This window comes from Rattus norvegicus, chromosome 11 (genome assembly GCF_036323735.1).
Source record: "Rattus norvegicus strain BN/NHsdMcwi chromosome 11, GRCr8, whole genome shotgun sequence".
In the NCBI taxonomy this organism is placed as follows: Eukaryota; Metazoa; Chordata; class Mammalia; order Rodentia; family Muridae; genus Rattus; species Rattus norvegicus.
In genome coordinates this window covers 14285870-14430048 of record NC_086029.1, presented here as the reverse complement: position 1 = coordinate 14430048, position 144179 = coordinate 14285870, and positions in this window count along the sequence as shown.

Genomic DNA, 144179 nt, shown 5'->3' with positions numbered 1-144179 from the left:
AGACTGATGCCCCAAGGACCAGTTCTACCAAGATATCCAGTTGAGGGATGGCGTCAGTTCTGCACAACCCTCATACATCAATATTCCATGGGCAGCACCTAGATGAGGGACGCCTGCCTGGTCTTTCTGTCTCTGTCTCTCTCTGTTTTTCTCTGTCTTTCTCTGTCTCTCTCTGTCTCTGTCTCTGACTCAGTGTATGTGTGTGTGTGTGTGTGTGTGTGTGTGTGTGTGTACATGCACGTACACATGCTTCCATACATACTTTATATGTGTATTTTGTCATCATAAATGTCTGTGCATTATGTGCATGTCTAGTACTGGAGAAATCAAGAATGAGTTGGATATGCAAAGACTGTACAAATGGTTGTGAGCTGTCAATGGGTGCTATAACTTGAATACTGGTCCTCAAGAAGAAGTGTGCATTCAGTGATCTTAACCATTGACCCATCTGCCCAGGCTTTATCGCTCCTCACGAAGACTGCAGTGCAGCAAAACTGAACTTGCCACTGTCCATTCTTGTAACTTTGCTTTTGCTTTTTACTGACCTTTTTCTACCTCTTCCGTATTTCAGTAAATATTCAGAGTTTAACTTTTGACCTCAACTTATGTATTTATGTATTTTTGTTCAATAATATTCTTTATAAACTTACAGAAAATATTCTGGCCAATGTTTCTTCACTATTTCCCTCCTCCTTTCTCTCCATGTTGCTTACTCTGGAAGCAATGTAAGTTATAGTTCTCTTTGCTATTGATGACTATACACGACCAGTCACAGAGAATACTCTTCAAATAATTTTCATATTCAAATGTCTATTTTATATCACTAGACAGTATAAATAAATTTTTAGATATTTCATTTTCAGAAAAATATGATAGATGTTTGTAATTTTGACACATATGGAGGTTTTTATTAAATAAGATATAAAAGAAAATCAAATATATTAACATTTTATATACTTAATGGCAAAAAAGCATACATCAAAATAAAGACTAAGAGGGATGTTTTAGCACTGTATCACATGAGAGATATATCCAGAATAGATTCATACTTCCAATCATTAGGATACAAAGGAAAATCTACTTGCCAAAAGGGGAAAATAACTACAGACCAAAATAATAACACCAATCAGGTGATATCAATGAGGGTTTGTTTTTTAACAAGAGAAGAGCAATGGGATACTTATAACAGTAGAAGGACTCAAGCTACCTACACTTCTAAAACCCATCTCAGCATGGGTAAAGACTCAAGAAAGTTGGAAACCTAGAGTTTAATGAATGACTTACCAGCAGGCTGTAGAATGTCTTTCTCAGGCAGCTTGCCTAGTCTGAGAGTGTCTCTTAATAGTACATGCATATTTAACCTTTGTGGGAAAGGAGCCCAATTCACTTTGTCAGCTTCAAGGGCTTTCTGAAGCTTTGGAGTTAATTATTTCCAGAGTTTTAGAGAAGAGTGGGATGTTTCACATCCTTTAAGATCATTCTGAATCTTAAAAGAGCTTTTTTTCCAAGATGAACAATTTTAAGACAGAGGAAATTCCTGCAAAATGTAAAATAAAATGTTAATGGAAAACGAGTAATAATTATAGATAAAATGATGCAATTCGTAAATGGAAGAGTTCTACTTTCACAAATCAACTGAGAAAATGCAAGTAAAATCAAGAAAAGATACCCCTCTACTTATATGAGTGGTATATGGAAAAGGTTATTAAGGTATATATACACATAATATACATATATATATTCATACACATATACATTTTTTGGCATTTAAATATTACAGATACCTGGAAAGTGATTTTAGTTATAATTTTTACTTTTTTTACATAAAATAAAAATATCCTAAGATTTGACAATCGTAATACTTAGATGAACACATAGCATGTACCTAGAATATGTTGGCTGCTTCTATAGCAGAAATTTAGTTGCATTAATATTTGTATCATATCAGCTCATATCATAATGATGATGAATGAAGCAGATAAATGGTGATATGGAAGGAAAGCAAATTCTAAAAAGCAGGTAATAAATAGCAAGGAAAATAGGCAAATAAATTGCACGATTTGTTATACAAATAAAACATTTATGTTAGTATTGTCATATAGCATAAAATATCTGGTTATATTATATATATTTCATTAAATTAATAATATATTAAATGTCTTGTAATTGAATATATCCAGCTAATATGCTTCATGGAGGCATAAGGTTAAGTTTTCATTAAGTAGCCCAGGGCTACTGAAGGATTACACTTGAGCTTATCCTTATAAAAGGATCTACTCATCATTAAGGGATAAAGTTAATGTTAATCATCATAAGCAATTTTAATCTAATTAATTTTGATATTTCATAATGAAGATACTAGTGTGTGGCTTACAAAATTAAAATATAAGTGAAAAACAACAGGTTTTGTTTATCCTGTGTATGGGCATATCATACAATGTCCGTATAACACCATATTTTCCTAAAGATCATATAGCATAAAATGCATAAAATGTAAAACATAATAGAAATTCTGCATTTTATTTTGCAATTTTTATTTCCTTCAGGCAAGGTGATTTTCGACTTTATCAGAACATGGGTGAACTCTGTCAGGAGGAACATTAATAATGACTATACTCTTAGAAAAAGCCTAGAGGCACAACTTAGTTTCCTCTACAATTATTTTTTCTAGAGATGTATGAAGAAAAAGAAATCTTTTGAGGAAACAAACTCTATAAACAGTTAGTTCATTATGGACACAGAAAAATGGAAGAAGCAAGATAGAGTAACATAGGTCAGTCTTATAGCAGGGATAAAAGGTCAAAAACATCATGTTTTGGAGAATGGCACAAAGAAAACTATGAAAGCAAAAGTTGATTGAAAGGTACAAAATGCTGAATTAAAATTTTCAAGGACATATTATTAGTTGTGAGGCACAGCGAAGTCCTTGAACTATTGAGTGACAAAGGATCACACATATTTTCTGCCTACTTCTACCTAATTTATGGTGGGAGGGCATTTATTTAAAAGTTGATGTGTTATGGAGTTTTATCAAAGTTATGATTTACAAAACAAGTATATTAAAACCTAATCTCTATGTTGTGTTGTACCTGTCCAGAATTTTTGCATTCACTCCAGTTCCCAAAAATGACATTGGGGCTTATCTATTTATGAATTAATGCCTAGGCCCTAAGCTGAGCTTGTTCCCCAACCCACTTACTAACCCATTTATACTGCTCTATGCATTCCATGTGGCTGGTTACCTCCCCTCAGTTTTATAGGCCTGACTTTCTCCACATCTCTGTGGTGAATTTCTTGCATATGACTCTTTCCCAGAATTCCTATCTTTTCCTGGAAGTCCTCCTTATTTTCCCCTGCTTTGGTACTGGACATTCAGCTCTTTATTGACAGGTGACACCATGCAAGAGAGAGTATCCTTATACTGGATTTATTAAGATTTCTTGCCATTGCTATTAGTCCTTGTGGTGGATAATTCTCCATTTCTTTGGATTACCATAATGATTGTCAAGTATTATTATATGCAATTAAGTACATAGTACATAGTATTATTATACTCAATGGATACACTCACATTTCTCTCTAGAAGACATAAAGTATTTGCCTTTATTGTACCTCAGTGAAGAATCTGCCTGCATCTTTGTTGTCTTGGACAAGAAAACCAGTGGATACCACATTCCACAGGCTTATATTCACACCAGGCATAGCATATACATTACCCTGCCACACTGTCTTGAAATATGCTATAGATCCTCCTATTCAGCTTCTAGTTCATTTTGTCTTAGCCACACTCCATTTGCAACATATTGGAGAAAGCACACAAGCCACAAGTATGCATAATTAATTTTCATTTCATTGTGGAAGGTGTGTGTGTGTGTGCGCACACACACACACACACACACACACACACACACACACACACACAAATATGAACTAGTGAACCACAAAGTAGAAATGTAATGATGTTCAGTGTCCCTCTAATGTCATCAGTGCTGTCCCACCTAATGGCTAAGTCTAACATATTTTTAACATCAATTAATATTTTACCTGGTTTTGAACCTTACATATGGAAGTAGAACCATGTGATGGCTATATATACATCTCAGATTTTTGGCTTGACATTAGACTTTTTGAACATATTTCACAACTAGTAGTCTTCACTCATGTATGAGAATATTTCTCTCTATTTTTATACCACACCTCATGATTTTCATTGGTTCCAGTTTGGAAGTAGAGTACATGACTTGAACATACTCAATATATTGCTATGGATTTACATATTGGGTATTTATAGTAGACATATGTATGCTTAAGAATGTAATATTCAAGCACAACATACATGTGTTAAAAATCAATCCCCAATGTGTAAACTACACAAAGTGGTCTTGTTGAGAGTTCCAACTGTCCTGTACAAAGCAGGTAGCTTATTTTTACACTGACATCTGCATCTTTAAATTTAGTCATTATCAAAGGCAAAGCTAGACAGGAAGGCAGTTTTAATTTGAGTTTCACCCATGAATAATAAATGTTGAAATGATTTTCTATAAAATATTTTCTATGAACTATCAGCAAATTATTTTTATTTTCCCACTCATTTTTTATTGGGCTTTTTTAAATTTACAATCCAAATGTTATTCCCTTTCCCTGTTCCCGGACATAAGTCCCCTATCCCATCCCCCTCCACTTCTTCTATAAGGGTGTTCCCCTCCCCATCCACTCCCACTTCCCACCCCCCCAACATCCCCTACACTGGGGGTCTAACCTTGGCAGAACCAAGGGCTTTTCCTTCCAGTTGTGCCCAACAAGACCATCCTCTGCTACATATGCAGTTGGAGCCATTCCCTATAATTTTTAAGCATATGTATTGCATATGTAATTTTAGTAATAATGTAAGTAAAGTTATTATACAATTCTAGTAAACTAGGAATTTTCATACAATTCATATACTTTAATTTGTTTAAGGATAATAAATTTATATATTCTTATGCTAAAATGCTAAAACATAAAATATAGACAATATGTATGTCTAAGTTACATAAAATATATTAACTAAATATATTATATAGTTGTAAAACTTATGTATAAATATGTTCCATATAAGTTAATGTATATCTATAAGCATTGAAGAAGTTATTAAATTATATGCAATTATAAATATACTTACTGACTAACTTGGCTTTTACTAAAAAATATATATATACCCTTTATTTCTTACACTGCTATTGCTGTTTGTGTTTTTCATGTTTCCCTTCATTCTTTTTTTTTAAGTGTAGTTCAATATATTGCCCTGATTCATCTCAAGCTTAAGCAGTTTTGTTCTTAGCCTCACAGTTAGCTGAGACTTTAAATCCAAGCCTCAGTGTTCAACACCATTTGTTTTAATGGTGAACACTTTTGGGGTTTATTACATGTCCCTTTTCATTTTCTCTGTTGGAGAAAAAACACTCTCAAAGATTATCTTTGGAATATTTAATACTTTTGGATTTACTTGTAAAATCAAGTTGAAATTGTTATTATGTATGACATGGAACTGATCAAATATTAAATATTAAGTGAACAAAACACCACTTACTAAAATAAGATTGTTCTATTCTCACATTTGAGATGAGGTTTGCTTTGTAGCTGAGGCTGGTCTTGAAATCACATTTAGATTTAGAAAAGGCTCTCCTCAAACCAGTGACCCTACTGCCTTAGTCTCATGGGATAACAATCATGTTCCACCACATATATTGATTATTTTGCACATAAGACACTAATGTGTTTATAGATTAAAATATAACATACCTTGCAAAATGATAAATAAATCTTTTCAATGGTTTATCCATTCACAATGTACTATACTTTGATATAAACTTGTTAACAACTTATACAGCATCACACCAAAGTCAAAGAAAAGTTTATTGTAGTTGCCAATTGTACTATATTGCATCTCTAGATCAAAATAATATGGTTAAAATAAGAATTGTTCTAATTAATGAGTGTTATACATTTTTCATGTTCCTTTCTTTACTATTTCTCCATCTTTTGTAGATTTCATTGTAAAATGTTTTCAGAAACCCGTGTCAGGACCTAAAGAAACAGACTGAATACTGAGCTATACCCTTTTTTCCCAGGGCAAGCAGTACCACGTGAATGTAGGAACTTGATTCACATGGTAGGAAGAAACAAGCTACTCCTGAAAGTTATTCACTTACCTCTGTGAGCATGCTGAGGCAGGAACACACACTAATGAATGACAACATCAAGAAGTCTTTTGCATACGTGGATTCTCCACACTCACACCGAAGATCTTTGCGTCTCCCGTCTCTTCTTCAGTTGACATCAACACATTGCTGATATAGTTAAGCCAAATAATCAAGTTGTTGTCCAGTTGTTCATCATAACTTGCCGATCTCATTATTTAACTTGAGATATTATAGTGAATTATTCTGCACTAAATGCTGAGGAAAACTTTTTAAATAAGCCACAGTTAAAATGGCCCTTTAACCTGAGGAGCCTTGCCAAAGTCATTTTAAAAGCTTGCAGTGTTTTGTGGACCAAAACTGCCAGGAAAGGCAACAAAAAACCCGAGATGCTATTTATTTTTTTAAACCACAAAAGGATAATTAAAAACAAATAGAACAATCACAGAGAAATAATTCATGAAACAAATATCCAGCCGGTATTTAGCTAAAGTTGGTATAAGAAGAAGCATGAAATCGAGTGATTTATTTTTGCTGCTTTGCCTTGTTTTTCTTTTATTTAGATAATATCAAATACTGGGAATGGACTGTAAGTCAGTCAATCCTCCATCATCAGGCAGTGGGAATTAGGCTGCATGCAATTTTAGCATGATGCTTATTTGTGGAACAGTATAGTCTTGGTGTGCATGCATCTGGTTACACAAACATGACCACAAATTCTGGAAAGGAGACCTGAGGGAAAGGGAAGAAAACCAGGACACAAAAAAGGGAGAGAAAAGAGAGAATTGCATGATAGAAGTGTTTTGATAGTTAAATTTCGTTTTTATATATTTGTTTGTTTGTTTGTTTGTTTGTTTATTACTTACTCACTTTATATCCTGCTCATTATCCCCCTCCCAGTCACTCTCTCCCACAATCCTTCCCCCCAGTCCTTACTCCCTCTCTTCTTTGAGTGGGTGTCCCCACAACTTTCCCCACAATCCTGGCGCATCAGGTTTTTGAGAGGCTAGGCACATCCTCTCTTACTGAGGACCACGTCAGCTAGAGGAACATAGCCTACAGACAGGCAAAAGCTTTTGGGGTAGCCCCTGCTCCAGTTGTTGAGGTCCATATGAGGATCAAACTGCACATCTGCTACATATGTGCAGAGAGGGAGGCCTAGGTCCAGCCCCTATATACTCTTTGCCTGGTGGTGGTTCAGTCTTTGAGAGCCTCAAAAGTCCAGGTTAATTGATTCTGTTGGTTTTCCTGTGGCATTCCTATCACCTCCATTGCCTCAATCCACCCTCCTAATCTTCCATAAGAGCTCCTAAGATCCATTTCCTGTTTGCCTGTGGGTGTCTGCATCTCTCTTAGCTAACCGCTGGGTAGAGCCTCTCAGAAGACAATGTGTTGCTTTCTACAAGCATAACAGGGTATCATTAATAGTGTCAGGGATTGGTGCTTGCTTATGAATGGATCTCAAACTGGGCCAGTTATTGGTTGGCCATTCCCTTAGTCTCACGGCAGTTAAATTTTACTCTTCAATTTTAGAACTCTTCCTCAGCCAATAGGTTGGAAAACCTAGCCAGAATTAGCTGACTCTATTTTAAGAAGTGACTTTAATTACATGCAATTTCATAACTCGTCTTCTTTAAATCTGGTATTCTATTCTCTTTTGAAATGAATAATTAATTGATTTCTTATGGTTTTGAAAATATTTTTTACCCTTTTTTTTTTTTTACATCTATCTAAACTTTGAAGCAAAATGATCTGGTTCTTTTTTCTTTCTTTTTTACATTTATTGCAGTAAATCTCAGAAGTTCAGAAATACAATTTACAGAAAGAAAGTTGCACAAAAACTGAATATACTTGTGACAATAAAATCCCTAAAGCATTTGGACTACTTAATTCCTTGATAAACTGGGAATTCTTTTGTCATTATCATTATCATGTAGATAGCCAGACTTTAGTCTACCTTGTTCTGGCACATTAGTGTGGCAAAGCTCTACTCTAGATATTCCAGTTTCTTCTCTATTTTATATTAAAGTCTTTTACTTTAGAAAAAGTCATAAGCTTACTGCAGGACACCTTCTTAGAAGAGTTGAGTAACATACAGCATGTGGATGGTATTTATGCAATTTTGTTGCATAATCTTACACTTTTAATCTTTGGCATTTGAAAGGAACTCTAGCTATAGTGAGTCTATTGTCAGGTATATTTGAGGACACACTCAACATTTTGACAGGGTTTTTAATCCACCAGATGTTCATGAGACATATACAAAACACAAAATCAAGCCAAGGAATGCATTACACATACAGATACTAATTAGAGTTCATATTTAGTCTTCCACCAGATTATACTGCTTACCAGCTGATTGACTGAGAAAAACCAAAGTGATTAAGTCATAGCAGTAAGAAGCTCAGGCGCTTTCAAAGAAAACATTCAGTATAATAAGAGCACATTGATAAAATAACAAATTATTTCAAGATGCAGACATTGTTACAGCACACAATAAGACATTTTAAAATATCATTTGTAATAAATACTAAAAATTACTCATAACATCTTTCATCTCCCTCTTAGATGAACCTTTCTATCTTAACCCTTTAAATGATTTATGTAGTGTGTAGTATTTGAGCAATACTGTCAAATGAAAAACAAAGGAAAATATCAACTTTTTTTTTATTAACTTGAGTATTTCTTATATACATTTCGAGTGTTATTCCCTTTCCCGGTTGCCGGGCAAAAATCCCCCTCCCCCCTCTCCCCTCCCCTTCCTTATGGTTATTCCCCTCCCAACCCTCCCCCCATTGCCACCCTCTCCCCAACAGTCTAGTTCACTGGGGGTTCAGTCTTAGCAGGACCCAGGGCTTCCCCTTCCACTGGTGCTCTTACTAAGATGTTCATTGCTACCTATGTGGTCAGAGTCCAGGGTCACTCCATGTATAGTCTTTAGGTAGTGGCTTATAGTCCCTGGAAGCTCTGGTTGTTGGCATTGTTGTACATATGGGGTCTCGAACCCCTTCAAGCTCTTCCAGTTCTTTCTCTGATTCCTTAAACGGGGGTTCTATTCTCAGTTCAGTGGTTTGCTGCTGGCATTCGCCTCTGTATTTGCTGTATTCTGACTGCGTCTCTCAGGAGCGATCTACATCCGGCTCCTGTCGGTCTGCACTTCTTTGTTTCATCCATCTTGTCTAATTGGGTGGCTGTATATGTATGGGCCACATGTGGGGCAGGCTCTGAATGGGTGTTACTTCAGTCTCTGTTTTAATCTTTGCCTCTCTCTTCCCTGCCAAGGGTATTCTTGTTCCCCTTTTAAAGAAGGAGTGAAGCATTCACATTTTGATCATCCATCTTGAGTTTAATTTGTTCTAGGCATCTAGGGTAATTCAAGCATTTGGGCTAATAGCCACTTATCAATGAATGCATACCATGTATGTCTTTCTGTGATTGGGTTAGCTCACTCAGAATGATATTTTCCAGTTCCAACCATTTGCCTACGAATTTCATAAAGTCGTTGTTTTTGATAGCTGAGTAATATTCCACTGTGTACCACATTTTCTGTATCCATTCCTCTGTTGAAGGGCATCTGGGTTCTTTGCAGCTTCTGGCTATTATAAATAAGGCTGCGATGAACATAGTGGAGCATGTGTCTTTTTTATATGTTGGGGCATTTTTGGGTATATGCCCAAGAGAGGTATAGCTGGATCCTCAGGCAGTTCAATGTCCAATTTTCTGAGGAACGTCCAGATTCATTTCCAGAATGGTTGTACCAGTCTGCAATCCCACAAACAATGGAGGAGTGTTCCTCTTTCTCCACATCCTCGCCAGAATCTGCTGTCACCTGAGTTTTTGATCTTAGCCATTCTCCCTGGTGTGAGGTGAAATCTCAGGGTTGTTTTGATTTGCATTTCCCTTATGACTAAAAACGTTGAACATTTCTTTAGGTGTTTCTCAGCCATTCGGCATTCCTCAGCTGTGAATATTTGTTTAGCTCTGAACCCCATTTTTTAATAGGGTTATTTGTCTCCCTGCGGTCTGACTTCTTGAGTTCTTTGTATATTTTGGATATAAGGCCTCTATCTGTTGTAGGATTGGTAAAGATCTTTTCCCAATCTGTTGGTTGCCGTTTTGTGCTAACCACAGTGTCCTTTGCCTTACAGAAGCTTTGCAGTTTTATGAGATCCCATTTGTCGATTCTTGATCTTAGAGCATAAGCCATTGGTGTTTTGTTCAGGAAATTTTTTCCAGTGCCCATGTGTTCCAGATGCTTCCCTAGTTTTTCTTCTATTAGTTTGAGTGTGTCTGGTTTGATGTGGAGGTCCTTGATCCACTTGGACTTAAGCTTTGTACAGGGTGATAAGCATGGATCGATCTGCATTCTTCTACATGTTGACCTCCAGTTGAACCAGCACCATTTGCTGAAAATGCTATCTTTTTTCCATTGGATGGTTTGGGCTCCTTTGTCAAAAATCAAGTGACCATAGGTGTGTGGGTTCATTTCTGGGTCTTCAATTCTATTCCATTGTTCTATCTGTCTGTCTCTGTATCAATACCATGCAGTTTTTATCACTATTGCTCTGTAATACTGCTTGAGTTCAGGGATAGTGATTCCCCCTGAAGTCCTTTTATTGTTGAGGATAGTTTTAGCTATCCTGGGTTTTTTGTTATTCCAGATGAATTTGCAAATTGTTCTGTCTAACTCTTTGAAGAATTGGATTGGTATTTTGATGGGGATTGCATTGAATCTGTAGATCGCTTTTGGTAAAATGGCCATTTTTACTATATTGATCCTGCCAATCCATGAGCATGGGAGATCTTTCCATCTTCTGAGGTCTTCTTCAATTTCTTTCCTCAGTGTCTTGAAGTTCTTATTGTACAGATCTTTTACTTGCTGGGTTAAAGTCACACCGAGGTACTTTATATTATTTGGGTCTATTATGAAGGGTGTCGTTTCCCTAATTTCTTTCTCGGCTTGTTTCTCTTTTGTGTAGAGGAAGGCTACTGATTTATTTGAGTTAATTTTATACCCAGCCACTTTGCTGAAGTTGTTTATCAGCTTTAGTAGTTCTCTGGTGGAACTTTTGGGATCACTTAAATATACTATCATATCATCTGCAAATAGTGATATTTTGACTTCTTCTTTTCCGATCTGTATCCCCTTGACCTCCTTTTGTTGTCTGATTGCTCTGGCTAGAACTTCAAGAACTATATTGAATAAGTAGGGAGAGAGTGGGCAACCTTGTCTAGTCCCTGATTTCAGTGGGATTGCTTCAAGTTTCTCTCCATTTAGTTTAATGTTAGCAACTGGTTTGCTGTATATGGCTTTTAATATGTTTAGGTATGGGCCTTGAATTCCTATTCTTTCCAGGACTTTTATCATGAAGGGGTGTTGAATTTTGTCAAATGCTTTCTCAGCATCTAATGAAATGATCATGTGGTTTTGTTCTTTCAATTTGTTTATATAATGGATCACGTTAATGGTTTTCCGTATGTTAAACCATTCCTGCATGCCTGGGATGAAGCCTACTTGATCATGGTGGATGATTGTTTTGATGTGCTCTTGGATTCAGTTTGCCAGAATTTTATTGAGTATTTTTGCGTCGATATTCATAAGGGAAATTGGTCTGAAGTTCTCTTTCTTTGTTGGGTCTTTTTGTGGTTTAGGTATAAGAGTAATTGTGGCTTCATAGAAGGAATTCGGTAGTGCTCCATCTGTTCCAATTTTGTGGAATAGTTTGGATAATATTGGTATGAGGTCTTCTATGAAGGTCTGATAGAATTCTGCACTAAACCTGTCTGGACCTGGGCTCTTTTTGGTTGGGAGACCTTTAATGACTGCTTCTATTTCCTTAGGAGTTATGGGGTTGTTTAACTGGTTTATCTGTTCCTGATTTAACTTCGGTACCTGGTGTCTGTCTAGGAAATTGTCCATTTCCTGCAGATTTTCAAGTTTTGTTGAATATAGGCTTTTATAGTAAGATCTGATGATTTTTTGAATTTCCTCTGAATCTGTAGTTATGTCTCCCTTTTCATATCTGATTTTATTAATTTGGACACACTCTCTGTGTCCTCTCGTTAGTCTGGCTAAGGGTTTATCTATCTTGTTGATTTTCTCAAAGAACCAACTTTTGGTTCTGTTGATTCTTTCTATGGTCCTTTTTGTTTCTACTTGGTTGATTTCAGATCTGAGTTTGATTATTTCCTGCCTTCTACTCCTCCTGGGTGTATTTGCTTCTTTTTGTTCTAGAGCTTTTAGGTGTGCTGTCAAGCTGCTGACATATGCTCTTTCCTGTTTCTTTCTGCAGGCACTCAGCGCTATGAATTTTCCTCTTAGCACTGCTTTCATTGTGTCCCATAAGTTTGGGTATATTGTACCTTCATTTTCATTAAATTCTAAAAATTCTTTAATTTCTTTCTTTATTTCTTCCTTGACCAGGTTATCATTGAGTAGAGCATTGTTCAATTTCCACGTATATGTGGGCATTCTTCCCTTATTGTCATTGAAGACCAGTTTTAGGCCGTGGTGGTCTGATTGCACGCATGGGATTAATTCTATCTTTCTGTACCTGTTGAGGCCCGTTTTTTGACCAATTATATGGTCAATTTTGGAGAAAGTACCATGAGGAGCTGAGAAGAATGTATATCCTTTTGCTTTAGGATAGAATGTTCTATAAATATCCGTTAAGTCTATTTGGCTCATGACTTCTCTTAGTCTGTCTACGTCTCTGTTTAATTTCTGTTTCCATGATCTGTCCATTGATGAGAGTGGGGTGTTGAAATCTCCCACTATTATTGTTTGAGGTTCCATGTGTGTATTTAGCTTTAGTAAGGTTTCTTTTACGTATGTAGGTGCCCTTGTATTTGGGGCATAGATATTTAGGATTGAGAGTTCATCTTGGTGGATTTTTCCTTTGATGAATATGAAGTGTCCTTCCTTATCTTTTTTGATGACTTTTAGTTGAAAATTGATTTTATCTGATATTAGAATGGCAACTCCAGCTTGCTTCTTCCTACCATTTGCTTGGAAAGTTGTTTTCCAGCCTTTCACTCTTAGGTAGTGTCTGTCTTTGTCTCTGAGTTGTGTCTCCTGTAGGCAGCAGAATGCAGGGTCCTCGTTGCGTATCCAGTTTGTTAATCTATGTCTCTTTATTGGGGAGTTGAGGCCATTGATGTTGAGATATATTAAGGAATAGTGATTATTGCTTCCTGTCATATTCATATTTGGATATGAGGTTATGTTTGTGTGCTTTTCTTCTCTTTGTTTTGTTGCCAAGATGATTAGTTACTTGCTTCTTCTACGGTATAGCTTGCCTCCTTATGTTGGGCTTTACCATTTATTATCCTTTGTAGTGCTGGATTTGTAGAAAGATATTGTGTAAATTTGTTTTTGTCATGGAATATCTTGGTTTCTCCATCTATGTTAATTGAGAGTTTTGCAGGATACAGTAACCTGGGCTGGCATTTGTGTTCTCTTAGGGTCTGTATGACATCTGTCCAGGATCTTCTGGCCTTCATAGTTTCTGGCGAAAAGTCTGGTGTGATTCTGATAGGTCTGCCTTTACTTGACCTTTTTCCTTTACTGCTTTTAATATTCTTTCTTTATTTTGTCTGTTTGGTGTTTTGACTATTATGTGACGGGTGGTGTTTCTTTTCTGGTCCAATCTCTTTGGAGTTCTGTAGGCTTCTTTTATGCCTATGGGTATCTCTTTTTTTAGGTTAGGGAAGTTTTCTTCTATGATTTTGTTGAAGATATTTACTGGTCCTTTGAGCTGGGAGTCTTCACTCTCTTCTATACCTATTATCCTTAGGTTTGATCTTCTCATTGAGTCTTGGATTTCCTGTATGTTTTGGACCAGTAGCTTTTTCCGCTTTACATTATATTTGACAGTTGAGTCAATGATTTCTATGGAATCTTCTGCTCCTGAGATTCTCTCTTCCATCTCCTGTATTCTGTTGGTGAAGTTTGTATCTACAGCTCCTTGTCTCTTCTTTTGGTTTTCTATATCCAGGGTTGTTTCCCTGTGTTCTTTCTTGATTGCTTCTATTTCCATTTTTAATTCCTTCAACTGTTTGATTGTGTTTTTCTGGAATTCTTTCAGGGATTTTTGTGACTCCTCTCTATGGGCTTCTACTTGTTTATTTATGATTTCCTGGAATTCTTTCATGGATTTTTGTGACTCCTCTCTATGGGCTTCTACTTGTTTAATTATGTTTTCCTGGAATTCTGTCAGGCATTTTTGTGATTCCTCTCTGTAGGCTTCTACTTGTTCTCTAAGGGAGTTCTTCACGTCTTTCTTGAAGTCCTCCAGCATCATGATCAAATATGATTTTGAAACTAGATCTTGCTTTTCTGGTGTGTTTGGATATTCCATGTTTGTTTTGGTGGGAGAATTGGGCTCCGATGGTGCCACGTAGTCTTGGTTTCTGTTGCTTGGGTTCCTGCGCTTGCTTCTCGCCATCAGATTATTTCTAGTGTTACTTTGTTCTGCTATTTCTGACAGTGGCTAGACTGCCCTATAAGCCTGTGTGTCAGGAGTGCTGTAGACCTGTTTTCCTGTTTTCTTTCAGCCTGTTATGGCGACAGTGTGTTCTGCTTTCGGGCGTGTAGTTTTCCCTCTCTACAGGTCTTCAGCTGTTCCTATGGGCCTGTGTCTTGAGTTCACCAGACAGGTCACTTGCAGCAGAAAAGTTGGTCTTACCTGTGGTCCCGAGGCTCATGTTTGCTCGCAGGGTGCTGCCCAAATGCTCTCGGAAGCAGCAGCAACCAGGAAGATCTGTGCCACCGTTTCCGGGAGCTTCAGTGCACCAGGGTTCCAGATGGCGTTTGGTGTTTTCCTCTGGCGTCCGAGATGTGTATGCAGAGTGCAGTCTCTCCTGGTTTCCCAGGCGTGTCTGCCTCTCTGAGGGTTTAGCTCTCCCTCCCACGGGATTTGGGTGCAGAGAAGTGTTTATCCGGTCTGTTTCCTTCAGGTTCCGGCGGTGTCTCAGAGGCAGCGGTCCTGCCGCTCCTGGGCCCTCCCCCACGGGAACCCAGAGGCCTTATACAGTTTCCTCTTGGGCCAGGGATGTGGGCATGGGTGGGCACTGTTGGTGGTCTCTTCCGCTCTGCAGCCTCAGGAGTGCCCACCTGACCAGGCGGTGAGGTCTCTCTCCCACGGTGTCTGGGAGCAGAGAGCTGCTGCAGGCCGGGATGGAAAATATCAATTTTTACATTCAGAATAGACACATATATGTAACACAAAACTTCATCGAATTTCTCTATCAGTTTAGTTGTCATTTTTTGGAAGTTAGGATTTTCTAAAATTCTCTAAATCCTAATTTTAGGAATTCTTTCAACCTAACGACCCTTTATCAAAACTTAAGGGCCTTTTCATGTGGTTTTTGTGCCAAGAAGCATTTTTTTTTTACTCTTTATTAACTTGAGCATTTCTTATTTACATTTTAATTGTTATTCCCCTTCCTGGTTTCCAGACGAACATCCCCCTAACCCCTCCCCCTCCCCTTCAATATTGGCTTCCCCTCCCCATCCTCCCCCACTACCACCCTCCCCCCAACAATCACTTTCACTGGGGGTTCAGTCTTGGCAGGACCAAGGGCTTCACCTTTCACTGGTGCTCTTACTAGGCTTTTCATTGCTACCTATGAGGTTGGAACTCAGGGTCAGTCCATGTATAGTCTTTGGGTAGTGGCTTAGTCCCTGGAAGTTTTGGTTGCTTGGCATTGTTGTTCATATGGGGTCTTGAGCCCCTTCATGCTCTTCCAGTCCTTTCTCTGATTCCTTCAACGGGGTTTCCGTTCTCAGTTTAGTGGATCGCTGTTGGCATTCGCCTATGTATTTGCTATATTCTGGGTGTGTATCTCAGGAGAGATATACATCAGGTTCCTGTAGGCCTGCACTTCTTTGCTTCATCCATCTTATCTAATTGGGTGGCTGTATATGTATGGGCCACATGTGGGGCAGGCTCTGAATGGGTGTTCCTTCTGCCTCTGTTCTAATTTTTGCCTCCCTATTCCCTGCCAAGGGTATTCCTGCTCCCCTTTTAAAGAATGAGTGTAGCATTCGCATTTTGGTCATCCTTCTTGAGTTTCATGTGTTCTGTGCGTCTAGGGTAATTCGATCAGTTGGGCTAATATCCACTTATCAATGAGTGCATACCATGTGTGTTTTTCTGTGATTTGGTTACCTCACTCAGGATGATATTTTCCAGTTCCATCCATTTGCCTATAAATTTCATAAAGTCATTGTTTTTGATAGCTGAGTAATATTCCATTGTGTAGATGTACCACATTTTCTGTACCCATTGCTCTGTTGAAAGGCACCCTGGGCTCAAACCTCATAGATAGCAATGAATAGCCTAGTAAGAGCACCAGTGGAAGGGGAAGCCCTTGGTCCTGCCAAGACTGAACGCCCAGTGAAAGTGATTGTTGGGGGGAGGGTGGTAATGGGGGGGGGAGGATGGGGAGAGGAAGCCCACATAGAAGGGGAGGGAGAGGGGTTAAGGAGATGTTGGCCCGGAAACTGGTTAGGGGAAATAGAAATGTAAATAAGAAATACTCAAGTTAATAAAGGAAAAAAAAAAGGAAAAAGACTACAATTTTAGCATGAAACAGCCTCATACCTTTGACTTCAAGCTTCTTTTAACTTTCAACAATCCAGTTTGATTAAGGAGAATAGCTTTTATTATTGCTTGGCTGAAATTCATATCATAAAATATGTGCATGCTAATTACTCTTAAAAGACACAGAAAACACTTCCTCTGATGCTGTTTAAAACTATGCACAGACACGAAATGCAAAGATCTAAGCATCACTCCTCTACCTATCCATCACCCCTGCTGTGCTATGGAAGCTCTTCAAAGTATTGTGTCCTGAATATTAAAAATGATAACTGATAAAGCACTTTAGGAGATTTGATTAAAGTAACATATGTGAACTGCACAACATAATTCCTAGCATGACTGTTCCCTCATTCAACAATGATTTTTTGAATGTTTTGTGCTTCTTTGTTTGTTTTTTGGATTTTGGTTGTATATGACTTCATGATGAGACATTGTATAGATTCCTCTTCAAAGAATTGATTATGTGCACAAAACAGTCACTTTACTTTTTAACCATAGATGAAGAAGGTTATTTAGCCAAAACTATAGATAAGGAAATATATTATAAAACACAAATCTTAAAAGCACATACTGCAAAAACATTCATCTTTTAGACTTAATGTCTTGCGAGGATATCATAAACTTTATAGTCTTCCAGAAGAGATAATGTTAAACTTTCCATTTTATGTATTATGTGTGAGACTATCGATATCTTGAAAACTATAACCAAGGAAAAGGAAAGAATTTTTATCTGTGACCCTGATCTTTTCTTAGTGCCAGAAACTGTGCTTTTGTCTGTCATTACTGGAGTACTATAAAATCACATAAGCTGTAATTAAGGAATTATGTTGGATGACATGAGCATTGATTGAATCTGGATTTAGATATAGCTGTCTCAGGGGCCTCAAGAATATGTGGTAAGGCTGTGGATTTGGGAAAACACAGATAAACTAGATAAACTTTAATTCCCTTCCCACCACTGCCATACACTTTTTCTTAAAAGAAGACACAGATGTTAATTGAGTGACCTGCATTTAATGTGGGGGGGAGTGAGAAAGTCATATATTATAAACATATAGGTATAATTAAGAAATGGTTTACTGAAAAAATTAAGAACTTCATTGGACTGTTACTTAATATAATCATATCCAGTTTCCAAGTCAAATCTGAGATATTAGATTTAAAAGAATATTTCTTTTGGAGGTGTAAGATCATGCCCTTGTGATAGGGTTGATTTCTATTGCCGCTTAGCATGGTGTCTATTTGTTTTTCATTTGTTTCTAGGATAATAATAGAACATGTTTCCCTGTCAATATGCTTATGATTGACTGACAGGCCCATGTATCTCTAGGTCGGAAAAACAGGGAAATATTAAGGAGTATTTTGTAAACTTGAGTTTCTTGATTTTTTTTTCTTTCTAGCTCTGAGAGGTAGTGCATAGACAGTACAAAGAGCACAGACATGAAATACAAAGATCTAAGCATCACTACTCTACCTATCCATCACCCCTGCCATACTATGGAAGCTCTTCAAAGTATTGCGTCCTGAATCTTAAAAATGATAACTGATATAGCACTTTAGGAGATTTGATTAAAGTAACATATGTAAACTGCACAACATAATTCCTAGCATGACTGTTCCCTCATTCAACAATGATTTTTTGAATGTTTTGTGCTTGTTTGTTTGTTTTTATGATTTTGGTTGTATATGACTTTATGATGAGACATTGTATAGATTCCTCTTCAAAGAATTGATTATGTGCACAAAACAGTCACTTTACTTTTTAACCATAGATGAAGAAAGTTATTTAGCCATGTCTTCAGTATCTAATATCAGCCTGTTAATATGCATGCACAAATACACACATACATGAATACATTCTATGAATACAAAGTGAGATAAAGCATTCTATGTGTGCAAGCATAAGGTATTTCTTTACAATTCTAAACATGTTTATGAGTTGAAAAGCAGGTATCAAGGGTGGGGACCGCACCAAATTTAAATTGCAATACTTTAATAGACTTTTGAATTTAGGATAAATATTTTCCTATCCCCCCCATTGTGAGCTGTAGGTCATTCAGAGAACACATGAACTCTTATAGCCAATATAAGGGTTTTAGTTGCTGACCAGAAGACTATACAAGGGACTTGCTCAGACTGTGTAATCACAAACCTTGCAGTTCTTGAATTTTATCCACAAAACTGTATCTTGGTGACACATTTCAATTAACAAAAACAGTTTACAGTAAGTGGAGCTACAGCAGCCAAAAGGCAAAGTTAAGACATTTAGGGACTTAGTACTGTGAACCATAATGAATTCGGTCTTTGTTCTCATTTTGACAAGAACTGAGGTATACGTGCTGGGCTGTTAGGTTAGACTGGTGCCTTTGTGGCTCTAAAATGTAATCAGTTGTGCTAAATTTGGGGCCTGTTATGCTGCCATTACACAAGAATTAAAAGTCTGGACACTGTCTTTTTAAAAAATAAACGTAACAGAAGTTTGGTAGTTGGAGAGAATATGGAATCTTAGAAACTTTATAGTTGTTAGTTTCCTGGATTTTTCTTGTATATGTATATATGTGTGTATACATCTCACATCGTTTCCTTGAAGTGAAAGAAATCAGAAACCCAAACTGTTAATGGGTATAAATACAACACAGAAAAATGTACAAAGAAACAGCAGCAAAGCAAGACATGAAAGTTTTAGATAGCAAGTATCCTAATCTACAAAATACTGAAACAAATACTATGACATGACTCCCAACAACAGTGTCAAAGGGCAGTCACTGAGCCAGATATCATCAGTATTCACCCATCATGGGACACTTCAGCTTCCCCTAGATGAGCTGTGAGGGGAGGTTGAATCAGGAATGAGCAGCCAGCTCAAGAAGGGGAGCTAATTGACAAGGTAGTAACAAAGGGTTTTTTTGTTTGTTTGTTTGTTTGTTTTCCATCTCTCACTAGTGTCAACTGCCAGTATGGTGCAAAAGATAAAGTTTAAACTTCCAGGATCATCTGCAAGAAATAGCAAACTGTTAGCATCCTACAGGAGTGTTTAGACAATAGATATGGCAGGAAGTTACCCATCACTGTCCTTGAGACAAGAGCTCATGGAGCTAATTACTTATGATAACACAATCATTAATCAGTGTATGTGTAATATGTGTAATCACAACGGGTGTGTTTGTAATATAATTAAATAAATATAAATATAAATAAATATATATATATATGAATGTGTATTTAAGAAACTTACTGTGTAGCAGGTTTCTGTGTAGACACTGTAAAGGTCTTTAGTGCCAGCTCTTTACATCTCCTTAATGCTACTTTCCCATTTCTCACCTAATCTAACCCTTCTACTTCCCCCTTTCAATTTTACCTGGGTTCTGTCCATCCTCCTTTTAAATATCTTGAAATTACAATTCCCTGACTTATCTGGGTATTCTAATTTAAATACATCCTTAAAGACTTAAAGCTTCCCTTCTTGGAAAAGCATGTGTGATGTTCATCTTCCTAAATCTGGTTACTTCAGCTTTATTCACTTTTCTGCAGATTTCATTTTTCTTTACAAGTAAATAATACTGTATCATGTTGCTAATAAATGATGCTAGGGAAACTGAGTATATACATTATTCCATGTGGGGGGTGATCTAAAATAACCATTCTTTTGTTTTTAAATGGGTGAACTTAATAAGAGAATAGCAATAAAACTTATAAGAAAAAATAGTAAGTGGTCTATTCATCTTTACTGAGATAGATAGATAGATGATAGATAGATAGATAGATAGATAGATAGATAGATAGCAAAACTATCAAAACAGGCACTTATATCATCCATCAGAAATGACTTGAGGAACTTGGATAAGAATCCAAGCAAAAATAACACCATCAAATCATGTATTTACACCATTCATCAGAAATGATTGTGGAAACTCATCAACCACTATTATACTAGAGTTCCTCAATAAGAGATTTCTAGGCACAGCAGAGCATTCTCTCCAGGGATGGGCAACATGATAATACTAATCACTGTGCAAACTATTTTGCCTTCTAGTTGTTATTTTAGAACACAATGCATTTAATAAACTTCTCTGTTAGTATTTCCCCTTTCTTTTGCAGTGTAAGGAGTCAGGCTACAAGAGAAGAGAGAATTTCAAAGGACTTTTAAAATAATGTGCTGGAGTTTACGCAATGGAACTCCCTTCACTTCCATAGTCTGCATTCAACTAGCTCAAGAAGCTAATTGCAATTTGCCATATAACTTACATTAAGTACTTCCTGAAGTCTGGATTCACCCCACATAAAAATCAATAATATAGCCAGGATGGTGGTGCCACATACCTATAATCCCAGCACATAGCACACAGTTAACAGGTTATCTCTATGTTCAAAGACAGCCTGGTCTAGAGAGTTAGTTGCAAGACAACCAGTACTACACAGAGAAACCAAAACCAAAAAATAAAAATTAAAAGTTAAAAATTAGTAAAAAATCAAATTCAAGTGAATTAATTGCCACAACCTAAGACCCGAAACTCTACCTTAGAGCAAAATATAGGAGAAATATTTCAATAACTATACATAGTCAATGATTTCCTAAATCACACTGCAATCACTCAGATTACAGATTACAGATTAAGATTACAGATTAGTGCATTGAATGCATGTGTGTTTGTCTTTAAAAGCATATGCATGTGGAGATGAGAGACAAAAACAATATAGAAAATGTACAATTTTATTGCTTTAATTTTGGAAGGACCATTCTGTCTAATCCTCTGGGGAACGGCTAACATGCAGCCATTCTATTGTTGCCTAAATGTTGTGATGATCTTAAAACATTTAAGGTTTTAAATAAGAAATTCTAAAGTTTTCAAAGTTTATAGAGCATGGAATAGCACAGAAAGATATCCTCCTCAAAGATAGTGTTCATTAAATAGATGTATAAGAATACATACAAATATAAATACATAAAAGACAAATAGAGTCAGAGTTAAGAAGATGGTTCCATGGATAAAGGCTTGTTACACAAGCATGGGGATTTGAGTTCAATCTCCAACACTAGTAATTAAAGCTGGCTACAGAAGGTGCTTATAATTGTAATAAGGACAAGAAGATCAATGGGGACTCTGGCTAAAGAGTTTAGTAAATCACTGAGTTCCAGGTTCAGTGAGAGACCCTGTCAAAAAATATTTGGTAAAGAGAAATTGAAGAAGATGCCTGACCTTGAACTCTCATCTTCACATATGTGTGTGCTCACACGCATGCATGCATGCACACACACAAACACCATGCATCCTCACATAAACATGTACAAAACCTAACTCAATCATATATATATATATATGTTTATATATATATGTATATAAAGTAAATCTACAAAATAACAGAAAAAACCCAGTGCCGTTTTTATTCCATTTATTCCAAATATGTGGTCCAGTTTGCATCTGCTTTTCATTGTCCTCCACTGTTTCTGATATTTTGTAAATAGTCTATGATTGTCATCTAAAACAAAATTAATTGGGTGTGTACTACTTTTAGAGATTGCTTGAGCTGGTCCTTAAAGGAGATAAATCATCTTTCTAGATGTATCACTCAACTAAAGATGAGTCAGGAGGATTGCCATGGGTGTGAGGACAGACTGGGAAATAATGAATACTAAACCTTGTTGAAAAAACAAAGCCATTGCTAAATCATTTTAATATTAAATTTATTAAAATACAATAAAAGAGATTAACCAACTTTTACATAAGATTAGGAGTTGGTTAGTTAGTGAAAAAGACTACTGAACAATGTTCAAACTGGATCAACTAAATTTTGAAGCTGGACTACTAACTAGCATTGTATACTTGCTTTTCTTTGCAAATTACAACACCATAGAGAACACATTTTAGTGTTGTCTTGAAATTTCATCATATCTGTTCTGAAGAAAAACTTTTCTGCTACTAGAAATCAACAGATTCATTTTTTTAAGCATGTAAGGATAGAGAAGAAAAGAGTTTCCAACCCACTCTTAATGCTTCTTCCAGCTTCTCTTCATTACGTAGCACAATGTAACTCGATTGTAGGTAGATTTGGTTTTTAGGAATAGATGATCTCTTCTAAACAACTACTGTATGATAACATTTGAAACAGTGACGATAATCACGTGTTTTTTAATAATTTTATTTTTCTTGGATATTTTATGTATTTTCTTTTTCTTTTCTCCATCTTTATTAACTTGGGTATTTCTTATTTACATTTCGATTGTTATTCCCTTTCCCGGTTTTCAGGCCAACATGCCCCAAACCCCCCCCTCCCCTTCTACAAGGGTGTTCCCCTCCCCATATGTATTTTCATTTCAAATGTTATCCCCATTTTCCCCTATCCCATACCTCCTCCTCCCTCCCCCTGCCTCTATGAAGTTGCTCCCATTCCCACCCACCGACTCCAACCTCAACACCCTAGCATTCCCCTACATTAGGGAAATGAGCCGTCACAGGATCAAGGGATTTGCCTCCTATTGATGCTGGATAAAGCCATCCTCTGCCACATATGTGGCTGGAGTCATGGGTCCTTTCATGTGTTCTCATTGCTTGGTAGATTAGTCCCTGGGAGCTCTGGTGGGGTTTGGTTGTTTGATATCATTGTTCTTCCTATGATGTAAATTTCTTCTGCTCCTTCAGTCTTTTCTCTAACTCCTCCATTAGAGTCCCCTTGTTCAGTCCAAAGGCTAGCTGCAACCATCCTCATCTGTATCAGCAGGTCTCTGGCAGAACCTCTAAGGAGACACCCACATCTAGCTCCTGTCAGCAAGCACTTCTTGACATCAGCAATAGGGGCTGGGTTTGCTGCCTGGATATGGGATGGATCCCCAGGTGGGGCAGACTCTGAGTGACCTTTTCTTCAGTCCCTCCTCCACTCTTTGTTCCTGTATTTCCTCCCTTGAATATTTTGTTCTCCCTTCTAAGAAGGAAGGAAGCATCCACATTTTGGTCTTCCTTCTTGAGCTTCATATGATCTGAGAATTTTTTCTTAGGTATTCCAAGCTTTTGGCCTAATATCCTCTTCTCAGTGAGTGTATACCATTTTTTTTAAACTTTGGATAGTCTAATTTGGATATGGTGACGAATGTCTGTAATCACAGTACTTGGGAGGCTGAGACAGGAAGTTTTGAGCATTTGAGTCCTGTGTTACATGGTGAAATATAATCTCAAAAACATTTTCAAATAAAAATGAAATTTAGAAAATTTATAATGCTTGAATATCTCATAACCATGTGTCCTTTTTTAGGCAGTAATTGTCTGCCGAATGAAATTAGCATATTTCTTACCAAGTGGCTATCTTGCGACAATTGAACTGACTCTAATTAGAGGTAACAATGCTCAGTATTTTCTTTGAAGTGGGATGGGGATATTGTCAGGAGCACACATGTCTCCTAGTCAAAATAAAAATCTATTAATACTGAAATAAATTTAAATGCCATATTCTGTGGATCTCTGATATTTTTGAAGACTATTTATATATAGTATATCTGGACTGTTAGACCTTAGTTATTTACTATTTGAGTAATATTCAAAACACTTTATTATAGTGTATCTTCCAGACATTACATGGCATTATAGAATAATAGAAGAAACGTATGAAGTAACTGATTGAGGCAAACTTTTCTCAAACTCACATAATTACTGTTCATTGTGCTTTTGTGCAAAGAATAGCTGAATTTTAATCTCTTCAAGGGAATTCTATACACTGTACAATTTGGTACCTAAAGTCTTCATGTTGGAACTTAGATCTTGGTTACCTGTTAATCCTCCGTATGAGCTGGTTCATACACTCTGACCCACTTCTGAAGATGTTTCCTCTTTTGGATTATATATAAAATGTATCAGGAAATGTCTGTCTTTGAAAATTTGCCTATAAATTTTAGCAATGCTTTTATCATCTGTCTCCGACATACTTTTCAAGGGAGCCTCATTTCTACCAGGGAAAGTCTTTATAGTGAGGAGATGAAAGAGAGAGTGGAACTTTCATTTGAGTTGCTTACTTGGAAAACAGAAAGTGAAGACAGATTTTAATCAATCATGGAATTTTGTGTGTTCTCACTCAGAATAAGTTACAGTTCTTATATCCCTTTGAGAGGAAAAGGTTGGACACTGGATTAGCAAAAACAACAGAATGAAATTGAGTATTTCTTTTAAAGAACTCCTGCTGATGCTTTTTGCTTATGAAGGGTTTCTGATCTGCAGATTACAGCTGCTGTGTCAATTACTCACCCTCTGTTCGTTTTGTAGCTTCCATTGGAAGGGAAGTCTTTTATTCATTTTGGAATTCTGTAGCTGATTCCATTGCCTTTGGGCTATCCTCAACACGGGTTAAGTACTATGTCACAGAGGGAAATTGAAGTCAAAATTAAGACAATATTCCTTAATGCCATCCTTAGTGAACTCAGCATGAATCAGGCACTATGATTTTCCCGTGATGTTAGTGACAGCTGTAAAGGCTTTTAACGTAATTTCTGTAACTTATGATGTCATGTACTTGTTTGTCTACTTTTCTACTAATTTTTCAGTTTTGACGTAGTCCCAATTATTATTTTAGTATAGTAATTAACGCATTTTTCTTAAGAATTGGAAAATTCTTTAGAAATCCCACTGTATATTTCAATTAGGAACATACCATCATTAAGCATTTTGGTGATTATGGTGATAAAAATCTGAGGAAAAAAATCATCTTTCTTAAAATGAACAACTTGAAAATGTGCCAAATTAAAGATTACATTTATTTTATAAGCAATCGTTGCCTTAATTTAATTTCTCTGTGAACTTATGGCTATCAGCTAAAATATATTTTAAAATAGACTACTGTTAATTTAGCCTTACAAGTATGGACATCCACGATATTATGATATCTGCTAATCGTTAATGTTTTAAAAATAATAGGAGTGATTATTTTATTTGGAGACCTATTAAAAGAAAAATTTGTTCATTAAATTTTATTTCATGCATTCATTTGTATCTGAATTTTTATGAGCATATGCATTTTATCTGCATGTATGTCTATGAAGCAACTGCATTGCCTGGTCCTTTTAGAGGCCAGAAGTAGATATTAGATATCCTAAACCTGGAGTTAGCCATGATGTGGGTATTCTGAACAGAAGCTGGGTCCTCTCCAAAAAGCAACCACTGGTCTAAACTACTGAGCCATGTCTCTAGCTCTACAATGTATTCTAATTACTCTCAAGCCCCAACCCATTCTGTTTTTCCCTGTTATATCCTTCTTGCTCCCTATAAAACCCTTTGCCATATTCAAGTATTTTGGGTTTGAGTTTTTAATAAGAGTCATCTCTGAGACCATGGGTTTAAAATTCTCTATCAGGACAGGCTGTACTCACTAGTGGCACATGACTAAAGACAAAGATATCCCTTCCCCGTATCTATCAGCAACCAATGGAAGATAAAGAAAGAGGGGTGTTCATGACAGCCTATTCTCATCCTTGACTGATTGTTGACAGGACCAATCTTGGGCAGGGCCATTCCAGCTGCTGTGAGTTAAAAACTGCAGTGACTGTGTCATGCCAATTTGGCTCTTTCAGCTCCTTCCCTACCTTCCAGTTCTACACTGTTCCCTTAGTGGGAGTGACATAAATGTCTTATTTAAGGTTGAGTACTCACTCTTTACTTATTCTCAGTACCATTAGCAACTAACTGTGGGTCTGTGTAATCTTTGCCTTCACTAAAAATGAGATTATTCTGATTGAGCCTGAGGGTATAATTTATTTATAATCTAGATATTTAGGTGGTAGTTTCATGCCAGGTAAGTTTATCTCAAGTTCTCCCTTAAGGCCTATGGCTTTTCCCCCTTGACAGGTCTACAGTACCAGACCCAGATTTGTCTTGTGGAACAGGCCTTAAAGTCAATCAAAGTATAGTTTGTTATTCCAATAATGTTGTGCCATTGCTGCTTTAGTGGAAATATCTTGCCTAGTGTGCCAGTATTAAGGAGTTTAGGCTTCATGCCTGAGTCTACTATTGATGTATGTTCTTTTCCAGTTGTCTGCAAACACCTTCAACCACCTTGAAAGCTAGTAAACATAGATGAAATTTCTAGCAGCGTTCTAGTTTGATTTCTCCATAGTTTGCAATCAAAGTGTATGGTGTCTTATCACCCAGGTGTGATGAACAACTAAGAAAAGTGGATAAAGTCTATACTATTTTGAAAAGCTTTTGAGTCTTCCTGATTAACAATTCACACACAAAACATGTTCTACCTTTGGCACTGGCCTTTTGTATAGCAATTTGTGGATTATAGGAGAGCTCTTAAAATTATGTTTTACAGTTAGTTAGATTACAAGTTAGTAAATTTTGTATAGATTTTTCATACACCATTTTACAACCCCTTTGGAATGATTAACTTTCACCAATAATTGCATATCAGTTTTTATATCAGTGACCAAGTCTCCAAAATAATTTTCAGCTTCTGTTCCTTGAAATGAAAGAAAATCAGGGGAAAAATCACTTTTATTCATAGTCAAAGGTGCTTTGGAAAGTTAAAGAAAGGAAAAGGAAAAAAATGACTAAATTCCAGCAAATGAAGCCAAGAGTATGGAGTTAAGAGGGAAGAAGAAGAATTTACTCCAGGTCCTGAGAATGAAAGTTTCTGTGAGGGCTGGAGAGATGGCTCAGCGGTTAAGAGCACTGACTGCTCTTCCAGAGGTCCTGAGTTCAATTCCCAGCAACCACATGGTGGCTCATAACCATCTATAATGGGATCCGATACCCAATTCTGGTGTGTCTGAAGACTGTACTTACATACATAGAATAAAAAATTATTTTTTTAAAGAGAAAGTTTCTGTGAAGAACATGCTTGCAATGATTGACATTTAATAATGTCTACAGAATGTATTCAAACAAAATTAGAAAACACATGATTGTATTAGCAGATCAAATTAATGATTTAGCTATTTAGTTCCTATATAATGTAAGGAAACTTTCATAAAGCTATATTAACATATAAACGTAACCATGCTTACAACTTTAAAGAGGTAGATGTATTACAAAATAAATTGTAGTTATTATAAATGTATACTTTGGTAAGATTTGATATAAAATAAATCTGTTAATCCATGAAGAATGAAAAGATCAGCATATCCATTATGATAAGAATGTGTTTTTAGTTAGACCTCATTTGGTTACTACTCATACCATAGCCCTGTCCAAAAATGTAATGATATGTATGCCCTTACATCTTTTTGAGTGCTTTAAATAATTTTCTACTTCAAAAATATTATATCTTTTATATATGGTCTCAAATGTTTTTGTATTATGAGTTCCATAAAATTATATTTGTGTCCACAGAATAGTTAGATGCCTTTTTCTGTTCTATATATTGGTATCTTGACAATTCTCTCCAGATTATTTTCTTTTTTTTTTCCGTTTTTTCTTTATTAACTTGAGTATTTCTTATTTACATTTCGAATGTTATTCCCTTTCCCGATTTCCGGGTCAACATCCCCCTAACCCATTCCCCTCCTCTTCTATATGGGTGTTCCCCTCCCCATCCTCCCCCCATTACCGCCCTCACCCCAACAATCACGTTCACTGGGGGTTCAGTCTTAGCAGGACCAAGGGCTTCCCCTTCCACTGGTGCTCTTACTAGGCTATTCATTGCTACCTATGAGGTCAGAGTCCAGGGTCAGTCCATGTATAGTCTTTAGGTAATGGCTTAGTCCCTGGAAGCTCTGGTTGGTTGGCATTATTGTTCATATGGGGTCTTGAGCCCCTTCAAGCTTCCAGATTATTTGCAAATTTAGTAATCTTCACCCGAAATTTTTAAAAATATTAACATAAAAATAGGTTGAATTGTTTTCAATAATTTTAGTGTTTATTCTTTAAAAATTACTTCTATTTATTATTGTGCTCTTCTTTCTGTTTTTGATTCAGAAGAAAGCATTTTCATATTAACCATCTTTAATATTTCCTGGAAGTATATGCAGAATTTATTTACTTGAGAAACTTTCCATTTTTATCTGTTTATATCACTATGAATCTTACTCTATGCACTACTTTAAGCATTTGACAAATATTTGTATGATGTAGTTTTTATTCAGTTTAGCATCTTATTTTATTTTGATGTGTTCCACAAACCACAGAGTATGCAAAATATCTTCATAATGTCTACATATCATTCTCATTCATTCTTAACGTCCTGACTATACTGTGAACATACTGTGAGCATGATTGAATCATTTAAAGTATGGTGAAACTTGTTGCCCATAATATGAATTGTGGAAAATAATTCATTTGTTAATGAATGTTTCCATAATGATTTGTGGAATTGTGTGGTATTTTGTTACTCTCAAATAGGTCATATGTTTCAATAGTGTTGTTATTGGTTTCTATGCTGTAATAAAACACCATGACCAAAGCAAGCTGGACAAGACATACTTCTTCCAGAAAGATTATGCATCCTATTCCTCCCAAAATGTCCCACCAACTGAGGAACAAGTTTTTAAATATATGAGCCTATGGAGGCCATCTCATTCAAACTACTCTACATTGACCATGAAAAACACCCCAAAAGATTTGCCTACATTGCAATCTTATAGAGGTGTTCTCTCAAACACGACTGTCTTCCCAGATACGTCTAGGTTTGTGGCAATGTGACAAATCCAACCTGGACATGTTTTTTTCACAGATACCTAAATATCTTCTGGTTGGCTAGGAATAACTCTAAAAAAGTCATTGAAAAACGTTTTTATATTCTGAAAGCTACTGAAAATTGAACTGTTACTGAATAATCTTCTATTTCTATTAGGTTTTAGTTTCTACAAAAAATATGTATAGATCACCGTGTCTTGCTCTTAAACATTTACTTTTCATCTGTGACTTTATATTCATAATGTATTTGAACTGGATATATTATAGATGACATACTGAGTGTTGTTCTTTGGTCCTATCTCTGACTCAAGAAAAAGTATACATAGCCTTTGTTTGTGGTGTGATCCCTGAAAGGGATGGTTTCACAGCACATCCACCATTGCTTTCCTTTGTTTAATTTTGCTCCATGTCTCCTTTATCATATTTCCCTTCCTTATTACTTTTTCTGTGTGATAAAAAATTTCAAACTACTTAATCACTTTTGTTGCATTAGCTGTAACCTTCAATAATTTTTATTTATATAGCTGCTTTAAGCATTACTCATTGCCTCAGGGCTTATGGTTTTATTTGTTTTAGTAATTGAAACATGATTTTCTTGACATTTGGTTGGGAGACTAGACTTTAATGGATGAGCCATCTTGTCAGCCCCTACCACATTGCATGTTTTTATTTTTCTCTCTGTGTCTCTGGATACTGTACCCATGAGTGTCTTATCTTATTTTAAGCAATATGAGTGCCCTACATATAGTGGAATCTTCATCTTCTTCAGGACTTTTTGCTTGGCTGTTTCTTTGTTTGAGTTTTTGATTAGAGCTACTTATATAGCCCTTGCTGACCATAACTTAGTATGAAGAAATAGGATGATCTTGAACCCCTAATCCTATTGTTTCTATTCCCCAAATGTCGAGATTAAAAGCGTGTGCCATGACCACTCTTGCTTTCTTCATGCTTAGGGTTCACTTAGTTAACAAGGTTTCTCTTTTTCAAGGCCTCCCATTACACTGACAGTAATTCTTTAACACTATGGAGCACCTTAACATTTTATGGTTCCCTATTTATTTTTGCTACTTTTTCCTTCCATAATTCTAAATTCAGTAACATTTTTCTGAAATGACTTTATGTATTGAATTTTTCATCTTAGATATTCTGGTTTCATTGTCCAGAATTTTTAGTTTGATTTTTTTACCTACTTTGTGTTGCTTTAACCAAGCTCAATTTTCATTTTAATTCTGGAATATATTCAATTGTTTAATATCAACTGCAGCTCATTCAGTGATTTCCTTAAACCTTAGATTAATTTGAACTGCATCGTATGTTATATTTTCTGTTTAATTACATTCATAATGATTTTTGATTATTATTTTTACTGCATGTCTACACAGATTTCAAATATTTATATAAATATTTGTCAGCTTTGGGATGATGCTAAGTAATAATTTGGAGATAGTGGGCTCCTTTTCCTTGGGGTTTTTAAAGTATATAACATTTGTTGGTTAAATCCAGAGCAGCCGTTACTCTAGAATGAGTTTTTCCCAATACCAAGCTGATTTTTCTGTGCCTGATATCTTGGGGACTGTGCTTTTCTCAGCTGGCTAATGCAAAGAAAACAATTCTCAGTCTGTGAGTTTAGAGTAATACTCTTTCCAATCCCTGTCTTCCGTTCTCTCCCTAGACTCAGTTATTTTCCACTCACTCTTGTACTTTGTGTGTTTGGCTGTAGTCTCTGTACATATGTCAAGTTGTATCTCTCCAACTCGCTGTCTCTTCTGCTGCCCTTGTAACAGCACTGCCTCGCTCTCTTTAGACACTAAGATCTTTGTTTCAAAGTCTGGAGAGTTGCCCTGAACTGTTTGGATTCCCTCTCCTTGTCCTGTGACTTGGACAACTCACCTACAAAACATTCTGGGACACTTGCAGAGTTCGTGTCTTATATTTTCCTTCTGGAAGGAATTCCTGGGTGCCTGGTGTTGCTCTGTTTCTTGACTAAGATCCATTGCTGAGAAATCATTCATATCTTTGAGAATTTTTCTGGTCTAAGTTGCATTTCACAGGACAGTAAGCCAGAAGTATTATACTTCTTACTAGACATTTAAAGGATTTATTTTCAGGGTTTAATATGGAATGAGTTTTTGTTTAGGTATACTGTGACATCACTCTCGATATACTCACTGAACTTTATAATAATTCCATATACATATATATGCATATATATATGACAAACTTAGTATTTTGTAAATATTATTTTCTTAGATTATTCTGTCACTTTCTATGTTTCTCAAAACATAGCTTTGCAAACTCCTAAAGATAATGTCTTCTCTTAGGAACAATATGTTAAGATTCTGAATTTTGCAATAAACCTCCTCCCAGTTATGAAGAGAGTTGTGATTCCAAATTACAACAAACTGAAAATTAATTCCATAAAGAGCCAACCCCCAAAAAATTAGTTGATAGTTCTTATTTTTAAGCACCTAGAATATTTTTATCTTTCCCTGCCCATAAGTGGAAAATTTTCAAGTTCTAACCATTGATTAAAGTTTTGATATTATTTCATTGATAATTTTATTTTTCTTTCCATAGTTTGGGGTAATATAGTCAAATGAATTTTTTTAAAAAACTAAGTGCTATTTTCTAATTTTAGCGGATAAAATGTGTCTTGTGGGGCATCATTTAAGTAGAAAACTTTTAAAAATCAAATTGTTTAAATAACTATTAGACAAAAATAAATTTATACGCATATGTAAGTGGGTAAAATGGGGACACGGATAATCAATTTTGAACAAATGCTATGTTTAATAGAAAAACCAAACATTAATAATATTAAAATGACTGATTTAAAAGAAAAAATGCATCCAAAACCACAACGCAAACAAATCCTACTGAAGTGAATGGCCACCTTATATTTATTTGATCTACAGAAATCTGAATTTTTGTCCCTTGTAGAAATGTTTTCAGCAAATGTAAAAATAGTTTCTAATAGGTGAATATCTGAGAGAAGAACAAGTATCTTTTTTTTCCAAGCTGCTTTTGATGATGCAGTTTTAATGTAATTTTATCATCAACAAACACAATACAATGTAAGCAACTTTTGCTTCAAAAATCATAAAGTAGAAGATCGCAGTTTAGCTTTGCCTTGTGACACAGACCTGTAATTGTTCATGATACTGACGGAGGGAGATGATGTGCTCAGGGACAACCCATGGAGCTAGGACAAGTATGAGCAAGTTATTGAGATCCTGTCTCAAAAATTAAAGGTATAAAAGAGCTATAGAAAATTTCAGTGTTCAAGAATTCACCTAGGACATTGTAGAAGACGTGAATATAAATGTAACTTTTATTCTCCTACAGTAAGTTTTTGTCTCTGAGGCTTACTGACTCTGCTAAACTAGGCCTAGTTCTGGAAGCTTCTAACTTCTGTACAATCTAATCTAGGCCTCTGAGACTATAGAATAAGCTCGCCCTGTCTAGTTCTTTCTGAACTCTATTGACTGGCTTAACTCAGCTGTTGGCTCAAACACCTCTCCAAGCCAATTCAACCTGACTTCTCTAGCCTTCTGAATGAACTGCTATGCTTGCCCTCATGCTAACATTGGCAATATGTTCGACAATTCTGGCTCCTTCTCATTCTCTATCTTGTTCAGTCTTCACCAGGGCCTAACATGTTATCTCTCTCTGCAACCTGTCTTTGTACAACTATCCCAGTAAAATGCCCTCCTTCCTCTCTCCCTCTGAGCTGTTCCCTCTTATGTTGTCTCTTTCCTTTCTGATCCTGTGAAAGTTGGGCGTATCCTATTCTGTCAAAACCTTCTCTGGGTTTTGTCTGCCTCTCAATTAGTTATCACTTTCAAATATGTGTGTTTCCTTCTACAAAATAACATTACCTTCATTGTTTGGGACTAAGGGTACTGAGTGCATGTTTGTATTCCAGCCATATCAATCAGACCTAGAAGGTCTTTGGATGTGATAGGAGCAGCCATGTTGCTGGGCTAAATTTCTCTCCACATGATGTCCTAGGTTGAGGCCAAATAGAGGAAATTGATAATAATAACACCTGACTTGGAAAAAGAAAGAGAAGGAGAAAGAAGAGGGGTAAGAGAGAAGGAAGACAAATGGAGTAGGAATAAGGGGGAAGACGAGAGGGAAGAAGAAAAAGAAGAGAAAGAACTAGCAGAAACAGAGCAAAAAAAGGATTGCAGTAACATGTCACTGATTGACATAGAAAATGAGGGCGAACCATGTGAATAGATGGTAGAATAAACAACCCCATTTTTCTTAGTGTAAATACAGATTTCATTCTGTTTTTCATAAGTGACCAAACAGATGGCTTTTGAAAGCATAAAGAAATTCTATAGCTTTGTGCTCAAAAGCAGTAGAGTGTAGATGATTAAAAAATACTTTTCCTCAGTGCTCATTGAAATGAGCACTGAATTCAGAATAAACACCAAAATGTCCTGTTCATTCTGAAAGAAGACACACACACACACACACACACACACACACACACACAAACACACACATGATTTATTAATAATTTGTTTCAAGCTAAAGTCCAAATGGATCAAGGACCTTCACATCAAAGCAGATACACTCAAACTAATAGAAGAAAAAGTAGGGAAGCATCTCAAATACATGGGCACTGGAGAAAATTTACTGAACAAAACACCACTGGCTTATGCTCTAAGATCAAGAATCGACAAATGGGATTTCATTTAATTGCAAAGCTTCTGTAAGGCAAAGGACAAAACAACAATCAACAGATTGGGAAAAGATCTTTACCAATCCTACAAATTATAGAGGGCTTATATCCAAAATATACAAAGAACTCAAGAAGTTAGACTGCAGGGAGACAAATAACTCTATTAAAAATGGGATTCAGAGTTAAACAAAGAATTCACAGCTGAGGAATGCCAAATGGCTGAGAAGTACCTAAAGAAATGTTCAACATCTTTAGTCATAAGGGAAATGCAAATCAAAACAGCCCTGAGATTTCACCTCACACCAGTGAGAATGGCTAAGATCAAAAACTCAGGTGACAGCAAATGCTGGTGAGGATGTGGAGAAAGAGGAACACTTCTCCATTGTTGGTGCGATTGCAGACTGGTACAACCATTCTGGAAATCAGTCTGGAGGTTCCTCAGAAAATTGGACATTGAAAAACCTGAGGACCCAGCTATACCTCTCTTGGGCATATACCCAAAAGATGCCCCAACATATAAAAAGGACACATGCTCCACTATGTTCATAGCAGCCTTATTTATAATAGCCAGAAGCTGGAAAAAACCCAGATGCCCTTCAACAGAGGAATGGCTGTAGAAAATGTGGTACATCTACACAATGGAATATTACTCAGCTATCAAAACAATGATTTTATGAAATTCATAGGCAAATGGTTGGAACTGGAAAATATCATCCTGAGTCAGGTAACCCAATCACAGAAAAATACTCATTGATAAGTGGATATTAGCCCAAATGATCGAATTACCCTAGATGCACAGAACACATGAAATTCAAGAAAGATGACCAAAATGTGAATGCTTCACTCCTTCTTTAAAAGGGGAACAAGAATACCCTTGGCAGGGAATAGGGAGGCAAAGTTTGGGACAGAGGCAGAAGGAACACCCATTCAGAGCCTGCCCCACGTGTGGCTCATACATATATAGCCACCAAACTAGATAAGATGGATGAAGCAAAGAAGTGCAGGCTGACAGGAACCGGATGTAGATCTCTCCTGAGAGACACACCCAGAATACAGCAAATACATAACCAAGTGCCAGCAGCAAACCACTGAACTGAGAACGGGACCCCTGTTGAAGGAATCTTAGAAAGGACTGAAAGAGCTTGAAGGGGCTAGAGACCCCATATGAACAACAACGGCAACCAACCAGAGCTTCCAGGGACTAAGCTACTACCCAAAGACTATACATGGACTGACCCTGGGCTCCAACCTCATAGATAGCAATGAATAGCCCAGTAAGAGCACCAGTGGAAGGGGAAGCCCTTGGTCTTGCCAGGACTGAACCCCAGTGAACGTGATTGTTAAGGGGAGGGCGGTAATGGTGGGAGGATGTGGAGGGGAACACCCACAGAGAAGGGGAGGGGTTAGGGGGATGTTGGCCCTGAAACAGGGAAAGGGAATAACAATTGAAATGTAAATAAAAAATACCCAAGTTAATCACGATAAAACAATATAATTTGTTTCATTCATTTATTTGTCATTTAATCAGATATCCACCTGGTTAGCCTTGTTATCCTCTTTGTTTCAGTCACTTTGTCCTTATGCTTTTGTATAAAAAGCCCAGTTCATCATTGCATACAGTCTACCTTCAGCCAGCAAAGAAGGTCTCAAAGGAAATTCCAATCACCATTTGGCTACCAAAATGCAAGAGCTGCAGGAAGTGAACATGCATGGCAATGTTGTGTTTTCCAGCTTGAACCTTTTCCTACCTTCACTTAAGAAATTCTCAGGGTTAATCCCATCATTCCTCACATTCTGATTCTCCTCACCCATTTGAAGAGGCCCAAGATTCCACTGCCATCCATCATCAAGTAAGTACACATTCCCACACTGCACTGCATGTCCATTAATCTCCTCAAATCTCTTAACTCCCAAACCCTTTCAACTCTGCCCTTTACAAAGCACCTCTGTCAACAGGGAAGCACTGATAGGCCTAACCTTGCTCTAAACGTTCCCTTGGTCCCCTTCCTTTAAGGGAAACTGGCTAGTTTATGAAAAGTAGCACTTCCTCAGAAACTCTTTTAAGGACCAGTTTGGCCACGCATGGATTTCACTACCACAGCTTTCCACCTTTTCTGCATACAACTTCCCAAATATTACTATCATTTCTGCATGCTTTTCAAAACAAAAGGAAACATACATAAGACATACAGCTTCACCTCCACATCTTCCACTCTTACTCTCAGTGCTATCTTTTTCCTATATAGGTCTCACAGCAAAACTTACTAAGGAATCTTTATCATATTTTACTATTTATTCACTTATTTGTCACAAATAGATTACCAGAAGTTCTTTCTGCTTTTTATAGAACAGAGTTTCCTAAGTTTGGAAGACTTGAGTTCTGGATGCTTACAAGCTCAACTTCCAAACCCAGATGCACATAACTCTAAGCTTTGTCAACCAGCTGTTATGCCTAAGCACTTGTAGCTGGAAGTTTATTGCTCTAAATGTTTGAAGTAGAGGATTATTGCTCTGAGCTTAGTATACCTGTGCCCAGTGGCAAGAGCTTTCACGTTGAGTGTTGGGGAACATAGCTCTTTAACCTTTGACAGTTCTCCTAAGTTCTGTTAGTAACAAGGTATTTCCATCTTTGAAATGTTGGCACTCCCATTTGGTTCTTCAGAGCACCTCATCTTCCACAGTTTTAGCATTTCATGTCCTTCATTTTCTCCATGCCCCTGTTGTCCTTCACAATTTTAATTCCTGCAGAGTTTCTTTTATTCTCTTCCTGGGTCCCTTCAGCCATCTCTTAGAGTTATTATTCAGAGGTTTGGGTATGGGACCCATACCATTCTGAATTCTTAGCCATATTTTGGTGATATAGATATGACCTTTTGCATTTTAGGCCCTTAGCATATAGTGACTTTTTATGAACTGTTAAGCTATTTTTTTTACACTAGTCATAGTCATGACATCTGCCAGAGTTAGGAGCTGAGGTTGTGTTTTGTCTGTTCATCAGGAAAGCAGCTCAGTCTGCTTTATTCATAATAAAGAACACATTTGCCAAGCATTCATTCATGACAGTCCTTTCAGAATGATTCATACAGTAATACTTGATGCAGTATACAGAAATAAAGTCTCATGGAATAACCCAAAAATAGTGTGAAATAACTTAAAAATAGTCTGTCTGCTCATGTGGCAGGAAGAGGTAAGAGGTATGGTTATGAATGGAGTATAATTCCATGGATATTAGTTCTATTTTACAGGTTTAAGATCCACCAATCATATAATTTAAACATAAATCAATCATGAGCCTTTCATAACAAAGAATCCATTACCTTACATGTGGCTCATGTCTATATTCAAGAGATTGAGGAAAGTATGTCCCAAGTTCCAGGATAGACAGGGCAATAGTGAAATACACTAAAGAAAAAGTAAAGACTACTCACAGGTGTCACAACCTACCAATCACAGTGGACTGCTGGCTATATTCTTGGGAAGAATATTCTTTCCATCATGAAGAGGGTGAAAAAGAGTTCTACAAATTTATGTTAGTTGGAGTGAAATGTTCCAGTGTTAACACAAGTTACCTACAAGTGTACAAAATGAATACAAAACCTCTTGAAACAAGAGTGTTGGCCTACATTGTAGCTGTTGTTATAAAGATCCTTGCAGCGAGAGGTGGCTTTCTCTGGATGTTTCATAGAGTGTTCAAAATAAATGGATTTTCATGATGATAGCTCAATAGATTGTCAAGGAGAAGTCATTTTTGTTGATAGCTGCCTAACATCCATCAGATGCAGGGGATGGTGCTCTAGCAGATGCCAATGAAGAGAATTAATTTAACATAGTACAACCACAACTAAATTTATTTGCAAGAAAAAGTAAAAAGTAAAGACTTCTTAGAATGATCTCATGATCTATCATTAATTTTCATACTCTTGACTTCACTTAGTGATATTCTACTCTTGGACAGATGTTTATAGGAAGAGATGGATCCTTGTAGCTCTCTGATTTTGTGGTCAATACTGTCAGTTATTAATTACATTCTCTCCTCATTCCACTATAGTAGGACTCCAGGTTTGTCACCTGTAGGTCTATTCATTGATCAAAGAATAACATGCTGCTAAACCCATAATAAAATACCACCTGCAATCCCTGTTCTTCTGAACCATTGGCATTCCTCCCATGTGACCTCTCAGTCATTGCTTCCCCTTCTCTATTCAGTCTCTAAATGACATTACAGAGTTTCCCTTGATCTTGAAGTTTTCTTCATCTACAAGTCTCTCATCACTTCTATGTTACCTGCCCTAAATCCTGCAACTTCAAAAACAATCACTATGTAAACTCTAAAATCCTAATTTGGTTTTGCCATTTCCAATTCTAACACACACCTTTTACACTTTGGACAAAAGATGCTTTCTTCTTCATATCCAACTATACACTTATTGAGTTGTCTTTAGGAGTTTAATAGATAGCTATGGAGTAGCTACTCTACTTGTAGTCTGGTATTGAGTTGTCTTGTGGTAAAAGCATTATTCCATTTCAGTGAAATATTTATATCCTGTCTACTTGAAGAGAGGAGACATGCTTGCCAAATTTTCTTTTCTTACCATTAAAGTTTACGTTACTATCATCTTTCCCCCAACTTTATAATCCTCTATTTTTTCTCTCTATCAATACAATTTGTCCAATAAAATATTTCAATCCAATATGGACTGAAAATCAAATTGTATTTTATGATATATTTGTGTCTGGCTTAAAATCCTTGTCAAATGCAAAATGACCTACAGTATTCATGCAAGCTTATATACTATCATCTCTTTATAAGACAATTACTTTCTATATTTTCATTATTTAATTTTGTTTTCCCTTGAACATGCTCCAATCTGCTGCTTTCATTGTTAGTTCTTGTCATTTAGGCCTCAGATTTAATTCCAAGCCAAAGTTCCTTCCCAATAATTCTTACTCTAAACTATGTTTCTTGTATATCATGTTCAATATCATTTTCAGCATGTTGAATTGTGCATGTCACAAAGGTAAGCATTTGATAAATACTTGATGAATGACCAGCAGGACATTGTAAATGCATGTCTAGAAAGTCATGTAATGAATCACTGTGGAATATCATGGTGTGTTTATTGTGAGGGAGGGAGCAAATATGAACAAAGCATTTTTGTTTAACACATAGCTAAAGGTTCCCTACCCAAATCTATCTTAATCTACATGAAGGAGTAAAAGATTTGTTAGGAAGAAGAAAATATTTTTCATGGAAAAAATCATCAATTTTTATTTACCACTGTTTTCTTACATTTAGAATCTGACCTAATCTAAGTAAAGCTTTATACTTTAATTTTTAAAATAAAAATAAATGAATGTTAATAGTGTTTTCCACACTAGGATTAAGAGACCTACAACGGATTGTACTGTTTTACTAAATTACAACCTTATGGTGGAATGATTAAAATCAATTTGGATCTCTTATCATTAAATGGAGTTATATACTAACCCTGACCATAGAATTCTGCTTACAATTAAATCAGAAATTCTTCTTAAGGCTAAATTTTATTTGCAAACAATCTATAGTTTTATATACAAATTAGTGATATAGCTAAAGCTATCAAAGTATTAACTAGTATCTCAGGGCAATCCACAATGTTCAGAAACTTTTATTATTTTGAAAAGTGAGTAAGTTACATATTGAAAGATGTTACTATGCCCTCTTATTAGATGAGAAAGGTAGTTTTCAAGATATGTACTAGCGGGGCTGGAGAGATGGCTCAGCGGTTAAGAGCACTGACTGCTCTTCCAGAGGTCCTGAGTTCAATTCCCAGCAACCACATGGTGGCTCACAACCATCTGTAATGATATTTGATGCCCTCTTCTGGTGTGTCTGAAGACAGCTACAGTGTACTTATATATAATAAATAAATCTTTAAAAAAAAAAGATATGTACTAGCAACCAAGATGCTTTACTTTTTCTCTATGCTTATAGGCAATAATTATACAGGGAAAATGCATATTTCCTTCAAATCATGAGGATTAATTTAGTTAATGTCATAAAATTGGAAAGTATTACAATAGAATACTTATGCATTTATGAATATAATAGAATCCACTGTTTCTTCCACTATTTAGGAAAATGCTTCTACTCATTGATATTTCTATCACCGCTTCAACTTGGTGATTTTTGTCAGATTACAGATTACAGATCCATCTTCTGGCTCCCATTAGAAAGGGTTGCATGCACAATTAGGATGCATATTTGTATACCACTGGGAGGAATTATAAAATGGGAATTTTAAGGAAACAAGTAGTCCTTCCTGGAGAGTGAGTGAAAGTCTTGGATTCAGAACTTCCTGTGATGGCCATCGGGCGGAAGTTCATCTGAATAAACAGGAACTAACCTTGAACCCAGAAACTTTTCTGTTCTTATCTGTGGTTGTCTGTGAATTTCTTTATCCCTATGACTTTGGGTAATTTATTTAATGAAATAATGTATTCAATTTTGGCCTAAACTTATTTACATCGGTTTTATTTTTTACTTAAACCAGTGTTCTGAGAACTATTTATTGTCAAACATACAGAGCAAAATTAACTCATTTGAAGAGAAAATTAAAATACAACAAAACTATCTTTGCACTATATTTATATTAAGAGGTATTTGGGTGAGCATGGTGGTGCATGCCTTTAATAGTAGCAGCCTGGGACATAAGCTAGTGGATCTCAATGAGTTCAAAGCTAGCCAAGGATACATAGTAAGAACTTATCTCAAAAATTAAACAAACAAAGAAAACGGGGTTCTTGGTGAAATGTCCAACTTGAGCAAGTTGTGACTGCTTTCAACAAGTAAGATATGAATTTCTAGAGATAGCTGAATATATCTGTACTACATTGCTACTTCCTAGGATAGACATACCATGGCTTGGAATAATACATTTGCTCTGCAAGCATATAGACTAGAGTAGGACCCATGCAAAAGGATGCTAATAGATTGTCCTTTGTAACTACAGCACTTTCCAGACAAAGACAAAGGATTTGTATAGACAGCTAGACTAGTGTAATATGCAAGCTCTAGAATCGGGTAGAGATCCTGCCTCAAAAAAATATAGTAGAGAGTGACTAAAAAACACAATCAAGGTTAGCGTTCAGCTACACCCACTTGCATGCGTGTCTGCATGCGTCAGTGCACACATGCATGTGTGCATGCATACCTGCATGCTGCTCCTGTATGTGTGTGTGTGTGTGTGTGTGTGTGTGTGTGTGTGTGTGTGTGTGTGTGTGTTGTGCCTGCCTACACTTGGAAGAAATGAAATTTTCTTCCAGAGTGTAAGCAATTTAGATTGATAGGGTTGCTGATTATCAGCCCTAAAATGCTGATTTCTAGAAACTGACTCTAAAGAAGTCAGGAATTTCTATTGAGCATGAAATTTTTAGTTCTCCATTGGTGCTTCACCTCCCTGGAAAACATAAGAGCGATCTTTAGTGCAATTATTATAAAGCAAAAATTGACACCAAACATACCTTCCTAAATTGTCTTAAACCGTATTTACCAAGTAAATCATCCAAAAAATTTTAAGGATGATTGCTAATTCGTTTCCCACCCAATGTTAATCATAAAAATTATTCAACATAAGTATGATTAAAAATAAAACTGTCATAAAACTGATAATCAAGTTCAAAGTTCTAGCACCTTCTCTCTCTCAGTACTCAGTGTTTGAGCGTCGTTTACTGTTACTCAGTCTGCAGTTACTCTATTAGTCAAGAGATGTTAACGAGAAATTTTTTAATAGATTATTTCTCCACCATCAGTGCAATAAGCCAATTTAAACCAGATTAGATTATATTACAGGAAGATTTATTGGAAAACTGCTTTCAGGCAGGTGAGTTCACTGGTTCCAAAGAGGTAAGGCCAGGGAAGTCGCCATGGGGAAATGGGAGGGAAATTGAAAGAAAGGGGCAAGCATTCAAAGAGAAGTCAGTCAATCAGACAGACAAACAAACGGACAGACAGAGGGTGTGGGAAAAGAGAGAGAGAAAGAGAGAAAGAGAGAGAGAGAGAGAGAGAGAGAGAGAGAGAGAGACAGGAGAGGGAGGGGAAGGGGAAGGGAGGGAGAGGGAGGGAGAGAGAGAAAGAGAGATGTGTAGATTATACGGGGAGGAACCTCTGGGGGAAATGTGTAGATTATATAGGGAGGAACCTCAGAGGCAAGGGCAACCCAATCCCTGAAAGGTCATTGTTGGGGCAGGATATGCCAGGTAGGGACTGAGGGATGCTGGGAAAATCTGGGAGGCCAGGCATGCTTTGGTGTGTAAAATATGTACCTCATTCCCTTCTCCGTTCTGAAACCAAATACTTTTTAAGGGAATTATCAGGAAAAAAGACAAAAACAGTTTAGTCCCTAGTTTGCACCATATCAAAAATACAATAAAAGCTATACATTTCTCTTTCCTTTTTTATTTTACTCTGAAACATATTCAAAACTGTATCAATCTTGTCACATAGGCAAAGATCAAGACCCTTGTGATAACCCTCCTGTGAAATCCTGATCACATATGCACTCTGCACAGCATACATACATACATGGACCATTTGAATGCTCCTTTTTGGCAACATTGCTGTTCATCATCTCATATGCTTGGAGAACTTGCGCTCACCCTCCCTCTCTCTGCTGAACGTGGAAACTGCTTTATAATTGAGCCTTTAGCTCTGTGCTACCTTCTTTTGCATTATTTTCCATGAACAGGCTCTGGAAAAAACGTTCACCACTTTTACACTTCAAGAACTATCCTAGGCATTAGATGGAAATAATTGGTGTTTAAGCACAAAAAATTTACTAAAGAAAGTATAATAAAGAGTGTATCTGGAGAAATATCTCTCCACACACTCTATGACATCAAAGAAAACCATTCTGGTGTTTTGTTAAAGAAGAAAATAATAACCAGTAAATTTCCTTAAAGTAACTAAATTCACACTGTTAGATACAATTACATTTTACACAGTTTACTATAAGTTTTGCAGAATATTTTAAAGTTAAACATTGAGATAAACCTATTCTCCAACATAAAAATTTAATTTAATTTCAATTGAAAGGATTTTAATATAATTTTACAGCTAATAAGGAATAAGCTTAGTACACAACTGCAAAATTTCAATATATATTCCATTGTTAGATATAAAGTTACTAAATGCTTTCACATCAAGTATCTTGTTGGGAAAGAAGAGATCACCATGCATGACTTAGAAATGGTCTCTAGCATTTTCTAAAATCTATTGATCCTGATGTTATTCTCAGATTTATCATAGACAACCACTCTCACTTGATCAAATCCATACTGCATTTCACAGTATATAATTTGGTTTGTTTAAAAGGCAATTCCCCGGGATTGGGGATTTAGCTCAGTGGTAGAGCGCTTGCCTAGGAAGCGCAAGGCCCTGGGTTCGGTCCCCAGCTCCAAAAAAAAGAACCAAAAAAAAAAAGGCAATTCCCCATATACTTGGTTTGATATTTTGTTTTCCCTATGGGGATTAAGGGATAGCTTATCTCTGTCTGTTTCAGAGTTTTGATTTTTTCTTTTAGGCACTGCCCAACGATACGACACATTTCACAATTCATTAAATTGATCCCCTAAGGTTTCTTGTACTAGAAATAGTAACTTTCAGATGAATAACCAATCTGAAAGAAGGGTAGAAATGTTGAAGACACCATGAAATTTCATTTTATCTCTCAATAACAAAGCTCTCTGGAAGCATATTTCTGTCCTTTTGCCATTACACAACATCAGGGTGATTTTATTCTGTAAGAAAACTCCATTTTGAAATGCTTTTAAACATCTACTTTACATGATTATTAAAATTAAATTAGTGCACAGAAGACAGTAAACAGAAAATGGCCAACAAGTAGTAAAAGCATCATTATTCATCATTAGATAAAATCTCTTCCTACATTGTAGGAAGCATCTGGATGATGCTGAAATCAAGTTTTGGAATGTGTACCCTTCCCTCCCGCCTCTAAAATATTTGAATTAGCTTGCATTTGCATGAAGGAGGGAAGGTCTATGATTATCTTTGGGGCAGGAGATCTTAAGAATACTGATAGAATGTTAGATAGTATCCCCATTATTTCAGAGCTGATCTCTATATGTGCAATTTGCATGTGCTTTGCATGATGCGTGGACGAGCATTTTTAAAGCTGTACTGCACAAAAAGATCCATTGAAAAGATGGCATAATCATGCTATCTGAAATCATTTATTTTTAGCTTACAAAGTTTCAATATTTGTGAGACTATTTTGTCAAAATATTATCATGTAAAATTCATGATTCAGACTTCTAAAACCACTGTCTACATCACTAAGAGAAATAAAAAGAAACAAAACCATTTTCCAACTGCTTATCTGAATGTTTGTATATTGCTAGAGGAGAAAACCCAGTGCATTTTGGGAATGCTTTGCAGTACCCTGGATTGAACATGGTTTGTTTACAAAAGTACAAATTGATTGCCAAAATGCGGTTTAAGATAATGATGTGGAACAAAACATTCTTAATACTGCGAAGTTCCTGACTTCAGTTCATTTCCTCCTTTCCTGTTTTGATAATTAGTGTATATCCATAAATTTAAAAATTGTTGGAAAATTCATTTGCTAGGTATTGTGAGGAAAAGACGGTATAACTAGCATAACTAGCATATATATTATATATAAATATACAGAGAGAGAGAGAGAGAGAGAGAGAGAGAGAGAGAGAGAGAGAGAGAGAGAGGAGAGAGGGAGGGAGAGAGTGAGAGAGAGAGCCTGAGGATGTTTTATTTAGGTGCATGGGGCTGATATAACAAATTTTTACAGACCCGGTAAATTATAGTGGTCAAAATTCTCTCACAGTTTGGATAATGGGAACCCCAGATTAAGTGACCAGAAAAACTTGTGTCAGGTAAAGATCAGTTGCCTCATTTTTTTTATTAACTTGAGTATTTCTAATTTACATTTAGAGTGTTATTCCCTTTCCTGGTTTCCGGGCAAATATCCCCCTAATCCCTCCCCCTCCCCTTCTTTATGGATGTTCCCCTCTCCATCCTTCCCTCATTGCCGCCCTCCCCCCAACAATCTAGTTCACTGGGGGTTCAGTCTTAGCAGGACCCAGGGCTTCCCCTTCCACTGGTGCTCTTACTAGGATATTCATTGCTACCTATGAGGTCAGAGTCCAGGGTCAGTCCATGTATAGTCTTTAGGTAGTGGCTTAGTCCCTGGAAGCTCTGGTTGCTTGGCATTGTTGTTCATAAGGGGTCTCGAGCCCCTTCGAGCTCTTCCAGTTCTTTCTCTGATTCTTTCAACGGGGGTCCTATTCTCAGTTCAGTGGTTTGCTACTGGCATTCACCTCTGTATTTGCTGTATTCTGGCTGTGTCTCTCAGGAGCGATCTACATCCGGCTCCTGTCGGCCTGCACTTCTTTGCTTCATCCATCTTGTCTAATTGGATGGCTGTATATGTATGGGCCACATGTGCGGCAGGCTCTGAATGCGTGTTCCTTCTGTGTCTGTTATAATCTTTGCCTCTCTATTCCCTGCCAAGGGTATTCTTGTTCCCCTTTTAAAGAAGGAGTGAATCATTCACATTTTGATCATCTGTCTTGAGTTTCATTTGTTCTAGGCATCTAGGGTAATTCAAGCATTTGGACTAATAGCCACTTATCAATGAGTGTATACTATGTATGTTTTTCTGTGATTGGGTTACCTCACTCAGGATGATATTTTCCAGTTCCAACCATTTGCCTACAAATTTCATAAAGACTTAGTTTTTGATAGCTGAGTAATATTCCATTGTGTACATGTACCACATTTTCTGTATCCATTCCTCTGTTGAAGGGCATCTGGGTTCTTTCCCGCTTATGGCTATTATAAATAAGGCTGCTATGAACATAGGGGAGCACGTGTCTTTTTTATATGTTGGGGAATCTTTTGGGTATATGTCCAAGAGAGGTATAGCTGGATCCTCAGGCAGTTCAATGTCCAATTTTCTGAGGAACCTCCAGACTGATTTCCAGAATGGTTGTACCAGTCTGCAATCCCACCAAAAATGGAGGAGTGTTCCTTTTTCTCCGCATCCTCGCCAGCATTTGCTGTCACCTGAGTTTTTGATCTTAGCCATTCTCCCTGGTGTGAGGTGAAATCTCAGGTTTGTTTTGATTTGCATTTCCATTATGACTAAAGATGTTGAACATTTCTTTAGGTGTTTCTCAGCCATTCGGCATTCCTCAGCTGTGAATTCTTTGTTTAGCTCTGAACTCCACTTTTTAATAGGGTTATTTGTCTCCCTGCGGTCTAACTTCTTGAGTTCTTTGTATATTTTGGATATTAGGCCTCTATCTGTTCTAGGATTGGTAAAGATCTTTTCCCAATATGTTGGTTGCCGTTTTGTCCTAACCACAGTGTCCTTTGCCTTACAGAAGCTTTGCAGATTTATGAGATCGCGTTTGTCAATTCTTGATCTTAGAGCATAAGCCATTGGTGTTTTGTTCAGGAAATTTTTTCCAGTGCCCATGTGTTCCAGATGCTTCCATAGATTTTTTTTCTGTTAGTTTGAGTGTATTTAGTTTGATGTGGAGGTTCTTGATCCACTTGGACTTAAGCTTTGTACAGTGTGATAGGGATGGATTGATCTGCATTCTTCTACATGTTGCCCTCCAGTTGAACCAACACCATTTGCTGAAAATGCTATCTTTTTTTCCATTGGATGGTTTTGGCTCCTTTGTCAAAAAACAAGTGACGATAGGTGTGTGGGTTCATTTCTGGGTCTTCAATTCTATTCCATTGGTCTATCTGTCTGTCTCTGTACCAATACCATGCAGTTTTTATCACTATTGCTCTGTAATACTGCTTGAGTTCAGGGATAGTGATTCCCCCTGAAGTCCTTTTATTGTTGAGGATAGTTTTAGCTATCCTGGTTTTTTGTTATTCCAGATGAATTTGCAAATTGTTCTGTCTACCTTTTTGAAGAATTGGATTGGTATTTTGATGGGGATTGCATTGAATCTGTAAAGTGCTTTTGGTAAAATGGCCATTTTTACTATATTAATCCTGCCAATCCATGAGCATGGGAGATCTTTCCATCTTCTGAGGTCTTCTTCAATTTCTTGCTTCAGAGTATTGAAGTTCTTATTGTACACATCTTTTACTTGCTTGGTTAAAGTCACACCGAAGTACTTTATATTATTTGGGTCTATTAAGAAGGGTGTCATTTCCTTAATTTCTTTCTCAGCTTGTTTCTCTTTTGTGTAGAGGAAGGCTACTGATTTATTTGAGTTAATTTTATACCCAGCTACTTTGCTGAAGGTATTTATCAGCTTTAGTAGTTCTCTGGTGGAACTTTGGGGATCACTTAAATATACTATCATATCACCTGCAAATAGTGATATTTTGACTTCTTCTTTTCCGATCTGTATCCCCTTGACCTCCTTTTGTTGTCTGATTGCTCTGGCTAGAATTTCAAGAACTATATTGAATAAGTAGGGAGAGAGTGAGCAGCCTTGTCTAGTCCCTGATTTTAGTGGGATTGCTTCAAGTTTCTCTCCATTTTGTTTAATGTTAGCAAGTGGTTTGCTGTATATGGCTTTTACTATGATTAGGTATGGGCCTTGAATTCCTATTCTTTCCAGGACTTTTATCATGAAGGGGTGTTGAATTTTGTCAAATGCTTTCTCAGCATCTAATGAAATGATCATGTGGTTTTGTTCTTTCAGTTTGTTTATATAATGGATCACGTTGATGGTTTTCCGTATATTAAACCATCCCTGCATGCCTGGGATGAAGCCTACTTGATCATAGTGGATGATTGTTTTGATGTGCTCATGGATTCGGTTTGCCAGAATTTTATTGAGTATTTTTGCGTCAATATTCATAAGGGAAATTGGTCTGAAGTTCTCTTTCTTTGTTGGGTCTTTGTGTGGTTTAGGTATAAGAGTAATTGTGGCTTCATAGAAGGAATTCGGTAGTGCTCCATCTATTTCAATTTTGTGGAGTAGTTTCGATAATATTGGTATGAGGTCTTCTATGAAGGTCTGATAGAATTCTGCACTAAACCTGTCTGGACCTGGGCTCTTTTTGGTTGGGAGACCTTTAATGACTGCTTCTATTTCCTTCGGAGTTATGGGGTTGTTTAACTGGTTTATCTCTTCCTGATTTAACTTCGGTACCTAGTATCTGTCTTGGAAATTGTCCATTTCCTGCAGATTTTCCAGTTTTGTTGAATATAGGCTTTTATAGTAGGATCTGATGATTTTTTGAATTTCCTCTGAATCTGTAGTTATGTCTCCCTTTTCATTTCTGATTTTGTTAATTTGGACACACTCTCTGTGTCCTCTCATTAGTTTGGCTAAGGGTTTATCTATCTTGTTGATTTTCTCAAAGAACCAACTTTTGGTTCTGTTGATTCTTTCTATGGTCCATTTTGTTTCTACTTGGTTGATTTCAGCTCTGAGTTTGATTATTTCCTGCCTTCTACTCCTCCTGGGTGTATTTGCTTCTTTTTGTTCTAGAGCTTTTACGTATGTTGTCAAGCTGGTGACATATGCTCTTTCCTGTTTCTTTCTGCAGGCACTCAGCGCTATGAGTTTTCCTCTTAGCACAACTTTCATTGTGTCCCATAAGTTTGGGTATGTTGTACCTTCATTTTCATTAAATTCTAAAAAGTCTTTAATCTCTTTCTTTATTTCTTCCTTGATCAGGTTATCATTGAGTAGAGCATTGTTCAATTTCCACGTATATGTGGGCATTCTTCCCTTATTGTTATTGAAGACCAGCTTTAGGCCATGGTGGTCTGATAGCACGCATGGGATTATTTCTATCTTTCTGTACCTGTTGAGGCCTGTTTTTTGACCAATTATATGGTCAATTTTGGAGAAAGTACCATGAGGAGCTGAGAAGAAGGTATATCCTTTTGCCTTAGGATAGAATGTTCTATAAACATCCGTTAAGTCCATTTGGCTCATGACTTGTCTTAGTCTGTCTATGTCTCTGTTTAATTTCTGTTTTCATGATCTGTCCATTGATGAGAGTGGGGTCTTGAAATCTCCTACTATTATTGTGTGAGGTGCAATGTGTGTTTTGAGCTTTAGTAAGGTTTCTTTTACGTATGTAGGTGTCCTTGTACTGGGGGCATAGATATTTAGGATTGAGAGTTCATCTTGGTGGATTTTTCCTTTGATGAATATGAAGTGTCCTTCCTTATCTTTTTTGATGACTTTTAGTTGAAAATTGATTTTATTTGATATTAGAATGGCTACTCCAGCTTGCTTCTTCTGACCATTTGCTTGGAAAGTTGTTTTCCAATCTTTCACTCTGAGGTAGTGTCTGTCTTTGTCTCTGAGGTGTTTTTCCTGTAGGCAGCAGAATGCAGGGTCCTCGTTGCATATCCAGTTTGTTAATCTGTCTTTTTATTGGGGAGTTGAAGCCATTGATATTGAGAGATATTAAGAAATAGTGATTATTGCTTCCTGTTATATTCATATTTGGATATGAGGTTATGTTTGTGTGCTTTTCTTCTCTTTGTTTTGTTGCCAAGACGATTAGTTTCTTGCTTCTTCTAAGGTATATCTTGCCTACTTATGTTGGGCTTTACCATTTATTATCCTTTGTAGTGCTGGATTTGTAGAAAGATAAATTGTAAATTTGGTTTTGTCATGGAATATCTTAGTTTCTCCATCTATGTCAATTGAGAGTTTTGCAGGATACAGTAACCTGGGCTGGCATTTGTGTTCTCTTAGGGTCTGTATGACATCTGTACAGGATCTTCTGGCTTTCATAGTTTCTGGCGAAAAGTCTGGTGTGATTCTGATAGGTCTGCCTTTATATGTTACTTGACCTTTTTCCCTACTGCTTTTAATATTCTTTCTTTATTTTGTGCATTTGGTGTTTTGACTATTATGTGATGGGAGGAGTTTCTTTTCTGGTCCAATCTATTTGGAGTTCTGTAGGCTTCTTGTATGTTATGGGCACCTCTTTCTTTAGGTTAGGGAAGTTTTCTTCTATGATTTTGTTGAAGATATTTACTGGTCCTTTGAGCTGGGAGTCTTCATTCTCTTCTATACCTATTATCCTTAGGTTTGATCTTCTCATTGAGTCCTGGATTTCCTGTATGTTTTGGACCAGTAGCTTTTTCCGCTTTACATTATCTTTGACAGTTGAGTCAATGATTTCTATGGAATCTTCTGCTCCTGAGATTCTCTCTTCCATCTCTTGTATTCTGTTGGTGAAGCTCGTATCTACAGCTCCTTGTCTCTTCTTTTGGTTTTCTATATCCAGGGTTGTTTCCATGTGTTCTTTCTTGATTGCTTCTATTTCCCTTTTTAATTCCTTCAACTGTTTGATTGTGTTTTCCTGGAATTCTTTCAGGGATTTTTGTGACTCCTCTCTATCGGCTTCTACTTGTTTATTTATGATTTCCTGGAATTCTTTCAGGCATTTTTGCGGTTCCTCTCTGTAGGCTTCTACTTGTTCTCTAAGGGAGTTCTTCACGTCTTACTTGAAGTCCTCCAGCACCATGATCAAATATGATTTTGAAACTATATCTTGCTTTTCTGGTGTGTTTGGATATTCCATGTTTGCTTTGGTGGGAGAATTGGGCTCTGATGATGCCATGTAGTCTTGGTTTCTGTTGCTTGGGTTCCTGTGCTTGCCTCTCACCATCAGATTATCTCTAGTGTTACTTTGTTCTGCTATTTCTGACAGTGGCTAGACTGTCCTATAAGCCTGTGTGTCACGAGTGCTGTAGACCTGTTTTCCTGTTTTCTTTCAGCCAGTTATGGGGATAGAGTGTTCTGCTTTTGGGTGTGTAGTTTTTCCTATCTACAGGTCTTCAGCTGTTCCTGTGGGCCTGTGTCTTGAGTTCACCAGGCAGGTCGCTTGCAGCAGAAAAGTTGGTCTTCCCTGTGGTCCAGAGGCTCAAGTTTGCTCGGGGGGTGTTGCTTATGAGCTCCCCGCGGTGGCTGCCCAGTTGCCTCATTTTAAGAAAGAGAGAGAGAGAGAGAGAGAGAGAGAGAGATCTGTGGTCTTTTATAAGAATACAAATCCCATACACAGGGGCTCTGTTCTCATGTTCAAATTATTTCCCAAAGGCTTCCCTTCCTAATACCATTTCTTTGGAGGTGAGTGGAACACAGATTGAATCCATAACAACCTGTTGCTAAATTTGAAAATAAGAACACTGTGTAGGTATAAAAGTGAAACATCTGGTCTAATTGAGAGTGGATTACTTGGGACAACAGAAACACCTGGGTAGGAAGCATGCAGATGAAGAAAATCCTCAGGAGAAATCAGTTGGTGGGAAGAAACAGAACCCTGGGAGGACCTGAAAGGGCTGGAACCGAACTGCCAAAAGGCAACTATTTTCAACTTTTTAATGCATGTTTGAGGTTTCTTGGGTAAAAGAGTAGGCCTCAATGAGAGAAAAAGGCTGATGAGAAACATATAAAGTTAAACTTTCTGAATAATAATATTATATGCAGGAGTTTCCCAGCCATTATCACTGTCCCCAAGGACCATTCCCACTTCATGGCATTAATATTCATTAGGTGCAACACCATATGCTGCACAGCAGGGTGCAGTGCCAACAGACTGTTTGTCATAAAGCCAGATTTAATAAAGCATTGTAAAACAAACATTATGATGACAAATAGAAAATGACAGGCTAATTAAGAGAATCGTAATTGCCATTTGTCCATAATAGCACTCATGAAGTTGTAGCTGTCTCCATGCTTGCATTCTTCTTGTTCGGTATTCCTTCTGTATCCCTTCCTTATTAAATGGCTCTGCGAGAGAATGGTTCCACATGTGATTTAAAACCTTTAATGCATCGTTTCTCTCTCCCCTCCAGAACCAATTATGTGTTAATGAATAGCTGTGTGCCATCCATGCCCACAGACATTAGCCTTCAATTCTGAAGACATGAAAGGATGTCGATAGAGTTTGCATCCTGATAGCCAGGTGAAGTTATATTCATTCCATTGCTGACTCCAACTATCACTTGTATTCCTTGACTAATAATTTGGAGTCAGTATTTTCTAGTGTGTAAGAAATCTATCCTGAATTTCTGAACACACTGGTACTTTGGTTTTCTTTTTCTTGGATATTTTCTTTACTTACATTTCACGTGTTAACCCTTTTTCCTGTTTCCCCTCCTGAAACTCCTTCTCCCCTCCTTCCTCCCCCCTCCCCCTGCTTCTATGAGGGTGTTCCTCCACTCACCCATCCTCCTAGCCAGTCCAACCTCCCTGCCCTGGCATTCCCCTACACTGACTGGGGCATTGAGCCTTCACAGGACCAAGGGCCTCTCCTCCCATTGATGCCTGACAAGGCCAAGAAGGGAAACATAACACATTGCATTTCAGGCAACACACTAGACTGTTCTTGACTTTACATCATAATTCTAAGCAGAGGGTCTCTACTCTTCACCCAGTGTCTGGGTTATATGATCTTCTGTTTTACAGTCTCATTCTTAGAAGAAGACTCTCTCATATTCAGTTATTTGTAAAGTATTATTCTGTTTCCTATTTAAGATAGCATTCAAAACGGAGGAATTTTGCTGTTGTTGTTTGCTTACTTGAACTCAAAATATGAATCAAAATAGAGATTTTGATGGCAAATATTTACTGGAAAACCAGACTAAGGCATATCCAGCTTGCTGGTGAAGCATTATTTCTGAATATTTATTTATGGCATTGTTTCAGTGAACCCGGTAAAGATGAATTGCCGTTGAATTTGGCTGGAGGTAGATCTAATGGGAAAATGACAAGTAACTGACTCCCAAGAGTCTTCAAGTTGTTTTCTTGACTCTTCCTGGGATGCATCTCTGGGTCTAAACTTTGATGCCCATCACACAAAGATCAAAGAGAAGGGGACCTGAAAGTCAGAAATGTTCTGGTAAACATTTAATAATGGTTGTCACATGAGATCATAGAATTCTGATATAGGGGTGTTGCTGAGCCCATGTGACGAATGAGAAATCACTCAACAGGAAGATTTGAAGAGATGCACTCAGTTCTCATGAGTGCTGAAATATTGAGTAAGAACATGATTGGGAAAAGGTTATCAAATTTGGGTGTTCTAGTTAGGGAAAAATAATTTTTATTTTTAAACAATCCCTGGTTCAGAAAATATCTTGAGTTCACAGACTAGCAACATCAAATATAAGTAAGGAAAGTTCAACTTACAAGTCTTGACCGGCATGCATAGTTTGATTTCATAAACAAACTAAGTTCCATAAATTCATCCTCTTACCAATAATTCTAATGTTCAATGGAATAAAAAAATAGTGCAGTAGTTCTTAAGCAGAAAGTGATGAGGACAAAAATATATCTACATAAAGGGAACATATGATACATTCTCTCTAAAAATATCCTTTCTTAAGACATGTTGCTGACATTTTGAGGATTCCCTACCTTGTAAAAATCATCATCTCTTTATTTAAAATAAGGTTGCTAAATTAATTTAAACTTCTTGGCAGGGAGAGGAGAAGCTGAGCATATCTCCTGCTAAGATATATGAAAAATCAAAATAAGCTTAAAGCTTCAAACTATTTCTGAAAAGTAGATAATGGTGCTTTACATGTAAGACATAAGAATAATTCAGAAACAAAGCATCTCTGCCTCATATAATGGAATACATACAATACTCTGAATTTCCAAGGCCCCAGACTTTGGGAAACATTGTAATTGTTCCCTAGACATCCTCATTCATTTAGGATCTGTTCTTAGACAATCGTACAGGTTTGAAACATCAGTGTATCAAAGCCTAAACACACCATATTTCCTTCAGTGCATATATACCTCTGAAAAAATGAATTTATAAATTAAAGTTGTGTTCAATAAACACTTAGCAACACAAACTAATAATACAGAATGATAGTAGCGATAGTATAGTAAAACTATTTAAAACTAGTGAATTACTGATTATTATAGTTCTCTATTTAACATTTTCAAAATTTTGTTCCCCACAAATAATGAAAACATGAAGGACTGCTAAATTTTATATCATTTAAAAATATATAATATTGGAGCAGGGATTATGGTCTAGCCATTAGGCACACTGTCTGCTTTACCAAGAAACACATGCTATGGCACACAACCATCTACAATTCCAGTTCCAAGGGATCTGAGGCCCTCTTCTGGCTTCCATAGACACCAGGCATGCACATGGTACACCAAAACATGCATATACGCACTTTTCAAACTAATAAATTAATTAATTGTCCATTTCCTCCAGATTTTCAAGTTTTGTTGAATATAGGCTTTTATAGTAGGATCTGATGATTTTTTGAATTTCCTCTGATTCTGTTGTAATGTCTCCCTTTTCATGTCTGATTTTGTTAATTTGGACACACTCTCTGTGTCCTCTGGTTAGTCTGGCTAAGGGTTTATTTATCTTGTTGATTTTCTCAAAGAACCAGCTTTTGGTTCTATTGATTCTTTTTATGGTCCTTTTTGTTTCTACTTGGTTGATTTCAGCTCTGAGTTTGATTATTTCCTGCCTTCTACTCCTCCTGGGTGTATTTGCTTCTTTTTGTTCTAGAGGTTTTAGATGTGCTGTCAAGCTGCTGGTATATGCTCTCTTCTGTTTCTTTCTGCAGGCACTCAGAGCTGTGAGTTTTCCATTTAGCACACCTTTCATTATGTCGCATAAGTTTGGGTATGTTGGACCTTCATTTTCATTAAATTTCAAGAACTCTTTAATTTCTTTCTTTATTTCTGCCTTGACCAGGTTATCATTGAGTAGAGCATTGTTCAACTTCCATGCATATGTGGACATTCTTTCCTTATTTTTATTGAAGACCAGCTTTAGCCCATGATGGACTGATAGGACGCATGGGATTATTTCTACCTTTCTGTATCTGTTGAGGCCTGTTTTATGACTGATTATATGGTCAATTTTGGAGAAAGTACCATGAGGTGATGAGAAGAAGGTATATCCTTTTGTTTTAGTGGGGACAAATCTCGAACACATGGGCACTGGAGAAAATTTCCTGAACGAAGCACCAATGGCTTATGCTCTAAGATCAAGAATTGACAAATGGGATCTCATAAAACTGCAAAGCTTCTATAAGGGAAAGGACACTGTTGTTAGGACAAAACAGCAACCAACAGATTGGGAAAAGGTATTTGTCAATCTTACAATTGATAGAGGGTTTATATCCAAAATATACAAAGAACTCTCGAAGTTAGACTGCAGGGAGAAAAATAACCCTATTAAAAATGGGGTTCAGAGCTAAACAAAGAATTCATAACTGAGGAATGCCAAATGGCTGAGAAGCACCTAAAGAAATGTTCAACATCTTTAGTCATAAGGGAAATGCAAATCAAAACAACCCTGAGATTTCACCTCACACTTGTCAGAATGGCTAAGATCAAAAACTCAGGTGACAGCAGATGCTGGCGAGGATGCGGAGAAAGAGGAACACTCCTCTATTGTTGGTGGGGTTGCAGACTGGTACAACCATTCTGGAAATCAGTCTGGAGGTTCCTCAGAAAATTAGACATTGAACTGCCTGAGGACCCAGCTGTACCTCTCTTAGCCATATACCCAAAAGATGTCCCAACTTATAACAAAGACACGTGCTCCACTATGTTCATAGCAGCCTTATTTATAATAGCCATAAGCTGGAAAGAACCCAGATGTCCTTCAACAGACTAATGGATACAGGAAATGTGGTACATCTACACAACGGTATATTACTCAGCTATCCAAAACAATGACTTTATGAAATTCATAGGCAAATGGGTGGATCTGGAAGATGCAATCCTGAGTGAGGTAACCCAATCACAGAAAAACACACATGGTATGCACCCACTGATAAGTGGCTATTAGCCCAAATGCTTGAATTAACCTAAATGCACAGAACACATGAAACTCAAGAAGAATGACCAAAATGCGAATGCTTCATTCCTTCAGGAATAGGGAGGCAAAGTTTAGAACAGAAGCTGAAGGAATGCCCACTCAGAACCTACCCCACATGTGGACCATACATAATACAACTACCAACTAGATAAGATAGATGAAGCAAAGAAGTGCAGACTGACAGGAATTGGATGTAGATCTCTCCTGAGAGACACAGCCAGAATAAGGCAAATACATAGGTGAATGCCAGCAGCAAACCACTGAACTGAGAACAGGACCCCCGTTGAAGGATTCAGAGAAAGGCCTGAAAGAGCTTGAAGTGGCTTGAGGCCCATATGAAGAACAATGCCAACCAACCAGAGCTTCCAGGGATTACCACTACCCAAAGTCTATACATGGACTGACCCTGGTCTCCAACTGCATAGGTAGCAATGAATACCCTAGTAAGAGCACCAGTGGAAGGAGAAGCCCTTGGTCTTGCCAAGAATGAACACCCAGTGAAGGTGATTGTTGTGGGAAGGGCAGTAATCTGGGGAGGGGAACAGGCATATACAAGGGTAAGGGGAGGGGTTAGGGGGATGTTGGCCTGGAAACTGGGAAAGGGAATAACAGTTGAAATGTAAGTAATAAATACCCAATTTAATAAAGGTGGAGGGAAAAAATTAATTAATGAAAATGTTAAATTTATATTTTTTCTAATCCAAATTAAAAATGGCTGTGGATTCTGGATCTATCATTTGGTAATTTATTCTTACAAGAAAACTTTAACTTCCAAAACTTAGTTTCATTATTAAGAAAATGGGATCAATAGCTATATCTTGAGTATGAAAACATTTATTAGTTATAAAACATATATGTTAAAAAATAGATCATTGTGTGTATTCCTTAGATTATCAACCCATCGACATATGATAATAGTTTGTTCTGACAAGACAGAATGGTAACTTTTTTATTTTCCTGAGCTTTCTTTGATACCTTAAAATTTCTCCTGATATATTTCATGTTGTATTTTTTATTTGTTATGGGGTGGCATATATTTCTTCACAGTGCTGGTAATTACTTTATAGCCTGTTCTGCTTAGAATTTGAACAGTATATTCTGAATGCAACTGTTTGAGAATGCTGTGGTGTGAATGTGAAATGTTCCCTCCAGGACTAGTTGTTTTGAATATTAGTTTCTTAGTAAATGGCAAGGTTTTATTAGGGTGGGAAGCAAGCTTAGCAAACGTGGTTTGCTGGGGCCCAACCTCAACAGGAGTTGGGGATCATCAAGAACTAGAGATACCTGGTTGGCAAATAAGAAAACACAACATTGAGATAAAATACTGATAGGCTGGGGTTTTTTGTTTGTTTGTTTTGCGCATGAACTGGGGAGTCTGGGTACTAATATAAAGGTGTTGGGTTACAAAGTTCATAGGGGGATGGATAAATGCTTCTGTGTTTTCCTTTGCCAATATTTTCTTGTGACACAGGGTAGTACAGATTTAGAACAGAAAAAAAGGGTTGGGGGAAGACCACACAATCTCAAACATAAAAGTTTTATAGTAAGCACAATTTCCAACCACCAGTCTCCGGTGAGGTCGCGGGCAGCAGTATTTTGGTTACAAGTCAGTATCTTTCAGACATGTGTGAGACAGTATGGTTTCATAAAAGGACAAACATGAGGTCATACTGCTAACCCTGCAGTCTTTACAATTTTTGGACCCCATCTGTCTGTCTACAAAAACATCCTCATTTAACCTGTATGGAGATTTCCTAGGTGGCTGCCACCATTTTCCCTGAACCCAAGGAACCCATTGCTGAATTTCTGGGAAATATCCATATGTTATTCCATCCTTAGTTTTATAATAAAAAGTCCTGTTTTTATTATGCAGAATTGAAACTAGGACTGGGAAAACAGCTGCGTATTTATTCATCTCTGCCCGAGGTCTAGGTTCCTTTCATTTCCATCTCGAGCGAGTGACTGTAACATACATTCCTCTTGAATTCATGAATGGCCTTCACTGTAATATTATTGGTAACATCTAGTTTCTGGATATCAAGTGGTCTCCTACAAAGTCTTGCCAAGTCACTAAATACCCATTTAATCAAGGAAGGAAGATAGAGAAGGAAGAGTAAATAGATAAGGAGAATGATAAGTACTAAGCATAATTGCAGAAATGATATCATGAGGTGCAAGAAGCAGGCTATGGGGCCCCTCGGTATTTATAATGGGACCCACACGGTACTCCTCGCAGGTTTTTCTTTCCTGTCATCAGGGTCCCAGGCATCTCAAGCTTAATGTGGGGTGTCTCTAGCAGTGGGTCACTGTGGTCTTCTTAGTGGCCTTCTTAGTGGCCTTCTTAGTCTCTTTAAATCCTAATGAACTTTGATATCAACAACAAAGAAACTCTACTTCCAATATCCTTGTCATAACGGACTTACATTCCCTGTAGTAATGAAGATATCCATCTTTCCTCTATTATAGCCAACCATCAAACTAAGTCCATGGACCCCAATGGAAGAACTAGGGGAAGGACTGAACGAGCTGAAGGGGCTTTCAACCCCATTTGGAAGGCAATTTCAACTAACAGAACAACTCAGAGCTCCTAGAGAAAAAAACCCACCAACCAAAGAGTACACATGGAGGGATCCATGGCTCCAGATACATATATAGCAGAGGTTGGCCTTATATGATGTCAATGGGAGGGGAGGCCCTTGGTCCTGTGGAGGTTTGATGCCCCAGCATAGGGGGATGCTAGAGGCATGAGGCAGGAAGGGTTGAGGGGGTAGAGGACCACCCTCATACAGACAAAGGAGAGGGGATAGAGGGAAGATTCGTTGGGGTGGTTGTATAGGAGTAAAGGGAAGGGGGGATATCATTTGAAATGTAAGCAAATAAAATGATTAATTTAAAAAAAGCTTTCCTCTCAGAATTTATTGTTTTGCACTATACATTTCCATGGGCCTATGCACTTACAACCTGTAAGACAACGAGGGAATGTCCTATTCATCTTCTCTTGTGATGATAAAATAATTACACTAGAGATTTTATAAGAGATGAGCACTTATTTAGTTTTGGAGATCGAAGATCAAGTTTGTGTTGCTTCTAGGCAAGAGTCTTCAGTTGAATCACTGTATGAGAGAAGGGACAGGTGATAGATACTCTGGTTTTATAGCAGCATGTGGCAATGTTATCTACTCTACACTCTCCTGATTCAATCTAGTCCCTTCATACAGACATTAATTTTTCTGAACAGAAACATTCCATTTAAGACATCTCACAATAGGCTCACCTATGAAAGGTTCCACCATCTCTACATGTATTCTATTGAGAGTCAAGTATCCACTGTAAGAACTTTCAGTACCATCATACCCAAACCATAACAGGACAGTGTATTTAATGTGTAAAACTCATACTACATGAACTATTCAATAAGATTAAACTTCTTACGTGTTAATGCATGTATGCTGACATAGTAATATATTTTCTGGGTTTAATGATGTTATTCAAAATAAAGACATTTAACACTATAAGAAAAATCCAACTAAGCTTTCATTATTTCTATGTATTATAGCATTTTACCTAATTTTTCTATATTCCAAATTTCTTTCTCTTGTTTAATTCAAATTTTTAATATTTTTCTTAATGTTTTAAATATTTATGATAATGGGAGAAAAATAATCTTTTTATTATTTCTATAATTATTCTATAATTATTCTTATAATGAAATTTTATCAGAAATCACATTTGAAAATTTGTCATTAAAAGCCAGTAAAAAGTCAAAAATGAAAGAAAAACGAATTTTAAAAATGGACAAAATTATCAAAACTAATAATGATTAAATCTACTGTTCTTTACTTATACTAGTTAGTCATAGATGATTAAAGATATAGTGTTTTAAATAATTTTATAAACAACCCAAAATGAATTTTCCAAAAATCGTTCGCCAATGTCTGTGTGTCTAGGTAATTTCCTTCTACATCTCCTTAGAAAGCTGAGTAAAACTGTACAATTCATACACTTTAAAGTTTCTCTTTTCAATCTTAAAAATGCAAGAGATAACACAAAACTGAAAGAATCTAGTTAAAATGAGAAGATTCACCCTAAAATAATTTAAGGCTATGACCACTGGAATAATCCAATTGATAACTTTCTTTTCCTGAATAAATTTCAGGAATGCTGTCATTTATTTAAATTTTGTGTTAATGTTTAAGAGTGCCATATGTTTATATGATATGCTTTAATCATGTATATTCCCACTCCCTTGTGTCCTCTCTCTCTCTCCCTCTCCCAAATTTCCTATCATAGCCCTCTCTCACTTTTATGCCTTTGTGTATATGTGTGTGACCACTGGCTTAATTATTTTCTTGCCTGAGAATTGGTGAATGTTTATTTACTGGAACAAAGGTGGCTACTCCACTGAAGAAAATGGTGAGTCCTCATCCATCTGTGCTGAATTAATGACAGGCACAATGTTATGCAAGTCTTGTGCAGATAATTGGAGCTACAGTGAGTTCAAGTGCAATGGACATCCTGTATCAGGAGCACGTTCGGTATCCTCACATTTAAACTCAAAATTTGAACATGTTAATAAAATGATGTGTTTAAGTGATTTAAATGAAGTAACTCTGCCATAAGTACAACTGTATTAATTAATTAGATCACTGAGTCAGATACTTGTTATCCTACTCAAAAAGCTTGAATTCAAAGTTCACCATCAAAGAGAAGAGGAATCTTTTAAGCAAAGTGGGCAAGCAAATTGAGGACTGTGTTACTTTGTGGGAAAACTAGTGGACTTTTATTGCAGAAATCTAGTGATCATCTTTCTTTTTCTTCTTTAATGGCAGGTAGTAGAGGGTACATTAAGTCTGTCATTTTGAGTACATTCATCTATCAACCAAATTACCTCAGAGGGAAAATAACCACTCACCTTGCCTAGGTTTGGTCCACTATTGCTCTGAGAGTTTTAAGGTCTTGCCAGACTGGTTATAAACATTAAAGTGTTGTAAAATCCATGACTCCATTCTCCGAACCTTACATTTAGTAAGAAAATGAATGCATTTCTACCCCACTAAAGGAAATATCTATCAACAATCTAATCTTTGAAACATCCACCTGAAGTTGATTTTAGCAAGGTGGACCTCCTTTTCAAGACATTGTACAGAGGTTTAGTTTTTATGAAAGAAGCCAAATTGTGTCTTGGCTGCAAGTTCCTGAGTAACCAAGCAGGAAGCCCAGGCTCCACGCTTGGTCTTGCCGCCATGTGGAACATTGGTTTTCACTCGGCCTCAGGCTCCAGCTGGATGCATTTCCTGTAGTTGGAACAGAGTAAATTTGAGGACTTGGCGACTCAAACATCAATTCATGGTAAGAAGAAAGTTTTAGTAACTCTGTGGATGCACTAAAATTTAGTATCCTGTAAACACATATTATTAAATGGCACTTGGCTGACCACACACGTACACAGTTACTGGAGTGCACATGTTTCACACAGACGGGCATAAGACTCTGCACTTTTGCATCTCGCAGCTCTTCCATCCATTGTCTCCTTGTAGCTAGTGACATAGTGTGATCAAAGTTAAGTTTCAGGTGTTTACTATGCAGAAATCTGCAGAATAGCTAAATTTACTTTAGGTAGTCATGTAAAGGGTGCCTAATACTGTTATAACGTAAAGTAACAATTTGACCCACAAAGAAAACGAGCAGATAATTTTAAAATGTCAACAAAAATTAAAATAACACCTTGTGCAAATAAAAAGGATCGTGAAATAAAAATAGGTTTTACTATCCTATAGAAGGAATGCATGTACATATAGTAATTTATGACTGAGAAAGACATGTCAAAAAAACCCAATGTGAAATGAATGAATAACCAGGTATTAAATTGAGATAAATTGGTCAAGCGAAAAGAATCATCGAATGACTATTACCTTGTATGTATCTTAATAAATATGACTGGTCCAGACATTGTTCATTCTTAAGTAACACAGGATTCCGTTAACGTCTATCACTGCTCAGCAGGATTTGTTAGTTCATGCTTGGGTAAACGCATATGTCCTAGCTACTATTATAAAGATACAAGTGCACATTTTTTTGTAGTTTTGCTCATGGTGCTGTAACTGAAACCATAGTTTCACATATGCACTGCAAGTATTCTATCACTGAACTGTACCCAAATCCATGAACATATATTTATTTAGGGAAGATTCTATGCATGAAAAATCATTATTTCCAAAAACATCCAGTAAAGTACTTAGCTCATAGATTAGGGTTTGTAAAAGCCACATTGTTCATTAACATCCTTACAAAAAATCAAAGTACAATGGTAGCCAAAACACTCTTAGAAACTTCTGTAGGAAAATTAGAGATAATTTAAAAATACTTAATAAAAATCTATACGCTAACTGGAAATTATATGAAGAATCCAGAACTTCTCAGAATCATCAAACACTGTGTGTGTGTTTGTGTATGTGTGTTTGTGTGTAAATATAGAAAGAAAGTAATTGTTATAAAGCTTTTACTCTTGTATTTTTGTTTTCTTTCATGAGTTCTTTCCTCTTTTAGCTTTCAGGTAAAGTTCCTCTGGTGTAGCATGTGGTTTTCTATCAGATATATTCCTTGTGTTAATTTCTGCAACTTTAATCATGCCTCACACAAAAGTTTTACTTTTGAACTGACATTTTAAAAAGCATATTATGTACCTATAAGGTTATTTTTTCTTTCCCTCAGTACATGAACTTTAAAATTAACTTAAAAGAATATATTCTTAGATTGAACAGATTACCAGAGTTATTCTTTAAGTAGGAAAAGAAAAATAAGAACAAAATACAAAAGCAACAAATTATGAACACCTTATATAGAGAATTTTAGCATTAAGAAAAATATATTAAATTTACCATAGATTCTATTGTATCAAGACCTAATCCCAGTTAACATATATATATATATATATATATATCTTTAGTATTCTCATTAAAATTGATAATGTATATGAATAAGATAAATGAAAAAGAGAGGAGACTCCCAAAATAATGTAGACTCTCATCATTGTCCTTGGTTGCTCCAAAAATATGGTGATGTGACACTGTTGAAGAAGACATTTTGCACTTTTTAATACAGTATTTGATGAATCAAACTCAAACTAACCTAGAAGTGTCCTTCATGAAGACTAGCTCTCATACTATCTGATGCTGCAAACAGGCTGTCAATGAGGAAGCAGTTATTAATTCTAACCATCTGCCAACCTCCAAACCACAGCAGTGACCAGAACAGGATACAATAGTGAAGCTTAAAACTTACGGTAGTCAAAAGATGTCTAGTTTGACTTCAGACACACTCAACATAAGGAAATTCATGCCTGTCACTATAAATGTAGCCAACTAGCCTGGAGAGATGGTGGGCCCTTGAGGAGAACCTACTATGAACACTTTCCCAAACTAGAAAAATTCTCAATTGCATTCCAAATTCTTATAAATACATTCTAAATACATTTATGTAAGTATAGCTGACCTTGGTGAGTCCAATGAAGTTCATACACACAGAAACATGACACCTAAAGTTCAGACAGCATATTGGAAAGGGCTGTGTGTGGAAAGATCGTAAGCACCAGAAGACTATGATTTCCTCTATGAGGTGGTGTCCTCTGTATATAAGCCATACCCATGACTGTAAACTTCTGATTCTCCTATCTCCACCTCCATTGTGCTAGCATTACCCATGTATGCCACTGTGCCTAGCTTTATGTCATGCAGGGAAACTAATCAAGGGCTTTGGGAATGCAATACCCTACCTATCAGCACTAAATTATTATCAGCTTCAATTTTATTTAATAGGTTATATTTTTTATTTACTTTTCAAATGTTGTTCCCTTTCCCTCTTTCCTGTCCATAAGACATCTATTCCCTCCCCCTCCAATTCCCTTCCCCATCAACTCCCCCTTACCCTCCCTATATTCCCTTGCACTGGGGGTCCAATCTTTGCAAGACCAAGGGCTTTTCTTTCCTCTGGTCCCTAACAAGGCCATCCTTTGCTACAGATGCAGTTGAAGCCATGGGTCAGTCCATGTCTAGTCATTGGGTAGTGGTTTAGTCCCTGGAAGCTCTAGTTGGGTGGCATTGTTGTTCTTATGAGTTTGCAAGTCCCTTTAGTTCTTTCCATCCTTTCTCTAATTTCTCCAGTGGGGGACCTGTTCTGTTCAGTGGTTTGTTGTCAGCATTCGCCTCTGTATTTGACATGCTCTGGCTCTGTCTCTCAGGAGACAACTATCTGGTTCCTGTCAACCTGCACTTCTTAGTTTCATCCATCTTATCTAGTTTGGTGGCTGAATATATATATTGGCCACATGTGGGGCAGGCTCTGAATGACCGTTCCCTTAGTTACTGCTCTAAACTTTGCCTCCATATCCCCTCCTATGGATACTTTTGTTCTCCCTTTTAAGAAGGACTGAAGGATTTGCATTTTGGGTCATCCTTCTTCTTGAGCTTCATGTGGTCTGTGGATTGCATCTTGGGTAATTTGAGCATTTGGGCTAATATCCATTTATCAGTGAGTGCATACCATGTGTGTTTTTCTGTGAATGGGTTAACTAGCTCAGGATGATATTTTCTAGTTGTATCCATTTGCCTATGAATTTCATGAAGTCATTATGTTTGATAGCTGAGTAGTACACCATTGTTCAGATGTACCACATTTTCTGTATCCATTCCTCTTTTGAAGGGCATCTGGGTTCTTTCCAGCATCTGGCTATTAGGAATAAGGCTGCTATGAACATAGTGGAGCATGTATCTTTTTATATGTTGGGGCATCTTTTGGGTATATGCCCAGGAGAAGTATAACTGGGTCCTAAGGGAGTGCAATGTACAATTTTCTGAGGAACCTCCAGACTGATTTCCAGAGTGGATGGACCAGTTTGCAATCCCAACAACAATGGAGGAGTGTTCCTCTTTCTCTGCATCCTCGCCAGCATCTGCTGTCACCTGAGTTTTTGATCTTAGTCATTCTCACTGGTGTGAGGTGGAATCTCAGGGTTGTTTTGATTTGCATTTCCCTGATGACTAAGGATGTTAAGCATTTCTTTAGGTGATTCTCAGATATGTGATATTCCTCAGTTGAGAATTCCTTGTTTACTTCTGTGTCCCATTTTTAATAGGGTTATTTGGCTCTCTGGGGTCTGACTACGTGAGTTCTTTGTATATTTTGGATATTAGCCCTCTATCAGATGAAGGATTGATAAAGATCTTTTCCCAAACTGTTGGTTACCATTTTGTCCTAATGACAGTGTCCTTTGACTTACAGAAGTTTGCAATTTTATGAGATCCCATTTGTCAATTCTTGATCTTAGAGCATGAGCCATTGGTGTTTTATTCAGGAAGTTTTCTCCAGTGCCCATGTGTTCGATATTCTCCTCCACTTTTTCGTCTATTAGTTTGAGTATATCTGATTTGATGTGGAGGTCCTTGATCCACTTGGACTTAAGCGTTGTACAGGGTGATAAGAGTGGATCAATCTGCATTCTTCTACATGCTGACCTCCATTGAACCAGCACCATTGCTGAAAATGCTTTTTTTCCATTGGATGGTTTTGGATCCTTTGTCCAAAATCAAGTTACCATAGGTGTGTGTGTTCATTTCTGGGTCTTCAGTTCTAATCCACTGGTCTATCTGTCTGTCTCTGTACCAATACCATGCAGTTTTTATCACTATTGCTCTGTAATACTGCTTGAGTTCAGGGATAGTGATTCCTTCAGAAGTCCTTTTATTGTTGAGGATAGTTTTAGCTATCCTGGGTTTTTTGTTATTCCAGATGAATTTGCAAATTGTTCTATATAACTCTCTGAAGGATTGGATTGGTATTTTGATGGGGATTGCATTGAATCTGTACATCACTTTTGGTAAAATGGCCATTTTTTACTATATTAATCCTTCCAATCCATGAGCATGGAAGATCTTTCCATCTTCTGAGGTCTTCAATTTCTTTCTTCAGAGTATGAATTTCTTATCATACAGATCTTTCACTTGCTTGGTTAAAGTCACACCGAGGTATTTTATATTATTTGGGACTATTATGAAGGGTGTCGTTTCCCTAATTTCTTTTTCGGCTTGTTTCTTTTTTGTGTAGAGGAAGGCTACTGATGTATTTGAGTTAATTTTATACCCAGCCACTTTGCTGAAGGTGTTTATCAGGTTTAGTAGTTCTCTGGTGGAATTTTTGGGATCGCTTAAATATACAATCATTGCACTTGCAAATAGTGATACTTGGATTTCTTCCTTTCCAATTTGTATCCCTTGGAACTCCTTTTGTTGTCTGATTGCTCTGTCTAGGACTTCGAGTACAATATTGAATAAGGAGGGAGAGAGTTGGCAGCCATGTCCAGTCCCTGCTCTTAGTGGGATTGCTTCAAGTTTCTCTCCATTTAGTTTAATGTTACCTACTGGTTTCTTGTATATTGATTTTACTATGTTTAGGTATGGGCCTTGAATTTCTTACCATTCTACGACTTTTATCAAGAAGGGGTGTTGAATTTTGTCAAATGATTTCTCAACATCTAATGAGACGATGGTGTTGCTTCTTTTCTTTGAGTTTGTTTATATAATGGATTATGTTGATGGATTTCTGTATATTGAAACATCTGTGCATTCCTGGGATCAAGCCTACTTGGTCATGATGGATGATCATTTTGATGTGTTCTTGGATTCAGTTTGGGAGAATTTTATTGAGTATTTTTGCATCGATATTTATTAGGGAAATTGGTCAGATGTTCTCTCTCTCTTTTGGGTCTTTGTGTGGTTTAGGTATAAGCATTATAGTGTCTTCATATAATGAGTTTGGTAGTGTTCTCTCTGTTTCTATTTACTGAAATAGTTTGAAGAGTATTAATATTAGGTCTCTTTGAGGATCTCCTAGAATTCTGCACTAAACCCATTTGGTCCTGGCCTCTTTTTGGTTGAGAAACTTTTAATGACTGCTTCTATTGCTTTAGGAGTTATGAGGTTGTTTAGATGGTTTGTCTGTTCCAGATTTAACTTTGGTACCTTATATTTGTTTAGAAATTTGTCCATTTCCTCCAGATTTTCAAGTTTTGTTGAATATAGTCTTTTGCAGTAGGATCTGATGATTTTTTGAATTTCCTCTGACTCTGTTGCTATGTCTTCCTTTTCATTTCTGATTTTGTTAATTTGGACACACTCTCTGTGCCTTCTGGTTAGTCTGGCTAAGGGTTTATCTATCGTGTTGATTTTTTCAAAGGACCAGCTTTTGGTTCCGTTGATTCTCTGTATAGTCTTTTTTGTTTCTACTGGGTTGATTTCAGCTCTGAGTTTGATTATTTCCTGCTTTCTACACCTCCTAGGTGGATTTGGTTCTTTTTGTTGTAGAGCTTTTAGGTGTGCTGTCAAGGTGCTGACATATGCTCTCCTCTGTTTCTTTCTGCAGGCACTCAGAGCTGTGAGTTTTCCTCTTAGCACAGTTTTCATTGTGTCCCATAAGTTTGGGTATGTTGGACCTTCATTTTCATTAAATTCTAAGAAGTCTTTAATTTCTTTCTTTATTTCTTCCTTGACCAGGTTATCATTGAGTAGAGCATTGTACAACTTCCATGTATATGTGGGCGTTCTTCCCTTATTGTTATTGAAGACCAGCTTTAGGTCATGGTGGTCTGATAGGACGCATGGGATGATTTCTATCTTTCTGCATCTGTTGAAGCCTATTTGATGACGAATTATATGGTCAATTTTGGAGAAAGTACCATGAGGTGCTGAGAAGAATGTATATCCTTTTGCTTTAGGATAGAATGTTCTATAAATATCTGTTAAGTCCATTTGCTTCATGACTTCTCTTTGTCTGTCTATGTCTCTGTTTAATTTCTGTTTCCATGACCTATCCATTGATGAGAGTGGGGTGTTGAAATCTCCTACTACTATTGTGTGAGTTGCAATGTGTGAGTTGAGCTTTAATAAGGTTTCTTTTATGAATGTAAGTTCCCTTGTATTTGGAGCATAGGTATTTAGGATTGATAGTTCATATTTGTGGATTTTTTCCTTTGATGAATATGAAGTGTCCTTCCTTATCTTTTTTGATGACTTTTTTGTTGAAAGTTGATTTTATTTGATATTAGAATGGCTACTCCAGCTTGTTTCTTCGGACCATTAGCTTGGAAAGTTGCTTTCCAGCCTTTTACTCTGAGGTAGTGTCTGTCTTTGTTTCTGAGATGTGTTTCATGTAGGCAGCAAAATGCTAAGTCTTCTTTACACATCTAGTCTGTTATTCTATGTCTTTTTATTGGGGAATTGTGTCCATTGATGTTGAGAGATATTAAGGAATAGTAATTATTGCTTCCTGATATTTTTGTTGTTAGAGGTGGAATTATGTTTATGTGTCTCTCTTTTGGTTTTGTTGCAAGGAGATTACTTTCTTGCTTCTTCTATGGGGTAGTTTCCTTCCTTTTTGGAGTTTTCCATCTATTATTATTTATATGGCTAGATTTGTAGAAAGATATTCTGTAAATTTGGTTTAGTCATGGAATATCTTGGTTTCTCCATCTATGTAAATTTAGAGTTTTGCTAGATGTAGTCGCCTGTGCTGGCATTTGTGTTCTCTTAGGGTCTGTATGACATCTGCCCAGGATCTTATAGCTTTCATAGTCTCTGGTAAGAAGTCTGATGTAATTCTTATAGGTATTCCTTTATATGTCATTTGATCTTTTTCCCTTACTGCTTTTAATAATCTTTCTTTATTTTGTGCATTTAGTGTTTTGACTATTATTTGTCTGGAGGAATTTCTCTTCTGGTTTGAAGCTTGTTTTAAAAAGGCTTTTCTGACTACGTTCTAAACAATAAAAGAAAATCAAAAGAGGTACCAAATTGAAATTGCTCATCTAAAGAGCAGACAATTTTTAATTAATTATTTTATTTATTTACATTCAAAAGGCCGTTCTCTTCCTGCTCCCCTTCCAGAGTCCTTCACTCCTTCCCACCACTGCTTTATCTCAGAGAGGGTGCTCCCCCACCAACCTGGGGCAACATGTTTCTGTACAGGATTAAGCACATAGTCTCCCACTGAGGACAGACAAGGCAGTATTCTGCTGTGTATGTGCTGGGGACCTTGGACCAGCCTATATATACTCTTTGGTTGGTGGCTTATTCTCTGGGAGCTCCCAAGGGTCCAAGTTAGCTGATATCATTGGTGTTTCTATGGGGTTCCTATCCCCTTCTGCTCCTTCAGTCCTTCCTTTAAATTTTCCAAAGGTGTCCCCAACCTCAGTCCAATGATTGGCTGTAAGTATCTGAATCTGTCTCACTCAGTTCCTAGTAGAACCTCTCAGAGGACAGCTAATCTAGGTTCCTGTCTGCAAGCACAACATAGTATCAATAATAATGTCAGAGTTTGGTGCCTGCCCATGGGATGGATCACAAGTTGGGAGGGGCAGACTATTTTCTTCTCTTTTTTTCCTTAATACTCCTTAAATTTGAGAACAGTTATATGTCACTGACTTGTAACCTTTCCCATATATTTCTCAAATATTTTAACTGTTTTCTCTTCACATGACCTACAGAGTTCCCTACATGCATCTGACTTTCATATAGAACAAAGGGTTTAGCATTTTGGAAATAAATCCAGAGATTCAGACAGGTATTGCTGTTCTCCTTGTTTGTGGGTTGTTTTCTATCTACTTAATCTCTCTAGAGACCTTGAGCCCAAACTCATTATCTCCTCCTGAGAGAATAGTAAAAAGAAAGAATCATGCTGAGCAAAAGGACCAAAAGGACACAGAAGATATCCCACAATTTTTATTCCATTAAATCCTCTCCAGATGATTTTATATATTATTTTTAAGGGTAAAAGGTCAAGTAACATATAAAGGCAGACCTATCAGAATCACACCAGACTTTTCACCAGAAACTAGGAAGGCCAGAAGATCCTGGACTGATGTCATACAGACCCTAAGAGAACACAAATGCCAGCCCAGGTTACTGTATCCTGCAAAACTCTCAATTAACATAAATGGATAAACTAAGATATTCCATGACAAAACCAAATTTACACAATATCTTTCTACAAATCCAGCACGACAAAGGATAATAAATGGTAAAGCCCAACATAAGGAGGCAAGCTATACCCTAGAAGAAGCAAGAAACTAATCGTCTTGGCAACAAAACAAAGAGAAGAAAAGCACACAAACATAACCTCACATCCAAATATGAATATAACAGGAAGCAATAATCACTATTCCTTAATATCTCTCAACAACAATGGCCTCAACTCCCCAATAAAAAGACATAGATTAACAAACTGGATACGCAATGAGGACCCTGCATTCTGCTGCCTACAGGAAACACACCTCAGAGACAAAGACAGACACTACCTCAGAGTGAAAGGCTGGAAAACAACTTTCCAAGCAAATGGTCGGAAGAAGCAAGCTGGAGTAGCCATTCTAGTATCAAATAAAATCAATTTTCAACTAAAAGTCATCAAAAAAGATAAGGAAGGACACTTCATATTCATCAAAGGAAAAATCCACCAAGATAAACTCTCAATCCTAAATATCTATGCCCCAAATACAAGTGCACCTACATATGTAAATGAAACCCTACTAAAGCCCAAAACACACATTGCACCTCACACAATAATAGTAGGAGATTTCAGCACCCCACTCTCATCAAGGGACAGATCATGGAAACAGAAATTAAACAGAGACGTAGACAGACTAAGAGAAGTCATGAGCCAAATGGACTTAACAGATATTTATAGAACATTCTATCCTAAACGAAAAGGATATACCTTCTTCTCAGCTCCTCATGGTACTTTCTCCAAAATTGACCATATAATTGATCAAAAAACAGGCGTCACCATGTACAGAAAGGTAGAAATAATACCATGCATGCTATCAGACCACCACGGCCTAAAACTGTTCTTCAATAACAATAAGGGAAGAATGCCCACATATACGTGGAAATTGAACAATGCTCTACTCAATGATAACCTGATCAAGGAAGAAATGAAAGAAGAAATTAAAGACTTTTTAGAATTTAATGAAAATGAAGGTACAACATACCCAAAATTATGGGACACAATGAAAGCTCTGCTAAGAGGAAAACTCATAGCGCTGAGTGCCTGCAGAAAGAAACAGGAAAGAGCATATGTCAGCAGCTTGACAGGACACCTAAAAGCTCTAGAACACATAGAAGCCAATACACCCAGAAGGAGTAGAAGGCAGGAAATAATCAAACTCAGAGCTGAAATCAACCAAGTAGAAAAAAAAGGACCATAGAAAGAATCAACAGAACCAAAAGTTGGTTCTTTGAGAAAATCAACAAGATACATAAACTCTTAGCCAGACTAATGAGAGGACACAAAGAGTGTTTCCAAATTAACAAAATAAGAAATGAAAAGGGAGACATAACTACAGGTTCAGAGGAAATTCGAAAAATCATCAGATCTTACTATAAAAGCCTATATTCAACAAAATTTGAAAATCTACAGGAAATGGACAATTTGCTAGACAGATACCAGGTACCGAAGTTAAATCAGGAACAGAAAAGCCAGTTAAACAACCCCATAACTCCTAAGGAAATAGAAGCAGTCATTAAAGGTCTCCCAACCAAAAAGAGCCCAGGTCTAGATGGGTTTAGTGCAGAATTCTATCAGACCTTCATAGAAGACCTCATACCAATATTATCCAAACTATTCCACAAAATTGAAACAGATGGAGGACTACCGAATTCCTTCTATGAAGCCCCATTTACTCTTATACCTAAACCACACAGAGACCCAACAAAGAAAGAGAACTTCAGACCAATTTCCCTTATGAATATCGACGCAAAAATACTCAATAAAATTCTGGCAAACCGAATCCAAGAGCACATCAAAACAATCATCCAACCTGATCAAGTAGGCTTCATCCCAGGCATGCAGGGATGGTTTAATATATAGGAAAACCATCAACGTGATCCCTCATATAAACAAACTGAAAGAACAAAACCACATGATCATTTCATTAGATGCTGAGAAAGCATTTGACAAAATTCAACACCCCTTCATGATAAAAGTCCTGGAAACAATAGGAATTCAAGGCCCATACCTAAACATAGTAAAAGCCATATACAGCAAACCAGTTGCTAACATTAAACTAAATGGAGAGAAACTTGAAGCAATTCCACTAAAATCATGGACTAGACAAGGCTGCCCACTCTCTCCCTACTTATTCAATATAGTTCTTGAAGTTCTAGCCAGAGCAATCAGACAACAAAAGGAGGTCAAGGGGATACAGATTGGAAAAGAAGAAGTCAAAATATTACTATTTGCAGATGATATGATAGTATATTTAAGTGATCCCCAAAGTTCCACCAGAGAACTACTAAAGCTGGTAAACACCTTCAGCAAAGTAGCTGGGTATAAAATTAACTCAAATAAATCAGTAGCCTTCCTCTACACAAAAGAGAAACAAGCTGAGAAAGAAATTAGGGAAACGACACCCTTCATAATAGACCCAAATAATATAAAGTACCTCGGTGTGACTTTAACCAAGCAAGTAAAAGATGTGTACAATAAGAACTTCAAGACTCTGAAGAAAGAATTTGAAGAAGACCTCAGAAGATGGAAAGATCTCCCATGCTCATGGATTGGCAGGATTAATATACTAAAAATGGCCATTTTACCAAAAGCGATCTACAAATTCATTGCAATCCCCATCAAAATACCAATCCAATTCTTCAAAGAGTTAGACAGAACAATTTGCAAATTCATCTAGAATAACAAAAAACCCAGGATAGCTAAAACTATCCTCAACAATAAAAGGACTTCAGGGGGAATCACTATCCCTGAACTCAAGCAGTATTACAGAGCAATAGTGATAAAAACTGCATGGTATTGTTACAGAGACAGACAGATAAACCAGTGGAATAGAATTGAAGACCCAGAAATGAACCCACACACCTATGGGCACTTGATTTTTGACAAAGGAGCCAAAACCATCCAATGGAAAAAAGATAGCATTTTCAGCAAATGGTGCTGGTTCAACTGGAGGTCAACATGTAGAAGAATGCAGATTGATCCATACTTATCACCCTGTACAAAGCTTAAGTCCAAGTGAATCAAGGACCTCCACATCAAACCAGACACACTCAAACTAATAGAAGAAAAACTAGGGAAGCATCTGGAACACATGGGCACTGGAAAAAATTTCCTGAACAAAACACCAATGGCTTATGCTCTAAGATCAAGAATCGAGAAACGCGATCTCATAAAACTGCAAAGCTTCTGTAAGGCAAAGTACACTGTGGTTAGGACAAAACGGCAACCAACAGATTGGGAAAAGATCTTTTCCAATCCTACAAGATAGAGGCCTTATATCCAAAATATACAAAGAACTCAAGAAGTTAGACCACAGGGAGACAAATTACCCTATTAAAAAATGGGGTTCAGAGCTAAACAAACAATTCAAAGCTGAGGAATGCCGAATGGCTGAGAAACACCTAAAGAAATGTTCAACATCTTTAGTCATAAGGAAAATGCAAATCAAAACAACCCTGAGATTTCACCTCACACCAGTGAGAATGGCTAAGATCAAAAACTCAGGTGACAGCAGATGCTGGCGAGGATGCGGAGAAAGAGGAAAACTCCTCCATTGTTCGTGGGATTGCAGACTGGTGCAACCATTCTGGAAATCAGTCTGGAGATTCCTCAGAATGTTGGACATTGAACTGCCTGAGGATCCAGCTATACCTCTCTTGGGCGTATACCCAAAAGATGCCCCAATATATAAAAAAGACACGTGCTCCACTATGTTCATAGCAGCCTCATTTCTAATAGCCAGAACCTGGAAAGAACCCAGATGCCCTTCAACAGAGGAATGGATACAGAAAATGTGGTACATCTACACAATGGAATATTACTCAGCTATCAAAAACAATGACTTTATGAAATTCGTAGGCAAATGGTTGGAACTGGAAAATATCATCCTGAGTGAGCTAACCCAATCACAGAAAGACATACATGGTATGCACTCATTGATAAGTGGCTATTAGCCCAAATGCTTGAATTACCCTAGATGCCTAGAACAAATGAAACTCAAGACGGATGATCAAAATGTGAATGCTTCACTCCTTCTTTAAAAGGGGAACAAGAATACCCTTGGCAGGGAATAGAGAGGCAAAGATTAAAACAGAGACTGAAGGAACACCCATTCAGAGCCTGCCCCACATGTGGCCCATACATATACAGCCACCCAATTAGACAAGATGGATGAAGCAAAGAAGTGCAGACCGACAGGAGCCGGATGTAGATCGCTCCTGAGAGACAGAGCCAGAATACAGCATAAACAGAGGCGAATGCCAGCAGCAAACCACTGAACTGAGAATAGGACCCCCGTTGAAAGAATCAGAGAAAGAACTGGAAGAGCTTGAAGGGGCTCGAGACCCCATATGTACAACAATTCCAAGCAACCAGAGCTTCCAGGGACTAAGCCACTACCTAAAGATTATACATGGACTGTCCCTGGACTCTGACCTCATAGGTAGCAATGAATATCCTAGTAGAGCACCAGTGGAAGGGGAAGCCCTGGGTCCTGCTAAGAGTGAACCTCCAGTGAACTAGACTGTTGGGGGGAGGGTGACAATGTGGGGAGGGTTGGGAGGGGAACACCCATAAGGAAGGTGAGGGGGAGGGGGATGTTTGCCCGGAAACCAGGAAAGGGAATAACACTCGAAATGTATATAATACTCAAGTTAATAAATAAATAAATAAAAAGAATATAGATCTGAAATGCTACCCATAATAAAGAAAAAGTTCATGTGACTCACATTTTGACAAGAAAAATTAAATCCTAAATAATAATTAAAACCTAACAGAAAACAATGGAAATTTTTGCATTCTTTATCATAATACTAAAACATGGCCTTCTATTAATCTGTTAAACATAAAGAACAAATGTATCAAATAGTTTTTTTAATTGTAAATGAGAGAACGTTTCTAAAGGCCAAGGTCTTCTCTAGTTATTGAAGAAAATGAAGTTTTATGGAGACCATCAGAAAGTGATCTTTCTTTAGATTACTTAAACACATATCTCCTTTTCTCCAAGAATGACAATGAATGAATGAATGAATGAATGAATGAATGAATGAAAAAAATAAAGAAGGCCTTAAAAATGTTTCTATTCTAAGACACATACTTATAAGAACCAATAGAACCAAACAATGTACACAACAGCCGGACTGAATTCTGAACTTAACTGGTATAGTTATTCAGCACAAAATATTGTCTTATAGACTGTACAGGTTATTGCCTGGTATTTTTGCTTACTCTGAGTTTAGAGTCAAGCTTTCAAACACCCATACTCAATTATTTCAAATATACAATTGGTAATTTAATATCTACAAGAAAGTAATGAAGTGAAGTGAGGCTGTCTAAAGGAAGAAGACTGAAACGAAGCCTGTTTAACTGAGGAAAGAAAAATATGACAGTGATATCTCACTAGACAGACTATATCAATAAATGAAAAGGTAATATTCTCCATGTAGATACATACAAACATTAGAATTACCTTTTCATTACATAAAAGCTCTGCCATAATTACTAGTTATAAATATGCATATTGATAGGTAATATCAGAGGGACTGAGACATTAATTACTAAATAATAATGCAGCCTACCAATAGGGTAAATATCTTTAAAAATAACGCAAATATCTAAGCAATCATTCTGTGGCTCTAATAAAGGACTTCAAAATGATAATGAAAAGACTTGTAGTTTTCCCTTTGTACTATGTAAACGTTATGAGTAATGGTTCTAACCAAGAATATGTTCTTGTGTAGAGTAGGAAGAAACAAAGGAAAAGAAGGCAGAAGAAGTGAAGAAGTGCTTGCAAACAAATTAGGAATAACTATATAAAGTATGAAATGCTGATGGAACATGTGCAGGTTCCACAACAAAGCCTTGTACATGTCTGAGAAAGAAGAGGAAGACTTATACGTCCTTAGTCAACCTGGGTATATTATAGGTAGACAGCGATGAGGAAGACAGCTGGAAGGGGGATGTGGCAAATAGCAACCACACCTCATCAAAATTAATGCTTTAAGGATTAATGTGCTAACAGAGAACCTCTTAAAACTTAAGTTTATGTTTATAATATTGTAAATTATCCTCAGACCCTGCATTTTTGACAAGCTATAAAGTAATGCCAAGGCTGGTGGTCAATGGATCATGCATTGAAGGGCAGTCCAAGATCATCACTATAGAAATACTATCCAAAACAGGAGAGAGGTCTCAACAGTTAAGAGCTATTTACTCTTGCAGAGAACCTGAGTTTAATTCCTACTTCTCACTTAGCAGTTCATAACCCTCTGTAACTTCAGTTCAAGGGCACTTTTTGGCCTTTGGTTGGCACATGGTATATATGTGTACATGTAGGCCCAACATTCATACACAAAATAAGAGCAAAAGTCGATTTGTCTAATTAAGTGTATTCAGCAGCTGAATCTTAAAAGAATAAGTTGCTGAAAATTCATATTAATCTAGTATCTAATGTATTTAAAAATACATATTTGATTTAACATTTCAACCTTTTTACCATCTTCTTGAAACACTGGTTTCCAGGTATTGTGCCTTCTTTTGTTCACACCGAATGTTATTCATCTAGCCTGGCTTTTGTATGTGCAACATATTTCAGTTTCTATTCTGCATTTTTTTCTGAAAATATTTCATTTTTGCAGTTCATAAAAATTTCAGTTGAAAAGCATTTGCCTAGCTGATTCGATTTCTACCAACTCCATTTTTTTTAAGAATTGTCAAATTTCATGTTTTAAAACTTCATGAAGTGCCACCAAGGTGGCTCATGAGTAGCAGATAGCTGGGAATCAATCCCAGATCTGACAAGATAAAAGGAATAAGTGATTCCATGGAATTTTGCTCTGATCTCTGTACATTTACTGTGGTGTACACCAAAACACCTACACACATATATACACATAATAAATAAGCATTTAAAATTCAATGAATTAAAGTTAAACAAAATTAAATATACAGATCACTGGCATAGTGGTTAAGAAGCAAAAATAGTGGCTGGCTGCTAGCTTAACACGCATCAATCTGAAGGATAAAACTTCGAACAAGGGAGAACAGAGGCACTATGCCTCAGTAAATCACTCAATAAGGATGAGAACCTTTAAAATCTTTTAACAGTAAAAATTCCCAAAGAGACTTTCCATTTCTTATAGTTGTCAACACCGAAATGGCATATGACTTCCCAACACTGTAACCCTATGACTACACTGGTAGCTTGAACTTGGCCTTAAAGAGTCCACTTTCACCATGGATTAGTCTCTCCTGACCCTCTTCCCATCTCCCTGGTAGAATATGATAGACAGACTCCTTGTATACTATGAGGAAGTATCACCTGTCAATAAAAAACCTGATGGCCTACTAGCAAAAAGTGGGATATAAGAGGAGGGAGTTCTGGTAGGGATAGTGGAATCCTGGAAGTTAGTCAAGCACAGGGGATTTGTACAGAACTCAGAGGAAATCAGACATAGGAAACTAGGAAAGGTAGTCAGTCATTTGGCTGACTCAGAATAGTATATCAGACATGAGCTAGTTGGGAACAAGCCCAAGCTTAAAACCTAAGCACTGAAAATAAAAGTAAGATTCTGAGTCAGTGTCCTAGAACTGAGGGAAAGGGGGAGTAGGTGGAAAAACAAGAGGTTATGGTTGGTGCCCAGTGTGGGGCGCCAAGTGTAAAGGCAGTTTTCTGGGGTGGGGGGTTGATTGTACAACCCTTTGCTCCCAAACGATTGCAGGGTGTCTTTACACCTACTCTAGCTAATTTTAGCTGCTGAATAACTGATATGAAGACCTGGTAGTTTTATTAACAAGTTTCAAGCACTGAGCTGGGCAGTTTCTAACTTTTCTTGTTAGCTATTCTAACAAGATTAGGCTGCCTACTGGTCAGCCACACATTCTTACTTGTCAGCTGGTCTTTCTCTGGCTCACTCTGATTCAGAGTGTTTTAGTGGCTGCTCTCTCAGAGTGATCTCATGGTGAATCCTTCCACATCATTCACATGCTATCTCCACACCTCCTCTCCTTTTCTCAACTCTGGTTTCTCTGGAACTCCTTTACTAGGATCAGAATTCCTGCCAGCTAATTGGCTGATAAGCTCTTTATTTAACAAATCACTAATGACAGGGAACAATATTTACATAACATTGAGGCCAGAGATACTTGACAATGCCATCTTCTGGCCTAAAACCAGATATATGGGCATGGAAATCAATATCTAAATGAATACACAGTACATGAGACCAACCCCCAACAACATGTTGTTAAACATAAGCCACATATCACTGGTGTTTAAATATTTAAGGTATCAGGTCAACTTGATCCCATTTTTAAGATTCCCATAAACCTACACCAAAATAAAATCCATAAAGTTTTATATTATTCTAAAGAGTCTTGCCACAAATCTACCTTTTCAAAGTCATCTATGTTCTAATATTAGATTGTTGTGTATTCTTCAACATGGTTTTGTTCTATTTTATTCTTTCTTTGATTTGGGGGATTTTTCCACTTTTCTGTGAAAACCTGTACTGGTTAGTTTTGTGTGTCAACTTGACACAAACTGAAGTTATCACAGAAAAGAAGACTCAGTTGTGGAAATGCCTTCATGAGACTCAGTTGTAGGGCATTTTCTCAACTGGTGTTCAAGGTGGACTCAGCCCACTGTGGACGGTGCCATCCCTGGGCTGGAGGTCATGGGTTCTATAAGAAAGCAAACTGAGAAAACCAGGGGAAGCAAGCCAGTAAGAAACATCCCTCCATGACCTCTGCATCAGCTCCTGCTTCCCTACCTGCTTGAGTTCCAGTCCTGACTTCCTTGGGTGATGAAACAGCAACAGTAACACAGAAGTAAGCTGAATAAACCCTTTCCTCCCCAACTTGCTTCTTGGTCATAATGTTTGTGCAGGAATGGAAACCCTGACTCAGACAATATCAAAGGTTTACTATTCACAGAGATACTTGTGAACCATTTTTTCATTAACAATACATGAGTATTTGCATCTTGCCTTTAATTTTTTTCTGGCTTAAAAATTTTGTAGGAATTAAATATTTTAATTATTTTAAAATAATTTTAGTATCTGGAAAGTTTATTTTCCCATTTCAGTGGACTATTTTAAGGTTTATTTTAATAAGAGGTCATCTTCTACCTATAGGAAAAATTGCATCTTATTTTTATTCTGAGTCATGAACAGTGACAAAGCTAGCCAGAATAAGTTAGATCAGAAAGAGAACTGAACTGAATCAACTCACTTTCTTGAAACAGGCAAAATATATGATCTAATCACTAGGAACTCTAAATATAATCTTGACAAATATAGACAAATCCTGGAGAAGAGAAGGAGCTGAGCTAGAACGCAAGTATCTAAGGTACTAGCCGAAACTTGATTTACATCAAGAGATGTGAAAAACGCTAGGTTGATATTGATGTTATGCACAGGAATAATTCTGAACATTAATGGGACTATTCATCCCAGAAAAGACTATTCATCCCTTTCAAGAGTTCTTTTTATTAATTGGATATTTTTTATTTACATTTCAAATGTTATCCTCTTTCCTGCTTTCCTGTTTATAAATGCCCCTATCCCATCTCCCCCTTTTGTATGAGGGTGTTCCCCGACCCAATCACCCATCCCTTCCTGCTTCCTTGCCCTGACATTCCCCTACACTGGGAGTTGGGGGGGGGTCCAGCCTTGGCAGAACCAAGGGCTTTTCCTCCTATTGGTGCCCAAAAAGGCCATCTTCTGCTACCTATGCAGCTGAAGCCATCTAAAGTGCTGTCACATCCAATAATCACATAGCTGCCTTTAAAATCCCCTATTTTATTAAACATGGTATGTGTTGGAGTTTCCATGTGATGGTAAGGCAGAGCCTGGAGGACCCAAGGATTATGATGTAGATTCTGGAGGAATCTGTGGTGCCAATGCAGAGCATGGAGAAACTTGTGATGCTGATACAAAGCTTTGGAATGGCTTTCACCACCCTCCTAATGAGAGCTTTGATTCTCAGAGCACCCCTCTCCCCAGTGCATTTCCATTCCACATAATCTGCTGAACTCATTGGACATATTTGGAACACTTCCTGTTGTTCTTAGAATGGTGCTCCACTTGTTTACAAACACCCCCATTAATTTGATTTGGGCTAAGATACTTTCTTCTCTGCAAAAATGAGACCAGAAGTATTCTACTGTTATACAAATTATTATTGTACATTCTATTTTTCATTTTCATAACCAGTAGTGTATTAAAAGAAAATCTTTGGCATTGTTCATGCCTGTGGAGAATTAGTCAAGGCTATTCGAGGTTATTTCTTGAAATAACCTACAAGAATGCCAGAGCTAATACACTTAAAAATTGAAAAAAGAGGAAATTCAAATGAAATTCAAAAGCTTCCGGACAAGAAACTGTATACCTTGACTTGAATTACGATGCTAATTTTTAGTATCTATATTTGTACATAACTGGGCAGTATTCTGGCTATTATTAAAACCTCTGTCAGCTACAGCAGAGATCAAAATACAAATTGTAACACATAGGAACATTATGTGAATTTGTGTCACTCCCTGGAGAAATTTAGGTTCATAAAGTAGAAACGTATGGATTACATAAAGACATAAATACACTCCTGCACTTTCTTCTGTGACAGCTCTACTCTACTAAAATGTAGTCTGTAAAAACTACACAGCCTTAGGCTATGAGCTCATCAGAGCTCTGGAGCTCAGAAGGGTCAACTCTGGATAATGTTAGGGAAAGCTACCTCCAAAGAAAACCCAGGTGCAAGAGGATACAATTCTAGTTATTCAAGAGATGTCATGGCTCCCTTTAAGTCACTAATAAGCAACTTTCGCTCAAGGCCATTATCAGATATCATGCTACCGGATGTTTCTTTGTAGAAATGTAATTCATGTGGACATTTATGATCTCATGTTTCCTCTTCTCTTTATTGTCATAGTAGCCATGCTAGATTGAAATATTTTTTCACAAGCTTTTATGGCTAAGCATATATTTTAGCAAAATATATTCCCTGAACCATTGTTAGTATACCATTCAATGACTGTAAAGACACTTCTATTGCTGGGCAACTATCAACACCACCGACTTTCAGAATTCTTTTCAGCTTACAAAATCAAAACTCTAAACTTAGACCAATTTTTCTTCTCCTTCAGCCTGGAGCAAGCACCATCCTACTGTCTCTTTGTGCACCTCATGTCAATAGAGTCATATATTATTTGGATATCTGTGATGTCCAAGGTCCCTTAGCCCTTGGAAGTCATTTGGTTGGGAGTTGTCATATTGGTTTGTTTGTTTCTATAAGGAAACAAGAAATATTTTAGGATTTGTATATCTCATATATTTTTCTGTCACATATTCTATTACTTGTCCTTGGTGTCCCCTTTATTTATTTTGATAATTAAAAATGTAATCCAGGTACTTTTACATCTGGTGTCCTGTAAATAGGATTTTCAGACCAGATTTGTTCTATCAGCTATATTTTATTTATGTGAAAAGAGTCAATAACTGTTCATTTCCCTCAGGAATCAGCTGTGAACTCGAACCTCAATGTTCTCCTGGGTTTTAGGTAAAGTCATAGAGAAAAGCTCTTTTTGGGATAGTCAATCCATCCTATATTGGGAAGCTAGGTTACACCTTCCTGTACTTGTGATAAATGTTAAATTGTAGCAGACAACATGGAGTATAAATCAAATAAATGAGCAAATTAATAGTATAAACTTGTAAGTGCTCTGAAATTAATGAAAAGTAAAATCAGATAAGGGGGAATCAGGGTGGGGGATGTATCTCACTTCCGTAATGTAGCTTGACACAGTTTATTACCACACCTAAGGATATACTACTAAAGATAGTATGGTGTGTCTGATCATGTATTTTTACAGTTTCAAGTTTTGACAAATTACATAGGATGTAGAACTATCTTACACAATTTTCTTTTGTATTTTTCAGTCAATCTCTTGGTCCCACCCGAAATTTTTGACAAACACACTTACATAGTCTGTCTTTATAAAGTTTGCCTTTGCCAGAATGAATACTCATTATCATATAATGTTTCACTTTCTTCTACTTAGCAGTTTTGAGATTCATTTTGCTAGTGGTTTATTAATAAGGTACTATTTTTAATTTTCATTTCTTGAATATCTAATAGCCAAAAATTATCTTGGACTCCCAATCCTCCTGCTTCCAGCTCGTCAATACCAGGAGTACAGACTTATGAAATGATATTTCTTTAATATAAAACAATCTTTGTTTCAGATGGATCCTATTTGATATATTTGATTAAATAAATATACCAAAGTTTGATTTTCTATTCACTATCTATTGCATATTTTTATATTTTTTACTAATACCAATAAATCTGGTAAGAACGTCTACATTCAGGTCTTTGTCAACATAAATTTCCATTGTTTTTTCTTATACAATAGAAGAATTAAGTGTAGTATGGAAGGGTTATAAACTACTCTTTATTATTTTAGTTTTGAGACTATAACATAATTTTGTCATTTTTCTCTTCACTTTCTGCCTTTCAAAGCTTCCCATATTGTCCTCTGGCCCCTTTTCATATTCATGGCCTCATTTTCTCACGAAAAATATGTTACATATATATATATATACACACATATATATATATATATATGTGTACATATACACATATGCATATACATATACATTCTTAAATATAACCTGCTCAGTATGTATAATATCATTTGTATGTTTGTTTTTGGGGCTGACCATTTGGTATTGGATAAGTAATTAGGATGTTTTTCTCTGGAAAAGACTATTTCTCCTGCTTTAAGTATTCTTGACTTCCGGTTTTTAGCTGGAGCCCCAACCTTGCTGGTCCCAGCCACCAGCTAACTGCTCCCAAACCCCTTGGGGGAGAGAGCTCACCGCCAGAACAAGTGGGCACTAATGAGATTGCAGATGGGAGAGACCACCAATACAGTCCAACCCTGCCCACATCCCTGGGCCAAGAGGAAAATGTATACGGCCTCTGGGAATCGAAAGATAGGGGCACTGGAGCTACAGGTACCCCGTGCTCCAGACACCGCCAGGACCTGAGGGGACTGGATCAACACATCTCTGTACCCAAATCCCCTGGGAGGGAGAGCTAAACCTTCAGAGGGCCAGACATGCCTGGGAAGCCAGAAGAGACTACACTCTGCTCACATTTCTAACTCCAGAGGAAAACACCTAATGCCATCTGGGACCCCGGTGCATGGGGGCTCCTAGAAAAGGTGGCACAGGCCCTCCTGGTTGCCACCATCATGGAGAGCTCAAAAGCAACACCCCACAAGCAAAGTTGAGTCGCAGGACCAGAGGTAAGACCAACTTTCCTACTCCAAGCCACCTGCCTGGTCGACTCAGGAAACAGGCCCACAGGAACAGCTGAAAACCAATAGACAGGAAAGACTACATGCTGAAAGCAGAACGCTCTGTTCCCATAACTGACAGAAAGAAAACAGGTCTACAGAACGCCTGACACACAGGCCTATAGGACAGACTAGCCACTGTGAGAAATACCAGAACAAAGTAACACCAGAGATAATCTGATGGCGAGAGGCAAGCACAGGAATCCAAGCAACAGAAACCAAGACTACATGGCATCAACGGAGCCCAATTCTCCCACCAAAGCAAACACTGAATATCCAAACACACCAGAAAAGCAAGATCTAGATTTAAAATCAGATTTGAATATGATGCTGGAGGACTTCAAGAAAGACATGAAGAACTCCCTTAGAGATACGCAGGAAAACATAAATAAACAAGTAGAAGCCTATAGAGAGGAATCACAAAAATCCCTGAAGAATTCCAGGAAATCACAATCAAACAGTTGAAGGAATTAAAAATGGAAATAGAAGCAATCAAGAAAGAACACAGGGAAACAACCCTGGATATAGAAAACCAAAGGAAGAGACAAGGAGCCATAGATACAAGCATCACCAAAAGAATACAAGAGATAGAAGAGAGAATCTCAGGAGCAGAAGATTCCATAGAAATCATCAACTCAACTGTCAAAGATAATGTAAAATGGAAAAAGCTACTGGTCCAAAACATACAGGAAATTCAGGACTCAATGAGAAGATCAAACCTAAGGATAATAGGTATAGAAGAGAGTGAAGACTCCCAGCTCAAAGGACCAGTAAATGTCTTCAACAAAATCATAGGAGAAAACTTCCATAACCTAAAGAAAGAGATGCTTATAACATAAAAGAAGCCTATAGATCGCTTCACGGCCTTTTGGCTAAGATCAAGTGTAAAGAAGCCTATAGAACTCCAAATAGATTGGACCAGAAAAGAAACTCCTCCCATCACATAATAGTCAAAACACCAAATCACAAAACAAAGAAAGAATATTAAAAGCAGTAAGGGAAAAAGGTCAAGTAACATATAAAGGCAGACCTATCAAAATCACACCAGACTTCTCACCAGAGACTATGAAAGCCAGAAGTTCCAGTACATATGTCATAGAGACCCTAAGAGAACACAAATGCCATCCCAGGTTACTGTATCCTGCAAAACTCTCAATTAGCATAGATGAAGAAACCAAGATATTCCATGAAAAGACCAAATTTACAAAATACCTTTCTACAAATCCAGCCCTACAAAGGATAATGAATGGTAAAGCTCAACATAAGGAGGCACGCTACACCCTAGAAAAAGCAAGAAACTAATCATCCTGGCAACAAAACAAGGAGAATAAAAGTACAGAAACATAACCTCACATCTGAGTATGAATATAACAGGAAGCAATTATCACTATTCCTTAATATCTCTCAACATCAATGGTCTCAAATACCCAATAAAAAGACATAGATTAACGAACTGGATACTCAATGAAGACCCTACATTCTGCTGCCTACAGGAAACACACCTCAGGGGAAAAACACTCACTATCTCAGAGTGAAAGGTTGGAAAAAAAAACTTTCCAAGCAAGTGGTCGGCAAAGAATGCTGTAGTAGCCATTCTAATATCAAATAAAATCGATTTTCAACTAAAAGTCATCAAAAAAGATAAGGAATGACACTTCATACTCATCAAAGGAAAAATCCACCAACTTGAACTCTCAATCCTAAATATCTATGCTCCAAATACAAAGGCACCAACATACATAAAAGAAACCTTACTAAAGCTCAAAACACACATTGCAACTCACACAATAATAGTAGGAGATTTCAACACCCCACCCTCATCAATGGACAGGTCATGGAAACAGAAATTAAACAGAGAGATAGACAAAGAGAAGTCATGAAGCAAATGGACTTAACAGATATTTATAGAACATTCTATCCTAAAGCAAAAAGATATACATTCTTCTCAGCACCTCATGGTACTTTCTCCAAAATTGACCATATAATTGGTCATCAAATAGGCCTCAACAGATACAGAAATAGAGAAATCATCCCATGCGTCCTATCAGACCACCATGGCCTAAAGCTGGTCTTCAATAACAATAAGGGAAGAATGCCCACATATACATAGCATTTGAACAATGCACTACTCTATGGAAACCTGGTCAAGGAAGAAATAAAGAAAGAAATTAAAGACTTCTTAGAATTTAATGAAAATGAAGGTACAACCTAGCCAAAATTATGGGACACAATTAAAACTGTGCTAAGAGGAAAACGAATACCTCTGAGTGCCTGCAGAAAGAAACATAAGAGAGCATATGTCAGCAGCTTGACAGCACACCTAAAAGCTCTACAACAAAAAGAAGCAAATGCACCCTGTAGGAGTAGAAGGCAGGAAATAATCAAACTCAGAGCTGAAATCAACCAAGTAGAAACAAAAAGACCATAGAAAGAATAAACAGAAATAAAAGTTGGTTCTTTGAGAAAATCGACAAGATAGATAAACCCTTAGCCAGACTACTGAGAGGACACAGAGAGTGTGTCCAAATTAACAAAATCAGAAATGAAAAGGGAGATATAACTGCAGAATCAGAGGAAAGTCAAAAAAATCATTAGATCCTGCTACAAAAGCCTATATTCAACAAAAGTTGAAAATCTGCTGGAAATGGACAATTTCCTAGACAGATACCAGGTACCAAATTTAAATCAAAAACAGATAAACCTTTAAACAACCCCATAACTCCTAATGAAATAGAAGCAGTCATTAAAGAGCCTAACCTAAAAGAGCACAAGTAGAGATGGGTTTATTGCAGAATTCTATCAGAACTTCATAAAAGACTTAATACCAATACTATCCAAACTATTACAGAAAATTGAAACAGATGGAGTGCTACCAAATTCCTTCTATGAAGCCACAATTACTCCTATACCTAAACCACACAAAGACCCAACAAAGAAAGAGAACTTCAGACCAATATCCCTTATGAATATCGACACAAAAATACTCAATAAAATTCTGGCACACGGAATCCAAGACCACATCAAAACAATCATACACCATGATCAAGTAGGCTTCATCCCAGGCATGCAGGGATGGTTTAATATATGGAAAACCATCAACGTGATCCATCATATAAACAAACTGAAAGAACAAAACCACATGATCATTTCATTAGATGCTGAGAAAGCATTTGACAAAATTCAACACCCCTTCATGATAAAAGTCCTGGAAAGAATAGGAATTCAAGGCCCATACCCAAACATAGTAAAAGCCATATACAGCAAACCAGTTGCTAACATTAAACTAAATGGAGAGAAACTTGAAGCAATCCCATTAAAATTAGGGACTAGACAAGGCTGCCCACTCTCTCCCTACTTATTCAATACAGTTCTTGAAGTTCTAGCTAGAGCAATCAGACAACAAAAGGAAATCAAGGGGATACAGATTGGAAAAGAAGAAGTCAAAATGTCACTATTTGCAGATGATATGATAGTATATTTAAGTGATCCCAAAAGTTCCACCAGAGAGCTACTAAAGCTGATAAACAACTTCAGCAAATTAGCTGTGTATAAAATTAACTCAAATAAATCAGTAACCTTCCTCTACACAAAAGGGAAACAAGCCGAGAAAGAAATTAGGGAAATGACACCCTTCATAATAGTCCCAAATAATATAAAATACCTCAGTTAAATTCTTTAACCAAGCAAAGAACTTCAAGCCTCTGAAGAAAGAAATTGAAGAAGACCTCAGAACATGTAAAGATCTCCAATGCTCATGGATTGGCAGGATTAATATAGTAAAAATGGCCATTTTACCAAAAGCAATCTACAGATTCAATGCAATCCTCATCAAAATACCAATCCAATTCTTCAAAGAGTTAGACAGAACAATTTGCAAATTCATCTGGAATAATGAAAAACTCAGGATAGCTAAAACTATCCTCAACAATAAAAGGACTTCTGAAGGAATCACTATCCCTGAACTCAAGCAGTATTACAGAGCAATAGTGTTAAAAACTGCATTGTATTTGTACAGATACAGACAGATAGACTAGTGGAATAGAATTGAAGACCCAGAAATGAACCCACACACCTATGGGCACTTGATTTTTGACAAAGGAGCCAAAACCATCCAATGGAAAAAAGATAGCATTTTCAGCAAATGGTGTTGGTTCAACTGGAGGTCAAGATGTAGAAGAATGCAGATTAACCTATGCTTATCACTCTATACAAAGCTTAAGTCCAAGTGAATCAAGGACCTCCACATCAAACCAGATACACTCAAACTAATAGAAGAAAAACTAGGGATGCATCTTCATATGGGCACTGGAGAAAATTTTCTGAACAAAACACCAATGGCTTATGCTCTAAGATCAAGAATCGACAAATGGGATCTCATGAAAATGCAAAGCTTCTGTAAGGCAAAGGACACTGTGGTTAGGACAAAATGATAATCAACAGATTGGGAAAAGAGCTTTATCAATCCTATAAGAGATAGAGGGCTTATATCCAAAGTATACAAAGAACTCAAGAAGTTAGACCACAGGGAGACAAATAACCCTATTAAAAATGGGGTTCAGTGCTAAACAAAGAATTCACAGGTAAGGAATGCGGAATGGCTGAGAAACACCTAAAGAAATGTTCAACATCTTTAGTCATAATGGAAATGCAAATCAAAACAACCCTGAGATTTCACATCACATCAGTGAGAATGGCTAAGATGATAAACTCAGGTAACAGCAAATGCTGGCGAGAATGTGGAGAAAGAGGAACACTCCTCCATTGTTGGTGGGATTGCAGCCTGGTACAACCATTCTGGAAATCAGTCTGGAGATTCCTCAGAAAATTGGACATTGAACTACCTGAGTACCCAGCTATACCTCTCTTCGGCATATACCCAAAAGATGCCCCAACATATAACAAAAACGCATGCTCCACTATGTTCATAGCAGCCTTATTTATAATAGCCAGAAGGTGGAAAGAACCCAGATGCCCTTCAACTGAGGAATGGATACAGAAAATGTGGTACATCTACACCCTATAATATTACTCAGCTATGAAAAACAATGACTTCATGAAATTTATAGGCAAATTGGTGGAACTGGAAATATCATCCTGAGTGAGGTAACCCAATCACAGAAAAACACATGTGGTATGTACTCATTCATAAGTGGCTATTAGGCCAAATGCTTGAATTGCCCTAGAGGCACAGAACACATGAAACTCAAGAGGGATGACCAAAATGGGAATGCTGCACTCCTTCTTGAAAAGGGGATCAAGAATATCCTTGGCAGGGAATAGGTAGGCAAAGTTTAAAACAGAAGCAGAAGGAACACCCATTCAGAGCCTGCCCTACATGTGGCCCATACTTATACAGCCACCCAATTGGATATGATGGATGAAGCATAGAAGTGCAGATCAACAGGAACCGGATATAGATCTCTCCTGAGAGACACAGCCAGAATACATCAAATACATTGGCAAATGCCAGCAGCAAACCATGGAACTGAGAATGGGACACCCATTGAAGGAATCAGAGAAAGGACTGGAATAGCTTGACGGTGTTCGAGACCCCATATGAACAACAATGCCAACCAACCAGTGTTTCCAGGGACAAGTCACTACCCAAAGACTATACATGGACTGACCCTGGACTCTGACCTCATAGGTAGCAATGAATATTCTAGTAAGATCACCAGTGGAAGGGGAAGCCCTTGGTTCTGCCAAGACTGAACACCCAGTGAACGTGATTGTTGGGGGGAGGGCAGTATTGGGGTGAGGATAGGGAGTGGAACACCAAAATAGAAGGGGAGGGGAAGGGGTCAGGGGGATGTTGACCCGGAAACCGGGAAAGGGAATAACAATCGAAATGTAAATAAGAAATAATCAAGCTAATAAAGATATAATGTTGTGGTTTGCCCTGAAGTTACTGTATTTTGATGCTAATTCCACTGCCCCAAGGACAGCTGCCTAGTCAAGGACTCAGAACTCAGGTGACTTCACCAGAGCCACCTCTCCATTGAATTTGTAAAGTACTGGTGAGGGGCAGGTACAGGATAGAAGGAGGCCTGTTATTGGAGGAGAAGGAAGGATGGGTGGGAGAGAAGTTTGAAGGAAGAGGAGGAGACTAGGGGAGAGAGAAGAGGAGATGGAGAAGGGGGAGAAGCTGTGACAGGACAAGATGGCAGGTGATGTTAAGATGTGTATTTACAGGTTGTTATTAATGTTCTCAAGGGATGGATAGTACCGGGCATTTTGTGTTTAAGTGGGCAATTATATCTTACCAATTGGATCTAAGATTATTGTGTTGTGTGTTCTTTTATGTGAGGGTTTGAGTGTAAGAAAGTGTGCGCCTGGGCTGTTTCCACCAAGATATGTAGCAGATATCTTGGGACACCATGAAGTGGGCCTAGTGGGGTAAAAGACTTACATCTTTATTTTTATATTTTTATAACAACAATAAAAAACTGATTAAGGACAAAATTTTATTTAAAACATGTATTTTTAAAGTTTACTATATCGATTTGTATGTACTATGTTTTAAACAGTGATCATGTTATTTCTTTAAAATTAATCTAGCAAAATCAATTGTAAATTGTATAAGGACAGGAAATACTATAAAGATATGAAAACATAATTGATTATAAAAAATAATCATGTTGTTAAATAAAGGGAGTCACCTACATGTAGAAAAAAATAGTATTCTTAAGATATTCTATTTTTAGATGTCTCTAATTGCAAACAGCATTGAGAATTGTCATTTAAAAGTATTAGCCATCCTAATGCCTGCATGATGATGTCACACATGGAGCTTACCTACATTTGTTAAGTGGGTTTCTAAATGATTTTAGTCATGGGCTTGCTTCTTTGGTGGAAATGACTGTTAGACGTTTTGCCACTTCATGGTTAAGTGGACATGCTGCCTTTTGAGTTGTAATAATTTTGCATATGCTTCATATGTAAATCTGGCATCAGGTGTATATGTCCTGCAACTGTTGGTTTCTGGTCTGAGACTTGTCTTTCTCATTTATCTTCCATTACTTTAACATCAAAGTTCTTTTGCACTGGTAAAGAATTAATTCATTTTCTCACATAATTTGCATCTGAGTGGGATTTCCGTTTAAGAAATACTCAGGAGATTGAAACCCTATAGGAAGAACAACAGTATCAATTAACCAGACTCTTCAGAGCTCTCAGGGACTAAAGCACCAAACAAAATGTATACATGGATAGGTCCATGGTTCCTCCTGCATATGTAACAAAGGACTGCCTCACCTGGCATCAGTGGGAAGAGCAGTGCTTGGTTTTGTGAAGGCTTGATACCCCAGAGAAGAGGGATGCTAGAAGGGTTAGACAGGAGTGTGTGTGTGCATGGGGGGGTGGGTCTCTTAGAGGCAAAGGGAGGGGGAGAACCTTCTTAAAGGCAAAGAGGAAAGTGATGAGGGGTGAGGGGTTCTTAGAAGAAAGGGGGATAATCTTTGAAATGTAAACAAATAAGATGATTAATAATAAAAAATTACTTAATGCAAATTCAGCTTTTGATTTTTCTTCTTTTTGACTTCTCAAGCTATATTCTTCAGTTTTTCATCTGAGCTCATGATTCATATCAAGTAAGCTATCATATGTTAAGTTTTCCAGGGCTATTTAGTGAAACAGCTAGCTTATCCCAGTGCATTGTTATGCTCTTTACAGTGTAGGTGATTCTAGTAGATTCTTTCCCCTTTTCATTAGTTTACATATCTACTCTCATTTCTAGTGCCCTAACTTTTGTTATTATCTCTTATTGGTGTTTATGATCAAGGCAGGCCTTGAACTCTCATTCGTTCTACAACCTCCCTAGGAACAGGATTGCAAATATACGTCACCATACATGTCCTGATTATTGCCTGTTAATCCACTAAAGTATGTGTAGAATTGTCAGGATAAGAATGACAAAAGGAAGATAGTGTTTTATTTTGAACCAGTGTGTTTCCATTAGCTTCTTGCAAATTATCCAATGAATTCATAACATGAATATGTTTAATAAAGGCCATGGCTACACTGATATCTGCTGCATATTTTCAAATTAAAATTAAATAGCAAGGTCTATTGAATATTTAAAATTTGTTGAAACAAATATTTCATTAAATGAATCATAAATATGTTCAGGGTGAATCAAAATGTCAATATTGTTCATATATGTTTTGTTGTATTTCTTAACAATTGGCTAGAATCCAGATAGCCATTGTCTTGAGTCTGAAGTTCAAAATCTAAAGGCATTTCTCACGTCTTAAGTATTGGCATATAGTAATGAGCAATGTACATGTTCATGGCACTCTCCGCTAAGTACAGTGAACACACCATCGTTACATTGAACTTAAAAGCTCACCAAGGGTAGATACTACTATGGAAGTTTGAAGATCAAACAACATTTTCCTCTTAAACAATCACTAGATTGTAATTTATTGAAAAAGTTAAAGATTTATGTCATTGTTGCTTTGTTTTGATTTGTTCTTCAATGTCCTTTTAAGATTGTAGACATAATCATTCCCACAATTCATATTGAGGGCATATAGAATTGTTTTCTCAATAATTTTCCTTAAGTGTAGGAAGCACCTATCAAGTAATTATTTATCTACATTTAGAAATGAAGATAGAAGATCGATATCCATTCACTCTACTGTCTAATAAATATTCAAACCATGTGCTAGCTGGTTAAATTTTATCAGAAGCTCAGAAATATGAAGAGAGTTTTCAGTGTGACTAACGTTCTCTTGAGCAGTAACTTATACTTGGAAGATTCTGGCTGTCTTTGGATGACAATGATGATGATATAGTACAGGTAAAGTGTGATTTATAAGAAAGGATTGGAGGAAACATAGAGAAACTCTGAGGATTCCTCCCACACATGAGTCTTGAACATTGCAACTGTTTTCCCTCCTTGTCTATCACTGCCACTTAATAAATCATTCAAGATAGAATGGGTTGAGATATGTAGTCAACAATATAGTCTATTTGGTTATTAAATTGAACAAACTGTTCATTCCTTTTAATCACAAATTCATTGTAACAAATTATCCAGCCATAGTCTTGGCCAGAGGAATAAAAACAATTAGATTAGTTTTCTTTGTGTAAGAGTTTTGATAAATAGACAATTTGAAAGGGAGAATTTTGTTATTAGTACATTATACAATAACTGTTGAAAATTACCTTTAAGTTTAACAGCATATGTTAAATTTTATTAATATTTTTAAACATTTGTTTGTATTTCAGTACCAATGGTATAATTATTATCATTTTGCCAAATATTTACTTAAAATTGTTTCTATTCAAATTTCTAATTAGAAGCATTGTTTATGTATGCAATTATCCAAAGTAGTAGTACAATCAGCATACACACACACAAACTTTCTTTATACATACAAAGCCACACACACACTCACACACATGTACACTTTTTCACACATACCCTCTCTCACACATACCCTCTCTCTCACATATACACACATACACAGACACACAAGTACCCCACTTCTATCTCATACACACACACACACACACACACACACAGTCTCACACACACACAGTCACACACTCAAAGACATTGAAGTATAAGGGGGACTTGGAAAGAAGGGTTTTACTTGGAAAGGCTGTGAGTGTGGAGGATAATAGGGTAATAGGAATGGGCTGGAAGGTATGCACATTCACTATACAAATGTATAAAATTGCTAAATTGTTATTTAAAGAGAAGAGCTGTCATTTCATTGTCTTTTGATAAATGTATAGTTAGGTATACTGGATCCCAAAGAAATATACCTTCCATGGATGAGGAGGAAATAAAACCCCCATAAGTAAATTTTACAAATGAGAATCAACACATGTGAAAAAAAAACAGCTGGTGATATGAAGAGTGTAAGAAAAATGATAGTCACGTATGCAGTGCTGGACCTATCCTTCTAAGTTATTTACTATAGTCACATATCCTTTTTTAAAAAAATAAATGTTATCATGTAGCTCCTGGCAGTTCAAAGGGATTAAAAATAATGATTTAAGGACACTATGATCAATAAAAAAGTGAAAGAATGCCATGCTAACAGTTATCTATTCAACCCAAGACAATATAAATGTAATTGCATTGGAGAAATCGATCAAATAATCTTAAAAACTAAAAATTATCAGTTTGTTAATTTGTTTGAAAAATAATTGTAAATTTCATTTTAGCCATAACATACAACATAAATAAAGAAGGCAAGGTAAGTGGGTGGTACATGACTGCAACTCTAGTATCATGGAAAGTAAGTTTGAGATCAGCTTTGAACACACAGTGCTACTGTGTGCAAAAGGAGAGAGAGGATGCAGTGCAAAACTTCCACTCTCAGTGAATGTGAAAAACCAGTAGCAAAACTTGATTCAGCAAAAAGTCTTATAATTATATAAACTGGTATAAGGAATGCCAGCACTCACTAAAGAACCATAGTGAGCTGTACATTGAACTTAACATTTTGTGTGTGTGTGTGTGTGTGTGAGAGTGTGTGTGTGTGTGTGTGTGTGTGTGTGTGTGTGTGTGTGTGTGTATACCTACTGTACACATCTGGCAAAAGAGAACTTCAAATAAGGAATTACTCCCAATACAAGATTGGCCTGCGGGATTGCCTCTCAGGCATTTCACTAATTGCTATTTAATATAGGAGGGGCATCCGCCCTGTGGGCAGTGACAGTGAGCTTATACTATAGAAATATGTGAGAAGCAGTGAGTCAGTCAGAAAGCTATTATTGCTTCATGTGCTCTTCTTCAGTTTCTACCTCTACATTCCTGCCTTGAGCTAATGCCCTGTCTTCTCTTGAGAGTGGGTTGTCAGCTACAAAAGGAAACAAGCCCTTCCTTTTTCCAAGCTGTTATTTTGTTAATATTTTATCACAGCAATAGACAGTAAACTAGAACAGTATTAACACAATAAGATTTCAGATGAGCTGCAGGTTATTTTCTAGAGTACAGGCAAGAAATCAGTGGCTACATCATTGAAGAAAATGACAACCCTCTCCTCCAGAAACAATTACTGCCCATGGACCCTTAGAGAGAAATGGGATCTCATGTGCCACTGTCCTGCACATGACAGAATATTGACAAGTTCAAATTTGCACAAGTCTTGTATAGGTACTTACTGGCTCAAAGAGTTGGCATGACCTGACTGGTGCGATGAGAGAAGACAGACACAGAGATGCATGACTAGAAAACCTGGTAACTAGATGAGCCATGTGGTCTGACGGAGCTGTACCAGCACCAACATGGAACTCTTGGCTTTTATAGTATTTATCAAAAACTAATGGGAGCAGGCTAGCTAACCTCAGTGATAGGCCTGTGTAGGGGAACAGTCTCAGATTGTGTTTATCAGGGAGGATGTTTCTCTTCCTTTACTCATTGCATACACTGGTTTAGGTAAAGCCCCACCATTTGTGTCCTTGTTCCAGGAGAAAGCTTTGCCAACCCTCTGAGCCTCATGAAGGGAAGTCTTTGTCATTTTTCATGGGTATATGGCATTAGGATCTTTGACATGGCTACGTTCATGTTAATAATACACATTCATTCAGAGCTAAATTTACTTCTCTCTCTAAGTAAGTTCATAAGCGTATTGATAGTGCTTACCAGTACTGCTCCTTTTCCTCTGGCTATCACATTCTTTCTACAACTTTTCTGTGATGATCTCTGAGCCATGGGATGCAGACATCCCATTTAGGGCTTGGCTATCAACAATTACTATTGTAAGCACATTGATCAGATATGATCTCTGCATTTGTGCATCCCACAGTAAATGATGTTTACCTGACCAGGGGTGAAAACAACACTAATTTATGGGTATAAATATGGATGTTTACAAGGCACTTTGTAACAAAGTATACAGTTAGCAACACAACCAGAATAAGTAACCTTTTTGGCCCTGTGCCTTCTCTAGTCATGTGGGTTGACCAGGATTCTAACCAAAGTTGAGGCCTGGTGTGCAGGAGGTAGCTCTAGTCTGTTACTATTTTTCTAAATAATTTTTTATTTACAAATTTATTCAATGCATATCTAAGAAAAACAATCTAATTTTTTTAAAATAACAGAGGAAGCCAAACAGTACTTCAATGCTTCTTTTATTAATTATTAAAGAGAATTTAAAAATAATTATGCTCACATGTAGGGAACATTATCCCATTTTGCAAATAAGATAAATATAACTTAAGGAACTTAACTTCTCCAATGTCATCTTGCTAATAGTGAAAAGTAGTAATTTTTTTTTCAAAATGTTAGGACAATATCCTCAAAGAAAAATGCAATTTCTTGGGAAATTGCATTGGGAAAGACTTAATGATTTGTCTTTGACTAATTTTTGTCTTTTTCGCTGAATAGTTGAAATTTATCAAAGTGATGAACAAACAGAAAAAGTAAAAATCAGCTCATTGTATACAAAACCTAATTATGAGATGAATAGGGCTTCCATTTCCCACAGGTTGGGGAGAATCATCCTGGTTCTCTATTCTATTTTCATACCACTAATCAATCATGTTGTACACAACAATCTGTCAAGATCTGCTAGAGCTACAAATATGGGGCACTTTTTTTCATTCTTCCCCCCAGAGTCCAGGGGGCGAACTCCACTTGGCATTTGGAAGAAGCCAATACAGCAAATCAGGGCCATCTTGTTTTGATTAGTTCTCGAAGCTTTTTTTTTTTTTCTCTCTCCTGTAAACGTGTTTGGTGATCACCATAAATGCTTTGTTCAATCAGAAAATTTTCAACATTCTGTATGGAAACATATGTTACAATTTGAACCAAAATCCCAGGAAAACATGCATCTTTTATTATGTAGATCCTATAATGACTTGCAGCATTCTGTAATAAACAACCGATGTAAACTTCTCTTTAGTTATTCATTTGACATTTCCTTTGTCTATAGTGAAACTCTTTTAAGTTAATTTCTTTGATGCTAACAATTTATTTTACTTCTTCAATAATTAGTCACTATTGTGAACCAAGGAAAGGATGATATATACAAATTCCCCCAAGTGGCAATAATTTATTAGATATCCAAAAACCATAGCACTAAAATACCAACCAATCACAGAGCATCTATTGACCATTTGCTAAGCAATGCACATGCACGCTGCATAGACCCATCCACACACAGCCTGAGGAACCAGATTTTAATCTATCATTTGTCAATTCACACAAAGGCATTCTGGGGTATGTCTTCAGATTGGCTAACTAACAAACAAATGCAGCTTAGGGTCAGTAACATATGGTGGTTTCATTTCATGAATAATGATTATACTCACAATAACTGAAAATATAAAACTCAAGAGAATCGCATTTTTTCTTCCTTTTCAAGACTGAAAGGATACTCAACAAAACAAGGTCTTAACCATTCCCACCATTCTTTCTGTTGATCATGGTTGCCTAACATCTTACACAACTATCAAGAGAAATGGCTGTTTTATGAGACTGCACAATTAAGTCAATGTCAATACATGAGGAAATCATCTTTTGTGAGATTAAAACAAACAAACAAACAAAAAAACCCCCTCAGAAATAAGGCCTAAGAAGTGGTAGAAACATATGCAACCACCCCCCCCAAATAAAAAAACCAAAAACAAAACAAAATAGGAGTAAGCTTTGCAGACAGCTTGAAGGAAACAGAAAACAGAAGTAGGGGGTGTAGGAGTACTTGGTTAGAGGTTTCAATACAAAGTCATCTTAGAATTCAAGGTAAGTTTTATATTGTCAGATCTGCAAATCAAACCACAAATTTTTATAGACAAGCAACCATGAGGGACAAAGGAGTTCCTCATTTCATTCCATACAAATTCATTGAGGACTACTATGACTTTGGGCTATTTTACTCACTAACTCCCATATGCTGCCATCCATGAACTAGACAGCACAGTCATTCCTACTGACCTAAACTGTGGTAACACAAGCCACACAAGGATGCTAGGCCATCTTGCCAAAATATTCAGATATTACTAGGAAATTAATATGTGTATGCTCAATTTTCCTGTGAAATATCTTTACAAATAATTAAGTGTAGATGTTGATAAATACTTTTACCTGATCATATTGATATCCAGATCAACAACTTTGATTACTTCTTAATACATAGAATGCATAAAGAATTACAAATTCTAAAACCCAAAGAATTATCGCAATTTTGTTTAAAACTGGCACTCAGTGGTTTGGTGAAATGTCCCAGTGAGTAAACATGCTAGCCGCAAACTTTATAATCTGAGTTTGCTACCCAGAGGCCACATAGGAAACCAGATGTGCACATTTGTATAATCTCTATATTCTTAGTTCAATATGGGAGGTGAGACTAAGGGTTTTTTTTGGGGGGGGGAGGCAAAGTCTGGAGCACAGTAAATACATAACAGAAATTAAGTAGATAGCAGACCTCATTCCTAAAAGTCAGTCTCTTACCTCTGATCTCCACATGTTTATATCTACACACACACACACACACACACACACACACACACACACACACACACACGTGAACACTTGCATTTAGTGTGCAGAAATATTTCAGTAAGAAATTTCCATTTGTATGCTGTGTTAGAGTAACCAATCCAGAATGACTCCACTTTTCATACCAAATGTCTATGTGTTTACTATAAAAAATATGTGGACTGATCAGCTTTTAATTTGGAATATTTAGTTTACAGGTAATATATTGTGTAAGATTGCAATTTTATGCAAGTTTTGAGACAAATAAGCTATTGATTGTTACAATGAATTTAATCCTGATGGATTCTTTAAACAGCATGCGCTGCCAAAAACAGCATTTAAAGAATTAATTTAACAATGATTGAAAATACAGAGCAGATAATCCATTAGAAAACGATACACCAGATATTGACATGTAGCATAGACTTCTAATTCTGAACTAATAATATAAAACAGTCTTGAGAGAGTCAAATAGAGAGTAAGGTTTTGCATAGCTGTAAGTTAATCGATACCTGCTAACACACAAGCAGCTCCATCTGCTGTGTGTTGTCTGTTCTCTCCAGACATCACATACCAGTGCTTTGTATGTCAATATTCCTTTGTGAATTAGAAAGGGCCACCCAGATACTCAGCAAATGATAGAGCTGTTCAAATTGTAAAAGCAGATTCACTGCGATTGTCTGTACAAATTATGAGTGCATCCCAATCCCACTGTGTGGTATTAGCTCACTAGATTGAGCTTCATGCTCCCCTGAAGGCAGGTGGTGTTTGTGAATTCAGATTACTTGTAACCATACTTCATGTGTTTTTGTTTTGCTAACATGTGGGAAGCAAGCTTGGAGCTACAACTCCATGTATTTCTCCTTATTTAAATTAGTCTTCCTTACTAGCTTGCCAAATTTTCTCAAATTCATATTGGATTTGCCCAGGAAGCAATAGTACTTTCATTTCTTAACTTTTCACTACTTTCTGATGTTACAGAAGTAAACCGAGACGACTTTATGCACAGAAACAGTGAGTTGTTATTATTTTTTTTCTTTTTTTTTATTAACTTGAGTATTTCTTATATACATTTCGAGTGTTATTCCCTTTCCCGGTTTCCGGGCAAACATCCCCTAATCCCTCCCCCTCCCCTTCTTTATGGCTGTTCCCCTCCCCATCCTCCCCCCATTGCCGCCCTCCCCCCAACAATCTAGTTCACTGGGGGTTCAGTCTTAGCAGGACCAAGGGCTTCCCCTTCCACTGGTGATTTTACTAGAATATTCATTGCTACCTATGAGGTCAGAGTCCAGGGTCAGTCCATGTATAGTCCTTTGGTAGTGGCTTATTTATTTGAAATAAAAATTAGGTGCTCCAGACACCCCCGGGACCTGAAGGGACCGGATCAACAGTTTTCTGCACCCAAATCTCATGGGAGGGAGAGCTAAACCTTCAGAGAGGCAAACACGCCTGGGAAGCCAGAAGAGACTACACTCTGCCCACATTTCTAACTCCAGAGGAAAACACCTAACACCATCTGGGACCCTGGTGCACGGGGGTTCCGAGAAAAGGTGGCTCACGCCCTCCTGGTTGCCACTCTCATGGAGAGCTCAAAAGCAACACCCCACGAGCAAACTTGAGCCACAGGACCAGAGGTAAGACCAACTTTTCTGCTACAAGCAAGCTGCCTGGTGAACTCAGGACACAGGAACAGCTGAAGACCAATAGACAGGAAAGACTACATGCTGAAAGCAGAACACAATGTTCCCATAACTGGCTGAAAGAAAACAGGAAAACAGGTCTACAGCACTCCTGACACACAGGCCTATGGGACAGTCTAGCCACTGTCAGAAATAACAGAACAAAGTAACACCAGAGATAATCTGATGGCAAGAGGCAAACACAGGAATCCAAGCAACAGAAACCAAGACTACATGGCATCATCGGACCCCAATTCTCCCACCAAAGCAAACACTGAATATCCAAACACACCAGAAAAGCAAGATGTAGATTTAAAATCATATTTGATCATGATGCCGGAGGACTTCAAGAAAGACATGAAGAACTCCCTTAGAGAAACACAGGAAAACATAAATAAACAAGTAGAAGCCTATAGAGAGGAATCACAAAAATCCCTGAAAGAATTCCAGGAAAACACAATCAAACAGTTGAAGGAATTAAAAATGGAAATAGAAGCAATCAAGAAAGAACACAGGGAAACAACCCTGGATATAGAAAACGAAAGGAAGAGACAAGGAGCCATAGATACAAGCATCACCAAAAGAATACAAGAAATAGAAGAGAGAATCTCAGGAGCAGATTATTCCATAGATATCATAGACACAACTGTCAAAAATAATGTAAAACGGAAAAAGCTACTGGTCCAAAACATACAGGAAATTCAGGACTCAATGAGAAGATCAAACCTAAGGATAATAGGTATAGAAGAGAGTGAAGACTCCCAGCTCAAAGGACCAGTAAATATCTTCAACAAAATCATAGAAGAAAACTTCCATAACCTAAAGAAAGAGATGCCTATAACATAAAAGAAGCCTATAGAACTCCAAATAGATTGGACCAGAAAAGAAACAACAAATCACAAAACAAAGAAAGAATATTAAAAGCAGTAAGGGAAAAAGGTCAAGTAACATATAAAGGCAGATATATCAGAATCTAGCCAGGGACTATGAAAGCCAGAAGATCGTTGACAGATGTCATACAAACCCTAAGAGAACACAAATGCCAGCCCAGGTTACTGTATCGTGCTAAACTCTTAATTAACATAGATGGAGAAGCCAAGATATTCCATGAGAAAACCAAATTTATAGAATATCTTTCTACAAATCCAGCACTACAAAGGATAATAAATAGTAAAGCCCAACATAAGGCGGCAAGCTACACCCTAGGAAAAGCAAGAAACTAATCATCTTGGCAGCAAAACAAAGAGAAGAAAAGCACACAAACATAACATCACATCTAAATATGAATATAACAGGAAGCATTAATCACTATTCCGTAATACTTCTCAACATCAATGGTCTCAACTCCCCAATAAAAAGACATAGATCAACAAACTGGATATGCGATGAGGACCCTGCATTCTGCTGCCTACAGGAAACACACCTCAGAGACAAAGACAGACACTACCTCAGAATGGAAGGCTAGAAAACAACTTTCCAAGCAAATGGTCAGAAGAAACAAACTGGAGTAGCCATTCTAATATCGAATAAAATCAATTTTCAACTAAAAGTCATCAAAAAAGATAAGGGAGGACACTTCATATTCATCAAAGGAAAAATCCACCAAGATGAACTCTCAATCCTAAATATCTATGCTCCAAATACAAGGGCACCTATATACATGAAAGAAACCTTACTAAAGCTCAAAATACACATTGCACTTCACACAATAATAGTAGGAGATTTCAACACCCCACTCACAGCAATGGGCAGCTCATGGAAACAGAAATTAAACAGAAACATAGACAGACTAAGAGAAGTCATGAACCAAATGGACTTTATATATATATATATATATATATATATATATATATATATATATATATATATATATAACATTCTATCCTAAAGCAAAAGAATATACATTCTTCTCAGCATCTCGTGCTTCTTTCTCCAATATTGCCATATAATTGGTCATCAAATAGGCCTCAACAGATACAGAAAGAGAGAAATAATCCCATGCCTTCTATCAGACCACCATGGGCTAATCTGGTGTTCACTAACAATAAGGGAAGAAAGCCCACATATACATGGAAGTTGAACAATGCTCTACTCAATGATAACCTGGTCAAGGAAGAAATAAAGAAAGAAATTAAAGACTTCTTAGAATTTAATGAAAATGAAAGTCCAACATACCCCAACATATGGGACAAAATGAAAGCTGTGCTAAGAGGAAAACTCATAGCTCTGAGTGTCTGCAGATAAAAACAGAGGAGAGCATATGTCAGCAGCTTGACAGCACACCTAAAAGCTCTAGAGCAAAAAGTAGCAAACACACACAGGAGGAGTAGAAGGAAGGAAATAATCAAACTCAGAGCTGAAATCAACCAGTAGCAACAAAAAGGACCATAGAAAGTATCAACAGGACCAAAAGTTGGTTCCTTGAGAAAATCAACAAAATAGATAAACCCTTACCCAAACTACCGAGAGGACACAGAGAGTGTGTACAAATTAACAAAATCAGAAATAAGAAGGGACACATAACTACAGAATCAGAGGAAATTCAAAAAATCATCAGATCCTACTACAAAAGCCTATATTCAACAAAACTTGGAAATCTGCAGGAAATGGACAATTTCCAGACAGATACCAGGTACCAAAGTTAAATCAGGAACAGATAAACCATTTAAACAACCCCATAACTCCTAACAAAATAGAAGCAGTCATTAAAGGCCTCCCAAACAAAAGGAGCCCAAGTTCAGACAGGTTTAGTGCAGAATTCTATCAGACCTTCATAGAAGATCTCATACCAATACTATCCAAACTATTCCACAAAATTGAAACAGATGGAGCACTACCGAATTTTTTCTATGAAGCCAAAATTACCCTTATACATAAACCACACAAAGACACAACAAAGAAAGAGAATTCGGGCCAATTTCCCTTATGAATATCGATGCAAAAATACTCAATAAAATTCTGGCACACCGAATCCAAGAGCACATCAAAACAATCATCTACCATGATCAAGTAGGCTTCATCCCAGGCATGCAGGGATGGTTTAATATATGGAAAATCATCAATGTAATCCATCATATAAACAAACTGAAAGAACAAAGCCACATGATCATTTCATTAGATGCTGAGAAAGCATTTGACAAAATTCAACACCCCTTCATAATAAAAATCCTGAAAAGAATAGGAATTCAAGGCCCATACATAAACATCGTAAAAGCCATATACAGCAAACCAGTTTCTAACATTAAACTAAATGGAGAAAAACTTGAAGCAATCCCACTAAAATCAGGGACTAAACAAGGCTGCACACTCTCTCCCTACTTATTCAATATAGTTCTTGAAGTTCTAGCCAGAGCATTCAGGCAACAAAAGGAGATCAAACGGATACAGATTGGAAAAGAAGAAGTCAAAATATTATTATTTGCAAACGATATGATAGTATATTTAAGTGATCCCAAAAGTTCCACCAGAGAGCTACTAAAGCTGATAAACAACTTAAGTAAATTGGCTGTGTTTAGAATTAACTCAAATGAATCAGTAACCTTCCTCTACACAAAAGAGAAACCAGCTGAGAAAGAAATTAGGGAAACGACACCCTTCATAATAGTCCCAAATAAATATAAAATACCTCGGAGTGACTTTAGCCAAGCAAGTAAAAGATCTGTAAAATAAGAACTGCAAGCCTCTGAAGAAAGAAATTGAAGAACACCTCAGAAGACAGAAAGATCTCCCATGCTCTTGGATTGGCAGGATTAATATAGTAAAAATGGCCATTTTTCCAAAAGCAATCTACAGATTCAATGCAATTTCATCAAAATACCAATGCAATTCTTCAAAGAGTTAGACAGAACAATTTGCAAATTCATCTGGAATAACAAAAAACCCAGGAGAGCTAAAACTGTACTCAACAATAAAAGGACTTCTGGGGGAATAACTATCCCTGAACTCAAGCAGTATTACAGTGCAATAGTGTTAAAACTGCATGGTATTTGTACAGAGACAGACAGATAGACCAATGGAATAGAATCGAAGACCCAGAAATGAACCCACACACCTATGGTCACTTGATTTTTGACAAAGGAGCCAAAACCATCCAATGGAAAAAAGATAGCATTTTCAGCAAATGGTGCTGGTTCAACTGGAGGTCAACATGTAGAAGAATGCAGATTGATCCATGCTCATCACCCTGAAAAAAGCTTAAGTCCAAGTGGATCAAGGACCTCCACATCAAACCAGATACACTCAAACTAATGGAAGAAAAAGTGGGAAAGCATCTCGAACACCTGGGTACTGGAGAAAATTTCTTGAACAAAACACCAGTGGCTTATGCTCTATGATAAAGAATCGACAAATGGGATCTCATAAAACTGCAAAGCTTCTGTAAGGCAAAGCACACTGTGGTTAGGAATAAACGGCAACCAACAGATTGGGAAAAGATCTTTACCAATCCTACAACAGATAGAGGCCTTATATCCAAAATATACAAAGAACTCAAGAAGTTAGACATCAGGGAGACAAATAACCCTATTGAAAATGGAGTTCAGAGGTAAACAAAGAATTCACAGCTGAGGAATGCCGAATGGCTGAGAAACACCTAAAGAAATGGTCAACATCTTTAGTCATAAGTGATTACAAATCAAAACAACCCTGAGATTTCACCTCACACCAGTGAGACTGACTAAGATCAAAAACTCAGGTGACAGCAAATGCTGGCAAGGATGTGGAGAAAGAGTAACACTCCTCCATTGTTGGTGGGATTGCAGACTGGTACAACCATTCTGGAAATCAGCCTGGAGGTTCCTCAGAAAATTGGACATTGAGGACCCAGCTATACCTCTCTTGGGCATATACCCAAAAGATGCCCCAACATATAACAAAAACACATGCTCCACTATATTCATAGCAGCCTTATTTATAATAGCCAGAAGGTGGAAAGAACCCAGATGCCATTCAACAGATTAATGGATACAGGCTATGTGGTAAATCTACACAATGGAATATTATTCAGCTATCAAAAACAATGACTTTATGAAATTTATAGGCAAATGGAGGGAACTGGAAAATATCATCCTGAGAGAGGTAACCCAATCACAGAAAAAGACACATGGTATGCACTCATTGATAAGTGGCTATTAGCCTAAATGCTTGAATTGCCCTAGAGGCACAGAACACATGAAACTCAAGAGGGATAATCAGAATGCGAATGCTTCTCTCCTTCTTTAAAAGGGAACAATAATACCCTTGGCAGGGAATAGGGAGGCAAAGATTAAAACAGAGACAGAAGGAACCCCCATTCAGAGCCTGCCCCACATGTGGCCCATACATATACAGCCACACAATTAGATAAGATGGATGAAGCAAGGAAGTGCAGGGTGACAGGAACTGTATGTAGATGTCTCCTGAGAGACACAGCCAGAATACAGCAAATACATAGGTGAATGCCAGCAGCAAACCACTGAACTGAGAACGGGACCCCCGTTGAAGGAATCAGAGGAAGGACTGGAAGAGTTTGAAGGGGCTGGAGCCCCCATATGAACAACAATGCCAACCAACCAGAGCATCCAGGGACTAAGCCACTACCCAAAGACTATAGATGGATTGACCCGGGGCTCCCACCTCATAGGTAGCAATGAACAGCCTTGTGAGAGCACCAGTGGAAGAGCAAGCCCTTGGTTCTGCTAAGACTGAACCCCCAGTGAACTTGATTGTTGGGGGGAGGGCAATAATGGGGGGAGGATTTGGAAGGGAACACCCGTATAGAAGGGGAGTGTGATGCGTTAGGGGGATGTTGGCCTGGAAACCGGGAAAGGGAATAACAATCGAAATGTAAATAAGAAATACTCAAGTTAATAAAGGAAAAAAAAGAAAAAAAGAAAAGAAATAAAACCTAAAGTTAATTTTATGTCTATCAAAAGGAACAAGAATGGCCTGGGGAGAATTGGTCAAAGGACCATGTTGTTCCTTTTCCCAAATATATGGCAAGTCTAAGGGGCACATTTTTAACTCAAGTACTTTTTTGTCTCTATTATGACATTGTTGAAATATGAGCTAATTTCAAAAGTTTGTTTCTCAAGTACTTTTTGAGGTTTAACTAGGGTTCAGCCCAAGTTCTAGACTGACTATGGGAATATACTACTTAGTCTAAACAGCAAACAAACAAAATAATTAAATATTAGTTATCTACTGGTTTTTCAGAATAAAGAAAGTATAGCCAAAGAAATTGCTATTTATGAATCAATAAAATCATTCTTGATCATTTTCTTCTACCTATAATTTTGATTGTAAAATAGAAATGGAAGGGTAGAAATTTTAGAAAATATGTTAGTTTATACAAGGTAAAAAGAAGAAAAAAGTTAAGTAGCAAAGTTTATTAGAGAAAATGGCTCAGGCAAAATTTCAGGGGACAGAAACCCTGCATGGTTAGCCTTGAACAGAGAATGCCATTGCTCTACAACATCTGGAATTTTTTCCCTTTTTAAATCACAAAATCCACCTAATACAGGAATTTACATAAATAAATATTCTACTCTTGGAATAGTTATTAACTTCATTAGGGTTTTAAAACATTATTCATTGTTTTAGGATGAGGAGATGCTCATGATTTTAGAACAGCATATGGTTTGTCATGGACGGGTCAGACTTGACTTGTCATTTAAGGTGTTTTTGAAAAAAAATGATGCCAAAAGCCACACTAGGAACAGAAATGTCTATCTTACTTAGATTCAAAGCAAACAAATTGACCAAGTAAGGAGTGATGCATCTCTCTCCAAATTCTTTCTCCAGGGACTCGGGACCGAGCTACATACTCTGTCAGCCAAGAACTGGATTAAAGCAACTGTTTGTGGTCTTCCTGGGAAACACTAACATTTAAACTAGTTTATACATAAAATATATATTCTTCATCCCAAACAACTGACTGGCAAATGGACTTCTGGAATACAATCCATTTATAAATTGTGGTCTCCTTGTGTAATTATGTTCAGGCAAAAATCCTCTGACTCATGAACAAATGGAACAAATAATTGACTCCTTAAACATCTGTTAGTATGAAGTGCAAGCTAGGACAGGAGCCACAAGATGTCTTAAAGTAACATGTGTGGTACAACCTCAGCATAGGAACAACATGAAGTCATCAGTTCCTATGGGTCTGATTAGTCATAAACCATGCATTCTTTCCCATTCCCCAAGAGTTTAGTAGAATTTGCTAAAGCACTACATGACTTCATTTATTTCTTGAACAATCTGTTAGATACATTTATTTGGAGGACAATAAACCCTGTGACTATTAACTAATAACTTTATGTTTCATTTTATAAGGCACTTTCCCAAATCCATTTATATTTTATAGTCAAAATGAATTAAATTTAATAATGATTTTATGGCTCGGAATAAATCCAATTGTTGCTTAGGGTGCAAGTTTAGAAGATACTTGGATTCAGGAAATATTTGTACAAAAAGCACAAAATTGTGACTAGACAGAATGGTTAAGCTGGTTAATACAGAAGGCCCCCTCCTTTAACTTTTTACCAAAACTAGCTTTTGAAAATGACCATAAAAACCAAGACCCTCTATTCCATGATCATGAAATTTATGGATATATTTTTATCATAAAAATAACTCACTTCTAATAGCTTAAAATTTTAAATTATTTTTATTCTTCACATCATAATTCTCAGGTCTCTAGTATTAAATGTATTTTTCAATTAAAAACTTGATACTCTTTGTTATTAGACACCTATAGATAAAATATCAATTTTGAAATTATATTCATGAAATTAATTTTATTCCCTGGCTTATCAAAGAAATATGTTAACTCTGACCATTTGTTCCTCAATTGTTTGCTCTATAATAAACAGGTAGGAAAAGTGCTCTAAAATAGATGGCAATGACTGGCATTATATACAAGCACATATAATACCTTGATTAAGTATCTTATACAAATTATATATCTAGTTATAAACAAACAGAAATTCACACTGAAATTCAAACTCAATTTAGTGTATAAAACATTCTTTAGGTTACCTAATAGGAACATCAAAACAGTTAAAAGAAAATCAAAACTGTACGATTCTTTTTAAAGAGTGTTTGTCATACCTCCTCTCTATCCATGTTAATAAATCATTCTCAAATTGCCCACAGACACACAAGCATTCCTTACATCTCATGCTTCTGGAGTTGAATAACTAGGGATTAGTTATTTGGGCAGGTGTTGAGGCTCATTTCTGGGAACACTCATGGTGCTGCTGTCTTCTGGTATTTTGACAAGACTGGACTGTATCAGAGAGCTTTGCTCATATGTACAGTCTTGGACATATTGTTCTGATACCCAGATCCAGATGGAAAAGTCTAAGACAGATTCATGCTCATATCCTGGAAGTCACAGATAATAGATTAATATATATATATATATATATATATATATATATATATGCACACTTGCATTATATAATGCCATTAAATGTACCATTTTTAGCAAATTCACTAGCTAATTTTAGCTTAATGTAGTTATGTTGCATAAAAGTGAAGTGTTGTTCGGCATGGTAGTGTAAAGATACTATCCTAATTTTTGGGAGGGGAGGCAGAAAGATTACAAGTTTGGGATCATTCTAGACTACTTAGTGACTCCTAAGTAATATTGGCCTACAAAATGAGGAGGAGGAGGAGGAAGAGGAGGAGGAGAAGGAGGAGGAGGAGGAGGAGGAGGAGAAGGGGGAGAAGGGGGAGAAAGAAGAGGAGGAGAAGGAAGAGGAGAAGGAGGTAGATGTTTTTTTTTCAGGAAGAATAATAAAGAAAAAATTATAATCAGCATGAAGAAGTAAAGAGAAATAGTGTTTCATTAATGATAAAACCAAACTTGTAAGATGTGGTACATGGACTTGAACAATGTTTCAGTAAGTATACTGCTTGCTTTGTAAGCATGAGGCCATGAATTCATATACCCAGTACCCATATAAAAAATAAGACTCTCTGGTATAGATCTATAATCTGGGGCCTAGGGAGATGGTGTCATTAGGATGCCTGCATCTCATAGGACAGCCAATCTGGCTACAACAGAGTTCTCTATGTTCAGTGACAGTTTGCCTCAAAACATACGGTGGCCTGTGAGCAAGGACAACCAATATGAACACACATGTGATTGTGTGCATCACATAGAGAAATGATTTAAGCCACACTGAAACTCACTCCAATCAAAGGGAATTAATTTCTCAGTCTTCACATCAAATAATAAGGCTTAAATAAAAGGAGAGTAAGGAACATCACAGATAGGTGACACATAAGGTTGAGACCTAGAAAACAGAGAGGGGCATAAGCTCATCAGACTTGGGTTCTGTTTCATTCTGTGCTTTAAAACTTAAGAGAGAAGAAACTAGATGCTTCATTTTTAATATTAGTGGAAAAATATTCTAACAGTACAGAAGGAGCGTGTGACACGTGATGAGGGTGTTTCACATATTTGGAGGCATTTATTTTTCAAATAAGAATGCACTCCTCTGAGTGTGCCTAGTAGAAATGTCACATTAACAGGTTTTTGTCTTTTTATTATAGCACATTTATACCCCAATTCCAGCTTGCTGGCAAGTGAAACTAAATAAATACAAGGCATGTCTTAAAATACACAGATACATATGTACTGATATATATACATATACATACATATATATACATATATATATTCCAATTTCAAACTATGGACACCTATTAATTTAAAAAGATTTAATTATTTTCAAAATATCAAGGCTATAAACCACATGTATTTATTTTAAGAAATTGGTTAATTGCACAGTAGCTTATCCTGAGGGAGTCTAAACATCCGGCGTTAAAATGAAAGGACCCCTAGGGATAACTAAATTAAATCTAGAATTGTGTTAGCATAACAATTATGACAATTATTTTGTTCCATATATATGTCAAAGTAGTAAGAAGAAATGTGTTAGTTTGGTTTTCAAATCACTTTGTCTGATTTAAGGTGCTTTCAAAATTATACAAAGACAACAAAGAAAAGAGACATGAAGTTTTATTGGGGAAGTATTAAGAACACTTTTCACCCACGATCTTGGCAACTGACACTGGTAGAGACAAGTTCAATGATACCATATGATCTTAACCTGCAAAAAAAAGAGTGGATTCATTACAATACTTCACAGAGGATCTAAAATAAGGCTGTAAATTATGCTGAATGGTAAAATACTTTGCAATCTTACCTTTTAGTTTCAGCTAACAATAGTACTTCGGCATTAATTATGCCTTACAGCCTAACTAGGAAATAATTTATACTAGAAAAATGTTTACCCGAATGAAACCAGAGTTTACTATTTATCCATTTAGTAAATCAAGCAAAACTAGCTATTTCCTGGGAGGTAGGAATAATTTTGAGCTGGCTCACTCAGGAAACCTGGCTCTCTGTGGGCTCTCTGAGGAAGACCATCAATCAATGATTTGGGAACTGTTGGGCAAGTGACCATGTCACCAGACAGAAAAAACTGGTAAGGATGAGCAGTCACAGACCCAGGGGAATCTCAGACTTGAGAAGGGCAGGAGTGGAGCCAGCTCCCTACCAAAATTACCTGATTTGGAACAGGTAATGATGACACCCCACTAAGAGGACAATGATAATTAGTCACATAGCATAAAAACCTGAAGTTCTCTGTGCTAATGAGGTATCTAGACAGTCCCCGAGCACTCAGGCAATGAGCTTCACTTTCTGGGCATTCCTTCCCACAAAAGGTAATTGATACCTGGGTTTCTCTGAGTGAGGTATATGCATTCACATTTGCCATCAAATAAAACAGTTTGGACAAGCAAGGACCATCTCTTTCACCAAGGATACCTAAGGCTGAGCGGGGAGAGGGGGCTCATTATAAAGAGCAGTGCCTCAGTCTCCAGGAGAAAGGCTTCTCTCTCCCAGCTCCTTTGTACTCTAGGCGCTCACTTGAAACCAAACTGGAAGCTGCCACTGTCCCAGGACTCTGTCTTTCCCTTCCTGCCTGGTGCATATCCCACCTGGGAAATCATAGACTAAGGACCCCCTGAGTGGCTTTCCCTGGATGTTCAGGCACCCCAGTGGCAAGGCAGACAAGAAAGGGGACATGAATTTTTTTTTATAAAGCACTACAGATTTTTCGTGTCCATTTATAGAAAAAGAAAAGTGTTAACCTTGATATCCAACTCTTCCAGATCCCCACTGACACATCCCCCTTCTAACATCATGCCCTTATATTAAACTCAGAGTCCAATTAAGGCTGTCCCTGCGAGTGTGACTAGTAAGTATACAATGGAAAACCAACCAGATACCACTCCCCGGAAGAAAACTGACTCTTCCTCCCAGCAGTTATCAATTGTCTAACTGCTCAGCTGCCTTTGGAATCTCCTCCCCCATGCACGCTAGGATTCTGATTGACTTATCTTGCGTAGTTATCATGCAGTCAACCACAGCTGCCTTGAGCTCATGAGCACAGCGACCCTGTAATATCCAGAAGACGCTGGTTAACAGAGATCATCCCAGAACTCGTTTTCTGCAAGTCTTAGAATCGTACCATCTCTGAGTTAGGTCATCAATGTGACCATATAGGAACGAGAGAGATCGTTGAGGCAATGGTATAGTTCTGAATCATGTTTCCGTTGATGGTTGGGCGGGGGGCGGGGGGCGGCGGAGAGAGCTCTTCATAGAGATTAACCAGCAAAGACTTAACCCACTGTGACAGTTATTGACTCCCTGATTTTGCCAGAGTATTATATTTAGACACAACGTAACCGGGTAAAGTACAGGTACATATCTAGGACTATTTGCCGAACTTACTATGATTTTTCATTACTATCAAAGTTTAATCAAAATCACCCTGTCCATTTTATAATCTGTACAATAGATGTTACAGCTGTTCCCTGCAGCCTTGTTTATAACAGCCAGAAGCTGGAAAGAACCCAGATGCCCTTCAACAGAGGAATGGGTACAGTGGTACATCTACACAATGGAATATAGAAGGATTCTTAAGAGTGCCATTAAAACAAATGCTCTTAAACACAGCTGTAAAAAGCATTTTAATCATGACGAATGTGTGCCACCTTCATATAGACAATCAAAATAAAAAATATGTGTTCCATCATTAAGCTAACTGTTTTTAAAGGCTGGATTCACAAGAGGACTAACATAATGTAAATTATAATAAGACAAATTATTGTTCTAAAGCTGAAATAACACTCTGCTGAATGTTTACTTTTTCACCAATAACTTAAATCTTCTCCCACTTCCTGTCTCCTATTCATGGAGAAAAAAATGTCATATACATATTTTGCTAATACCATCAGAGCAATTTTTATATTATGTGAGTGCTTGCTAATCAAAGAAAACATCAAGTTAATACAGTGTGTTATTGTGTTTTTTTCTAATAAGCACAGTTTTGACTGTGTGAGCATCTGCTCTGAGGCTATTGTTCAGGAGAGGCTGCTGTTTTGAATGAAGTGCTGCTTTGGATGAAAACCATTGGTTTCCCTAGTTTTCGTGCAAATCTCTTAAAGATAAAAGGATTCTCATGAGATCCTTTTATCATGAATTCACCCTTTAACTGGTTTGGTAGAGTGATCAACTTTATCTTCTAATATATTTTGAAAGCTCAAAAAGGAGCTCTAGAGATGTGACTGAGAATAGGTAAGAGCAATGGCTGTGAAAACATGCATCTTTGAGTTTGCACCTCAGAACCCAGGGGAAAGCTGGAGGGACCAGATATTACCTGGAACCTTGGCACTGTGTAGGGTAGAGACTGCAGAATGCTATGGTTTGCTAGTCAATGACTTAGCTTCCTGTTCAATAAAAGACTCTCTTCTAAAAGATGGTGGGGAGTGCCAGAGCAGGATATCCAGTATCTATGGCCTCCACAGACATATGTACAGGCATACATATCTGTAAACAAACACATGTGCAGATACCACATTCACATACACACACATACTCACACACACACACACGCACACACAATAGATAGGTAGATAGATAGATAGATAGATAGATAGATGATAGATAGATAGATAGATAGATAGATAGATAGAAAGAAAGAAAAATGATGGCACTGATGACATGTCATAGTGAGCAAAGAAAAGCCCAAAGGCTTCAACCCTGCACAGAGAACTCCAGGAAACAAAGGAATCTGAGAAGTGTGGAGGAGATCTCCCCCTACCCTCCAAGAAAAAGCATACCAATTGATTATCCTATACCAAACAACCAACCAGAAAGCCTACATACAAGTGACATCATACACACTGAGCAGATTGTACTTAGGAATTATATGTGTATACATACATACATATATGCAAAACCAATTAACAAGAAAGACACTGCTAATTTGAAAAAAGAGCAGTGAGGGATATGTGTGAGGGGTTGGAGGGAAAAAGGATAAGGAAAAATGTCATAATTACACTGTAATCACAAAATTGAATTGTAAAATATTGTAAAAATACCTTCAGAAATTCCCAAGTGGGTATATAATAGAAGAGCATTTTAGTATAACCATTTTAGCCACTCTCATAATAATATGAGCTCATAGATATCTTTCCTGCAGCAAGTGAAATTTGATATTGTCAAGGTAACTTAGCTGGTGAATGGCCAGGGTCTGAGATTCCTTTGCTAATGCTCATTTCTTCCTGTATGTTGATAGAGAACAGCTTGGCCCTCACAATCTCTTTCCTGGTTCTTAACGTTTCTTCTTTCTAGTATTCTGGATCTTAGCTCTTGGTACATCTGCTTTCCATGGACAGGTAGAATATTTTATTTCTGTTCTATCATTTCAGGGACTTCATTGGGCCCATCCCCTACCTAACTGCCCACGGTTTTTTTTGTTGTTGTTGTTTTGTTTTGTTTTGTTTTTACTCTAGTAAATGGTTATGTTTTACCCTCTTTATCCACCAATCTAGATAATTAATCCCTGAAAGACAAAATTGCAGGGTGGAAATTAGCATACCTACAAATTATAGGCTTGTACTCATCATTGCTTTATGCCTGCCACATGTTGGCTTTATCCAGGTTTACACTTTCTTGCACATCTGTCTCTTCTCCTGTTTAGAGTGATAATGCCCATATGTGCTTTTTTTTTAGGCAAAGAACAATGGCCCTTTCTTTGAGGTTTTCCTGTTTTCACATTATCTTTTACAGACAATAAAACCATAGATCTTAAGGTCGAAGGGCAACATTTTTTGACAATTGTGTAGGGATATTGAGGGAGAAATTAGAAGTGGGGCACTGTCTGTTCTTCCCAGAATTCCCTACATGCATTTTGTAGTAAACATCTCCTTGCAGAGTTTGACTGGAATGAATTTAGGAAAGAATATTATAAATAAATTTTAAGAGAGAAAGTTACACAACTTTTTAGGTTGATACCTACTTAATTTTACATTCCTGAGAATGTCCTTGAATATTCATGGTATGACTCTGATGCTGAAAGTTATCACTGAATGAGTGAATAGTAATGCACAACATCATATATTGAAGGACTTGTATATTAGGAAAGCAAGAGGAATGAAATCTAGTGCACACATACAGTACATACATCAGTTCTGTTGTAACGACATGTAACAGGTTTCATAGATGTTGGTGGAGTTAAGTTGGAAAATCTATTCAGATAAAGCATGTGACAGCTTTATGTTTTGTATCTTTTTATTTCTTTCAGAGCTTAAGTAACATTTTAGAGAAATCAGACACAATAACAGCAACTGAAAAATGAAAATGGAGGAACAAATTATTTTGGATTAGAGACCAAAAGACAAAACATGAGATAATATTCTTGTACAGGGGTTGATTTAAGACAGATAACTATACCAAAGTTGTTCGGATCACACTAAAGGCTCATTTTATGTATGCTGTCACCATGCCTTCTTTTTTAAAGAACACTTGCATGTTTCTATTTAACAATGCTCATCATAATGTACAAATACATGGATAAAATAGGAGAATATTTTATGTAATTAGGCTTACTAGTGCTAGTTGAGAAAAGGAGTCATGGCCGTTAAGAAACCAATGCAAAAGTTTGAAGAATGACAAACAGCTGGTTTAAACGAAATCAAAAGAAGTGAGGGTGACCTTGTAGCTTCATAGCCAGCATCAGGGACTCATGATGTCATCATGTAGACTCAAAGTCAGGCTCTGGGGCTCTTCCAACTGCAGCCAAATGCCCTCTTCTTCGGGCCCAGCTCCTTTTGGCGCCTGCAGCTTTCCTAGGTTTCAGCTACATGGGTTCTCTACTACAACTTATGCTTTACCTTTATAGCTTCGGTCAATTATTTTATCAGCAATTCCATACAGGAAGGCCATACACTCTGTCTGATGACATGGCTTTTTTCCTTGAATATTCCTATGAACCCATAGCTCTTTTTTGCAGTTAAATAATATTTTATTGGATATTTTTTGTTTATATTTCAAATGTTATCCCCTTTCCCTGTTTCCCGTCCATAAACGCCCTATCCCATCCTTCTTCTATGAGGATGTTCTCCCACCTATCCACCCACCCCTTCCCACCTCCCTGCCCTGACATTTCCCTACATTGGAAGGTCGAACTTTAGCAGGACGAAGAGCTTCTCCTCCCACTGGTGCCTAACAAGGCCATCCTCTGCTACATATGCAGCTGGAGCCATGGGTCTGTCCATGTGTACTCTTGGGATGGTGGTTTAGTCCTGGGAGCTCTGGAGATTGATATTGTTGTTCTAATGGGATTGCAAACTCCTTCAATCCTTTCTCCAACTCCTCCAACGGGGATACAGCTCTCGGTTTTATCTGTAGGCCTAAAACCTAGCATGGCCTGCATGATGCCAGGTAGGTTCTGCTTCTATTTAAAGATGTGCTTTGACCATCATAGCTGCAAAAGTCTTTGACTTTCCAAGTGGTAAAAATGTTTTTCCATGTTTTATTTGAATAGTGCACTCCTTCAACTCTTTTCTCAGGAATTCTCTTCCAAATGAAGCCTTTGACTTGTGCTTAGTCTAATGGAGAGCTGTAAATAAAAGTCCTTCATATTTGCATAAAGCTTTGCATATTTGCACCCCAGAGCATTTAATGCATAGATACAGATGTGCGTCTTTAGAGCACATTCCATTCAGTTTCTGTGCAAAGGCTACTGTTTGTCTTTAATAACGGGGTTCTCTGTAACTGTGACCGTTGCACTTTGCCCACACTTGCCTGGAAGCCCAGGCTTTCCTTGACATCCTTGCATCCTTCACCTCTGTCTGCTGCAATCGTCACTCTGTCTGTGTGCTCACTGTAAGTTTGATGAACAAGAGCTAGTAACAACCATACCACAGTCTCAATGTTAGTTTGCTTGAAAGTTTCTCCATCAAGGAAATTAACCCAGCACTTTTTAACTCAGTCCTACCCTAATATTTTCAGACACAGGCAGAAGTTAGCCAAATTCTTGGTCACACTATAATATGGATGGACTCTTTTGAATTCACAAGAGGATTACTATAGTATTCTAAAGCTTTATGAATATAGTCTTTGATATGAGCGTTCCACTTGTGGAACACCCACTAGAATGGCCCAGTAAGGTTTCCTCGCAACATTGCAAGGCTTCAATCACATTCTTCAGACTTTCAAGGCTTAAAAATACACATTATCAGGTTTCTTATTATGACCTCATTTTCTGCAGTAGTCACTTACATTGTCATTGCCATGACATAATACCCCAGGACACAGATAAATGCCCAAACAACACAGTTTGAGGGATGAAAGTGTTGTGGCTCATGGTTATAGAGGGTATCAGTCCACAGTTGCAAGGAACAAGATACTCCACATCTCATTGGATCTGGAAACAGAGACAAGAAGCACATATCGCCTTCAAGTTCTGTCACTAGCTACCACATCCGGATCACCTATGTCATGGGTAACCATAATACTGCAGGTTCTAGGACCTCCCCAAATGAGACTGGTGACAGAGGAGTCAAACACATGAGCCTGAAGGGATGTTTTACATACAAAAACGTAACATCAATAAATTATTGTCCTTAGTTCATTTAAATGTTTTGTTACTATGTTGTAACACAATAGCATAAATTCTGTGGTTCAGAAATAATATAATTTCTCACAGCTGTGAATTCTAGACAAAAAGAAATGAAGATCTTAGAACCAATGTCTGGTGATAGCCTACTCTCTGACCTCAGACATTCCTTCTAGCTGTGTCCTCTAATGATAGGTAGGCCATAAGGGCTCCCTATGGTCATTCTTGTAAAGACTTTTTTTTTATTTATAACCATCCTCACATACTAAATTCACTCCTCACAGGCCCCTCTTCCTATAACATCACCTTGGTGATCAGATGTCACCATAAGTATCTAGAGCTGATGGATCTTTTTAAAATTTATCATCTCAAAACCTAAATTTCTCATTTTCCATATGGAAATTGTTCCATTACAACCAATTCCATCAAAATAATGACAAATTTATCCTTTGATAGTTATACACTAAATAGCCTGGAGATGGTAGGATATCTTTATCATATTTTGGATTCTTTTAGTTCTACAAAAAATATAAACACATTCCAATTACATGAAGAGCATTGTGATTCCTTTCTTTTTAAGAGGAGAGGACAGAAAACTTGTGTATTTTTATTCCATTTTAGAAGTTAAAACCAGAGCTTTTTCATATGAATTATCATGAGGAGTGTTTACCCTCCCATATCTTTCGTTTCCTTTTTTTTCATCTTTTTCATGGATATTTTATGTATTTAGATTTCAAATGTTATCTCCTTTACCAGGTCCCTCCTTTCCTAAGCCCCATACCCCTGCTTCTATGAGGATGCTCCCCTTCCCACCTACCTCACCTCCCTGGCATTCCCCTAGAGTGGAGCATCCAACCTTTACAGAATCAAGGACTCAAGGACTTCTACTATTGATACCAAATAATGCCATTCTCTGCTACATATGCGGCTGAAGCCATGGGTCCCTCCATGTACTCTTTGGCTGGTGCTTTTGTCCTTGGGAACTCTGGGGGCTCTGGTTGGTTGATGTCATTCTTCTTATGGGGTTGCAAACCCCTTCAGCTCTGTATATCATCCTTATCTCCTTTCATACCTGGTCGTGCCCAGCCTTTCCCCCCTTCTCTTCTTCTCAAACCCCTCTCACCCTCTACCTCCCATAACTATTGTGTTTCCCCTTCTAAGAAGAATGGAAATATCCCCATTTTGGTCTTCAACTTCATGTGGTCTGTGAATTGTATCTTGGGTATTCCAAGCATTTGAGCTAATATCCACTTATCAGTGAGTGCATACCATGTGTGTTCGTTTGTGACTGGGTTACCTCACTCAGGATGATATTTTCCAGTTCCATCCATTGCCTAAGAATTTCATGAAGTCATTGTTTTTAATAGCTGAGTAGTACTCAATTGTGAAAATGTACCACATTTTCTGTATCCATTTCTCTGTTGTGGGACATCTGAGTTGTTTCCTGGTTCTGGCTATTATAAATATGGATACTATGAACATAATCAAAACAACCCTGAGATCCCATCTCACACCAATCATAATGTCTAAGATCAAAGATTCAGGTGATAGCAATGCTGGCGAGAATGTGGAGAAAGAAGAACACTCCTCCATTGTTGGTAGGATTGCAAGCTGGTACAACCACTCTGAGCATCAGTCTGTAAGTTCCTTGGAAAATTGGACATAGTACTACCTGAGGTTCCAGCTATGTTACTCCTGGGCATCTATGCAAAAGAGGCTCCAACATATAACAAGGACACATGCTCCACTATGTTCATACTGATTTCTCTTAAACTACAAAAATCCCCTATCTAGATCATGGCTACAGCTTGCTGAATGGCTTTTCTCTTTAATATGTGTTGTTCTAGAGTCCACTGAAAACATAATGGTCACTTTGATCCTTAAACATGCATTTCCATTCAAATTGGTATGTATCTTGTATATTTTGGGACTCCCATCTTCACCAAGGAATAAAATACAAATCAAGACACAAGCAAGACACATAGGCTCTAAAAACTCAATGGGAACTTTCTTTGTCTATGGATCTAACTGAGCTCAGGAGTTTAGGGTTTCACCTGGTTACAAAGGATGTTGACCTGACAATCATTGGCAATAGCAGAACATTTGAGTTTGCATAAATGTTCAATGTTGTCACATGCACTACATAAGCAGTGTCTGCAGTTCAGAAGCCTGAAATAATCCTGGAATCACTCATACTTTCTGCTTTCTGCATTGAACATGATTTTCCTGGAGTCCATATTTCAATTATTGCTTGATTATTATTTCTTTTTATTACAATAGAAATGCAGAATCAATGTAATAAATGTTTAATGGAAGTTTCTTTGTCAAAAACTAACATTTAACTAGAATCTCCTTTTAAGCACATAAACAAATGATATTAATCAAAATGAAAAAAGAAGAAATGACTATATACAGTTGAAACTTTAGAGTATCAAAATAATCTCAAGCTGGAAAGGAATTCAATGTACGTGGTAGACAAATTACACTATTACTCCTTTATGAGTACTCATGATTCTTTAAGATGAAAACACATGTCTTTCCAGAAATGTGTGCAAAAGATATCAAAAGGAAATTCATAAAGGAATAAAACAAATGGCTTATATATGTACGAAAGCCTCCGTTTCCTTTGGAATCATGAAATAGAAAGTTGAGGGTCATGAAAGCAATTATTTATTTTTTGCAGCTGAAATGAATATTATGCGGAAGCAGCATCAGTTAGATCTTATTTTCATTTCCTGACCAAGTACTGTAAATTGATACAACATTTTGGAATTTTCTTTGAGAAAATATATTATTTATCCAGATATATTTATAATCTTTGGCTCAGCAATTGTATTTCCAATAACTAAAAAAAGAAAATTGGCAAAAAAGTGCTAATTTGTTTATACAGAAATAACTTGAAGCAGAGAAAATTTATAAGAGGGAAAAGTCACAATTTTAGAAGTTTAGGGAGAATAAAAGATATACAATTCTGGCATTCTTTGTAGTCATTAAATTGACTGTACATCGCTTAATAATGGATAACATTGTACCAAAATGATAGATAGTAATAATTTATAATTATTTTATATATAATGTAGTAATTTTTATAATAAATTCTGTAGAACATATGGAAAGATACTTTCATTGTTAAACAATGCATCCTAAATTTTGATTTGTAGTTAATATTTTGAAGATATTATTTTGTGTGTGTTTCCACATTTTTTTCAATTTTATACTTCTCCTACAATGAACTTCACTACTCTAGCTAAATATATTTTGTAAACAGAGGTTCCAATAAAATTGGGCCAAATAGAGTAAATATTGAACTGTTATTTTTTTCTTATTGAACTACTTAAAAACTTCAAATAGGAAACCACCTATTGATAAAGGCAAATTTATAGCTTTAGTGCCCAATTTTACAAATTAAACTAAAACCACAGTGAAAATTGTCAAGAGGCATGAATGAAGTACTTTTTAGAGATCAGTATTATTGGGCAAGGATTAATGATGGAAATGCCTCTTCTGAGCAACATGATGACCTTAGGTCAATCATGAGAATCCCCAAAACAGAAGGAAAGAATCAACTCCTGAAAGTTGTCCTCTGACTTCCACACACATGCTGTGCTCACATGGCTGTACACACAAATAAATACATACATATATTCACACACACACACACACACACACACACACACTCATACATACATACATATGCAATGTAATTTAAAATTATCTAATGTTTATGTGTGTATAACATAGAGAATGACAATGACTTTAAAATCTAATAATTTCACTTGTATGAAACTTCTACTTTGCTGGAAAATGCCATCTACATATACTAAACAGAAAATATGAGTAATATTTTGATCATTTTCCTATGAAAGTATTTACTTTATGGCCACCTTGTGACAACCTAATGATCTAGAAAGACAGCATAGACTGGGCAAGAGGATCTTCATGTATAGTCATCTTCTAGTCAGGAAGGTGAAACCTGTATTATTTTACTTGTTCTTTTAGTCCTGTCATGGTTACCATTTTTCTAATGAAAAATGAATGAGAAATATAGTGGTTTAGCTTTTTATATTTCATCTGAATCTTCCTGGTCTCACACATACAGACTGAACAGGCATTCATAAAATGTAATAATGTTTCAGTTCATTATTTGATATCATTATCATTCAGGTTTTGTATGGCATTATTATCTAACTCTGCTTTTGAATATATGCCATGCTGATGTTTTTATGTCAACTTGACACAAGTTAGTGTCATCAGGGAGGAAAGAGCCTCAGTTGACAAAACACCTCTATAAGATGGGGCTGTAGGGAAGCCTGTAAGACATTTTATTTTCTTAATTAGTGATTTATGGGGCACGACCAAGTCCGGTATGGACCTTACTTCCCTGGACTGGTGATATTGAGCTCTGTAGGAAGCAGGCTGGTCAAGGCACAAGAGCAAAGACAGCAACTTTCTTCAATGATGTTCATATCAGGTCCTACTTATAGGTCCCTATCCTGCTTAACTTCCTGCCCTCCTCACAGTTTTTGATAGTGAACTCTTATAAGGAAGTGTAATGTAGTAAACCCTTTCCTCCCCAAGCTGCTTTTGTCCATGGTGTTTCATCACAGCAATAGTAACCCAAACTAGAACAATCTTGTGCTTAATTCTGAAAAAATACTTGCATACTGTTGAGAAATATAAATCTTAAAAGAGAAAAGCTTGTTTGAACATCAAAGTCCACCACCTTTGCATCTCTAATTAAGATTGGAAAACCTGGGTTGGGGATTTAGCTCAGTGGTAGAGCACAAGCACAAGGCCCTGGGTTCGATCCTTAGCTCCAAAACAAACAAACAAACAAACAAACAAACAAACAAAAGATTGGAAAACCTAGTGTTAAGCAGCTGCAAAACTGATTTAATATTGCAGGAAATTTGTTTAAAATACACTATGCAAAATCCATACTATATAAAATAGAGTATAGCTCCTTAAAGGAATTTTTATTGACAAAATGTTTCCCTGTAAACGTATGTGTCCATTGCATTAGCATAGTTACACATACAAATTAAATAGTATTATATTTACGAAAATGTCTCTATGAAGAGTTTTTCCTCAATTGCATATCGAATCATGTGTGTGTTGAACTGCTTATATAACAGTGTCACAAATTGATCCTGCTCTAAAATAATGCCAAATTAGTAGCACTGCCATTACTCTCTGTTCTCTACTAAGTGTCCTCTCGGGAGCTGTTTCTGCTCAAATTCACATCTCCTGCTTACATTTCCAATCCTCTTGCCAAGGCTTCTTCATTTTCATTCTATTTTTGCCAAAATAAGACATTCATTTCACCTATAATTTGTCCCCAATTCCCTTACCTCTATTGTGGTTCTCTGCAGTTTCACCCATGTGCTGCATCATTTCCTTACCTTTGCAGCTGAAACTTTATCCATCCTTCAAAAGCTGGAAATTCTTTCCATGTGGGTTCTGGGGATTGAATTCTGATACTCAGGTCTCCAAGTTGTCCTCTGACCTTCAGACACTCACTCTCTAATCAACTCTCACACAGTAAATGTAAAAAGAAATTTGAAATAAATCTTTCCATGCTATTTTGAACATGATAAATATTTAATATTATTTTTCTTAATTGCGCTATTATTCATGTATCCTGTGATTTATTTGATTATAGAAAACACATCTTATGCATTGTTTCAAGATCATCAGATATAGCAGAATATTTTGACCCAAATAAAAATTTTAATTTAGTTGGGAGACAAAATTAATTTTTGTAATGATGAATAATTTGTAGAAAGAAGTGCCAAATATATCTGAATAAAACACATAATACATAAAACTTAGGTGACTACTATATAAATTAGGAAAATAAAATCTTACATTGGATATATCTTTATTTTTACATAACAGATACATATTGTTATGGGCAGAGATTGTTTTATTCATCAAAGACTCATGTTTTAACCATTGGGAATGCTGTCTTAGGGTCTTGCTATTGTGAACAAATACCATGACCTATGCAAGTCTCATAAAGGACAACATTTAATAGGGGGTGAATTATAGGTTCAGAGGTTCAGTCCAGTATCATCAAGTTGGAGTATGGCAGCCTCTAGACAGGCATGGTGCAGGCAGAGCTGAGAGGTCTACATCTCCATCTAGGGCTGCTAGTGGAAGATTGACCTCCAGGCAACTAGGTTGAGGGTCTTAAAGTCCACACCCACAGTGACAAACCAGCTCCAAAAAGGCCACACTCCAACAGGGCCACACTGTCTAATAGTGCCACTCCATGGGTCAAGCATATATAAATCATCACAGACTTAATGAAAATATGGCTTATGATACATTCTAATTGTTTTTAAATGTAAATAAGACATAAATAAAAATAAGGCCCAAAATGTGAGTGCTTCACTTCTTCTTTAAAAGGGGAACAAGAATACCCTTGGCAGGGAATAGGGAGGCAAAGTTTAAAACAGAGGCAGTAGGAACACCCATTCAGAGCCTGCCCCACATGTGGCCCATACATATACAGCCACGAAACTAGATAAGATGGATGAAGCAAAGAAGTGCAGGCCGACAGGAACCGGATGTAGATGTCTCCTGAGAGACACAGCCAGAATACAGCAAATACATAGGCGAATGCCAGCAGCAAACCACTGAACTGAGAACAGGACCCCCGTTGAAGGAATCAGAGAAAGGACTGGAAGAGCTTGAAGGGGCTCGAGACCCCATATGAACAACAATGCCAACCAACCAGAGCTTCCAGGAAATAAGCCACACCCAAAGACTACACATGGACTGACCCTGGGCTCGAACCTCATTGGTAGCAATGAATAGCCTAGTAAGAGCACCAGTGGAAGGGGAAGCCCTTGGTCCTGCCAAGACTGAATCCCAGTGAACGTGGTTGTTGGGGGAAGGGCGGTAAATGGGGGGAGGATGGGGAGGGGAACACCCATACAGAAGGGGAGGGGGAGGGGTTAGGGGGATGCTGGCCTGGAAACCGGGAAAGGGAATAACAATCGAAATGTAAATAAGAAATACTCAAGTTAATAAATATAAAAAAAAGGCAATATATTTTACCAAAAGCAATCTACAGATTCAATGCAATTCCCATCAAAATACCAATCCAATTCTTCAAAGAGTTAGACAGAACAATTTGCAAATTCATCTGGAATAACAAAAAACCCAGGATAGCTAAAGCTATCCTCAACAATAAGAGGACTTCAGGGGGAATCACTATCCCTGAACTCAAGCAGTATTACAGAGCAATAGTGATAAAAACTGCATGGTATTGGTACAGAGACAGACAGATAGACCAATGGAATAGAATTGAAGACCCAGAAATGAACCCACACACCTATGGTCACTTGATTTTTGACAAAGGAGCCAAAACCATCCAATGGAAAAAAGATAGCATTTTCAGCAAATGGTGCTGGTTCAACTGGAGGGCAACATGTAGAAGAATGCAGATCGATCCATGCTTATCACCCTGTACAAAGCTTAAGTCCAAGTGGATCAAGGACCTCCACATCAAACCAGACACACTCAAACTAATAGAAGAAAAACTAGGGAAGCATCTGGAACACATGGGCACTGGAAAAAATTTCCTGAACAAAACACCAATGGCTTATGCTCTAAGATCAAGAATCGACAAATGGGATCTCATAAAACTGCAAAGCTTCTGTAAGGCAAAGGACACTGTGGTTAGGACAAAACGGCAACCAACAGATTGGGAAAAGATCTTTACCAATCCTATAACAGATAGAGGCCTTATATCCAAAATATACAAAGAACTCAAGAAGTTAGACCGCAGGGAAACAAATAACCCTATTAAAAAATGGGGTTCAGAGCTAAACAAAGAATTCACAGCTGAGGAATGCCGAATGGCTGAGAAACACCTAAAGAAATGTTCAACATCTTTAGTCATAAGGGAAATGCAAATCAAAACAACCCTGAGATTTCACCTCACACCAGTGAGAATGGCTAACATCAAAAACTCAGGTGACAGCAGATGCTGGCGAGGATGTGGAGAAAGAGGAACACTCCTCCATTGTTGGTGGGATTGCAGACTGGTAAAACCATTCTGGAAATCAGTCTGGAGGTTCCTCAGAAAATTGGACATTGAACTGCCTGAGGATCCAGCCATACCTCTCTTGGCCATATACCCAAAAGATGCCTCAACATATAAAAGAGACACGTGCTCCACTATGTTCATCGCAGCCTTATTTATAATAGCCAGAAAATGGAAAGAACCCAGATGCCCTTCAACAGAGGAATGGATACAGAAAATGTGGTACATCTACACAATGGAATATTACTCAGCTATCAAAAACAACGAGTTTATGAAATTCGTAGGCAAATGGTTGGAACTGGAAAATATCATCCTGAGTGAGCTAACCCACTCACAGAAAGACATACATGGTATGCACTCATTGATAAGTGGCTATTAGCCCAAATGCTTGAATTACCCTAGATCCCTAGAACAAAGGAAACTCAAGACGGATGATCAAAATGTGAATGCTTCACTCCTTCTTTAAATGAGGAAAAAGAATACCCTTGGCAGGGAAGGGAGAGGCAAAGATTAAAACAGAGAGTGAAGGAACACCCATTCAGAGCCTGCCCCACAGGTGGCCCATACATATACAGCCACCCAATTAGACAAGATGGATGAAGCAAAGAAGTGCAGACTGACAGGAGCCGGATGTAGATCGCTCCTGAGAGACACAGCCAGAATACAGCAAATACAGAGGCGAATGCCAGCAGCAAACCACTGAACTGAGAATAGGTCCCCCGTTGAAGGAATCAGAGAAAGAACTGGAAGAGCTTGAAGGTGCTCGAGACCCCAAAAGTACAACAATGTCAAGCAACCAGAGCTTCCAGGGACTAAGCCACTACCTAAAGACTATACATGGACTGACCCTGGACTCTGTCCCCATAGGTAGCAATGAATATCCTAGTAAGAGCACCAGTGGAAGGGGAAGCCCTGGGTCCTGCTAAGACTGAACCCCCAGTGAACTAGACTATGGGGGGAGGGCGGCAATGGGGGGAGGTTTGGGAGGGGAACACCCATAAGGAAGGGGAGGGGGGAGGGTGATGTTTGTCCGGAAACCGGGAAAGGGAATAACACTTGAAATGTATATAAGAAATACTCAAGTTAATAAAAAAAAAAAAAAGAAAAAAAAGGCAATATAAATATAAATAAAATAAATTCATGGATGAAAATATGCACTGATTATTATCTCAGCCATATCATGCTCAATACTCTTCTTTAGTCCTTCATCTATAAGACTCAATAATTCTCAAATAAATGTGTTGTTTCAAAATAAAAATAGTTCCAAAATATTGCTTTCATAAGTGGAATCTTAAATGCCAAAATTTCATCATGTGATTATATACTTTGAACAAAGGGATCAGAATATTTTCTAGTTAACGCAGGCTAGTTCTCAAATATTATAGCAGGTATGGCTTTAAATATTTAAGATGATAACATCTGAATTCTGATTAAAAGTCCATACGTTCTTAGTCTGTACATACACTAATACTTCTGGAAAGCCCATGGTAATCTCACAGTGAATGATTCCATATTCAGTTGTTGGCATGCAGTTTTATCATGACTGAAGAAGTGCACACAGAGAAATGCTACCAATTTATTGGCTTATTATTTAGTGTTATTTTTCAATAACACAAGGAGTATTATTATATATTAATATGATATATGTAAGCAATTGATATCAAACCACTAAAAGATGTTTGAGCAATGAATTTAATATCCACTAAACAGGCTAGTGTGATGGTTTAGTGGATAAAGGTGTTTACTGCCAAGACTGCAAGATGAATGTGAGCTCTGGGTCCCACTGGTGGGAGGGAATAAAAAACTTCCACAGCTTTTCTTCTGATTTTCCCATGCACATATAGCATGAGTTCACCCACACAGGCATGCACACACACATACGCACACGTATGAATGAACGCACGTGCACATACACATGTCCATGAACATGCACACACACACATACAAATAAATATTTAAGTTTAATAAGACATTTAAAAGATGCTTCTGCATAAAAGTTTTATGAAGAAAAACAACACAATACTTTGAACTTGAAAACTAACACTATAATAATAAGCCAATACGGAGGTATAACTTCTTAAGCCAAGATAAAATGTATGCCACCTACTGAGCATGGAATCACTGATATTAATTCACTTTGAGATAACATGGATTTTCCAAAGTATTAGTGAATGTATGAACTTTTAATTAGAATTCAGATGTTATCATCTTAAATATTTAAAGTTATACTTCCTGAAATATTTTGAGAACTAGCCTGTGTTAATTATACATTTTTCTTGTGCCTTTGTTCAATATATAGAATCACAGATGAAATTTTGGCATTTAAAATTCCACTTATGAAAGTAATATTTTGAAGCTGTTTTTATTTTTGAAATAACACATTTATTTGAGAATTATTGAGTCTTATAGATGAATGACTAAAGAAGAGTATTCCAGCACGGTACGACTGAGATAATAATCACTGCATATTTTCATACATAAATTTATTTATTTTATTTGTATTTATATTGCCTTATTTTTATCAATTGGAATTGATAAATCTTATAATATATTTTCACTAAGATGTATATTTAAAATATCTTGTAATACAAGAGATATAGTTGTATAATATGCTACATAACATGAAAAGTCAAGAGTTTTTATTGTATTCTCTTTTGTAGATAGTTAAATATTTAGGCTAGATTATATGATTATATGATTATGTGCTTCAGGATATTCATAAAATATACTGATATTAGAAATAAAATGAATATTCAAACGTTCCTGTCTACCTCCTTACATTTTATTTATGTATATCTATGGGAGGCTCAGTTCCCATCCTGATTATCTATTTTGTGTAATTCATGACTGCTAAATCAATTATTAAGTATAAAAAAGATGCCTCTACAAATTACATAATTAGATTACTTACCTATGAACCTGTATGCCATTTTTAAGTCGAGCCTGTATTTTCTCAAGAGGATCTTTTGTCCCATTACTACACAGTAACTTCCTGAGATCAAAGGGTCAAGGACTTGTTGAATATTATTATCAACTGTCTATCCATAACCAAAATATGAGTTGGGTTGCTTATGCAACACAAATTACTTTTCAGTTTCAGAAGCTAGCACTCTTAAGACAAAGATTTCAATGATCTCAGTTTCATTTTGAGGCCTCTGTGTCTGACTGAAAGATAGGCATTTTATTCCTATTGTCTTTGTATGGTTCTTCTTCTGTACCTGCACCTAATTTCTTCTTCCTATAATTGGTAAGAATCTATCCTCAAGACCTCATTTAACTTATTTAAAGACCTGGTCTATGATTTTAATCACATTCTGTCCATGAATGATGACAACTTCATCATATAAAATCTCCATATTGAGGATAATACCTATATATGCATTTTTTCAATATTCATTGAATGATAATAACACTGCCTTTTCTGGTCTAAGGTATAATGACAAAAGACTTCATACAGCTACATTTCACTCACTAATAAACAAAGCCTCCCTCCCTTCACTACTAAGGTTCATGAAAATGATAACTGAATTCATCTAAGTGGGCTTATTCCCATTCAGTATTATCTTGCCTAAAACCAAACAGATACAAAGTAAACTGTTTTGGATGAGATGAAAAAAAATGAAATAACTATGCAGTTCCCAAGACACTGTGATAATTGGTGCTAAAGCTAATCAAGGAAGCATTATGTCATTTTCAAAGAGCGTAGAATATCAAGGAAAGATGACAGCACTTGAAATCAGAAATGAAAGCCATGCTGCAAGTTGACATACCCTCAAGGGCTAAGCATGTAATTTAAAGGTGTGAAACAACTAGATTTAAAAATAATAGGAATTATCAAACCTTCTATTAACTAGAAAAACAAAGTTGAACCTAAATACAACGACATATATATTTATCTTTTAATTATTTTTTATTTATTGTTAATAACATATTTTATTAGTAAATAATCTATTAATGTTTGATTTATTGTTAATATATTTTATTAATAATTAAATAGGAAATCTTATTTAATTATTTTTTAGTAAGGATAATACAATGCCACAACAGTTCCTATACCAAATATTTGAAAGTATATTTGGTAGGTTCACAATGTCTGTGAATATACCATGAATAGACCAGTAAAATTTTATAAAGAAAACCATGTCTAAACAGGAACACGCTCTATATATTTTCCAATTGTCTTGAACGATTTAAAATATTTTAAAATTATAACAACTTTATGTATATGAACCTATTAATAGAATAAATTTCCTACTGTTCTGCAAGGGCTTACTACCACAGATTATTTACTGAGAATCTTTACATTTAAAAAAATCATATTTGATCTATTGTTATAAACGAATGCTATCTTTGTTTTTACAAAGCCAGTGATGATCCTCCCTCTTCTGCTATTCATACATCAGAGCCAAAGCAGTATATTTACAAAATGTTGAATGGGTCCCTTTACCAAAGTCTCCCAGAATAGAGAAAATGAGCAATGAGTATTTTATATTCCACAGCTTGATTTAACCCATAGCTAGGTTTATATATAAATTTTCATAGATACGGTTAATACATTTCAGTTTTTATAGCCCCCTCACACTTCTCTAATAGAGGTGAAGGCTGTTTAATCCCTTCTATTTGAGAGATTTATGAATAGAATATATGTGTATATATATCCTGATGGCTGGTTCCACATTTGGCTCCTTCTTGAATCAGATATTAATTTGGAAAGACAGTTTAAAGTTTTCAATAAATATTACATGTTGCTGTTTAGCAAGGGATGGATTTATTCTCTCGGACTGGGTTGAGTAGTTCAGATGGTGGAACATCCATTTACACACGGAGTCATACGATCCACTTGGCAGCAGTGGAAACTTCTCTAAGGTCTTGGGCTGAAGAGCCCGCTGAGCTAAAATGTCTCCATGTATTTTTCTCCTCGTATTTAAGAGAACTGTAAATTGCTGGAAACAGCTACTTCAGTTCTGTTCCTTGGCCAGCGCCTGAGTCCCAGGAGGCATTCCACGGGATCTGGATTTGATGGCTTTGGGACATCCTCTGGAGGACTTTCCTTAAAAATCACAGCTGAACTGGCTGCCTTAAGCAAGGAGTTTTGATCCAGTAACAGCCTGCACTACCTCTACTCCCTAGAGAGAAAGCTCCCTTTTGATCAGGTTTGCTGTCACCTCCAGGTCATAAGGGAACACCTTGCCTTATGTCTTCCTTGCTCTTCCCCAGCCTGGAGTGAGGTCCCTCTGCTCCCTGACAGCACTTGTTTTAACTTGAATAGCAAGACTGAGAAAGGAAAAAGGGTCAGGGAAAGGATGGAACATAAAGAAGTCCAGGTGTGTGTCGGCAGCCAGATGGTTGGGTTGGAGGGGTCTGTTCCCACCCATTGTTAGAGTCCAGTTCTGCTGAGTTCTCCCTGTTCTCATTGCTCTGGTTTCTTTTGTCCTCTTAGGTATAAGACCCATCAACTTTGGTTAGAATCACATTGACAGGGAAAGATGTGAAAGAAAAAAAAATGCTGCTTATTTGAACAAGGAGTTTACTTCCAGGACAACAATATGCCCATAATAAGAAAAACACTGTTATGTCATTTGTATGCAAATATCTTGAAAGGAGAGATCTCTCACATTATTAAATAATTGTATCACTAATTGAGAAGGCAAAATGCTGCCTATCAAGGCTGCTTACGCAAATATGTCGTGTATACATTTACAAAGGAGTTATAAGTTGTCGCTTCCTAGACCATAGATAGCTAGAAGAATATTATCTTACTAGCTTTTAGTTAGTGAGAAGCTCCAAAGCTCCTGTCACAGATGGCTTTCTTTTCTGCTGTTTCTCACTACCTTTCTGCAGAGATGTTTCTACTGGAAAAACGTGTTTGTTCAGACTCCTCTGTGAAAGTAAACATTACTGATTCTCAGGTTTAGGGTGAGAAGGATGTGGACTAAGTTGTTTTTTTTAAATCTGCATTCAGTTAATAAGTAAATAGCATTCTATGCATTGTGTTGCATGATGCAAATGATCTTCCTAATATCTTTGTCAGTAACCCATGGCTATTTGGTAAATATCATGTTATATGGTAAAAACATGAAATAAGGAATGATATTTGAACAAAATGCACCACCTCTGCTCGTAGTAAAATCCCTGCTTTTGCTTTCTGTGTAATGGAAGCAGTGATCTCTTTGGATGCTTGCTTTTCCACATAGACATGAGTCCATTGTGTTTTGTGGTTTAGTGTGAAGAGACAGAGTCATAGTCACATAGAAGAGATGGTGATGGCTCAGAGGGAATGAGATGGCATTTCAGTCTGTAATCATGAACTGCTTTTGAAATTCTAACATAGGGATTCTGTGGCCAATAGTTCAGTAACATCATCACAACCTGTGGTGATCTGGCCTTTAGTGACAAATGCAGAACACAGGTAAGCTGAGCAGCTTTTTCAGTAATTGTTGGCACAGAGGCCAAGCCCTCCACAGACAACCAACAGTAACTGTTGTATATCAAAGATATTCTGAGAGCCGTGGTCATGATGGAACTGTTACTTCTCTCTTAGCTGGCCATTGATTAATCAACTAAAAGCAAGCATGTGAAAAGAAGTAAGAGTATGTTCTGAGCTGGAGAAGACACATATAGTTGAATACCTGGAGATAACTGACCTACAGTAAAGCAGCAACAATAACAAAAGTTGTAATTCCTTTCATACCTAATTCATCTCAAACCTGCAATTTCTTGAGAGTGGATCTTCCCCAGTTATTCAAGCCAGGGGTTCCTGTTCCCATCATTCTTCATACACCTAAAATTCGTCAATAGTTTCTGTGTCTCTGAGATCCTCTCTAATTGCCTCATTTCCCTCCATGCCACGTATTAAAAAGAACCTTACCACCCAGAAACTAGCTTCCCTCCTATCAATGTGTTTGTTGTGGAATGGAAGTCAGAGTTTAAGTCCCCGTCTGGAAAACATTCATTTAATCTCCTTCCTCTCTCACAGTATATGTGATATTTATGTATGTTAACCTTAGTTCTTAAATGTCTCTCTTTTTTAACTCTTGAGTTTTTTCTACATATTTTCTCAGCTTAGTAGACTACTCTTTAATGTCACTCATCTACTATTCACTCGTTAAGTATTAATTAAGATGCATTAATAAGCTAGATGATTTGGACTCCATTAAAATAAAAGTTTAACCTGTTGTGGAGATGAAGCATCTTATAGGTTGAGGTGGCTCCTTTTCAGAGATCACAAAGGGCTTCCTAAGGTTTCACCAGGATATCAATTAGCACTTCCATTTCCCACAATAAAATACTAATGGATTTTAAAGTGGACACCTTCCTGTCAGAAGTATAATTGACTGCTGATGTATTTCCTCAACAGGACTATTCTTTAAGAGAATCATTTCAAATTACTTTTATACTGTCAAGCATACGAGGAAGCTAAGCTGGGAAAATCTGAATGCTGAACCAGATGAGCCTATCTACCTTTTCTCCTCAGTCATATTTTCATGTTAAGTGTTGGTGGGTGACTTTGAATACATAGTAGCAAGAGTTACTGGGATGGCTTTTACTCATACTGTACAGATAGCTTTTCCACACAGAGAAGACAACAGGAATATCTGCCATCCAAACCAGTCTACATTACCCCCATGTACACAACCAGACAAATAGTTCATCCCTCCTCCCATGCATCTCTGACTTTTTTCCAAAAGTGAGAATACTTTTAACTTATATAACTCTGCTTGTGTTCTGCTGCGTGGATTCTCACACATGAATGTCATACAATACCATATCTCATACAATACCGTGGCATGTAGCACAAACTCCATCTCTTAAGTAATTAAAAAGCAACAAAATCAAGGAAAAGGGTATGATGTTGAACATAATTAATAGATAAGAAAAAGTAACAACCCACAGACCAGCATGTGTCCTATCTTTCAGTAAACTCACAATTTTACAATAATTTAAGAGAGATAAAAAGCAAAGGAAACAAAGTTTACGAACTCTGCATCTGTGTCTTCTTCTTCTCATTTGGATTTTACTCTGGTTTGTGTCTGAGTCAAATGAGAGAATCCTTCCTGGCACCCAGGTGTGGTTTTGCCATGGATGGATAACATTTCTAACAGCGATGGCACCTCCCACAGTTTTCCATACTCAGAGAAATCTGATATAAGCATGATTTTCTTGGTTCCTTTCCCTCCTGGTGAACACTTTACATAGTTATTGTGAAATATTGTTTTCAGAAATTCTTTTCTTCAAGATTCCTTTTATGGCTTATAATATCCCTCCCAACTTGGAAATGTGAGCACGCCTATATATTTCCCGTTTCTTGACTGTTCTGGCAACTTTCCCTGAAAGGGAGGAAAAACCCTATAAAATTTCTGTTGGCCCCCAAAGCAGAAACATCTGCAGGAGTAGTGAGTAGCTTACTGGCGCAGTCGAACAGCTCCAGCCTGGAGTTGATTATCTCTCCTGTCCATTCAGTTGAGGAACACGTTGGAAACTTTCTGGGAAGACTCATTATGAATAATGGGAACATGAAAAAGAAGAAAGGGAGAAACGTCCAAGCTACTTTAGTATACAGATTTTATGAGTACCACAAACTAAAATCATTAGACCACCAAACTGCACAGTTTGGAAATCAAGATTGAAACTAATCAGGAGGATACGTTCTTTAAATACAACTGTTTGGAGAATTCAAAAAGGAGAAGAAAGTCAGTTGTTTTGTGACACTTTGAGAGAAGAAGTGGTCACTGACCTGTCTGTGAGTCTCAGGCTATAGGATACCTCACAGTGCTGCTCACCATGAGTAGCAGTTTCTGGCTCTAGTAAAGATGCACTTTTATTTTTTGAAATAGTTGAACAGGTGCAATCTATGTCTGTCTAGAAATGCTTACACTTGAAAGGCTCAACTATTTCTAAATTAACTCACTCCAAGTTTCTACAAAACGCATTGCAAGCTTTCTGTGACCTCAATACAATCAGTTACTTCGGAGATGAAAATAACTCTAGTTTTTGCAATCTCCAGTAACACAATTATGCTGGTTATCCTTTTTTATCAGAACAACAGAGAGAATTAAAAATGTTTTCTGTCATTTTATGGGGGCTTTTGGGAAGAAATGTGAACATCCAAGATTGACGAATGACTGGCATTAAAGTTTAGATAAGAAGTTCAGTGGAGACCTAGTAGGTACCCAATGAAATGTTAACCACTAGTGAGCTGAGAATTGTTCACTTATATAATTGGTACAGACTAGGTTTATGAAACTTGACTGCATGAAAGCATTATAGGAATCTTGTTGAAAGAACACTTTACTCTTCTGGGTTTTTTGTTATTCCAAATGAATTTGTAAATTGCTCTTTCTATCTCTATAAAGAATTGAGTAGGAATTTTGATGGGGATTGCACTGAATCTGTAGATTGCTTTTGGCAAAATGACCATTTTTACAATATTAATCCTGCCAATCCATGAACATGGGAGATCTTTCCATCTTTTGAAATCTTCAATTTCATTCTTCAGAGACCTGAAGTTCATGCAGATCTTTCACTTGCTTGGTTAAAGTCATAGCAAGATATTTTATATTATTTGGGAATATTGTGAAGGGTGTCATTTCTGTAATTTCTTTCTCAGCCTGTTTATCCTTTGAATAGAGAAAGACTACTGATTTGTTTGAGTTAATTTTATACCCAGCCACTTTGCTGAAGTTGTTTATCAGGTTAGTAGTTTTTTGGTGGAACTTTTAGGGTCACTTAAGTATACTATCATATCATCTGCAAATAGTGATATTTTGACTTCTTCCCTTCCTATTTGTATCCCTTTGCATATGTAGAGAATAGCCTTTTGGGGGCACCAGTGGAAGGGGAAACCCTTGGTCCTGTCAAGGTTGGACCCCCAGTGCAGGAGAATGTTGGGGGGCAGTAAGGGGGTGAATGGGGGGAACACCCATATAGGGGAAGGGCAGGGGGAGGGAACTTATGGACTGCAAACCGGGAAAGGGTATAACATTTGAAATGTACATAAAAAAATATATCTAATGAAATAAAGAAAAAAAGAAAAAAAACCACTTTACTATGTCCTACCGTTTTCTGATTCAGACTGTCAAAGATTGGCTAAGAATTTGAATTAGTGCATGTATTTAGGCACTAGTCATATATCTGGTTCAAGGTCAGCACTTTTTATATCTTTGCTCTAAGAGATAGTGGAGGCCTAGCCCTGCAGAGACTTGATGTGCTGGGGGTGGGGATGGGGGTTCAGGGGGTTGGGGGTTACCCAGGTGGACACCCACCCTCTCAGAGGAGAAAGGGAGGAGGATGGACAGAAAGGATTGTGTGAGGCGTAATGGAAGGTAGAATTGTGATTGACATATAAAGTGAATAAATAAATAAACTAATGGAAAAATAAGAAGTAGTGGAGAAGACGCATGAGATTTCCAGAGCATACAGCTTTGAGGGATGCCTCAGGTGCCAGTCCCAGTGTTCCATGACAATACAAGCTTATGTTCTCCTGGTCAGGGGATCCAAATTGTGCCACTACCAAGCAAGACCCCTTTTTAAAAGCTTATATGGTTTATAGTGATTTTGTAAAATAATCTCTTTAACACATTTATATATTTGGTGAGGCAGGAAGATTTTGAGTTTCATACCAGCCTGAGCTACTTAAGAATAACGTGTCAAATAGCTTGTTGTATACAAATATTTCTCCAAGTCTATTTTGTTGAAAATTGATTATGGTGATGATCCTTCACTATTTTTATATTAAAGCCAATTCTACTCTAGTACCCATGCAGAAAACCTTTGAGATATGGGACACAAAGTGGGGAAATGCTTTCCTTACTGTTTAGTTGGACTTTTTTTTTTCAAAGCCACAATGATATACTCCTTAGAGTAAACTCAGCATACTGCCTTTGTTTAGCCAAGATTCTCCCCCTATAGGAGTGTCCTTACCTCTGCTTTCCCCAACATTCATCTGCTTGTAAAGCATTTCCGTAGTATCTCTCTCCACATTCCCTTTCTAGACCCTTCCTCCATGAGCTTATTTTCTCAGCCTGTGTGAACAAATACACCATGTTTCTCTAGAGTTTTTCCAGTTGTTTTGATCCTTTAAAATAAATCTGTAACAACTTTTGTACTCATAGAGGTGTTTGGCTGATATTTGCTGATAACTTGCATCATCTAATAAATATTTCTTTTTTGTATTGAAAATAGTTTTTCTTACACAATATATTCTGAATGTGCTTTCCTTTCCCTTTTCGTCTCCCAGTTTCTCCCCACTTCTTCTTCCATCTGGATCCACCCTCTTTCTGTCTCTCCTCAGAAAACAGACTTGCTTCTAAGGGATAAGAATGAAAAATAACAAGAAGAGAGAAACACACATTGGAATTGTACAAACCCAAAAGAAAGGACAACAGAGACCCACTTACTTGCACAATCACAAATCCCATAAAAACACTAAACTGGAAGCCATGATATATACACAAAGGAGCTATAGGAAAAAAAGAGAAAATAAAAAAATGCTTACCTATAAACAAAATTAAATAAAATATATAATGACAGAAATAAAAAAGGAAAAAGAAAAGACCCTAGATAACATTATGACATCAGAGACATTCAAAATGTCACCAACTTGGTTTTCTGTTAGTCATATTCTGATGCGCATGAAATTCATACTTAAGAATAGGTGTTTCTGGCTTGGTTAAAGTCACTTTAACCAAGAAAGTAAAAGCCCTGTACAATAAGAACTTCAAGCCTCTGGAGAAAGAAATTGAAGAAGACCTCAGAAGATGGAAAGATCTCCCATGCTCATGGATTGGCAGGATTAATATAGTAAAAATGGCCATTTTTCCAAAAGCGATCTGCAGATTCAATGCAATCCCCATCAAAATACCAATCCAATTCTTCAAAGAGTTAGACAGAACAATTTGCAAATTCATCTGGAATAACAAAAAACCCAGGAGAGCTAAAACTATCTTCAACAATAAAAGGACTTCGGGGGGAATCACTATCCCTGAACTCAAGCAGTATTACAGAGCAATAGTGTTAAAACTGCATGGTATTGATACAGAGACAGACAGATAGACCAATGGAATGGAATTGAAGACCCAGAAATGAACCCACACACCTATGGTCACTTGATTTTTGACAAGGGATCCAAAACCACCAAATGGAAAAAAGATAGCATTTTCAGAAAATGGTGCTGGTTCAACTGGAAGTCAACATGTAGAAGAATGCAGATTGATCCATGCTCATCACCCTGAACAAAGCTTAAGTCCAAGTGGATCAAGGACCTCCACATCAAACCAGATACACTCAAATTAATAGAAGAAAAAGTGGGAAAGCATCTCGAACACTTGGGTACTGGAGAAAATTTCTTGAACAAAACACAAGTGGCTTATGCTCTATGATAAAGAATCGACAAATGGGATCTCATAAAACTGCAAAGCTTCTGTAAGGCAAAGCACACTATGGTTAGGAATAAACGGCAACCAACAGATTGGGAAAAGATCTTTACCAATCCTCCAACAGATAGATGCCTTATATCCAAAATATACAAAGAACTCAAGAAGTTAGACATCAGGGAGACAAATAACCCTATTGAAAATGGAGTTCAGAGGTAAACAAAAAATTCACAGCTGAGGAATGCCAAATGGCTGAGAAACACCTAAAGAAATGGTCAACATCTTTAGTCATAAGTGATTATAAATCAAAACAACCCTGAGATTTCACCTCACACCAGTGAGAATAGCTAAGATCAAAAACTCAGGTGATAGCAATTGCTAGCGAGGATGTGGAGAAAGAGGAACACTCCTCCATTGTTGGTGGGATTGCAGACTGCTACAACCATTCTGGAAATCAGCCTGGAGGTTCCTCAGAAAATTGGACATTGAACTACCTGAGGACCCAGCTATACCTCTCTTGGGCATATACCCAAAAGATGCTCTAACATATAACAAAGACACATGCTCCACTATATTCATAGCAGCCTTATTTATAATAGCCAGAAGCAGGAAAGAACCCAGGTACCCTTCAATAGAGGAATGGATACAGAAAATATGGTACATCTACACAATGGAATATTACTCAGCTATCAAAAGCAATGACTTTATGAAATTCATAGGCAAATGGATGCAACTGGAAAATGTTATCCTGAGTGAGGTAACCCAGTCACAGAAAAACACACATGGTATGCACTCATTGATAAGTAGCTATTAGCCCAAATGCTTGAATTGCCCTAGATGCACAGAACACATGAAACTCAAAAGGGATGACCAAAATGCGAATGAACTCTCCTTCTTTAAAAGGGGAACAAGAATACCCTTGGCAGGGAATAGGGAGGCAAATTTTAAAACAGAGGCAGAAGGAACACCCATTCAGAGCCTGCCCCACATGTGGCCCATACATATACAGCCACCCAATTAGATAAGATGGATGAAGCAAAGAAGTGCAGGCCAACAGGAACCGGATGTAGATGTCTCCTGAGAGACACAGCCAGAATACAGCAAATACATAGGCGAATGCCAGCAGCAAACCACTGAACTGAGAACAGGACCCTTGGCAACAGGACAATGGCAACCAACCAGAGCTTCCAGGGTCTAAGCCACTATCCAAAGACTGTACATGGACTGACCCTCGGCTCCAACCTCATAGGTAGCAATTAATAGCCTAGTAAGAGCACCAGTTGAAGGGGAAGCCCTTGGTCCTGCTAAGCCTGAGCCCCCAGTGAACGTGATTGTTGGGGGGAGAGCGGTAATGGGGGAAGGATGGGGAGGGGAACACCCATATAGAAGGGGAGAGGGAGGGATTAGGGGGATGTTGGCCTGGAAACCGGGAAAGGAATAACAATCGAAATGTAAATAAGAAATAATCAAATTAATTAAGAAAAAAAGAAAAAAGGAAAAAAGAATAGTTGTTTCTACAGGGAGCCTCCCCTAAGGGAAACTAAATATGAATAATTATTTTAATAATTTGGAATATTTTTATTGAGGATTTGAAGAATCATTAGTACTTTTTATATCAATACCTGGAGAGATGGCTCAGCTGTTAAGAGGCATAGGATCTTTTAGATGACTTGGCTTCAATTTGCAGCGCCCACATGGAATTTCAAACCCATCCAGTTCCATGGCATCTGTTGCCCTCTTCTGATTTCCTTGGGCACCAGGAACAAGCATTTTGTGCACAGACATACAAACAGGCAAACCCTCTTATGTATGAAATAAATAAGAGAGTTTAAAATGTCAGACAGTTGGAATATCAAAAGAAAAGAAAAAACAGAATTGGAAAAAAGTTTAACTACTCTTTGAGCATATATAGATTCTGTCATTTAAAAATGAGGGCAAACCTAGATCTTATTTTTTTATAAAAAGATATTTCTCAGATGTGCAAGGTAATTCTAATGTTTCTTATTTTAGTTGTAAATAATCTATATGAAATCAGAAGTAAATAAAAACATAAGCATCAAATAAAAGACATGTAAGTTAAGTGACATTATTTTATTGTAGACCCTTGAAAAAATTATACTCTTAAAAGTCAAGATCTTTTTTTAAATTAAGATATGACTGAATTCTAATGAAAGAGAGAAAGAAAACATGTGGATTTGGGTATGTATGAAAAAAATTATTTTCAATTAAAATAAAAGTTGGTGATGGTGGCATTGGGGGAAAATACCAACAGTTCTATTATTACCAAATTATCAGTAAAAATATTTCTAGGGACCAATAAGACGGATCAGTGGATGAAGTAATTTGTCACCATAGTCTGGACAATGTGACCACAGGCCCCATATGGTAGAAAAAAAATTGACTTCTGAAGGTTGCACTCCAACTTCCATTTCTGTTCTGTGGTTTACACACACACACACACACACACACACACACACATGCATTCATGCATTCATGCATTCATGCATGCAAACATGGCCACACATGCATACAAATGTGTGCATAATAAAAATATTAATAAGTGATAATAGAAATAATGGAAAGTATATTTTTTTCTTTTTCTTTTTTTCGGAGCTGGGGACCGAACCCAGGGCCTTGCGCTTGCTAGGCAAGCGCTCTACCACTGAGCTAAATCCCCAACCCCGGGAAGTATATTCTATATTATAGGTAACTCGTAATTCATTTGAAAAGTGTGATTCTTTGTAAAAAAGAAATAAAGCACCTAGTGATTAGAAGATATAAAAAGAAAATAAAGGCAATGTAGGAATTTTGTATCATATGTTATTTTATTTTGGTACTTCAGACATAACATATGAAACCAGGATCAATAAAGAGAACATGTATCTTTATATGCTCCAGAAGTTAATATCATTCCATCCTCTGAGATTTTCCAAATAATAACAATGTAACAGGCTGCAGATAGATAAATTCCTGGCTTCTATACCCAGAGCCTGAAGGAAGAAAATGAACAAACAAATAAGCAAAATAAAGAAAACTCCTATTTCCCACCCTTCAAGGTGTGAGTTACCACCTCAAGCATACTTTTCAGTTTGATCTCTTCTTCCTTCATGTTAGAGAATAACTAGAAATCTAATTACGCATCTGTGGCCTTGAGAACAGCCCTCTGTATTATGGTAATCAGAGGTTGATATGTCATAGCTACATGCTTATGTTCTCACACACATCTTACAACCATTCCCTCACTAGTCTTTTCTCTTCTCTCTTGTGTAATATAAACTGAGGCACTGCCAATCATGATGTGGGATTCTTAAACTCCTGTACGTAACCACAAGGAGGGATTTCTATTCCTTCAGAGTTTGTCATCTGTCATATAATTGTCTCTCACACACTCCCTTCTTCACAAAGATCTCACATAATCTCTTCCCCATAGAAAGTTTATTTGCTTTCATATAGTGCTATAAAAATGTAAATAATCTAGAAATTTTACTTGCTAATACAGAAAACCAAAACATTCCAAATTTCCAATAAAAATATATTTTCTTGTTGTAATAAGCAGAATAAAACTTAGGTCAAAGTTATTCAAGTAACATTGTAGAAAAAAATGAAATGATGTAAAATTATACAGCACTTGTGATTTTCTAGGAACAGCTCACGTCTTAAAGATCTACTGAGACCACTCGCTTCAAGAGCTGACAGGGCTCATATTTTCGTACATTTAAGCAATTGTTCAATGATAGTCTATCACTTTACACATTGGGAAGAAGTCTACTATCTTTCCATTTCAGTTCCATGTCTTCTAATATCAGCATCTCGGTGTCTTGGAATGAGAAGGATGGCTTGTCGTTTCCAACACCAAGAAAGTCATTACCAGAGAAATATCAACAAGGAAGATGAACAAAATAATGAACCCATTGCTGCTTAGTATGAATGGCAGAAAGGGAATGAAAGCAAAACATATTGTTCATCGGAGATCAATGAGGTCACAGGGGTGCTGGGCCGTAATTCTGTGCACAGAATTATCCACGGTACATGTCTTGCAATATCCATCTTGTTTCACCTGCTAGGGCTCTCTTCAGCTTTACAAAAGACAACACCAAATACAATCATGTAACTATAGTCAAATGGCCTTTGTGTATTATATCAGAGTCATAATAAACACTCAGCTTAGAATTTGTTGTTGTACTTAAAACTAGAGAACTACTGGAAAGCCTAGAAAATCTTTCATTTCTCTGAAGAAACGTTCCCCTCATCCATAATAACCTGTTATAAGTTATTCAAGAATAATACAACAAATGGTGAATGTTTTCAGCCTGATAGTCTTTAATATCTGATTAGTATTGTAACTAGTGATAACATTATTTCTAATTATAATTATTTGACAAAAATTTATAGGAATTATAAGTATGTGATTATATAGAAACAAAGAAAGCATCTGACTGGCAAAACAAACAAACAAAAAATCCATAAAACCAAAACAAAACATCTGATAAAGGTCTGCAGTTGCAAAATATAAAAAACAACATAAAAATGTAACTTGTAAACTATCTTTGATTTTCAGACGTTAAGAAGACAAAGGCAATGCCCTAATATGTGATCTCAGAAGAGGAGCGTGAGTGAGCAGCTCCACGTGCCCCCCTGTATCTGTTCGAAAACCCAGTGCCTCATTAGAGAAACACATATACACCCCCTTATACTCAGCACAGGAGACCTCTGTCAGCATGCAGCACATAACCCTCATCAAAATGCTTTTGGAGTCTATGAAATGCTCTGTTACAAGGAATCCACACCAAAACCAATTATTAAGTGACTGGAGAGATAAATGTAGCTATTAATACTACACACCTGCTGTCCTTCCCTCTGCACTTTGATCTAACAGATAATGATTTGTAATGGCGCAACCTCAACACCCAGCCACCTGTAGTTTATTAGGAGTTCAGCCAATTAGCATTACTGCCCACTTGCAAGCAGCAGGGAGGCAGACACACATAGAGCCAATCTGTGTCATTTCACATGTGATACCTTTATCCAGAAAGCTGCCGAAGCACCTTCATCTCCCTCATCCTTGTGAGACTTGGCCAGCATATGAAAACACAGCATTCCTATAGGCACATACCTCTTCCTCTTCTAACACTCTAGCTTTGTAGATTATGCTGTCCTTTTTGAAGTGATGTAAGAATGAATTATACGTACAAGGTATGTTTGATCGCTGTCTACTGTGAGAGTGAAGTTTTTTTTTCTTATTGATTTTTTTCACACTACATATTCCTTTTAGATAATGGAGAGTTTGATGGTTTTCTATTGTATTCTCCTCTCTCTCTCTCCCTCCCTCCCTCTCTCCCTCCCTTCCTCTTCCTCTCCTCCTGTCTTTCGAATAATAGAAATAACTATTACTGGATAGTCAAAGGTTTCCCTTTGGGGCTATTCTTCTTAATAATGTAAGTTTTTAAAAGGCTTGGAAGTTCAAGGGCAATTTTTGAATTTGCGAGACCAATCACAAGGCAGGCAAAGATACATCTTGGCAGCTGCCTAGAGGAGTCACACAGGAAGAAAGAAAGCCATGCCTTTTGCAATGGAGACTAGCAAGCAGCCTCATGGAAGAAAGGAAGAGAACGTCCAAAAATGAATGGGAGAGCTCAGAGGGCTAAGGAGAGCATGATTAAAGTATTGGCCAATATCTGTAAAACAGATAGAAGGAAATGGAAATTTACCCTTTTTTGAGTTAGGACTCAGAAAACAGATAGGCTATTCAACTGTACTTTTGTGAAGTACTGTGGGTGCCACATAAATTCTCCTTCCCCACTGCTAGATCTCTGGAGCAGTGGAGGGTATGAGCTCTTGGCCACATGACTGACAAACTCCTTAGCCATCTTATTTCTGACAACTTTTTTGTTGTTGTTTTTGTTTTGTTTTATTTTAAGAGAAGATGGCAAGTCATCTGGTCTTCACCAAAGGCAAAGGGTAAACCTATGATATATTCTAGTGAGCAGGAGGAAGTAGCTTTGCCTTAATGTACACCAACAAGATTCAGATACCTCCAATATTTTGCATAAGCTTCCTTTTCCCATATTGCCAGAGAAACAAGCAGTGGGATCCAAAGTCAACAATGGGAGAGGGTCCCATCCTACGTGGCGCACATGGCAATTCATTCTTATAACAAAACCATATAACTACTTGCTAGCTATAAGGGAAAAAATTCCTGATGTTTACAGTGTTGGAAAGGGATAAATTATTGAAGGAATAAGTTATAAATGTCATAGATTCTTTGAATTACCCATTTTATTTATTTCATTAAAATGGAGCTATATTGGCATCAAAATATTGTTAGCATAAATGAACAGTATAGAGACAGAATAATTTGTGGTTATATAGGTATAGTTGGCATTTTTTTAAATCATAGACTACATAAAGAAACAGCAGAGGCATCAGGAAAAAAATTATATGCAATGACAAGATCTCAGTATGCAACGTGCTTGTCAGTCAATATGCTATGAAGCCTTAACATGGTCCCATTGATTATCTTCTTAGCAAACAAAATAGATGGGATACCAAGTGGAGGGATTGGAAAACAAGGCAATCCACACCACGAGGGGGGAGGGGTTAAAATGTCTAAGATAAGGATTAAATTCTGTTTCTTGTGAATTCCATTTGTACTGAGTACACAGTACCCTCATGCTTATAATTAAAATCCAAAATTCGTCAAAAAAGAGTGGTGTTTAGTTTGTGATATATCACCTACAGTCATTATTGTCTTTTTTTATAGTATTTCTTAATCTCTTACAGAGATATTTCACATTTCACAGAAGAAAGTTGTTGTTATCTCTTCACCCACCTTATAATTATTTACAAGATTATTTTTATACTGAAAAATCAAAAGATGTCAGATCCTTCAAAACTTGTTTTTAACTTTTTATTGATTCTTTGTGAATTTCACATTATGCACCTCAATCTCGCTCCTTGCCCCATCTCCTTTGCCCTTACAACCACTCCCAAAATAAAAACAAAATAAGATAGAATTTAAAAATAAAACTTTGTCATAGAAGCTGTAGTTTGGCACAGCGTGTCCAACAATATACCCTTCTGTCCTCATGTCTTTGTTTGCAATCTTCCGTTGCAATGAATTATTTGTAGGCCTCTGTCTTTTGTTACACTATCAATACTGGATCCTCACAAGGTCTCCTCTCAGATAACCTGCTGTTGCCCTGTGTCACAGAGACCCTTAACTTTTTTTTATCTTTATTAACTTGAGTATTTCTTATTTATATGTCGATTGTTATTCCCTTTCCGGGTTTCCAGGCCAACATCCCCCTAACCTCT